A 111407-nucleotide genomic window follows, 5' to 3' on the forward strand; every position below is an offset into this window, starting at 1 on the left:
TCCCCGACCAGAGATCGAGCACGCGCCCCCTGCAGTGGAGGCGTTGGAATCCTAACCACTGGACCGCCAGGGAAGCCCCTGGGGTATACTTTTATTTTTTTGAAACTGTAGTTCTTACTTGGGGAGGGAAGTCCCTGAAATGAAATTTCCTGTTAAGATGAACTTGGACAGCCTTTCCTGATTGATGCTGACCTACTCTGTAAAACGCGGTTTGGCCTTTGAGAAGCGGGAGCGAGCGGCTTTAGGCAGCCCCCTCCCAGTCTGTGGCCCTCGTTTCTGGTGGGGGCTCTGCGTGCGGGGAGGATGGGCTGCGCTTCTGCGTCAAGGTCACGGCCAAGTCCGCCAGCGTTGGCAGGGAGCAGAACGCGTCCGGGTGGCATCCCGCCTGGCCGTCTCTTGCAGGGGTTGGGGGCGCCTTGCCGCGGTCTGGAGCCTTCTCCGGGCTGTCCCTGACTGCATCTCCATGCGAAGACCCGAGCTGTGGGGACCGTTCGAGATCTCGGGGGCAGAACTTGCCCTGGGAAGAAGCGGGGCCCCTCTGTCTCCCTACCCTTCCCTGTGCTCATCTAGGAGGGGGTGATCTCCACTCCTTGCGTTGTTCTCTGTTCTTTAGAAAGAGCGAGTTACCGTATCCACGTGATTTCCTAAATAGCAAGGAAAAGCCACTTACAGTGGGAATTAATAATTGAACAAAGAGTAGTAAAAATTATAGCCTGAGCTCCACGTCGTCAAGCCCGGATGTAATCTGTGAAGGATTTGTTTCACGGGAACCCTTTCTTGGCAATGAGAATTTGGGGTCGCCGCCGGTGCAAAGAAATAGCAACAGCATAAAAACCGACTTTCCCATAAAAGTGAAGTCTAGGCTGGTGCTATTACGAAGGTCAGAAGCTAGCAATCGTGGCCTTGGAGTCACGTCTCTGGGCCTGTGTTTCCACTGGGTGACTGACTGTCTGGAACTCCTGAGGTACCATTACTCTGGGCCTCGGCTGCGCACACGCCCCCCGTTTACAGTTTGAGGTGCTGTAATGATGGGATGGGTTAAATTGACAAGCCTGCAGCTCCAAGGACCAGGCATTGAGGCGGGGGCTCGGATGGCCTTGGACCATGCGTGCTCTTTGCTCATCCAGGTCCGGATCCTGTGATGGGAGTTTCTGAGCATACAGAAGGCGTCAGCAGCACCGCCAGGCAGAGGCTGAAGCCTCAGGACTTGAATTTAAAGTGTGTGTTTGGTTTTTTTTTTAAAGCAGTTATTTTCAGTTGAACTGATAAACCTCTCTAGTCTCCATTTGTGCAAGAAACAATTTGGTTTTTTGCCCTTTTAATTCTAGGTGGTGAGTTGTTTTCATCACAATACAACCCTTGTTCTTTTTTTTCAATTGAAGTAGAACGTACCTACAGAAAAGCAAACGGATCCCAAGTACAGAGCTTGATAAAATTTGGCAAAGTGTTTATTCTCATTTTTTAAATGAGTGGTTCTCAGTATTTGTCACCAAAGTTCTCCCTAGAGTTTTTTGCTTCTAAAGTATATTTATTAATGGTTACTTTGTGCGGTTTTCGTAGTAGGCACGGAACTGCCAGTAGGAGTCGATCAGCTGCAGAAGCATCGTTGCAAAAGCCACTGTGTGCGGGGCGGAAAACGCGCTGTTATCTTTGTGTGTGTTTCTTCACGTCAGCCTCCTGTTCAGCTCGCGAGCGCCCTGTGTCCTGTGGGTGCGAAGATTCCTCACCCAAGGACTGCTTGCTGCGCCAGAGGGGCAGCCCTCCCGGGCGGGATCCACGGGGCTCAGGCATCAGGTGTCACCTGCTTAGGACGACGTGGCTGCTTTGGGAGGGTCAGGGGGGAGATGACCGGCCAGGTGAGGGCACGTGGGGCGGGCACGGGGCTTCTTGGGGGCAGCGGGGGCGTCTCCCTTTATTTGTTCTCGGCCCTCGGGCCATGTTGCCAGCACCAGCTGGACATTTGGTGAAAGTTGGTTAAACTTGCTGCCGGGTTGGGGCTGCGGGAAGCCAAGCCCTTGCTCTTGCACCTGGATGTGGAATGATCTCGCGGGACGTTTGCGTCACAAATCGCGGGGACCCATGGGGTGTAGGGTGGGGCCAAGAGCCCAGTGACGCGGGGATGTGGAGGCCACTGCCCGGTCACAGGTGGACTGGGGAACGGGGCGGGGCCCATCTCACCTGGAGCCCTGCTCACCGTCCGGTGCCAGGTGTGGTCCTATGGGAAGGGCAGGAGTGGGCGGCCACCCTGAAGTCGGGCAGGACCATGTTAGAGACAGACCTACGGGTGATCTGGGTGCCGGGACCGGGGCGTCTGGTCTGGCTTTCTGAGCGCCCAGGCCCTCACGTAAACACTGGTGCTGCAGACCTCGTTCTAGAAGCCCCGGGGAGGTGGTACCTCAGCTGCGTAGAACTAGGTACAAGGGGAAGGCCTCGCCCTGGAACTTGGGGCGGGGCAAGGGGGGTTTCACGCAGGGCGGGCAGCCCCCCCCCCCCGCCCCTGCCAGGCCTCCCGCTGCCCGGAACCCACTCTGCCCAAAGGCGCCGCCCTTGAGGAAACACCGGGTAGTGCTCCTTACTTGGAGAGCTTTCCTTGGACTAGAAATGGATCAAATGAACAAAAAAGCCCTGCTTTCCGGACAATTCTGTTTCATGTTACTTTTGTTTATTTATAAAATAACGTACTCCTTGAAAGCATCAAATGCGGTAAACAGTTGAGAATCACACCAGGGGAAGCTGCAGGCTGCCCACCCCCGGTGCCAGTGCCCAGGGGGTCGCCGCTGTCCACGCTTCCAGACCCTCCCGGGCATCCGCAGACTCGGACGTCACACACACGCGGGGCGGGTGGCGTCAGCAAGCGGCCCCTGGGTGCCCTGTCCTCGTGGAGCCTCTGAGACGGGCGACTGGAAGGACCCGTGTTTGCTGGTCTAAGACGTCCTTACTTTTAAGATGTACCACTATTTTGTACCACCAAGGAGGGGAAGTGCTGCCACGCAGACTGTGCCGCGTCCTTGACCAGGAGACGCCCTCAGAGATGCTCAGGTGTGTCTGGGGGCGGGGCAGAGGGCACGTCTCAGGCGCGAGGAGGCTCAGGTAGGGGTGCTGTGCGCGGACACACAGTAGAGTGACACATAGGTTTCTCTGCATCAAAGCCTGGCCAGAGACACAGGGACCGGAAATCATGGCCCAGTTCCTGCTGGTGAATATAAAATACTAAGATGAACCCAGACGCAGACATTATGCTCAGCAGTGTTTAAATGGGAATAAAGGTTCCACGTGAGAAAGTGTAATTTACGTTGGGTGTAACAGGGAAACCACACGTAAAAAAAAGTTGATGACGTTCAACATGTATCATTCACGATGAGAAACGTTGCCGTTAGAAGTCTCGTAATTTGATGATACCCGCCAGAGACCTCCAGCGAGCCCCACACTTAACTGGGGACACTTTCAGTGTCTCACTGTTAAGTCAGGGTGGAGGCCAGTTTGCCTGTGGTCACAGTGAGTAGCCAGGGCTTTCCTGGACGTCTGAGCCGTTGTAATAAGACAGGGAAACAGGAGGTTTAAAGGTAGGAAAAGAAAAGCCCAAACCATCTTTATTGGCAGAGAGATGAAAGTCCTCCTAGAAAAGCACAGGAACAGGTGGTGAGTGTTAGAAGTGCAGCGACCAGCATGCGAACTGAAGCGTTTCCAGACCCGCTCGTGACCAGCACGTGCATCGAGCAGGGCGGTCACGGGAAGTGAAGCCCACTGCTGACCCCCCGAACAGCCGGTTACGGTCACTTAGGGCGTCCCGGAGGTGCGACTAAGCCCGAGGTTCAAAGTCACCAGGTGCCGACCCCTCGCACCGGGTCTGCAGGTGGGCCGCCACCCCCCACAAAATCCCCAGAGGACTCCATGGGGTGCCGTCAGCTGATTCAGGGTTTGGCTCTGGGGACCCAGGACAAGGAGCCCTGACTCGGGTGCCTGCCGTCTCCCTGTTGTCTGGGCTTGGGAGGGGCTGGGCCCCAGCAGATGAGCAGGGCCTCGTGCCTCCACGTGGACTGCACCTCCCTCCTCCCACACGGGGTGCAGTCCCACTGGGGGTGGCGTGGCGGGGAGTCCGTCCTGCGGGACTGAGCCCACAAGCCCTGGGATCTCAGAGCAGGTCTGGGGGTGCGGGGGCTCTGCTCGGGCCGGCACGGCGGGTGCACGGAGGGCTCACATGGAATCCCACGGCTGTCCTGCTGGTGTCACTGGGCGCCCCCTGGCGTGAGGGTGAGGCATTTTTTCAGTGTCTACGGAGCAAATTCACGCTTCCCTTTCTGGGAGATTCCTGGTCATTTGCCCACTTTCAATTGGGCCTCTCTAACTGGGTGGTTCTTTTTCTTACGGATTCATAGAAGATTTTTAAATAATCTAGACAGGATTCTTTCATTATGGGAGCAGCATATATGCCAAAGCGTGGCCTTTTTTTTTTTTTTTTACTGTTGGTGTTTGGAATATAACCCCTTCTCTTAGTGTTATTTATTTATCTATTTATTTTTGGCTGTGTTGTGTCTTCGTTGCTGCACACGGGCTTTCTCTAGTTGCGGCGAGCGGGGGCTACTCTTCGTTGCAGTGCGCGGGGTTCTCGTTGCGGAGCGCCGGCTGTAGGTGCGCGGGCTTCAGTAGTAGCAGTGCGTGGGCTCAGTAGTTGTGGCTCGCGTGTTCCCTGCATTGGCAGGCGGACTCTCAACCACCACGCCACCAGGGAAGCCCCCCTTTTAGTGTTTTTAATTGGCGTTTCCCTGGTTACAGATGAGTAGAGCATATTTCCATCTCTTTGTTGGTCTTTTTGATTTTCTTCGTTTGTGAAATGTCTCTTCAAGTTGTTTGCCTACCTTCCTGCTGGGTCATCTGTCTTTTTCTAAATAATACACAGAAGGTAAGTTTTTAAAACATATTTATGTTCTCTTCTGTATATTATCTTACCCGTCAGCACTTCTTCACTTTGTTTTCGGTGTGATAAGCGGTATTTCTAAAGGCTTATTTGGTGCCCCGTCCAGCCTCAGTGAGGACCCAGCCTCAGCGCCAGCTCTTGGGGGAGGCCCTGGGGGAGGAGTTCCCCTGGGAAGACCCCCAAACCCCCCTGTGCAGCAGGGCAGCCGGGAACCAGCCACAGGGATTGCCTCAGAGCCAAGGTGGGCACTGAGCTCCCCATGGGCCCCCTCCGTCCGGACTCTTGGAGCTGCTGGCCTGAAGGGCCGGCCCCGAGATGGGCAGGACGACGGGCTGTGGCAGACGCCCAGTGAGTGTGGAGCCCCTGCCGTCCTGGGGGCTGTGGCCCGGGTCCCTGGGACGGTGCAGGGCAGCAGGAAGGCAGCCTGGGTGAGCCGTCCTCCCCAGCATGACCCAGAGGGACCCTGGAGTGTGGTGCTTGGTTTCGAGGACCCCACCTCGGGGCCAGGTTCCCTGAACACCTTCCAGGACCATCCCCCTGACCAGGAGCCGCTCTGAGGTGACAGGGGTCCCCGCCAGAGAAGGGATCTGCAGGGGCCGGGTGGCCTCCCTGCAGGTGACCAGGGCCAGAATGGGGGTCCACCGTGAACCCACGTTGTTAACTTGGGCCTCAGTCACTCGGAACTTGGGGGAGGCTGGTGTGGAATAGTCCTGGGTAGAGGTGCTTTTTCGATCCAAGACTCATCTTGCACCCCTCGCTCCCCCCCACAGTCTCCTAAAGTATGAGACTCAAGCCTGAGGGTCCCCTCCCTGGTGGGAGAGCAGGGCCCACAGCGGGACCGGGTACAGCCTGCAGCCTCAGAGCCCCAGGCCTGCCTGGGGATGGCGGGAAGGCAGGTCTCAGCCCACGGCGTGATGCTGCACCTTCTGCCCAAGTCCTCGTGAGAGGGGACAGGCCCTGGGGTGACAGGGACCCCACAGCCAGACCAGGCAGGGGTCTTAGAGTGCCATGACGAGACCGTCAGGGGTGGACACGGGCTCTGCCCCCCCATTCCGCACGCTCACACCGCTTCCCCGGTGCAAACCTCGTGCCCCTGAACCACCTCCTCCTGGCTGCCCGGCCCCCGAGGCTGCCCAGGCGCCCAAGAGGAGGGCGAGGCAGAGTCCTGACCAAGGCCCCTCCCTGAAGGACGGATGGTCTGCTGCTTCTCCATCTCGCAGGCAGCGGCCTGAGTTCGGGACCTGGGAGGGAAGCCGTCTGCCCCTGACAGGCAAGGCCTCGGGCCTGCTGGGAGCTCAGCCACAGTCAGGTCCCTGATGGAGGCCGGGCTGCCAGGAGGGGTGTCTTCCTGGAGAGAGGAAGGTGCAGCCACCCTGGACCACACTTCCAGGTCCAGCGGGCCTCGTGGAGCCAGCAGTGACGTGCCAGGCTGGGGGCTGCAGGGGGTGTGGGTCAGTGCTACGTGGCCCCCCCGGCCCCCCAGGCAGGCCCTTGAGGGTACCTGGAGGGGCCCATGCAGGGTGCCCGGGGCATGGAGGACCTGATGGTCATTCCCAGCCCTGCGCTCTGTGACCGGGGCCATGGAACAGACTGTCTCTGACAGTCCCGCCTGGAGGGCCTGCTCTAGGCATCCGTGAGTTCCCTGAGACCACCGTGCTAGGCCCCCAAGCTCCTGCGGATGTCACTGAGGACAAGGTGGCTCTGGCCATCTGGCCGCCCCTGGGGGCCTGGAATGCCGGGGGTGCTCCCCCAGCCCCTGCCCCTGGAGGCCCCAGCCGAGCCCCCCAAGCCCCAGGTGGGCGGGGCTGCCTTCAGGGCGGCCGGACTAAGGTCCTGGACGGCAGACCCCAGCCTGCACGCCTGTCGGGGGACCCTGGGACGCAGGAAGCCATAGCTCGCCAATCTCACAGGAAAATGCTGCGACTCTTCTGAGAGACCCACTCATCAGGGCGCACAGCTGCCCCCAAAAGAAAGAGGCACCTCTGAGACCACTGGCTGGACCGGGGTCGAGACGAGGGCCAAGAGCGTCGTGGGGTGCCCGCCTTGTGGTCCTGCGGAGGCCGAACATGCATCCGTGTTCGGCCCCCGGGGCGCGGGGCGGGCCGGCGCCGTCTCGAGGAGGGGCCTCCTTCCTCTCTTGGCAGGTGGACTTGGGGTGAAGGGCTGTGCTGTGCACGCCGTCCTTCGTTTCTCCCTTTTCCTGCCTTCTCTGGCTTTAGTAAGCATTTGCTATGGTTCCGTATCTTTTCGTCCCCCAGCTGCCAGTTGCACTTCTTTGTGAGATTCTGGGCGGCCGCCCCGAGTCTGGGCGCCCACTTGCACCTGCCGCACGTCTGCCTGTGAACGCTCGGCTCCGGGGTGGGGCGAGCGGGCACCGTAAGCCGGTGTTCCCAGGCCCTGCGCCCTTGACAAGCCGGAATGGCCAGCACGTTGCTGGTGTTATTGTTCTGACCAGCTTTCTATAGGAATAAATAAAACAGAGGTTTTCCTCTAATTTTGTTACGTTTGAAAAACTCAGCAAAACATTGAGAAATGTTCTCTCCTCGCTCGGTCAGGGCGCCTGGGTGCAGGTCTCCAGCCTCCGCTGGGCCCTCTGTCTGCACTGAGCCGTGGGTATGAGTGTGCAGCCCAGTCTGGAGATGAACCCCACTTCTCACCGCCTGTCCTGTGCACCCCAGACTCAAGTCAGCCAACTCCTGAGGAGCCCTGTCGGATGCCATCTTCCCCGTGTGGGATTCCAGGGGCTGCAGCCCCACCTGGTTGGAGCCCCTGGTCCAGCGGCCAAGCAGGGTCCCCTCCCCTCAGGGAGTTGGAGCGTGGGTGCCAGGAGAGGTGGCAGGTGCAGGAGAGGACGCTCGCTGGCAGGACCCCAGGAGCCACTGACCCTGCTGGGATGGGCCCTGGGGTCTCCCAAGCCCGGTCAGCCCCCTTCCTGACTGCCCACAGCCTGCACCATCCCCTGGGCATGCAGACGCTCTCTGGGCGGGAGGGAGTGTCCCCAGGCGGCCAGCGTGGGGGGAGAGGAGCTGCACGTGTGCCCCTCGCTCAGGGCAGGCCCCCTCAGCAGCCGTGTGCCCCCCCCCGGGTGGGGGGCTGCGCTGGCTCCTCTGCCAGCCTCTGGGAATACTCTCTGTAGGAGCAGGAGCCCCACCCCAAGACAAACACGGCTGCCTTGTGCTGGCGAGGGGCACACATCCCTCCTGGGCACGGCCGGGCTCCAGGGCCAGGCAACTCGCCAGGGAGCCCTCCTGGACCCCGTCCCCGCCACCACCTGAGTTGCTTCCTGCTTTTCGGGAAGGTTCAGGCCAGCAGCATCTCCCTGGGGTAGGGGCTTCCCTGTGGGGACCAGTGGGTTGGGGAGCAGAGCAAGTGTCTCTAACCCTTGACACTGGGCGGCTGGGGCAGACCCAGGCCCCGAGCTTGACGCCGTGGAGGGGAGGCCTTACAAGCAATCCTCTCGTCTGTAGGATGCATCCGTTTAATAGAAGTTTCCAGCACTGAGTGTGCAAAACCTGTCAGAGGGAGTCACACGGGAGCCGCGGCGGCGCCCTGAGTCCCTCCCTCAGGAGGAGGAATGTCCCGCGCGGAGGCTGGGCCTGCTAGCAGCCCAGCGGCTGAATTGTGCTTCAGGTCTGGTGGTAAAAGGAGGTCAGATGGCGCGGCTGCGAAAGTTCAGCGTGAAACCAGAGGAAAAGGCCGTCATCTGATTCTCTTCCCCAAAGTCCAGGGCCGCTGTGGGGTCTCACGGCAGCCCCGCCTCCCTCCTAGCGAGCCCAGGCTGCTGGCAACTCTCCGGAGCCCCCCTGCCCCGCCCCTGCCAGGGGCTCGGCCGCGCTGCGGACCCTCCTGCTTTCCATTTCCTTCTGGAAAAGGCTCCCTTCGCGTGCCTGCCTCACCGTTCCGGAGACCCTTGCGGCCCGACTCTGGGCCAGACCCTCACAAGTGAGACCACAGGGGACCCACAGGGCAGACAGGGGTGGCCCACCGCCCCGTGGCTTTGCTGAGAGCTGTGGGCAAGGCCCAGGAATCAATACCAGCCGTGGCCGTGGAAACGGGCAAGTTCAGGGGCTGCAGTGTGCTCTCCTCCGGTGCGAGCCCCCGGCCCGGTCCTCTGCGGTCCAGCCTGGCTCCTGTCCCTGCACTGCGGCCAGACCCGGTCACGAGTTGCGGTGCGTTTGTGCAAAGGGCCAGGGATTGTATAGATTTGTAAAAACAGGTTAAAAAGGCTTCCCACCAGCGTCTGGTAGTGCCCGGGGCAGCCTCGGCCCTCACCGGGTCCAGTCCCGGGAGCAGCTCTGGGCTGGGCGGCAGGCGGGGGTTGGGGCCCTGCACTCATGCATCACGTGGCCCACGGACCCTGGCAGGACGAGGTCAGCCCGGAGGGCTCCACACGGCACTCAGAACTGCGTCTCGTCCCGCGTCTCGGGGTTGCAGGAAGCCAGCTTGTTGCTGCAGCTGCTCTTCCGGCTCCGGGAGCTGCTGGCCACGTGGGCCAGGGGGTCGGAGCGGATGAGATACCTGCGGGGAGGGCGGGAGGTCCCTGATGTCGCCCTGCGCCTGGGAGGCTGGGCTGGACGCCCACATGTCAGATGGGCAGGTGTCTACACTTGTCCGGGGACCCGGTACTTACACAATGTCGTTGGGCTCCAGCCGCGTGTCCGGTGGAGGGTTGATGAGCACATAGGAGAGGGTGTTCTGTTGGTCGTTCATCTCGTCTGCGGAGACAGGGCCCAGCGCGCAGTCACCACTCAGCGCCCCCCCTCCACCTCTGCTCTGGGGGGCCCCGAGGAGCTGGCAGCTCTGGTCCAGCTGCAGAATCCTCCCGGCCTTTCAGCCGTTCTGCCTGAGCCCTCGTCCCGGCGAACCCAGCAGGGCCGGTCCTCCCTGACCGACACTGGCCTCGGCACCCGCGCTGCACGGGCATGGGGGCGGCCACGAGGGCAGCAGGCACTGGCCCCCACGGTCTCCCGATGGCTCGCTCAGCTGGGTCATCAACATCTTAGGGTGTCCTGACCCTGAACATGGAGCACACCTGTGCACACCGACACGTGTGCACACACCTACACACCCGCACTCACACCTAGTGCAGCCCTCAGACTCACTCCCTCCCCCGCCCCCCAGTGCCCTGCATCCCCACCCCATACAGGCCACTCCTGACCCCTCCTCAGCCCTCCGCTTCAGACTCGTCCTTTCCTTCCCAAGACCTGCTCCCGTGGCACCAGCCCAGAGTCCGCCCGGCTCAGTCTCCCAGAGGGGCCCTTGGGCACACACGGGGTCCGAGCTGCCCGTCACAGAGACAGCCTGGGGTCCAGCCCACGGGGTGGCTGTGGATTCTGGAGAAACCCTGGTCACCTCACAGGTGCCTCTCCGGCCAGATACAGGGACAGGGCTGGCCGCTGTCTGGCAGTGACCCCAAGCTCACGAACGGCTGGCGGCCTCAGTTTCTCCATTTGGTGATGCCTAAAGGCACCCCCTGACCCAGGAACGGGCATCAAGGGAACGGCCCTCCAGGGGGATCAGGCCCTGGGTGGCCTCTGCCCCCAGCCCCTCCCGTTCCCTTCTCTCGGCACCGTCCCTCCCGTTGGGAGGGCGCCAGCCGGTCCACTGAGGGGCGGGATTCTCTGCGAAGCTGGGGCAGTTGCCCGCTGACTAGCCGGGGGCGGGGGGGGGGCTGCAGCTCGCTCCTCTGAACTGATGAGTTCAGGGCCGCATCTGGCGGTGCATTCGGGACCTGCACGGCGGCAGGCGGAGCGCGGCGTGCTTCCTGGGGACAGGTCGGGGCACAGGCTGGGACCCGGGAGCTGACGGACATGTGCAGACCCTGACGGCATCAGCTGGTGCCAACCTCGCGTCCACGCCCGGGAAGGGGACGGCCTGACCCCCACGCAGGGTCACGAGCCAGGTTGGCTCACGCTGGAGGCTGCGTACCTCCAGGGTGGGCAGCACGGAGCCGGGCAGTGGGGGTAGCGGGTGGCGCGGGTGGGGGCGGGGAGGCTCCCGAAAGCTCTCGGGGATCCCGCACCCCTGACCACAGCCAGGGCGGCTCCACGGGGACAGGCGCACGGTTAGAACAAGGAAGCGGAGAGGCCGGGGCTGGGCCGGGCCCCTCTGTGTGGCCAGGGAGAGGGGGAGCGGCGCCTGCCTCGCTGGGCCTCCCCTCCGGCCTGGACCCTGCTTCTCCCCCGGGGGCACGGATCACGGGCACTCCCGGCCCGAAGCAGGCCCAGCTCCGTGCTTACGGGGGCCCGGCTGTGGCGCCCAGGGCTGGGTGTGCTCTGCTGCGAGGCCCAGACCCCGACTTCCCTGGGACGGGGCGGCTGCGCCGTGCCTGCTGTGCTCTGGTGAGGGCCCGGGGTGCGGCCGCGGGCTGGTGATGGCACTCCTGGCCAGCGACCAAGGGCTGTGCTGCTGCGCTCCCCCTCGCACCCGCTACCGGGCACCACAAGCCTCTGTGCGGGCCCTCCTCCTTCAGCCCGCAGACCAGACGCCCGGCCCGGCCCGGCCCTGGGCGTCCACGCTGACCACAGCCCCACTCTCCTCCGTGCGCTGGGGGCAACTGCAGCACCTTCCCCCGAGATGCATGCCGCTGCGGGGTCCTCATGGCGGTGCCCTCCCCGGGGGACTGACTGCCCTGCAGCCCCCCAGGATCAGCCTCTCCTCTGGTTCTACATCCTGGCTTAGGCACCTCTCGGTGTCCACACGTCGGTGGGGGGCTCAGGACACACCACCCGGGGAGCCTGTGGGTGCGGCCACCCCTGCCCGGGAGCCTTGGCAGGGAGCAGGGGTGCAGCTGGGCGCAGGGAGGGGGCGAGGCAGCCACCCCGTTCACGGCAGCCCCAGGCTTGGACTTGGGCTGGCCTGGGGGCTCTGCCGTGAATGTGGTCGTGGGGTGCGGGGTGAGGAAAAGCACAGGGACCCCGGAGATGCCAGGGCTTCGCCTGCTCAGGCCCAGCTGGGCCGACCCCCAGCAGCTCCCCCGCCGTGAACCCCGGAGCTTCTCGCTCCTGGACCTGGCTCTGCCCCTGGCCGTCCAGTCCCACCTGAGCTAACACCTACCTGGGCTCAGGGGGCCTGTCAGCGCTGGGGTCACCCCTAACCCCAGGGGGCCGGGGCGTGTGGGCTCTGAGCCTCCCCGGGTCGTGAGGGGCCCCCAGGGAGCGAAGGGGTCCCGGCAGTGAGGCCTGGACTCTGCTCTGACCTCTGTTGGGGTCTGGGGGCACATCTGGGGGCTGTGGGGTGTCTTCTTGGAAGACACAGGGGGCCCACGCAGCACCTGAGCCTCCGGATGAGAATGGGGCACAAACAGGTTTTGCCTCAACTAGACAGAGAACCCCCTCCTGAAGCCCCAGCGGGGGCGCGGTGGTCAGCCGTCCCCCGGGCTTGGGTGGCCCTCCGAAGGCTCAGGGCGCAGCAGACCCCAAGGCCCCAGGCACCAGCCCACAGGGCCACGGGCACCCTGGCCTGGGGCCCTCCATCTGGATGCTTCCCGAGAGCTGGGTGGGCTCCCAGGGGCTGGCTGCAGGCCGATGGCCACCTGCGTGCTCAGAGCAGGGCTTATCTCAGACAACAGTCGGGGCAGAAGGGCTGAGGTACTAGGGTCAGTACCGAAGTCAGCAAATGAAGGAGGAAAGTTAAGGTCCCCGCGGTGGGGCGGCCTGGGAGCTCGTGGGCCCCTGACTGCAGGGACCCTCCCTCGTGTCTCGTTCTGTCTGCCTGCCTGGCCAGGGCGGGCGGCCACCAGGTGGACCGTCGGCGAAGGGTTGGCCTGCCCCTCTGCCAGGCTCCAGCCACCGGAGCAGAATTACCTTGCAAATATCCCAGGTTTACCCGATTCATGACATCACTGGCTGTTAAATTTGCTACATCCTCTACGGAACACACAGGAAGAGGGACAGACAGAAACAGAGAGAGAGACAGGTGAGCAAATAGCGCAGAGGCGGCCGCAGCGCAGCGGGGAGGGGGGCAGGGGGCGGCTGCAAGGCGGGAGGCCCGTCTGTCCCTGAACAGAAGTCGGCCCCTCATCTGCCAGGCTCTGGTGGGGGGGGGTGCGAGGAGGCCCAGGGGAGCACCGAGTGCCCACCCAGGGGCGCCCGCCCTGGGGCTCAGCGGAGCTGGAGTCTCTGCCAGTGCGCGACGCGAGCCCGTGAGCCAGTGCGCGACGCGAGCCCGTGGACACGGGACACCCCACTCGGAGCCTCGGCAGTCAGTGCGCCACCCGGAAGGGGGGTGACAGCACCCTCCCGGGGAAGGGACACTGAGAGGGGACAGAGGCACATCGTGAGGCCGGGGTGTGGCCGGGAGGGGCTGGGCAGCTCTCACGGGCGGCCGTCCACCTCGGGCCCCGCAGACGGCCAGACCCTTGGGCAGCTCCTGGGTGAAACCCGAGCTGCCTCATCCCACTTGGAGGGGACTTAGGGGCCCCTGAGCCAGGAGGTGGGCGCCTGGGGACAGAGCCAGGCCTGGGAAGTGGGCAGAGTCCCCGAGACGGCACCCAGCGGAGTCCAGAGCCTTCACCAGGCCGGGCGGCGGTGAGGGGCTTGGGCCCCTTTCGGCCCCATCAACGGAGGCAGCAACTCTGGAGTGGGGAGGGGACGGGCTTCTCTCCTCTGGCCCAGCCAGGGCACCCCAGGCCTGTTCATGGTCACGTCACAAACTTCTCCCCAAAACAAGCTATGGAGAAAATCTGCCGATGACAACCGCCCTGGTGGTGTCGCCCTGAAGTCGCAGGGAGGGGGTGGCCGTGCGCTAGGAGCAACGGTGGGGCCCCCGTGGCCCGGGAAGAGTGTTTTGGTGCTCGGCCGTTCGACCGGCGGCCCCCAGATCTGCCCCCGTAACCCCGAGCTCCAGCTGCTGGGAGGGCAAAGGGAGGAGTGGCCGGGGGCTCCGGGGTTTCCCTGCCACACCCTGTTCTTGTTCTCACAGTACGCAGCGGGCCCCTGTGTTTCTGACCCCAGCAGGACCAGCTGCAGGTGACTGGTCTGTCCCCGACCGAGGCCTGTGCCCTTGGCTTTCGGGACCCCGACCCAGCCCTCCCCACCCACAGCTGCCTCCTGCAGGAGAGCTGCCTGCTGGGCTCCGCCGGCCTGGGCCTTTATTTTACAGATGGGGAAACTGAGGCCCCAGAGTGGAGGGGTGAGCCCTTCCTTACGCGGAAGCTCCACGCGGGGAGCTCTGACGGGCCGCGGGGCCGGTGCCCCGGCGGGCAGAGCGCGGGCCGCGAGGGCAGACGGGAGATGGCCCTGCGGCCTTACCGTAGCCAGTGGTGGGCAGCCCCAGATGCTTCATGCGGTTCTTGACCAGCTCGGAGAGCTCCTGCCGCTCGGACCGCTGGTGCAGGCGGAGCCGCTGCTGGCTGATCTCCTCGGCCGCCGCCTTCCCCGTGTGCCGGGTGCCCTTGCGGCTCAGCCTCCGTGCCCACGGCAGGCTCTTGCGCCGCAGGAGAGGGCGCTCCGCCGAGCCGCCGCCCACCGTGTGCCCGCCGCCACCCGTGCCTGCCCGTGAGCCCCAGGGCCCCTGCGCCTCCCGGGTTTCCTCGTGGTGCTCCACGCTCACCGAGACCTGGGACTGGCCGGGGAGGAGGGGTGAGGGCCCAGGAGAGGAGGGGGATCCGGGCACGGGGAGGGAGATAGGGGACGGGGGAGGGGCTGGGACAGGTTGGGAGGGGTGCCGGGCAGAGGATGGGGTGACCCACGGAGCAGCTGGGGTGACAGGGAGGAGGACAGTCACAGTCCCTGGGGGCAGCTCAGCCCAGGGACGCCAGTGCCTTCCTCTGCAGCTGGGCAGAGGGTGCCGGGCCACAGCCCCAAACCACTCAGCCGTCCCAGCTGCTGGCTCTAGGTCTGTCTCTGATTTGCTGGTGAGAGGGGCACCTCCCTCAACCTGTCTGGGCCCTGCGTGTCCCGGCTTTGCCATGGGGCTGGGGGGGGGCACCTCCTCTGTGCGACTCAGTTTCCTCATCTTGGGGGGCAGGAGAGAGCGGGGGTGGGGCACGTGGTAGGCTGGGAAGTTCCAGGGCCTTGCGTGGCTCAGTCGGGGTGTGGGGCTCTGGGGTGTGGAGATCGGGATGGACAGCGGGGAGGAGGGGGTACCTGCCAGGATGGGAGCCGTGGCACGAAAGGCAGATGTCATGGGGGCTGGGGGACCCTGGGCTTCCCGTCCTGGGCCTCAGTTTGCCCATCTGTATGGGGGCTGGGGTGATGCCAGGAGCCCTCTCTGAGCTGCACCTTGGCTGGCGCATCCTGGGGCCTCGCTCCTTGACCCGTCACCCAGAGCCCAGGGCCCTGCGCCCCTGCCAGGCGGGACTCGTGCATGTTAAGTGAACCCCTGTGGGCCTGAAGGGACCACTCACCTGGGCCCTGAGGTTGTGAGGCTGCAAAGGAAACCAGGGCAGCCTGGGTACCTGTGGGGCTCCTGCCCTGACCCCCAAGGCTGCCTGAGCCCTCGTGGACTCAGGACCCGTGGGCAGGCCACCCTCTGCAGTTCCAGCGGGCGGCACAGGGGCCCCACAGTGCTCTCGAGCCGCCCCTCCCCCATGGGGGTGGTCACACCCACCCAGGGGATGTCCACGTATGGAGGTATGTGGGCCTGACCCAAAAAGGGCCTGACAGCAAAGGCCCAGATCCCCAACCTGGAAAAGGGGCGGTCCGAGTCACAGAGCAACGGGGCCGCCTTGGGGAGCCCTTCTCCTCCCCGTCCCCGCACCTCCGAGGAGGAGAAGACATGGCTCTCGGTCCTGTAGATGCCGATGGGGATCTCGGCGCTGGACGAGCACAGCTTCTGGAAGAGGCGGCCGTAGGTGCGGATCCACAGGTCGTCCTCTGTGACCTTCATCTGGAACGCAGGAGCCTGGGCTGGGCCGGCCTCGGGCAGGAGGACCCTCCCCAGCAGGGCCCGCCTGCCCTGCCCGCCTGGCCCAGGCACTTACGGCACAGAGGTAGCCGGAGCCCGGCGTGGTGTCCAGCCCCAGGAGCAGCCTGGTGATGGGGATCATGTAGTCCTTCACGAAGGACTGGAGAGGAGAGACCGCAGTGAGGCCGGGCAGTGCGGGCAGATCTGCCTCCACATCCCCTGGACACGCGCGCCGGGCGCCCACAGCCTCCCGTGCGGTGCGCCCAGCAGACAGAGCTGGGCGGCCTTTCCTGGCCGTGGTCGCTCACTAGGCCGAGTGCACTAGGGCAAAAGGGATCAGAAACCCAGAGGCTGCCGGGAGCCAACCCCAGGGTAGCGCTCTCCTGGGAGGAAAGGACGGGGGACACTCGGGTGAACCCCTGCTGCTCCCCGGCGGGGATGGGGCCCCGAGCCTCCCAGTCCTGGCCGGCCTCCTGGGGACCCAGGGGTGGGTGCTCAGCGAGGGGCACGTGGCTCAGGACTGGAACCGGATGCCGGGCGCCGGCCCCCCGCCCCTGCTGACCTGATACAGCAGCGTGTCCAACATGCTGATGCTGAAGACGCGGCCGGCGGCGAAGGGCAGGCGGAACATGAAGGCCAGGTTGGAGCCGTTCTCCCGCTCCCTCTGCAGGACGAGGGGCTCAGGCTGGCTGGTGCCCGTGGCCACGGCCGCGGCCGCGCAGGGCAGGCAGCCCAGGGACCTCCGCGTGCACGGGGTGTGTGCGCGTGTGCAGGGCGAGCGTGTGAACACACACAGCAGACGGCTGACCACAGGCCGAGCACCCAGCTACGCGTCCCCCCAGACACACGGGGGGCCAGAGGCGGGGGTAAGGGTTCGGGGCTCTGCTGGGAAGAAACGGGAGCCTGGACTTGGTTTAACGCCCTGCCGTTGCCATCGCGGAACCCTAACCCTTACGGTAATTTCACCCCGGAGCACGAGTCCATGAGCGAAACTGACAGGACGGCAGGGCACGCGCGTGAGCAGAGACGTGTCTGCCTGTGCTGCGTGCATGGCGTCGCGAGGCTCCACGCGGGTCCCTTAGACCCACTGTGCGCGGCTCCCGTGGCCGCGGAACGGACGACCACAAACCCCAAAGCTCAAAACCACACGCGTTTACTCTGTCGGTTTTGGACGTTCCAAGTCCGAACAGACTTCAGGGGCTGGAATCAGGTGTCACGGTGCCGTGCTCCAGCCGGCGGCCCCAGAGGACCACCCTTTCCTCTCCCTCTCGTCGTTTCCAGAGGCTGACCACGTCCCTGACCTCTGGCCCTTCCTCCACCTCCATGGGCCTCCCTCTTGCAAGACCCCTGGTGATGGCGTGTGGGCCCTGGGTGAACCAGGGCCCCCTCCATCTCAGGATTCTTCATGGAATCGTCTTCTCCACCCCGTGCTGGTTCCGGGGCTAGGGCAGGGGCTTTTGGGGGCGTTGTCCCCGCCGCACCAGGTCGGCCTATGGCTGAGAGGTGGCTCTGAGCCCGGGAGACTGTCCTTCCTGCTGGACCAGAACACGCTTCAGACAGACAGAAGGTGGGCCGCGTAGCCCACCAAGAGCCCTCTCGTGGCCCCTCTCGCTGAGGCTGCACTTGGCCTCGGCAGCCTCCTTGCTGTAAGGTTGGACGGCGGGGCAGACAGACGCCCGGGGAAGGAGGCCTCGCCTCTGTCCCTCCCCACCAGCAGGGAGCCCAAGGGCGTGCTGGACGGCACGCGGGCATCCAGGAGGGAAACAGTGTGCTATCACATGAGAGCCGCAGATCCAGAGCCGCGTGGCGTGGTGACTCCAGGCTGCGTCCCACGGTGTCATTCAGAGCCCAGGTCACACGTTATGAGGACAAACGGAGAGATTCCCGAAATAGTTAAAATTGTCAGTTTCCCTTCACTCAGAAAAATGAATGGTTTGAGAAGAAGAGAACCAGGACGGGTCGGGAGACCGAGGAGGAAGGAAGAGGCCTGACGTTTCAGTGGCTTCACAGGACTTTCCTGCGTTCTGAACGAGGGCCCTGGTTTCACGCTGTCCACTCTGTAGCGGCCGCGGAGGGTCCAGAGGCTTTAGCCCCAGCTCCGAGGTCGCACGCGACAGCGAAACGTGGGAACACACGGGGACGAGCCCTCCTGAGAACCACGCGGCCAGAGGGAAGCAGGAGCAGGACTGGACGGGCATCCGGGGCCCTGCCGAAGAGGGGCCAGTCTGAACGGGCTCCTGGCCGAGGTCGCTGTCACAGGCGCTGAGACTGTTAGAACGATGACGCCACTGGGAGCCTGCGTCCTGGGATGCGGTGGGGAGCCCCGACTCTGGGAGATCTTCCTGAGAACAACCTCCAGGGAGACACGGACGCCACCCTCTACGCCTGAATCACCCCCCAGTGCCAGCGCGACCTCTTGGAAGCACGTTGATCTGAACGCCGGAAGTATTTCCAGTGTCCCTTCAGTTTCTACTCATTAAACAGGACTTGTCTCATGCAGTTGTATGTACAGCGCGATCCCATCTTCCCTCCCCATCCTCCACGGAATCCTCTCTGCGCGGGGTGGGCGCGCCAGCTCCGTCTCCAGAGACTGGGTGGCATCACGTGGCTCTGCCCGCCCGCCCGCCCCATCCTCGGCCCCGCCCCACGTGGACCTCAGCCGGCAAGCGCCCAAGGCTGCAGCCGCCCACGGTCACACGTGCTCACTTCCTGACTTTTCTCCAGATCACAAACGACAGGACTGGGCTCCCCAGCGTGCACCCACGGGGTGGGGAGTGGGCCGCCCGCCCCTGCCCCTGGAGACAATGCTGCAGAGGAAGGTGCTATCAAGTGGTGATGCCTGCCACAGAGAGAGGGGGTGGGAGGTGGATTTGAGATGTCTGCCGTGCAAGGAAAGGGGAGTGGGAGGACGTTTGCCGCGTGTTTGCTGACGGACCTACTTCACGCCCACCTCCGGAACAGGTCCGGGTGCAAGGCCTGTGGGGAACTGGGTTTGCTCGAGGGAAGGCGGCAAGTGAGGGCCAGCACCAGGGTATCAGCCTTGACCCCAGTTCTGTGCTGGTCACCCCTGCCTGTGCTTGGATCAGACTGGCCCGAGCGCCTGGATACAGTCTAGCTGGGGCTGCTGAGGCCGACTTCCAAAGCCCACGGCTCAGCCTTGAGTGGAGGCAGGCTTAGCTCACGGGGCACTGCAAGGGGGCCTTTAGGGGCGTCCACTGGGCCATCGTGTGGGGTGCAGGCCAAGCCTCCTCCAAGAGCAGGATGGCCTGAGCTCCCGGGCCGCTGACTGAGGCCCCCAGGTGCCATCCAAGGAGCTCCAGGGCCACCACGGAAACTCACTTCTGTTGTCTGTCCGGGTTCAGAGCTCCCATGCTGTCCCTCTGTCTGCTGTCGGTGGCCAGGCCTGGCCTGGGGGAGCGGCCATTCGGGGGTCCTCCCCGGTGTGGCACAGGGTCAGCCACGCAAGTGCAAGCCGTCCCCTGACGAGGACCTCAGCCCAGGCTCCCAGGGAATGGTCACTGCTCCCAACCGCAGCGGCCAGGGTCTCCTCCGTGGCAGCCCACCTGCTTCCTGGTTTCACCCAAGGCAGCCTGAGCACGGCCCTGCCCCTTGGTGGAAGGTAGTGCTGCACTGACCCGGGCAGCGGCCTGGGGCCCACAAACGTGCCAGGGCAGCACCACCAGGCCCGCGCCACCCGTGTCCCTGGGCTCCACACCTGGGCCCAGCTGATGCCCTTCCTGGAGCTGACTTCAGCTGTCCCACCGCACTGCTGTGTGACCTGAGGCAAGTTGTGCCCCCTTATCCCCCACCCTGACTATACCGGGACGAGCACGTCCCTGCTGGGCAGTTGACAGAATGGACACGATTCAGGTTTGGGCATGGTGTCGGGGCCGGTATCACCTGGGCTAGTAATTCCTGGCGTGACGGGCAACCTCTGCCTCACACGAGGCCGGGCCAGGCCCGACGTTAGGGGGACAATGTCCGCTCCTGGCCGATGACCCTGAGGTCTCCGGGCTGCACACTCGAGAGCCTCGCGCTGGGGCTGAGCCCAGGTCTCTGAGCCCCCTGGCCGGAGGAGGGCAGGCACCCAGGCCTCCCATGGCCCCAGTCGCCCCCCCACTCCAGGTTGTGGCGCAGGGCCTGAAGCCCTCAGCTCGGCAGGTCGGGCGGGGCTGCTTACCTTCTCCAGCCTGGAAAGAGCCAGAGAGTAGCTGTCCTTGGCGCGGAACTGCATGAACCGCATGTTGGACGGGTGGGTGAGCTCCGTGGTGATGCTGAGGCTGGGAAAGAGCCTGGGCGGGGGGCGGGTCCCGGTCACGGACGTGGGCGGGGGCTCAGGGCGGGGCTGGTCGCGGACGTGGGCGGGGGCTCAGGGCGGGTCCCGGTGCGGACGTGGGCGGGGCTCAGGGCGGGGCTGGTCGCAGACGTGGGCGGGGCTCAGGGCGGGCCGCGCGCCGCACCGGAACATGGTCTGCACGTTGACGATGGTCTTTGCGTCGGCCATGTAGTCCTCCTTGGCGCTCATGGTGCTCTCCTTGTCCACCACCACCAGGTTGTCGGCGTAGATGATGCCGCACTGCAGCAGGCTGTCCAGGCTGCGGGGAGACGGGCTGGGGTGTGTCCTGCTCCCTCCCACTCCGCCCTGGCCGCGCGGGGAGGAGGGGAGAGGGCGGGGCCCTCCTGCGGAGCGGCTCTTACTTGTCCACGGAGCCCTCCATGTAGTAGACCATGGGGAAGCAGCAGATGGCCTCCAGGAAGTGGTGGTCAGGCCTGTGGACACAGCAGGTCCTGGAGGCGCCCACCCTGCCCTGCCGCCAGCCCCCACGGCCAGCCCAGCCCTGACCTGGGCGAGCAGGGGCCCTGGGACCGCAGCGTGTGGGACCAGGGGGGCCTTTAGCGGCCAATGGGGCTGCTCTTTATCGTACCCGCGGGGAAACCGAGGCCCCAGGGTCCAGGACAGCCGAGGCTGGACCCCGGCCTCTGGGGGTAGCAGTGCTGGAGGTTGGCCCCTGGGGGCTCATGGTCGTGGGGACCCAGTAGGGCCGGGAGAAGCCCTGCGGGAGGACGACGGAGCAGTGCCGAGGGCCGGGGCTGCCCCCCCTGCCTCCCGAAGGTCTGGGGCGCCTGTGCCCCTCACCTGTTGTCCAGCAGCAGCACGATGGGGTTGAGCTCTCTGCGGGGCCGGTAGTAGGCGCGGAGCGGCACGATGAAGTTGTACAGCCCGTTGCCCGCCGTCTCCGCCGACACGATGATCAGCCTGTTCTTGAAGCCGTAGGCCTTGGCATCCTCGTAGCTGTTGTGCTTGCAGCCCTGCGGGGGAGACGCCGCGATCAACCGCCGGGGAGGGAGCCAGGGTGCCGTGCTGGGGTCCTCGGCCAAATGGCACCCGGTCGCCAGCCACCTGGCCTCACGGGGCTGCAGGCCACCAGCCCGCCACACAGAGCAGAGTGTGCGCTGGGGCCACCGTGGGAGAGGTCACGTCCGGGAGGGAAGGGAGGTATCTGCGAGCACATGGTCTTAGCAGGTGCAGGTACGGACAGATGAGCTGTGTGTGCACAAATTTGGTCGTGTGTGAACACGTTCTGTCGTGTGTGCATGCGTGTACACATTTGGTCATGCGTGCACGTGTGTACACGTTTGGTCGTGTGTGCTCGTGTGTACACACACTTTCTAGCTCTCTGCGTGGAGAGACTCAGATACGAAGCAGCAGTGAGCACACCAAGTGCCCAGACCTTACTTCTAAACGTGGTTTCCACTAAAAGGAATCAGGTTTCTTGGAGGAGCAGTTGGTTCCAGGACTGGAGCGAGGCAAAAACAAGCTGCGGGGGGTGGGGGTGGGGGCACCGTGGGTTCAAAGGCATGGACGTGTTCAAAGATGAGGGGACATGTTGGGAGGACCGGGAGGCCAGCCTGACCAGCAGAAGTCCACGTGTCAAAACCAGCGTGATCCATATGGAATGCCGATGTAGCAGTAATGACCAACTGTTTACCCTCTGAGTGAAAAAGTGAGGCCACACTGATGTACACAAATGGCTAAGAAAGGGGAAACACTTTCTCCCAGTGAAAAGCTGACATAAACACAGAAGGAAGTGGAATCAGCGAACCATCGGCTGTGGCGGAAGTGCGTCGGGGGAGCTCAGTCAAGGCCGGCTTACGTACCTGGTCCCCACGTGTCTCCCCACAAATGACGTCCTAACTGCAAAGGCAGAACAGTAGCTCCTCCAGCAGAGACTGGGCGCGCGAGGCACCCGCACCCCGTGCTCTAAGGCAGCATCACGGGGAGGCCTCCAGGAGGACGCGGCACCTCTGGGGGGTCCAGCCCCCACCCCGCCCTGCCCCGCCCCCCGCCAGGGATGCGCCACCAAACCCAAAACACGGAGGCCCAGAGACCCTGGGGAGGGGAAGGGGCAGGGAGCGTCCAGATGGAGGGGGACAAGCTGTGGCTCTGGCCGGGAAGGGCAGCGAGGGCTCCCGGGACAACCAGGGCCAGTGGGGTGTGGGCTGCAGGCCAGGCTGGTTGTGGTGAGTTACGAGAGGGGCACCCTCGCTTCAGCAAGCGCACGTGGATACAGGAGGGAGAGAACACGCCTCTACAACAGACACAGACGTCGGGGAGGGCAGACAGGGTCCAGGACGACCTCGGCGCGTCCTTGCCACTTCCCCGACTTTGCCGTGACCTACCTTGTCCAGCCGCAGGCAGCAGAAGGGGGCTTTCACGGGCAGGAGGTGGCACAGGGTAGGGGAGCTGCCAATGTAGGGCGAGTTGGGGGGGTAGCCCTTCACGTACCTGGGGGGAGAGAGAGGAGCCTCAGCCTGGCCTCGGGCCCTAGGCTGCCACATGGGGGTGGGGTGCCAGACCCCTGCAGACCTGACTGGGCCAGGTAAGACTGCATGCAACGCGCGCACGTACACGCGCACACACGCGAGCTTACACAGGCCACGAAAGAACCTTAAGGGGCTCTGACGGCCCATCACCCCCTGGTGCCCCCAGCACCCCAACGCCGGGGCAGACGCTGGCCCGTGGTCCCCGCTCCACGGGCTCCCCTGGGCCAGGCTGGTCGCCCCACAGGCTGTACTCCCCCCGCCGTCCCCACGGCGCCCCGCGCACACACACGCGGTGGTTACCCTGCCGTGGTTGTCCCCCCAGGCCGCCTGAAGAGGGGCTGGCCTCCCGCTCCACCTCCGGTTGGCTTAAGGGACGTGGCGTCCGAGGCCAGCCCGCCACCTGCCCCAGGTGTGCAGGGGCCCTGCCAGGCCCCCCAATCTCAGAGCCGGTCCCCGGCAGCCTGTGTTTAAAGCCCGTTTACTCCACCACGGGGCAAAGGCCGGAGCAGAGAGTGGCTGCGGTGACAGCCCGGCTGGGAAGCATTGGCCGTGCAGGCCGGCAGCTGGCCGTGGCCCTGGGGTCAGGCGCCGCCTGTCTGTCCCGGACGAGGCCAAGTGGCCAAGACCTGGGGACACAATGGGGTCTCTTCTGTCTCATAATCTCGGAGGAAGACCTGGGCCCAAACCCAGGGCAGCATGACGGCTCAGGATGGGCCAGTGGCTTCCACGCCCGGACGGCATCTCACCCTGGGCTCCCCTGTCTGTGACCTCTGCAGACCACGCTCAGAGGGCAGCCACCCTGCCAAGCGGGCCGTGGCACTGAGGCCTGGCCGCCCAGGTTGTGATAGGGGAGGACGAGGGGTGAGGGCGGGCACTGCCTGGCCTTCCTGTCCACGAGCTGGGTCCCCAGAAGATTCCACTTGCCAAACAAGGTCTCCGGGGAAGCTGTTTGGAAGCCTTGTTCAGAGCGTGGGGCAGACCCAGAACCGGCACCGCTGGCCCACCTCTTCCTGGGCGCCGGGTACTCACACGCTGCCCCTCCCCTCTCCCGTGGAAGCCTTCTGTTCCCCCTCCAGCCCCGGCGGCACTCACTCCACCACAGACAGCCCCTCCTCGTCCGACGGCGTCATCTCGTCCTCCGACTGGTCACTCAGCAGGTCACAGGGCAGCAGGGTCGAGCTGTCGGCCACCTCCAGCACGGGCGCGATGCTGGGCCGCCGGCTGCCCGAGCCGTTCTCCGTGGGGAGTGCCAGCTTGCTGCCCCCACTGCCTCCGCCGCTCTGTGCTGGCTGGCACTCCGTGTTCTGGAGGTCCATGGCCACTGTCCCTGGAACAGAGCGGCTGAACTTGGCTGGAAGTCCCTCCCCTGTCTGTCCCGGGGACAGGGGTTCCCGGAGTGGAGGTGGACAGAGGCTCCCAGTGACCCTTGACGCAGGGCGGTCTCACCCGGGCGGGCACTTGGACATCGATGCCCACACAGGTCCCCACAGGAAGGCAGGATGCCCCCACGGGACAGATGTGCAAACTGAGGCCAGAGAGGCGGGACTTGCCCAGGGTTACGCTGCGGGCCTGAGCACCTGGGTCTCCTGGGTGGGTCCCCTGCCCGCCCCTCCCGCCCCGCCAGGAGCTGGACTCGGCCTCACCCATGGAGGCGATGATGCTGTGCACGGGCAGGCGGGACGACCCCTCGTACAGCCCCTGCCCCGCGAAGCCCTTCTTCTTCTGCTTTTCCTCCTGCTTGAAGATGAAGGCCGAGTTCTCCTCCTTGGTGATGTTGATGTAGAAGCAGGTGTCGGAGGCGGCCAGGATGTGCCGGGGCCCTGGGTTCAGCAGGATACTCTTACTCTCCTCCCGCTTCAGGCCGATGAGACACACGCCGTACCTGAGCGGACAGGGCGGGGGCTCGATGGGGCCCAAAGCTGCCCCTCCTGGGCTCCTTGGGGGCTGACGGTGCAGCCCTGCGCTCACGGGTGTCGGGATGCCTTCCCACTCGACGCAAAGACCCACCGAGGGCAGCCTCGGGGTGGGGGGGAGAGAGAGAGAGACCCCATGCGGGTCTCCGGCTGAATGGGCGTGACTCTGACCCTGAGGCCCCGCTGGTCCACCCTGCAGCGGGCACGGGCCACGCCCATTTCAGCCTCCGGACCCCGCCCCGCACTCCTCCCCCCCTGGCCTGGACCGGGTTGGGGGACGTACTTCTTGTGCACATGGAAGGCAGCGTAGGTGAAGCTCTTGCCCTCGTACTCGCGGAAGAACTTGCTGTCCCCCATGCGGATGTGGTAGACCTCGTTGCCCGAGCAGCGTCCGTACATGCGCTGCCACTGCTCCGGTGAGTCCTGGCCTTCCCTGGGGCGTGGGGAGGGTGTCACCCCCACGGCCGCCCCCGCCCAGCTGGGCTATGGTGCCCCCCAGATGTGGCTTCTGCCGGTGTGGGTGGAAGCCAGCGTGACCCCTGACCCCAGCCCCTCCCCGTCTGGCTGAGACTAGACCTGGGTGGCCTGATGGGTCCTTGGCCAGTTTTAAAAAGCTGTAAACACAATGGTCTGATTTTTAGGAGTGTCAAAATGTTTCAGAGTCAAGACTGGCCTCTGCGGCCTGTGGGTCCTCCCAGGAACCCCGGGCCACGTCCTCTTCCCCTGCTTGGTCCCTCCCCCAGGGCCGCCCAGGCCCCACAGGGAGCCGAGGCCACCCGTCGGGGCCCCCCACACCCCAGCCTGTTTTTCCCAGAGAGAAGATGGTGCCCCTCCTCTGTCCCAGGGCAGCCCCTCGCCTCAGGCTCTGCCTGGGACCCCAGCCCAGGTGCCAAACACCAAACGCGTCTTCTCTTACAAACCAAGCCCCGCCGGACCCCGTCACTGTGCCTAGATCCCAGGGCTCTCCTGCTGCCCCCGCTACGGCCCTCTGCTCCACGGCGGGCCCCGCCTGCAATTCCCAGCAGCCCCCAGGCCGCCCCCCAGCTGCAGCCCCTCGCTCAGCGACTGCTTCCTCAGCTGGGTCCACGGTGGTCGTTTCCCCGGGCCCCCGGGCCTCGGCCCCTCCCATCACAGGTCTCCTCAACGCCTCCCGCTCCCCCAGCAGCCGGCCCCCCCCCCCCCCCCCCCCCCGTCTCGCTGGCTGCGCGGCCCTGGGGGCAGCACTCACTGGCCTCGGGACGTGTGCACCAGCAGCGTGATGAGCGTGGGCGTGGCCGGGCAGATGCAGCTCAGGGCCAGCATGGCGTACTTGCATTCCTCCTCACACACCACGTGCTCTGCGGGCAGGAGCGCCAGGGCCACCACAGGCTCTTGCTGCCCCACGGCACACGCCCCCTTGCCCAGCACCCCCCAGAACCCCTCCCCGCCCTGCTCAGCGCCATCCAGTGCCCTGCCCCTGGGAGCCGGTTCATCGTCTCGGTTCTCCTGTGCTTGTCTCCGGGCTTGACCGAGAGCTCCAGGGCTGGGGGCGGGGGGGCCTGTTCATTGGTCCCCCAGGTGTCCAGCACAGGCCTTCGGCACAGGCGCCCAGCTCGGGCACGCCCACAGAGGTGCTCGTCAGACACTGCTTCTGCCCGCCCTGGCCCCCAGGCCCAGGTGCAGAACCTGCATGGGCTCTGCCTCTATCCCGCACCCCACACGCTCGCCCGTGAGCACACAGGCGCCCCCCTCCGGGCCAAACATACCTGCAAACTTGACGTGAAACTTGTTCTCAGGCTTGAGGATCTGGACGTAGAGAGGGCAGTTGGGGGCAAAGTCCTTCACGGCCCAGGCGCGCAGAATGGTCTGGTGGTCCTGAGACAGGGAGGCCACGTCGGTGCTGACGGGCAGCAGCAGCCTGGGGGAGGGGCTCTGCCCCCAGGCGCCCCCCGCCCCCGGGCCTGCGGGCAGGTGGTGGGTGGCCGTGGGGGGCACTCACCGCTGCGGTGCGGTCCACCTCGTTCCGGCTGCTGAGGATAAAGCAGGCCTCTCCGTTGTCCATCCTGCAAAGCACCGGGTCTGAGCACCACCAGGGCCATCCGTGGTGCTCCCGTCTCGGCCGTCAGGGGAAGAGCTGGGCCTTGTTGAGACCCCAGCTCGCTCTGAGAAGCCCTGGATGGGCTGAGGATGGGCCCCCGCTAACCCGGGGTGGGGCTGGGGCACGGAATGAAGGGCCCACTTGGTGGCAGAGAGGCTGGACCCTGCCCGCTGGCCTGTCCTCTCCCGGGACAGGCTGCCCGAGGCCTGCGGATGACCCGTTCTGCTCCCCTCATGCCCCCAGAGCCCCTGGCTGCACAAAGGGTGGCTGAGAAACTGTCCACGCCCCAGGGCTGGGGGGCCTGGCGGCTCCCACCCCGTCACCTGGCACCCCAACTTGTCCCTGTCTGGGGCCTTGATTCCTGGGCGAGCCTGTGGGGCCCGAGGCTCAGAAGGTGGGCGTGGGGGGGGCCCCGGCTGCCGGGCCTCCTGCTTCCTTGGCCTCCACACAACCCACATTTCACCTCGAAGGTTACGTCAGGCTCTGGAATAAAATCCTGACGGGTGATGGGGGAGCCTCCGGGGTGTCTGTGTGCTGCAGCAGATTCTGGAAAGTTCCATTCACAACTCAGCCTCCTTACCTCAAGTCACCCTGTCACCTCGTCTTCAGGAGAAAACCTGCCCACAGCCTCGGCTTCCCACCTGACTCAGAGCGGCAGCTGCCCCCAGGCCCCCAGATGAACAGCCGGGCAGGTGGGAGGAGGCTGGTGGGCTCGCCCAGGCGGCTCTGCCGGGGTCAGCGGGGGGCCTGGCCCGCCCGGGTGGGTGACAGGCACAGAGAGGGAGCTGCTGCCCGCCTGAGGGCCCCTCCCTGGCCTGCCCGTGCGGCCGCCGCGGTACCGCACCCTCACCCCCGCCGGCGCTCACTTGGCCCGCATGAGGTCCTGGTCCTTGAGCGCGGAGCCCTGGAGGTAGATGACCCGCTGGGACCACAGGGGGATCTGCAGGACCCTGCGGACCTGGATGTCCATCTCGGTGGGGCACAGGATGACAACGTAGTAGTCCTGCAGGTGGGAGGGGTCAGCCCTGCTGGCAGGCTCGCTCGGCTCCGGCCCACCCTCCTTCCTAGTGTTTCCACACCAGTCGCCTCTCAGGAGCCCCAGCCTTCTCTGTGATGGTGTATCTGGCAGGAGGGAAAGGCAGGACCCCACAGACCCACCCCCACAGTGTGGAAGACCACCGGGGCCCCACTGCACAGGCAGGGAAACCCAGGCCCAGCGAGCTCAGGGGGCACTGGGGTGGGGCGGGGCCGTGGGCGGGGCCTCACCTGCAGCCGGGGGTGGGGCCGTGGGCGGGGCCTCATCTGCAGCCGGGGGTGGGGCCAGGGGCGGGGCCTCACCTGCAGCCGGGGGTGGGCGTAGAACTCATTCAGAAAGTCCATGAGCAGGTCGATCTTGAGGGAACTGACACACAGGATCACGTGCTTCTCCGTCTGGGCCCGGTGGCGGCTGTAGTTGCCCCCCGACTTCTGCCGCTCCATCCACAGGTAGACGAGCTCCTCAAACTGCAGGTAAGAGCGTGTGAACTCCAGGAGGCCTGGGGCTCCGGGAGCTGCGACAGCAGCGTCCCGACCACGTCTCGGAAGACCACGGGCAAAGTCTGCGGCACAGGTCGCTCAAGGGGCCAGGTGGGGGCAGAGTGGACGGTCCCGCCAGTGTGTGGGGTAGCGAGAGACGTGGCAGGTCCAGCTCCCAGCCCCAGGAGGCCAAGCGACCGTTAGTGGGTGCCGAAGTATACGCTCTGAGCATCCAGGTAACTGAGCCCCTTGGGTCTCCGTCAGCACCTGAGACACGTTTTGGAGAAACCTGGAAACGTGTCTTAGAAAAGCCTCAGGCCTAGAATGGGGGACCCAGGTGCCCGGCATGGAAGGAGCACTTTGAGTACCACGGTTCTGAGCCCAGGTCAGGGGTGTGGCTGATTGGAGGCTGCCGTCTGGGGGTGCCGTCCACCCTGGCCCACACTTCCTGGCTGTGAGATCCGGGTGTTGAGGGCCCTTTGTAAGTAGGACAGTGACACATCTATAAAGGTGGGCTGGCGGTGAGGGGACTCCAGGCTCCACGGAGCTGACCGGGGTGCTGACCTGCCCAGGGCCTGCCGCTACTGTCTGACTTCCCGTCTGTGGGTGACAGCCAGACCCCGTGAAAGCACTGAGGTCGTTCATTGTTTTCCCACACAATTCTAAATGAATGGCAGCAGCCACACCCTCCGGTTGTCACCTGCTCCGGGTGACGCGCTGTATCTCGCTAAGGGGAGATCAGCTCATTGAATTTACTGAGCACCTACTAGGTTCCAGTGACAAGGCCCTGTGGCCTTGAAGCACAGGACTGGGCCCTAGTGGGAGGGGCCGGAGACCCCAGGGTGATCCCTGAGGCCTGTGCAGGACTGGGGCTCTGACGGCAGACACCTGGATTCAAGCCTCCCATGTCACAGGTGTGGCCCTCCGAACATGACCTTATTTGGAAATAGGGTCTTTGAGGATGTAATGAGTTAAGATGAGCTCAGACTGGATTAAGGTGGGCCCTACCTCCAGTGGCCGGTGTCCCGTAACGAGAGGACACAGAGGTGCAGGAATAAGCCACGTGGAGACGGAGGCAGAGCTGAGAGGGAGGCGGCCACAAGCCCCAGGGCGCCAAGGACCATGGCGCCACCAGAAGCTGGAGACACGGAAGCAGAGCCTCCCCTCAAGCCTCCAGGACCAGCCCTGCTGACACCTCGGTCTCAGACTCTGGCTCTGGCCTGTGAGAGAGTAAATTTCTGTTGTGTAAGCCCCCACCCCCCCATTTGTGGGGTGCTCTGTTCCGGCAGCTACAGGAAGCACCGCGCTGATGTGTGACACTCAGCCCTGAGCGGGGAGGATGCTGTCAGCTGTCGTCACTGTTACTCTGCAAGGAACATCTACAGGTGGGCATTCCGTTGTCACCGTCTCTAAGGGCGCTAACTTTCTTTAACGTGGTTAAAGAAAGAACGAAGGACGATAACCGAGACCGTCCCTTTCCATCACTGACAACAGATTAGTCAGTCTCGCGGGTCCTGACCATCCACTAGCCCTGGAGGACGGTGTGTGCCTCCGATGCCGGGCCCTGCGGCCTCCCACTCCTTGGGGCTTGGGCACCAGCCTGGCCTGGGTGGTGGGATGTAAACACCAGCTCTGAGCGGCCCCTGCACCCGCCAGGAGCGTGGGGGCCAGAGCACCGCAGGAACAGAAGCTCCGCAGCCGTGGGACAAGGGCACAGCCTTGCGGAGGTGTCCAGGATGCCAGGGGGCGGGAGCCAGCTTACCTGGCACCGTTTACTTGAAACCACACACGACCCCTCTGTGCACTCACAGGGGGCACACACACGGGGGACAGCCCCCAGCCCCACAACCTGCCCCGGGGAGGGGAGATCGTCCCCTCTCTCTCCTGATGTAGCGCCCGAGTGGGACAGACTTGCCAAGGCTTGAAAAGGTTCCGGGTAGTAATGTAAAAATATAATATTAAACTTAAAGAAATATGATTAATTAGAATTAAAAACATAAAACAAATAATGATGTTCATAACTATATAACTAAAAATGCAACTTAACTTATAACAAAAACTAATTAACATATAAATTTAGATATCTAAAATATTAAAAATATGATTTAGAAAAACATGATTGTATAAAAATATAATAAGATGTGAACATGGATTCTACAAGCAGCCAGGGCCCCGGGAAAGTGGACGGCCCACCTTGAGGTGCTCTGTGGCCTGCGGGGGCCCTGCCGGGGGCGGGGGGAATGGGGGGAGGACGGGGCTTCAGGTGGAGGCCAGGGAGGAGGCCACTGCTGAACCAGGTCCAGGAAGGCAAGTTCCGGCGAGCGCGGGGATGGGGGTGAGACCTCTGTTTAGGGCTCTCGGCCCACGGGTGTCCCTCGCATGCAGCTGGCCTTCCTGGAGGGGGTGGGCTGTGCTCCGGACCAGGGGGAAAGCAGGGAAGGGGGGGTGTCAGCTGGGGCTGGGGGCTCCGAGCCGCAGGGCGGGGGTGGGGAATTGAGCTCAGGGTCAGCAGAGGACCCCGGGGGTGGACTGGCCCCCGTTGCAGCCACAGTTAGGCACCTCCCCTGCCCCGTCCCTCCAAATCCTGAGTGTCCCCCGTGGGGTCTGGCTTCCCCCAGTCCATCCTGCTCCCTCCCCTGGGCCTTCTCCTGCCCTCTGGAGGGCTGGGGGCGCCTGCAGCCACCGGCCCCCTCTCCAGGCCTCTACCCGTCGTATCTAAACACGGGTGGCTCAGCCGGCAGATTGGCCTTGCTGACGGGCGACAGGGAAGCAGCTGTGCCCCACGGGGTCCCGACAGCTGCTGCCGCTGCACCGGCTAAGGACTCCTGTCCCAGCCCGCGGGACACCCTGGCAGCCCCCCGCGCTCCACACTCCGCACGGGACCCGGGGGAGCCGTCTGAGCACGCCCCCCCCACTGTCCTGACGGCTGCGGGCCTCGCTAGCCACAGGCCCCCAGGAGGCCCTGGCAGGCCCCACGTGTCCCCGTCGGGGTCTTGGCCTTGCGGCCCCTCCCAGGACTGGCGCCCCTCCTCGCCCCTCTCGGCCCCGCCGGGCAGGGCTCACACCTGCAGCGGGAGCACCACGAGGGCCACGCAGATCATGATGGCCACCAGCAGCTGGGACGGCCAGATCTTGGGCGTCACGTCTCCGTAGCCCACGGTGGAGAAGGTGACGATGCAGAAGTAGAAGGACGTCAGCAGGGACAGGTTGCCGCCCGCACGCTCCAGGTGCTGGATGCCGCAGGTCCTGGAACCGGGGATGGGGGTGGCGGCAGGGCCTTGGCCGGCCTGGCGCCTGGGGCAAGGCTGGGCCTGCCCGCGACAGCACGTCAGCTGTCGCCGACACGGCGCCCCAGCCTGGGCCCGGGTCCAGCTCTGCGCTTCCCGACCCTGGCCTGTGGGGCTGGCACACCCAACGCATCCCCCCGGGCCTTCCTTTCCTGCCCCGAGGTGCCTTTGAGGCCCCTGGAAAATTGGACGGGAGCGCAGACACAGCGCTGCGTGGGTTCAGCGTGGGCCTGGGGTCAGAGGAGGCGGATGGGGCCGCCCAGGCTGCGAGCCCCTACCTGCCACCCACCTCGGAGTTCGTCCTCCCCCAGGAGGTCAGACGGCGCGGGGCACGCCCAGCCCCCCGCCCAGCTAGAGCTGGACAGTCCTTCCCCCGCCGTGGCCCCGTGGCCCGTCCCCACATACACCGTGGCGCGGCACACAGCGGTGCTGGGGCCCTCCCCAGGGTGGACGCGCTGGCTGCGGGGAGGGGGCAGGCTGGACCACCCCGGCGCTTCCTGCCCCGCGGACACCCCGCCCCGCTCCGCTGGAGTGTGCGTCTGCGTGTGTCGGGGGGCATGGGGGGGGGAGGCACACGGCCTTGGGACCTGCCCGCGTCCTCGCCCAGGGCACAGGCACGTGCCGGGGGGGCGTGCTCTCTGCTCCAGCCCCCAGGCTGCTCCCAGACCTTATTCTCGGCTGGACCTCGAGCCGAGGGTCCCCCCCGTCCCCCCAGCCAGTGCCCTCCTCCACCACGTCTCTCCGGGCCCCAGAGGAGCCGGACTCGGCAGCTCTGGCCTAGGAACCGGAGCTCCGAGCTGCCTCTGGTCCTTCACCCCGGCTTCTCGGATGCGAGGGCTGGGCGACGCGGCCGCCTGGCAGGGACTCACCCCGTGAAGACCAGGCACAGCAGGGTGCAGAAGAGGATGAGGACCTGGTTGAACATGGCCGACTGGGTGCGCAGGATGGCTCGGTGGAAGTCGTTCTGCGGGAAGTGGCGCTATCAGGGGCAGAGCAGGGACTGGTCGGAGCCCAGGGCCCACCCCCACCCCCACCCCCACCCCCACCCCCACCCCCCACCCCACCCCCTACGTCCCAGATGCACGAGAATGAATGAACGGTGGCGGGAGGGGGGCGGCTCCACCTGACCTCAGCGCTCGGCCTCCCCGTCCAGCCTCTGCCATGCCAGGGGAGGACCTGGGGCGCAGGCCAGAGGTCGTGACCTCAGCGCCGTCACCTCACTTTGCAGTGGGGATGGAGGTGAGCCGAGGGAGCCTGGGCTGGGGAGGGGCACCCTGGGAGAAAACAGTCGTCGCGCCGCCTGCCGACAGGGGCCTCGCTCAGACCTCAGCGCAGGGCCTGCCGTGGCCCCATGTCGGGGCCCCGCCTGCGCTCACTTGCACTTTCACCCTCTCCCTCCTCCAGCCACGATTCCAGGGGCAGGGACAGGCCTGGGTGACTCTCCCGGGGCATCAGGGCTGGGGCTCCGGCTGGTCAGGAAGGAGGTGTGAGGGCATCTCGTGGTGACAGAGACACATCTGTCCACCGGTCAGCCCGGCCTCCTGGGCACCAAAGGAAGCTGGCCAGCTCCCCACAGGGCCAGGGCATGGCGAGCTGTGCCCTGGGGTCCTGGGGGCCTTGCAGAGGTGAAGCGGGAGGGGAGGGGCGGGGCAGGGGGGAGCCCACCCTGCCCAGAGCTGCCCGGCCCGCGGCTCACAATCATGTTCTCCAGGGCGTGCTTGGCCAGCCAGCAGTTCAGAAACACCGGGATGAACAGGTTCCGCAGCGGCGGCCAGAATATCTGCGGAGGAGACGGGTCAGGGGGCGCGGGCTCGGCGGCCCCTTCCCCAGCTGGCGGCTCACCCACCGTGATGATGAAGGGCAGCGTGTTGATCATCTCCAGGATGAAGGCCACGCGGAAGATCTGCTCCCAGATGTTGCCCTGGGGAGCCAGGGGGGTGGGCTTCAGAGCAGGTGGGCGGGGAGGGGGCCAGGGAGGGGTGTGTGGGGAGGGGCGTGGGGGGGAGGGGTGCGGGGGGAGGGGTGGGGGAGGGGTGCGGGGGGAGGGGTGGGGGAGGGGTGCGGGGGGAGGGCAGGGCCAGGCCTGGGGGCACTTACTTTGTAGCTGAGGTAAGTGAGGAGCGTGGTCTCCAGGAAGCTGACGGCGGCCACGGTGACCTGGGGCGGGGAGGGGCCGGAGCCTCTGAGCGGGGCCGGGGCAGGCAGGGCCCCCCAGAGCCGTGCTGCCTCCACTCACCTGAGTGGCCCACAGAGCCGTCTTCCTCTCCACCCACAGGATGGGGGCCCTGGGGAGAGAGGGAGGTGAGCCCTGGGCCTCTACTGACCGCAGGCTGCTGCTTGAGCTGGACGGAGGGCAGCAGCCTTGCCCTCGGAGGGGCCGAGGGCAGGAGGGAAGGGGAGGTGCCCGGGGAAAGGGGGCCCCAGGGCGGGGCCTGTGAGGCCAGGGCCTAAGCGGGCTGCCCTGGGGACGGGCCGTGGGCTCAGAGTCCGCAGCTGGCCCAGGTGGCCTCCCCTTCTCGTCTGGGCTCCCGGGGACAGGCTCCTACGCCCGTCCCCGCAGGGGCAGGGGTGCTGGCCATCACGCTCCCCGGTTTCCGACCTCAGGTCCTCGTCCATAACCCAGCAGGGGAGGGGAGTGACTTGGGTGGGGGTGTCCCTGCCCAGACGCAGCCCCAGGACAAAGGCTGCGGCGAGACCAGCAGGAGGGGTCGGGTGGCCGTGCTCAGTGCAGAGCCAGACCCCAGACGGCCAAGGCCCTGACCCCCGTGGGCCCCTGTGGGGTGGGAGGGCCCCCGCCGCAGTGGAGGCATTGGGCTGTTGTTTCCTCGGCCGAGGGACACAGACTCTGAAATCCCCGGGCCTTCAGGGCTGCTTGGACGAGAGCTGGGCCCGGGCTCAGGAGCTGCCCTGGCCGCCACTCCGAGGCACAGGCCCAGAAAGGAGAGGCTTCCAGGGCCGAGTGTGAAGGGAGGGGCTGGCGTGTCCCTTCCACCCCAGCTGTGCGTGCCTTCCAGGGACAGGGCGACCGGGCCAGCGCGGGAGAAGCTGCGGAGCTGGGGACACAGTGCTCAGGGTCTGGTACGTTGGGTCCTGCTGCCGCCAAGTACCAGGACTGCTCTGCGAGGCTGGGCCGGGGGTGCCAGGGGAGGGGCGTAGGTGCAGGCTAAGGCCAAAGGGGGGCTCTGGGTTTGGGGAGGCTGGGAGGGAGAAGCTTCCATCAAGAAGGCGGCCAAGGCCCTGGGACACATCCTGGCCTGTGGACCGGGCGCCCCGCCGCTCTGGCGTCACTTCCCCCTGCCCGACTGGGCGCCTGCTCTCTTTGGCTAAAGGGCCGTGAGTTGCAGAGGCAGTGATCGACCCCCCGGCAGGCCCTCGCTGCATCTCTCCTCCCACCCACGGTCCGTGAGGGCTGGGCCAGGCCGGCTGCTGCTGACCCTGCTGTCACTCTTAGATTGCTCCCGGGCCTCAGGGGCTGTACGCTGAGGGGCCATCCCGCCACTGCCCGCTGCTTGGCCAGGGCCCGGGGGTCCCAGGAGGGTCACGGGCTGCGGCTGGGCATCTATCCTGGGGGGCTGGGCAGTGTCACCCTCTGTCCACCCGACCCGGCCCTGGGCCTCTGAGTGGGAGCTGGGTGGCAAACTCACCAATTGATCTCGGAGGACGACTCGTTGAAGGTGTAATTCTGCTTCGGGCAGCCCCAGCTGTGGAGAGACGGAGCTGGCCGGCCACGGCCCCTCCCAGCACCGCCCCCGAAGGGACCAGACCCTTCCCAGGGTTGCCACGGGCCTAGGGCGTATGGGGGGCACACTCTCCCCAACCAGGGCCCCCACAACTCAGACAGGCGTCTGTATTCTAACACCTGGGGGACAGGCAGCTGCTCGCACCCTGCAGACGCTCTCGGAGGCTGTCTAACGGATGAGGGGCAGGCCGGGTGAGGAGAACACAAGAGGTGAGCCCAGGAGGGAGTGGGGATTCCACCCGGGCTGCCAGCAGAGAAAGGGCTGCGCGTGGCCAGCGACGGACCCTGCAGCACTCAGGGCCTCCCGGAGGCCAGAGCTGCCGAAACAAGGCCGGGCGATGTGCGCGAGACACGCAGAAGAGCCGAGCTCCTGCCCCGTGGTGCCGGCTCCGAGACGCAGGTCCCTGAGTCACTCCCGAGGACAAGCCTCCCCACGCCACCTGGATGCCCACTGGGAGGGTGGCGGGGCCTGGCAGACGTGCTAGTTCTGCCCCAGATTACAAGCAAAGCCAGGGTCACTGGCCAACAGGACCTCGCTCTCACAGAGCCCCATGGTGACGGGCAGCTCCCTCCTCCTTTTTTCTCAACTGACTGCACTTCCTCCTAAGCCTGAGCCTGTGGTTGCAAACTCAATGCCCACAGAGGCCGCCAGCCCCCCTCCATCCCGCCGCCCTCCATCCAGCCATCCATCCATCCATCCATCCATCCATCTATCCACCCATCCAGCCACCCTCCATCCAGCCACCCTCCATCCGTCCACCCTCCATCCAGCCACCCATACATCCAGCCACCCTCCCATCCAGCCACCCTCCATCCGTCCACCCTCCCATCCGTCCACCCACACATCCATCAATCCAGCCAGCCAGCCGCCCTCCATCCAGCCACCCTCCATCCATCCAGCCAGCCAGCCAGCCACACATCCATCCAGCCAGCCTCCATCCAGCCAGCCTCCATCCAGCCACCCTCCATCCAGCCACACATCCATCCAGCCACCCACATATCCAGCCAGCCAGCCAGCCAGCCACCCTCCATCCAGCCACCCTCCATCCAGCCACCCTCCCATCCGTCCACCCTCCATCCAGCCACCCTCCCATCCGTCCACCCACACATCCATCCACCCACACATCCATCCAGCCACCCTCCCATCCATCCACCCACACATCCATCCATCCATCCATCCATCCACCCTCCCATCCAGCCACCCACACATCCATCCAGCCAGCCAGCCAGCCACCCTCCCATCCAGCCACCCTCCATCCAGCCACCCTCCCATCCATCCACCCTCCCATCCAGCCACCCTCCATCCAGCCACCCTCCCATCCGTCCACCCTCCATCCAGCCACCCTCCCATCCGTCCACCCACACATCCATCCACCCACACATCCATCCAGCCACCCTCCCATCCATCCACCCACACATCCATCCATCCATCCATCCATCCACCCTCCCATCCAGCCACCCACACATCCATCCATCCAGCCAGCCAGCCACCCTCCCATCCAGCCACCCTCCATCCAGCCACCCTCCCATCCATCCACCCTCCCATCCAGCCACCCTCCATCCAGCCACCCTCCCATCCATCCACCCTCCCATCCAGCCACCCACACATCCATCCATCCATCCATCCACCCTCCCATCCAGCCACCCTCCCATCCGTCCACCCACACATCTGTCCATCCAGCCAGCCAGCCACCCTCCCATCCGTCCACCCACACATCCATCCATCCAGCCAGCCAGCCACCCTCCCATCCAGCCACCCGCCATCCAGCCACCCTCCATCCAGCCACCCTCCCATCCATCCACCCTCCCATCCAGCCACCCACACATCCATCCATCCATCCATCCACCCTCCCATCCAGCCACCCTCCCATCCGTCCACCCACACATCTGTCCATCCAGCCAGCCAGCCACCCTCCCATCCGTCCACCCACACATCCATCCATCCAGCCAGCCAGCCACCCTCCCATCCAGCCACCCGCCATCCAGCCACCCTCCATCCAGCCACCCTCCCATCCAGCCACCCTCCCATCCAGCCACCCACACATCTGTCCATCCAGCCAGCCAGCCACCCTCCCATCCGTCCACCCACACATCCATCCATCCAGCCAGCCAGCCACCCTCCCATCCAGCCACCCGCCATCCAGCCACCCTCCCATCCAGCCACCCTCCCAGCCACCCTCCCATCCAGCCACCCTCCCAGCCACCCTCCCATCCAGCCACCCACACATCCATCCACCATCCTTACATCACCCACTCATACACCCACCTCTCATCCACCATCCACCTTCTATCCACTCATTTATCCACCCACCCATCCACCCGCCATCTATCCACCCATCCATCCAGCGTCCTTACATCATCCACACATACACCCTCTCATCCGCCATCCACCTTTCTATCCACCCACCCACCCATCCATCCTCCTTCTATCCACTCATCCGTCCACCCAGTCATCCATTATCCATCCATCTCTTCATCCCTCCATCCATCCACCCACCTGTCCATCCATCCCACGCATACATCTACCAGCCCCCCCCTCACCCATCCATTCGCTCTCCCACCCACCCGTCATGTGCCAGGTGCTGTGCAATGAATACTACAGAGCCGGTCCCTGTGGGAATGTAAAGCCACATGTCCCAGACGCCTCTGGGAGTGGGAGAAGGTGGGATGAACCCAGGAAAGTGCTTGGAGAGTCAGAACCCCGGTTTCCTTCTCAAACCACCACGGTGGGATCTGTCCTCCTGCACTCCTGATGAAGACAGGAGGTCCGTTCTCAGGAGTGGGTGAGGGTCTGGCCTGGGGAACCCACCCCGCTGCACGTGGCGGGGAGGTAACTACAAGCTTGCACTGTGAACTTTGACCCTGGCCTCCTTCCCAGCTCAGCGGGCAGGAGCCCAGGGGCCAGGCCTTACCCTGCAGGGAAGAGGGGAAGGATCTGCCCTGAGGAGCCAGGCAGACCCAGGGGACGGTGGTGACCAACTGGCCACACACCCTGACCACAGGGCCCTCGGCCTCCGAGAGCCCAACCTTAGTGTGAGTGGCCAGACGCTTGAGGAAGTCCCTTCAGCGTGAGCTCGGGGGAGCAGAGACTGAGCAGAAGGGGGGACTGTAAGAAAGGAAAGCGGTTCAGACAAACCCGAGTGCTGGTGGCAGGGCGCCTGCAGGGGGAGCGGCGCTTGGAGATGACGCGTTCTCAGAAATCAGAAAACACAAGAGCAGAGGTGAAACTCTCAACCAGAGGCGGGAGAGAAAGCTGGGGAGACCCCCAGACAGAGCAAAAGAGGGAAGCAGTACCGTTCCAGAACCTTCCAGAACCCCACATCTGGGTATGAGGGAGTCCAGAGAGGCTCCCGGAGCAGATGGGGAGGTGGGCCGGGAGGGGCAAGGGGAACCGGGTGGAGCCCCAAGAAAGAGGCACACCTCTGCCCTGCACCGCGAGACTCACGACCTCCCCCCACCGAGGCCTGGCACCCCTGCCTGCCCAGCAGGAGCTGCTGAGCGACCCAGAGCCCCTCGCTGAGACACCCCCGTGCACCCCTGGGCGAGCAGGGAGGGGGCATCCCAGACCCCCAAGGAGAGCTCTGTCCAGGTCCGGGTGTGGCTGCAAACGCAGCCGTCGTCCACGACTAGGACACCCTTCTGCCCGTGCTGAGCCGGCTGGTCAGCTGGAGCCTGAGGGTGGCATCCTGGCCACGGCTCTGTTGGGGAGGGGTACTGGGTGGGGGCCCATGGGGGAAGGAAGGACTCCCCAAGGCCCTGGGCACAGGGCGCCGGGCACGGACCCCTGTGCGGACCCCATCGGCCTCTGTAACGGCAGAGGGCCCACAGGAAGGCCCAGCCCCGGGCCCGCAGGTCACCCACCATCCGATCCCCAGGGCCGGGTCGTCCAGCAGGACGCGGACAATGTAGAGCAGGCAGGTCAGCAGCTTCAGGGAGAAGTTGAGCAGCCGGATCCTCAGGCCTGTGGGGGCGGGACGGTGGTCAGGGCTCCGGACGGGCCGGGGTCCCAGCCCGCACGCCGCCCTCTGCACCTGGGCCTCCGCACCGGCTGCCCCGCCAGCACTGACGGGGTGGCTCTGCTGCGCCGGCCTCTGAGAGGCTTCACCCTGTCCCGCCTCACGGACGTGGTACAGAGGGCTCCCGGGGCTGGTGTCACCGGTGGGGGGGGGGGGTGAGGGGAGCAATGGACAGACTGACGGACCAGGACCCACGGGCACCTCCGCACCCCATCTTGCATCCCAGGGGGCCAAGCTCCTGCTGGGATGCAGGTGGAAGGTACCCGCAGCAGGAGGGTGGGGCCACACGGAGGGGCCAGGGAGCCCCTCGGGGTGAAGGGGCTGAGACGGTGCCACCTGGCTGCCAGGGGCAGCGGGTCCCCACAGGGTGGGACGTGGTGCGGGCCGGAGGTGAGGGGCACTCCTGCCGCCCTGCCCCCCACCCCGAAGGCCCCACTCACTGGATCTTTGGTTTTTGATGAAGAACAGCTTAAGTCTCTCCTTGAAGGTGTTCTCGTTGACGTAGAACTCCACCTGGACCCTGGGGGGCGGGCAGGAAGAGTGGGCCCGGGGCCAGCGGGGGCTGCAGCCCAAAGCCCCCCACACGGCGGGCCCCTCCCCGCTGCCAGAGCAGGGTCAGTGCTGCCACCTCGGACAAAAGGCCCTGGGTGCCGCATCCCCACAGGCCCCCAGCGGACCTGCCCACCGGCTGCTGCCTTCTCAGTGCCCAGGGACCTCCAGGCCCCGCAGAGGTGTATGCTCACAGGCCCCCAGCCTGGGCTGTCACGGCGGCCACCAGGATTACATGTGGCCTGTGTGGCCCTTGGCTCAAAACATGCCGTATCATTAGTATAGAATGTTCCAGAAGCCAATGGTCAGCTGCTTTGTCTGGAGGCCCCTGGTGGTTGAGCCTGGAGACTCGCTGCAGCCCGCGGGATGGTCGAGGCAAACAGGCCGGCAGTGGGCCCCCTCCCTGGATGACCCCCAGATGCCCTGAGCCCCTGCCCGGGCTCCCAGCATCCTGGGAACAGACCACACGGACTGGCAGGATTTTGCTGTCGAACGAGGAGGCAGGGGGTAGGGATGGCTCGTCTGGTCACTAGGGACCCGGAGGCCACGGGCCGCTGCCCCCGCCTCGGCCGCGAGCCCGCTGTGGCCGGCATGCTGGCTAGGCGAGAGCTTAACGTTCCACCATAACGGAAACTCCAGTGTTGACAGCACGACGACGACCCTGTAGCCAGGTTCCCGCGGTGGGAATGGTCCAGCCCCGCTTCTCCCTTGCCGGGTGGGGGCCCTGGGACGGGGCTGCCTTGCTCTGGGTTAGCACCTGGCATCTGCCACACGGCCTCCGTTCCAAGCTGCATCTGCCCCACTGGCAGGTCAGGACCCCACAAGCAGCCCATGGGCATCACTGTGGCCAGTCCTCACCCCCTGACCAGACAGAGGCACCAAGAGCCCGGGATTTGGGGCAGGGCTTTTGACCGGAAACGCCTGGTCCAGATGCCAGGCCCTGTGCCTCACCTCACCCAGATGTCAGGTAGAGGCGGCCCCGCCACCCTCAGGGATGTTGCGTGGGTGCGATAAGACTGTCCAGGTGAGGCAGCTGCTCAGGCACACTCTGTGTGAAGACCGTGACACAGGAGGCAGAGAAGCCGAGTGCCCTGAAGGCAGAGTAGTGCTACCCAGAGGCACCCTGGAGGGCTGCATGTAGGAGGTGGCGGTTGAGCAGATGGGATGCAGGACAGTGGTCCACAGGCAGAGGTGAGGCGCACGCTGGCCCAGGTCCCTGCTCCCCACCCCTACCTCCCTGTCGTCGTCCACCAGGGTGGAGGGCTGTGAACGTTCTCCCCCTCTGACCAGGCTCCAGCTCCTATCGATGCAGAAATTCATGCCGCTGTCACCTTGAAAGTTCAATGGCGCTGCTCTGCCTGCGGCTGGCTGCCCCAGCATCTCCACGAAGCGTTTAAGCCTGTTCTAGGCAGAGTGTGTGATACAGACTCGATGTGTTGGCAGCAGCCGTCTGGACCTTCCCTGGTGATGGGCCCACGGGAGGGGGCTTGGGCAGAGCCCCAGCACCTCCCTGACCTTTGCCGGCTCGGGGGCCCTGGCCTGACCACAGTGGCCCCCACTGCTCACAGGGCTCAAGAAGGGCCCAGGGGGAGGAGCTGGTGGCGTGGGCCCTTCCCCACTCTCAGGTCCCGGTGCAGGGCGGTCAGCCGGGGTGGCAGGACAGGCCTCCTGCAGACTGGCGGGGTCCAAGCCCAGAGCCAGTGGTCAGTGCACCCCACTGCACCCCAGGACACCCCACTGCACACTGTACCCAACGCACCGCACTGCACACAACATCCCAATATACCCACTGCACTCCAGCACATCTCTGCGTACCCCACTGCACCCTAGTGCACCCACTGTACCCCAGCACATCTCTGCGTACCCCACTGCACCCTAGCGCACCCACTGTACACAGCAGCTCAGCACGCTCCTCATGTCCCAGTATAGCCCTGTGCCCACCACTGTACCCCAGTGCACCCGGCGTACACTGCACCCCAGCACATCTCAGCGTACGCTGTACCTTGGTACACCCACTGTACTCCAGTATATCTGTGTACCCCACTGCACACTACACCCCAGGATACCCTACTGTACCCCAACGCATCCACTGTACACTGCACCCCAGCACACCCCACTGGACCTGAACCCCAACCTCCTCTGCAGGTGCTACCCGGAGCCGGGTCACGGGAATCCGAGGGTCCCTCTGGGGAGTTGGTCAAATGCCTTCTCTCTGAAGGAGCAGCTCAGACAAGCCAGGCTGGGCCTGGGCCAGGTCAGGGGGCAGACGCCCCTCGGCGGTGCCCACGTGTCCCGAGGGACCACTCCCCCACCGTCCTGCCCTGCACAGAGAAGCCTCAAGGAGGGGTCCCCAGCCCTTGTGCCCCTCCACTCGGGCACCCCCTTCCTGGTCCTCACCTGGCCAGCAAGGCCCAGCTCGGCCCACGTGGCGGGTGCGCGTGGCTGGTGGCCGAGTCTCCCTCCTTCCTCCTCAGCCTCCCGGGGACCTGCCCCCCCGTGCACCACGCCCCCAGCCCGCATGCCTCTCACGGCGGCTGCCGCTGCTGCCCCCGCAAGTCCCCGCACAGGCCCAGGGGTCAGGACTGCCAACCGGGACTGGTCACGCCTCAGACATGGAACCCGTCAGCCCCCTGCCCGGGCGGCTGTGGACACCCATCTGGACAGGCCCCCCCGGACCCGGGCGCTCTCCACGCGGGAGGAGAGAAAGGGGTGGGGGGCGGCGGAGCCCGGTGGAGACTCGGCCCCAGGAGGTCGAGCCTGGGTGCCCGGGGAAATCCACGGAGCCGCGTCCGCTTTTAATTTTTCACGAGCTGTGGCTGCCCGCTTCTCCCACCACAGAAAGTAAGTTACAAGCTTTCCATTTACTCTGAAGTGCGGGTGCAACGGGTGTGATTCAGCTGCAGGATGTGCTCTTGGCTCCGCAAGTTGCTGGGGGATGCGGCCACGCCGGGGTCACGGACCGTCTGGCCTGGCAGAGCCCCGCCCCTCCCACTCAGACAGGTGGCCCCACCTGTCTGAGCCTCGGCCGCCTCACCTGGGGCTCGGGCGGCTGCCACGGGCATCCGGAGGGAGCCTGGCAGGGCTGCCGCGACCGTGGAGAAGTTAACACGGTCCTCTCTGTGCCTCAGGTCCTCCCTCGTAAAGTCCAGGTAGGTGTTGGTTTTCAGAGAGAGGATGAAGTGAGAGACGGCCACGCCCGTGGCCGGGGCCCGGCGCTCACCAGCTCGGTGCGAGCGATCGGGGCTGGACCTGCTCTGAGCCTGACTTTGGTCCACACCCACCACTCACATCACCCAGGAGAGACGGCCCGTGCCATAGACCCACGTGTATGGCTGCCGGCCACCAGCTGTGGCTTGAGGCCCTGTGGCGGCCCCGCGGTGGAGCCGGTGCCCAGGCCCACAGGAAGCTGCTCTGGGGAGCGGGGGAGGGCTCCGTGGGGGTCCAGAGCCAGGAGCCGGCTACGAGCTCACAGGGCGACGGCCCGGCAAACAGCTCGAGAGCCGGGCGAGGGCAGACAAGGGGTCCACTCCGTCTGCACCCGCTCGCATGCATTCACCCGCTCCTTCGGCAGGACGCCCGGCGGGGAGGCCTGGGCACACCGCGGGGCCCCTGCTGCCCGCTGCCCGGGGTGCAGGAAGGTCTGCGGCACTGGGCAGGCCTGGTCACGGGGCCCCGAGGCTTCTGAGAGCCCCAGCCCCAGACGGTCCCTGGGGTACCCCCTGCGGTTCGGCCATAAGCCCCGAGGACTGGAGAGGCCAAACCCACTCCCTGTCCCGGGACAGTCCCGAGCCCTGCTCCCTTCCATCCGCCATGGAGCGAGCAGCTCTCAGGCTGGCGAGGACGGCGGTCCAGGCCGGGCAGCTGGAGGGCCATGTCCCCAAGCCCGGCCACAGGGCTTCGCGGAGGGGTCCCGCCAGCCCCGTCCCTACACACATGGAAACTGAGGCCCACCCAGGCTGGACGCTGCCTCAGGTCACCCAGTGGTCAGAGGAGACAGGGCTCTGGACTCCCTGGGTCTCCCGAGTTTCAGGGGCATAGGAGTCAGGTCCCCGCAGGCGGCCTGGCCCATCCCCACTCGGCTTGCGTTCACTGCCGGTGTGCAGGGTCTTGCCCACGCTGGGGTGGCCCAGAGGAGGCCCCCTCGTGCCGGCAGAGCAGCTTGAACTCCACCCACCCCACCCCCAACCAGGACCGGACCTGCCAGGCGAGGGCAGGTGGAAGAAGGGGCTGCAGCTCTCCCTGCTGACCGGCAGCTGACCGGCAGGCTGCGGGCGTGGCCTTCCAGGGATTCCCGGCAGGGAGCTCTGGCACAGATGGCCTGTGCCGGGAAGCGGCAAACGCAGGGCCGGGCGGCCGGTCCCGGTGGGACACCAGGCACACGGCTGTGGGGAGGCCCACCCGCCCGGCCGTGCCAGCCTTGAACTCACAAGGGGCCGACGTCTGGCGGCCTTCTTCCCGGTCTACTGCTGTGTGCCGGTGGCTCTCCAGCAGGTGCCCGGGAGCTCCACGCAGGAGGCCACGGAGCCCCGGGCGAGATGCAAGAGCAGGGCCGGGGCCCAACTGCCAAGGCCGAGGCCGCGGCTACTCTGCGAACGGGCAGAGCCCCTGACCCGCCCTGCTCCCGGGCAGTGGCAGGTCCCAGGGTGGGCGGGCAAGGAGCCGGGCTGGGTTGGGTTTGGAGGTGGGGCCCTCAGGCGGACGGGCTGCTCTGCCCCAGCTGCAGCCTCGCCTGTGGGGGCATCGGGGGCACAGGCTCTCCTGCAGCTCCTCCCACGGAACAGGCTGGGGCACAGGCCGCCCGCCGTCCCACGTCAGCCCACGGCCATGCGCCTCCCCTCTGCCACTCGGCCCTCCCGGTGCCTGGCACACCGAGGAGAGCAAAGGCTCCGGGTGACCTCTCAAACCAACAGACGGCGCCGTCCTGGGCCTCCCCAGTCCAAGAGAGCGTCCTTGTACTGGCGCCTTGGCTCGGTCAGGGGCCCTGGTGAGCCTCCTTGGGCCTCCGAGGGCCCAGGGACGTTTGCTTTGCCCGTGACAATGCAATTCTGGGGCAGCAGGACCCCAGCCTCGGCCCCCCAGGTGGCCGCAATCGTCCACATCCTCCCACGGTCTCAGACCCGCTCCTGGTGGGGCTGGGAGAGCCCTGCGGTGGAGGAGGTACCTTCCCCCTCCTGTTACCCACCGCACCACCGCTGGGGGGCTGAGGCCCAGGGCAGCTCCCAGGCTCCTGCCGGCGGCGTAACAGCGCAAAGCCTCGGGCTGCAGGGGGCGGCGCGGGGAAGCCCTGCGCGCGCGGTGGTGGCCAATGTCGACGGTGTTAATTAACGAGACTAAAAACCAGGCCCCAGTCGGTGGCCACACTGGACGCCGTGGGTGTGAGCAGGTGGGGGGCTCTTTCCCAGGAACGCCCCCAATGGGGCTGCTGAGGGCGCTTGGGTACCCCGACCTCAAAGCACCCTCTGCTTGACCTAAATCCTGGCTGAAGCCAGGAAAAGCCTGGCCGGGCTCACGGTGGGGCAGCCGAGCCAGGTGCCTGTGGGTCCGGACGGTCACCAGCGGTCACCTGTACGCCTGTCCCCACGTAGGCACCACGGCAGGGGTCCCTGCTCCCTCCCGAGGGCTGTGGTCACAACCTGTGGGGTGTTCGCCTCCGGATGCCCCCGTCTCCTACCCCCAGGCTCCGCCCCAGGAAGCGCCACCCGAGGCCCAGCAGCAGCGGCCGTGTCCCCGCTCCCACCCGGCTGCAGGGCAGATGCTGTGGCCGGAGCGGGCCCTCCCCCTGGGCTGGCACGGCTCGAGCTGCCCTCCCTCCCCGGGCCTGCCAGGGGCTGGGAGGCCACCTGTGAGCCAAGCACTTCCTGAGACGGAGAGGAGTCCAGGCTGAAATCTTCCAGGTGAAGCCTGGGGACGGAATGGAGTGGACACATCAACGCGGACGGATGGACAGACAGAGGGCCTGGGCTCCTGGACCAGGTGTGGGCAGGGACACATAGGGAGGACGCGGGCAGGGTCCGAGGGAAGCAGGGGTGCGCCCGTGCGCACACTCCCGACTGGGCCTGGCGCCCTCGGCACCCGCACAGCGGCACAGTGCGCGCGGCAGTGCGGCATACGTGCCCCGTCCCGGCCGGGGCGGGACGGGGTGACCGCTAGACCTGGGAGACCGCACGCGGGATGGGCACCCGCCTGTGGCCAGGCGAGCGCGAGGGCTTACCGCACTGTTCGGCACTAAGCCCGCCCCAGGCCCTGCGTGACCCCGGTGTCCAGGAAGCAGCACCGTCAGCCACCCTCTGACACCCAGGAAGCTGATGGCCGCAAGAGGCGGGCCCCACACAGGGCCACTGGCTGGACGACCTCTGCTGGGCTCCCCCGCCCTCTACAGGCCACTGCACCCCCTGCCCTGCCCCTCGGCTTCCTGGGTGACAAGGCAGGCCAGTGCTTTTAGGGACCCCCAGGGGCAACCCCTCTACTGGGCCAGCAACACACACCTGCTGCCCTTTGGGCGGCCTGGCCTAGGGCTCTACCAGACTGACCACAGCCAGATGACACCAAGGTGGGCGTGGCCTGTGCCGACCTGGGAGGGAGGCTGGGAGGAAGAGGCTGGTGGGAGCTGCCAGACTGCCCGTGTTGGGGCGGAGTAGGGAGGGGGGCACAGAGGGTCTGCTCTTTGCTGGTGACGCACCCACCTGGGGCCTGCTTCTCCGCAGAGGGCTTCACGGGGCCTCTCTTTCAATTCTTAAAGCAAACATCTTCCAGAAGGGGAAACCAAGGTTCAGAGAGGACCACTGCCTCCCTAAGACCACAGGTGGGGAGGGGGGAGCGGCCTGCCTGCCTGCCTGTGCAGGGCCCTCTGGGTGGGACCCCCGGCCTACAACTCCTGGTGCCCCGGCGGGTGAGGTCTTGGGCGGGTGTGGTGTGGGGCTGGGCGCTGCAGAGAGCAGGGGAAACCTGGGCTTAACTGGGCCCAGATTCTGCGTGTTTATCCAGCTCAGGTTCCCTCTGGCCTGGGCGCTGCCCCCAGTGCTGAGTCGGGCGACAGCTGCACCCAGGGTGGCAGGAACCTGGCAGGACCAGAGCCGGTCACAGCGGACCAGGAACTTGCTGAGAGCGGGTGAGGGGCGCCGGCAGGAGAAGACAGGTCGGGAGAGGGAGACTCGCCCTGTTTCTGGAGGGGGCGGGCACATGAAAGTGCAGATCTGCAGGGGAGGAGGGGCGGGGGAGGCCCGAGGGTCCTGGGGAGAACAGCACGAGGGCAGGGCCGCGCTGGAGCCGCCCGAGGGGGAGCCGGAGCTGGAGGAGGCGGCCACGCGTTGGGCTCAGAGCACGCGGGGAGGGCGGGCTCGGGCCCCCAGAGCAAAGTGCACAGCTGGTCCTGGGCTGGCCAAGCCGGTGTTCCCTGCAGCCCTTGCTTCCTGCCCTCCCCGGCCCCCCGCAGTCCACAGACGGCCCCAGGGCTCTGCAAAGGCGGGGCCTGACCGCCGCCGCCCCCGCGCGTCCTTGGTGGGCAGCCAGGTTCAGAGGGGCCGCCCTGAGTCAGGGCCCTGGGTGTACGGGCGCCCCCCAGCGGCCACTCTCTGAAGCTGCCGCCCGGGTCTCCGGGCGATTTCAACCCCCGCCCAGGCCCTGCAGCAGCCGCACTGGCCCCGCCCAGGCCCCACCCCTGACTGCACCCCGCCCCCAAGGCCCCACCCCACCTGTGGGCCTTTGCACGAAGACCCCGCGGCTGGAGCTCCCCCTCTCTCCCCACAAACCTTCTCGTCAACCCAGCTCTGAGCGAGCCCCTCCTTGGATGTCCCCTCCGGGTGAGGGTCCCGGGTTGGTGAGCTCCGCCCCTGAAACTACCCCTGGGGAGGGCGAAGACAGCCTCCTGGCCCAGCTTCTAGGCCTGGCCTCCTGGCGGCCTCCCACTCCCCCGTCCAGGTCCTCCTGCCTCCCCTCCCCGGGGACCCTCTTCCTGCCCTGGAGTTCCCTTGACCTCTGCGCGCGGTCTCCGGCGGGTCCTCAGAGCTCATCCTGGCCTCTGGCCTCCACTCCTCCCCTTGCCCGTGTGGCCCCATCCAAAGCCACACCCACACAAGGGTCCCCACTCCCCGGCCTGGGCTCTGCCTCCCGGACTTCTCCCCGTGGCCGTGCCTCTAGGTACCCCAAACTCAGCCGTCCACAGAGCGCTCCCCATTCCCTGCCATGACTCCCCACAACTCTCAGACCCCAGAATTCTGCCTCCTAGATCCTTCTGCAGCCCGTTCCTTCTCACCAGGGCCCCTGCCATGCCTTCCCGGCTACCCCCACGTCCCCTCCAGCAAGCCACCAGTGAGCCCCTCACTTGGGACACAACCCAAACCCAGGGGGCGGGGCCTGCTAAGTAAGCAGGCCCTTCCTCTCCAGCCTCACCTGCCCCAGCTGTCCCACCCCTCTGCATCCCTCTTCCTTCCAGGTCAGCACACCTGGCACCGGCTAGGACCTGAGCTGTGCCTGGAAACCTCCTGCCTACACCTTCCAGTGGTTCTGTCCCCACCAGCCTGGGGCTCTGCAGGGGTGTCCCCAAAAGCCAGCACACTGCCCTGCTCTCCTGCTGGCCCCTGGCGACAGCTCCAGGCCTTGGCACCCTCACCCCATTCTGGCTCCTGGGGCCCCTCCTCCCACACACAGCTGTTGGGGCCCAAGGACTCGTCTCTCAAAGGCCAGGGGGCAGCCCACGTCCAGGGCCGAAAGCACCCCCCCTGCCACCAGTGGGGCCCCCGAACTCGGGCCCCAGTCCATGCAGGCCAGCTTTGCCGTCCCTGGCCCCGACCTGAGGCTGGACTCCTGAAGACTCGGTAGGAGGTGGGGGACTGCGCTGGGGCCCCCCAGCAGATGTGAGGCTACACGGCAGCACCCCTGGGGGCAAGGCCGCTCAGCCCCAGGGTCACTGGGGGCATGAAGGGGCCCTAGCCCAGCCGTGACCCTCCGGGAGAGTTCACTACATGGCCAGCCTCTCCCTCACTGGCTCTTCAGCTCCAAAGCTCTCAAGCGATGGTCCTTATCACCCCCCCACACCCCGGTCACGTTTCTAACGATCCCCCCACAGCGTCCAGGAGATGGGGGTGCAGTGCTTCAGGGGCAGGTGTGGAGGGCGCCCTGGGCAGGGACGAGGCCTCGTGGCCCAGCGAGCCCTGCCCCCAGCTGGCTCCAGAAGGCGCGTGCAGGATGCGGGCAGCCGCAGGAGCTGCGGCCACAGGCTCCCTCCGGCAGAGGGCAACCACCTGCCGGCTCTGGTCTTACTGGAATCTCTATCAGACTCGTGTTCCTAAGGAACAAAGCCTGCAAGTCCTCCCCTGCTCTGAAACCTGCCATGGCTCCCTACTCCCGTCCAGAGCAAACTCCACAGTGTGCATCTAACGCTTGGGGAGAGGAAGCTACAGGCGCCAGCCCTTGGTGCTGCTGGGCCAGTGATGCAGCTGCAGACACTCCCTCTACTCTGCAGAAGGAGGCTGATGAGGACCCTGAACCTCAGGGGCTGCAGGGGGACTGAGTGAGGCTGCTCACATGAAGGGTCATCAGCACAGGACTGGGGGTGGCAGGGGTGGGTATGGGAGGAGGGCTCCCTGGAGGAGGTGTTCCTGCCACCACAGCTCCCATGCTGCACTGCGGGTTCAGATGCAGCCTGGACAAGACCTGCCATGCCTCTGTCCCTGCACTGCCTGCAGGAAGAGGATGGAGCAGAGAGGAACCTGGTCTCCAGGGCCTTGGCCGGCCCTTGCCTCCCTCCTGCCCAGGGGCTGCCCATCAGCTGCGTGAGGCCACCAGGCGTGCCCGTTAGAGGCACTCTATCTCCAGCCTTAGCAGTCTCCTCCGGCAAATGGGAATGACCGCTGGGCAGTGGCCCCCAGGGGCGGCCAAGGAGCAGGAAATGGGGTTTGAGGGTGGGGAGGGGCCCAGAGGGCATGTGGCCAGCAGGAGGGGCGGGGGGAGGCTCCCCAGGCACTCTTGGTCTGCCATCTGCCAGGCTGAGTCTCTGCCAACCCCTCGCCCCAACCCTGACACGGCACAGCGCCTCCCCCAACCGCCCCAGGCTTTGGCCCTGGCTGTTTCCTCTGCCTGGAAGCCCCTGCCCATCTCCCTGTGCTCCCCCGCGAAGGGCGAGCGCCCCAGGAAGCCCCGGTCTCCCTGTCCCGGCCCAGCCTGCACCTCCCTCTACCAGGCACAGGTTTCCGCGCCCACGACATGTGCCCACACCACTGGGTCTGATTCATCTCGGTTTCCCCCGCAGCATCTAGAAGGGCTCCTGGCACAGGGCAGGGGTGGCCCTGCATTAGCCCTGCAGACTGAGCCTCAGCGCCCGCATCTGTGAAATAGGCTGTCGTCCTGCACCGGGCCTCAAGGAGGGGCCGGACAGGGGTTGGCACTGCCCCCGCCTGGCTGGGGAACCAGCCTGCTGCACCTCAGCTGCCACTGGCTCCAGGCACCAGCCCCAGGGAGCCTGAGCCCTGATACACCCCAGCTCCCATCTGCTATGCAGCTGCTCACCTCTGAAGCAGGACACAGATGCTGGCCCTGCTTCCCCCCAAGTGGCTGCTGGAACCAACAAGAGTGTGGCCTCCAGTGGGGCAGGGCTCGGGCAGTGGTCACCAAGCCACCTGGCACAGCGCCCAGGTCCCCACTGCCTTTCTTCCCTCCGGTCTTATGTGCAGGCCCTCTGTGCTCAGCCTCTCAGAGCAGAAGGGAGCAGGGGTCCCACAGGCTCCCCGAGGCGGGCTGGAGACACACAGAGCGGTTGGGGCGCTTGGCTGGGGGTCCCGAGGGAGACCTCGGCCGTCCCTCCCTTCCCGGGGCTGCAGGCAGCGCGGCAGGTGCAGCCGAGCGGAGCCCGTGCGGGATGCGAGCGCAGAGATGCAAAGCCCCTCCCGCGGCGCCCCGCGCCCCCGCCCCTACCTCTGGCCCACGTCGCTGCCTACTGAGCCCCCGCCGCGGGCCGGCAGCAGCGGGCTGAGCCCGTGCGGCTCCTCGGGGGCCGAGGCGCCGGCCGGGGCGCCCCCCGGGCCCGCCTTGCCCTCGGACGGCGAGCGCGGCAGCTTGGCCCGCGCCATCCTGTCGGAGCGCACGGCGGCGTTGGGCGGCGGGCGGCAGGCGGCGGGTGGCGGCAGGGGAGCGGGCGCTACCATCTCCGCGCGCCGCCCCGCCTTCCCCGCGCCTCCGCCGCAGTGGAACGGCCGAGGGGGGCTGGGAAACTGGGGGCGGCCGGGCTCCCTCCCGCCGCGGCCCGGGGGCGCCCAGGCTCGGCCGCCTCCCCACCCCGGAGGCTGGGTGCCCAGAGGACGCGCCACGTGGGAGAGGGTCTTGGCGTCCCAGGCTTCGAGGGGCTGCCTTACAACGGAAGTAGTAGTAATAGTCATGCTGACGGTCACGGCGCTGGGAGGAGGGGAGGGATAGTAGCACGGTGACAGCCGGTGGCTCTCGGCCGGTCACCTCCGCAGGCGGAGGCCGCTGGAGAGGGGAGCCTCAGCCGGCCTGTGGGTTCTGGGGACTCGGGTGGGGCTCTAGTTGGCCAGCCCAGAGCCACGCGCACCTGCCAGCCCTTACCCCTGCTGCCCAGGTTGGGTGGGTCCAGCCCCTGGGTCAGGTGGGACATCGCTGTCTGTCCTCCCAACCGCAGGCACTCAGGGGTCGCCCTTTCCCCCACCTCCTTCCCCCCAGAGCTTTCTGGGAGTCCACGGGGGTACTCGTTTACCGGTGCCCGCATACCAGGCTCAGCTCCGTGCCAGGCGTGAGACCCCAGCCGCGGATGAGCCAGCTACTTCCTGGAGCCCAGTCTGCGCCCGATGCCCTGCTGGGCGAGCTCGGAGCCTCTCACTGAATACAGACAGCTTGAGGAAGTGTGCAGATTTCTGTCCGTTTGCAAAGTGGGGAAACCAAGGCACTGAGGGAGGGAGAAGTACCTTCCCCAGGAGACCAGACAAGAAGCAGTGGAGCGAGGTCTGCCACGCGGGGCCAGCCGACCGAGCCTCTGCTCCCTGTTGCCGCACTGTGTGGCCTTTCTGCCCAATTCCTTCCATTTTCACAGAGAGGGAGGCCTGAGGTGACTCGCCTAGGTAACGGCCGTCAGGTGTTGGCGCTGCGAGAACCAAGGCTGTGGGTTGGCTGCCCTGCAGCCCAGCTGGGCGCAGGGGGGTCAGACGACAACCGTCCAGGCTGCCGGGGGGCTCCAGGCCCTGCCAACGTGTCCAAACCCTGACGCCAGACCGGAGCCTGCAGCTTGGCCAGCCTGCCTACCTCTATGTCTTCACCCCACTTGTGACCCAGCCAACCACCAGGGCCCGGTGCTTGCAGAGGTCTGCAGAAGGAAGGTGGGCCTCAGTACACCCAGCCCCTGGCCTGGCCCCTCCCCAGACATTGCCTTGTCGGGATAAAGCCATTCGGTGGCGTCAGCAAACACTCATAGTGCATTTCCCCCGACCGCCTTCTACGTCCCATCCTGTCCCATACCTGCCGAGGTGTTCGTACTGGCCAAGCACTGGGAGGCCCCTGCCCGCCCTGGGCAGAGGGGGGCAAGCCTCTGTCAGCCATTCCCTTCCCTTCCCATGGAGAGAGAGGCATAGAGCGCCTGCAAAAGAGGGAGGGCTGGAAGTGCCTCGGGCCTGCTGGTGAGCGAGACGCATGCAGCACCGCGGGCACGGGCAGCGCCATCTGCGGGGCCACGCTGAGGCCCCTCTGTATGTGTGTCCACGCGAGACAGGCTGAGACCTGGGACCCTTTGCTGCAGTGCTTGCACCGAAACAAACATCTCTTCCAGCAACGAAATACAAAGAATCGATAAGGGACTAAAAATAACTGCGTACATGCGCAGGTGGGGCAAATTCTGGACAACAAGATACAAAGAGACAGAAACCCCAACTGCCACTTCTGAAGAGCTGGGAGCAAAAGCAGGGTACTGCGCGAGACCCCTGCACACACCACCAAGGGGTGGGCAGACCTCCTAAGCCACCCCTCCGGCCCGACCCCTGGACACATCCCTACCCTCACCCCATATAAGGAACCAGACGCCCCCACCACTCAGCGAGTGAGCAAGGGAAACTATTACTTGTTCACGCTCCCCACTACAGCAGCAGGGCCCCCAATAAAGTCTTGCCTGAATTTCTGATGTGGCCTCTGATCAATTTCTATTGATTAAGGGGGCCAAGAGCCCTGGTCGGTAACACACACACAATAGACCATCAGGGACGTTCACCTGTGCACCCCAGGAAGCTGTGAGAGGGGCTCCTTGAGACTCTAGGGTCCACGAAGAGACCAGGACTTGATTTCCTTGAGCAATGGCAGCGAATGGCAGCCCATCTCAGAATGCTCGTGGGAGCGCCATCTGTAAGGGCACAGGATGGCAAACGCCTCATGTCCACCCACGGGGAAGGCTCAGCGTGTCTAGCGCATCCCACCCTGAGTGCTGTGTCTTTCCCGTTCTGGGTTTTGAGAATGCAGTGGGTTGGCAGGTCCCGATGGTGTCTGAGGTCCAGGGTCAGATCAGGTGACAGGGGCAGGATGTCCAACATTTTGTGTGGCGGGATCTAATGACAAATACAGGCTGATGTGTGGTGGTTACGTCTGGGAGTGGGCTGGGGGAGGTCTTTCAACTGGCTGCTGCATCATTTAGGTGAGGTTTGATTTATTTTGAAAACAATGGTCCACTTCTATGATCCCGAGTCTACTGGTATCTTCCTGTGTGGGGAGGACAGACAGCCCTCCTGGGGGGACCAGTGGCCCACGGCTCTGCATCCCCAGGGCACTGTGAGGAGTGTCCAGTGGGCAGGCTGGACGCTCCCACGTGAGGCGAGGCAGGGAGAGCAGACCCAGGCCCTGAGGAGTCCCAGCACTGCTTGCTCCCACGGGGCTCAGGCAGACTCAGACCCCATGGCTGTGTGTGGTGGGGTAGGGGACAGGCAGGAAGGTCGACTGCTCCTTTTGCTCAAGTACTTGCACCTTCTTCCAAAGGGCTTCATTCCTGCCACACAGCAGCCCTGTGTCATTCTGTGTGTGGGGACTGCTGGCTGGGTGGGGGCGGGGCAGGCTGGCTGCAACTAAGGAGCCCATGTGCCGCAACCAAGAAGCCTGTGAGCCACAACTAAGGAGCCCACCTACCGCAACTAAGACCTGGTGCAACCAAATAAATAAATTAAAACATAAAATTAAATTTGAAAAAAAAGAAATAAGCCCGTCGCAAAAGGACAAATCCTGTAGGATCCACTTATCTGAGGGACCTCGAAGAGTCAAACCCATAGAGACAGAAAGGAGATGGTGGGGGCCAGGAGCTGGGAGACGGAGTTAGTGCTTAATGGGGACAGAGCTTCAGTTTGGGAAGATGGGAGAGATCTGGAGACGGATGTGGTGATGGTTACACAACGTGAATGTGCTGAAAGCCACTGGGCTGTGCGCTTCAAGTGGTTAAGACGGGACGTTTTTGGTATATTTTACCACAATTCAAATAAACAATATTTTTAAAAGGAAGGAAGGAAGGGAGAGAGAGAAGAGAAAAAGGGGGATAAAGAGAGGATGGACTTCATAAGACAAAGAACCCGGCCGACAATAAAACATGACTAGGAGCAGAAGGAATTCCCTAAACAGGCTTCAAGCACTAAACCCACTGGACAAGGACAAGCTCAAAAATGAGATATGTCGGTATCTCAACAGAGTGAGGGAAACAGGGAGATGACAGAAGTTTGGAGACAAACCGAGAGCCCCAAACACTGAACCACGTGGGATCACTAATGCACCCAATCCAGAAAAGATGTGACTGAAAATGGAGTTACTGACAGAGGCATGGCCCCGCTGGCACAGCAGCAGATGCGGAGCAGACAGGAGCTGAGAGCAGTGGGAACACTCACGCGAAGAACTGCTTGTGCCCTGGATAGAGGCCCCAACCTGTTTTAAGTACTTAAAACATATTCAGAAAGTACTGAGCAATATAATGATGAAAGAGTTCCAGGAAAATAAGGTGCAGGATGTGCCACACCCAGATATTGATTCCATTAATCTACTGGGCTTAAAGGATAAAGAAAGAATTCTTCAGGCAATAAGACAGACAGTGCAAACCAAGTGAAGGGTAGAGCAAGCTGGCTTCAGGGGTGGGGGAGGGGACGGGGAGTGAATGTTTAATGGGGACAGAGCTTTGGTTTGGGAAGATGAAAGAGATGGACGGTGGTGATGGTTGCACATTAAGAATATGCTTGAGGGCTTCCCTGGTGGTGCAGTGGTTGGGAGTCCGCCTGCCGATGCAGGGGACACGGGTTCGTGCCCCGGTCCGGGAGGATCCCACATGCCGCGGAGCGGCTGGGCTCGTGAGCCATGGCCACTGAGGCTGCGCGTCCGGAGCCTGTGCTCCGCAACGGGAGAGGCCACAACAGTGAGAGGCCCGCGTACAGCAACAAAAAAACAAAAACAAAACAAACAAACAAACAAAAAAAAGAATATGCTTGGGCTTCCCTGGTGGCGCAGTGGTTGAGAGTCCACCTGCCGATGCAGGGGATGCGGGTTCGTGCCCCGGTCCGGGAAGATCCCACATGCCGCGGAGCAGCTGGGCCCATGAGCCATGGCCACTGAGCCTGCGCGTCCGGAGCCTGTGCTCCGCAACGGGAGAGGCCACAACAGTGAGAGGTCTGCGTACCGGAAAAAAAAAAAAAAAAAGAATATGCTTGCTGTACTTAAAGACAAAGACTGTAACAAGAAGCAAAGAAGGGCATTACATAATGATCAAGGGATCAATACAAGAAGAATATATAACAATTATAAATATATATGCACTCAACAAAGGAGCACCTAAACACATAAAACAAACATTAATAGACACAACGGGAGAAATTGACAGTAACACAATAATAATAGGGGACTTTAACACCCCACTTAAATCAATGGATCAGACAATCCAGACAGAAAATCAATAAGGAAACACCACTGGTCTTAAATGACACATTAGACCAGGTGGACTTTATATATATATATATATATATATATATATATATATATATATAGAGAGAGAGAGAGAGAGAGAGAGAGAGAGAGAGAGAGAGAGAGAGAGGGGGGGGGGGGGGAGAGAGAGAATGACTCATCCCAAAGCAGCAGAATACACATTCTTTTCAAGTGCATATGGAATATTCTCCAGGATAGATCACATGCTAGGCCACAAAACAAGTCTCAGTGAATTTAAGAAAACTGAAATCATATCGAACATCTTTTCCAACCACAACACTATGAAACTAGGAAAAAAACTGCAAAAACCACAAACACGTGGAGGCTAAACAATATGCTACTGAACAACGAATGGATCACTGAAGAAATTAAAGAAGAAAATAAAAACATACCTGGGGACAAATGAAAATGGAAACACAATGATCCAAAATCTGTGGGATGCAACAAAAGCAGTTCTAAGAGGGACGTTTATAGTGATAGTGATACAAGCCTATGTCAGGAAATAAGAAAAATCGCAAATAAACAACCAAACTTTACACCTAAAGGAACCAGAAAAAGAAGAACAAACAAAACCCAGAGCTAACAGAAGGAAAGAAATCATAAAAATCAAAGCAGAAATAAATGAAGTAGAGAGTTAAAAAAGCAATAGAAAAGATCACTGAAACTGAGAGCTGGTTCTTTGCAAAGGTAAAGAAGATAGATAACCTTCAGCCAGGTTCACCAAGAAAAGAAGAGGGAGGGTCCAAATCAATAAAATTCTAAATGAAAAAGAAGTTACAGCTGATACCACAGAAACACAAAAGGTCATAAGAGATTACTACAAACAACTGTATGCCAATAAAATGGACAACCTAGAAGAAATGGACAAATTCCTAGAAATGCACAATCTCCCAAGACTGAACCAGGAAGAAATAGAAAATAGGAACAGACCAATTACCAGTAATGAAATTGAATCAGTAGTAAAAATCTCCCACAAACAAAAGTCCAGGACCAGAGAGCTTCACGGGTGACTTCTACCAAACCACTAGAGAAGAGTTAACACCTACCCTTCTCAAACTATTCTAGAAAATTGCAGAGGAAGGAATGCTTCCAAACTCATTCTATGAGGCCAGCATCACCCTGAAAGCAAAACAAGACAAAGATATCAAAAAAACGAAAATTACAAAAAAAAGAAAATTACAGGTTAATATCACTGATGAATAAAGATGCAAATATACTCAACAAAATATTACCAAACTCAATTTAATAATACATTAAAAAGATCATACACCATGATCAAGTGGGATTCATCCCAGGGATGCAAGGATGGTCCAATAGCCACAAATCAATCAATGTGATACACCACATTAACCAATTGAAGAATACTAACCATACGATCATCTCAACAGATGCAAAAAAACCTTTTGACAAAATTCAACATATTTTTATGTTAAAAACTCTCAACAAAGTGGGTATACAGGAAACAAACCTCAACATAATAAAGGCCACATATGACAAGTCCACAATTAACAACACAGTCAATGGTGAAAAGCTGAAAGCATTTCCTCTAAGATCAGGAACAAGACAAGGATGTCCATTCTTGCCGCTGCTATTAAACACAATATTGGGAGTTCTAGCCACAGCACTCAGACAAGAAAAAGAAATCCAAATTGGAAAGGAAGAAGTAAAACTGTCACTGTTTGCAGATGACATGATACTATACATAGAAAATCCTAAAGATGCCACCAGAAAACTGCTAGAGCTAATCAATGAATTTGGTAACATTGCAGGACACAAAATTAATATACAGAAATGTGTTGTACTTCTATACACTAAAAACAAACTATCAGAAAGAGAAGTTAAAAAAAATCCTGTTTACCATCACATCAAAAAAAAAATACCTAGGAATAAATCTAACTAAGGAAGTAAAAGATCTGTAAGAAAACTGTAAGACACTGATGAAAGGAACTGAAAATGACACAGAGGTCAAGATATATCATGCTCATGGATTGGAAAAATTAATATTGTTTAAATGACCATACTACTCAAAGCAATCTACAGATTCAATGCAATCCCTGTCAAAATACCAATGGCATTTTTCACAGAACTAGGACAAATAATTCTAAAACTTGTATGGAAACACAAAAGCTCCTGACTGGCCAAAGCAATCTTGAGAAAGAAGAACAAAGCTGGAGGTATCATGCTTCCTGACTTCAGACTATACTACAAAGCTATTGTAATCACAACAGTATGGTACTGGCACAAAAACAGAAATATAGATCAACAGAACAGAATAGAGAGCCCAGAAATAAACCCACACACTTATGGTCGGTCAATCTGTGACAGAGGAGGCAAGAATATACAATGCAGAAAAGACAGTCTCTTTCCCAGTGGTGCTGGGAAAACTGGACAGCTACATGTAAAAGAATGAAATTAGAATGCTCTCTAACACCGTATTAAAAAAAAACTCAAAATGGATTAAAGACCTAAATGTAAGCCCTGAAAACATAAAACCTAGAAGAAAACAAAGGCAGAACACTCTCTGACCTAAGTCGCAGCAATATATTTTTGGATTTGTCTCCCAAGGCAAAGTAAACAAAAACAAAAGTAAACAAATGAGACCAAATTAAACTAAAAGCTTTTGCACAGCAAAGGAAACCACCAACAAAACGAAAAGACAACCTACCAAATGGGAGAAAATATTTGCAAATGATATGACCAATAAGGAGTTAATACTCAAAGTACATAAAGAGCTCATACAACTCAATAACAAAAAAACAAACAACTGGATTAAAAAATGGGCAGAAGACCTGAACAGACATTTTTCCAAAGAAGGCATACAGATGGCCAACAGGTACATGAAAAGCTCAACATCACCAATCGTCAGAGAAATGCAAATCAAAACCACAATGAGATATCAAGTCACACCTATCAGAATGGCTAACATCAAAAAGACCACAATTAACAAATGTGGGCGAGGATGTGGATAAAAGGGAGCCCTAGAATACTGTTGTTGGGAATGTAAATTGGTGCAGCCACTGTGGAAAACAGTATGGAGCTTCCTCAAGAAGGTGAAAATAGAACTACCATAGGATCCAACAATCCCACTCTCCTGGGTATATATCCCCCAAATCCTTGAAAACACTAATTCAAAAAGATACACGCAACCCAATGTTCATAGCAGCATTATTTACAATTGCCACAATATGGAAGCAACCTAAGTGTCCATCAACAAATGAAAAGATAAGAAGACGTATGTATAAATACAATGGAATACTAATCAGCCCTAAAAAAAAAAAAGAAATTTTGCCATTTGCAGCAACGTGGATGGACCTGGAGGGTATTATGTTTAGTGAAATAATTCAGAAAGAAAAAGGCAAATACTGTGTTATCACTTATATGTAGAATCTAAAAATAAAACAAAGGAATGAACATAACAAAACAGAAACAGACTCAGAAACAGAAACTGACTCTGGCCCTCCCACCTCCCTCTTCAAAAAGACCTGTGATCCCATGGGGTCCACCCAGATGATCCGGGACTGTCTCCCCATCTCAAGATCCTTAACTTCAACACATCTGCAAAGCCCCTCTCGTCACCTAAGACACTTGCAGGTCCCAGGCATTAGGACATGTACATCTTTGGGAGGGGGGCATTGCTCAGCCCATCACACATGGTGAACCTATGTAACGCCATTAGCCAATACATGAAACCCAGAAAGAGTAGTCCAGAAAACACACCTTCAGCTGTCATCCTTTGAGGCTGCTATAATACACTTTGAAAACCGGTAATTAAATGGAAAGGATTGAGCGTGTTTTCCTGCTTTCTCAGCAGGAATTACGTTTCGGGGTGTACAACCAGCTCCATTGATATAGGAAAACCACCAGTTAAAGAAGAATGTGGCTTATACTCAAGGAGGGTGGGGCAGAGCCGGAAAGGAGCTTGTCCAAGCCGCCGCAGAACGTGGGGTCAGGGAGGACGTCCGGTGGGGTTGCCACCCTTAGCTGCACCAAGGAGGGGGAACGCATGGCCGTATGACGACGGATCACCTCGCACAACTGCCCCGTGCAAGGGCTGGGCTGTCATCGTTAAGCCATCGTGTCCCTCTGGCCATCTCTAACGGAGGGACAACCAGGACCTGGGGCAACATGGGGACCGTGGTGGCACTTAAAACCTTCTCTTGCCTGAAACATTTGAGTTCCGTCCACGAGCCCTTCAGATCCAACATCCAGTTTACAGGAATACTGGAGGCGGAGCAACAAGCTGAGCCACCCACCAAGAGGCAACCAGACACACAGACGGCAGGACATTCTGTAGGACCAGAGGCCTGGCGTGTCAGCTGCCTATGCTGTGTGACAAATTGCCAACTTCACAGCTTAAAGCAACATATACTCGCAGTGCCGAGGTTAGAAGACCAGGTGTAGCTTAGCTTGGTGTCTCGCTTAGGGTCCCACGCATCTGAAATCAGCATCAGCAGGGCTGAGTTTCCACCTGGACCCCTGGGGAAAATCCGCCTCCAGGCTCATCCAGTTGGCTGGATTCAGCTCCTGGCGGCTGTAGGACTGAGGTTCCCCTTTCCTGCTGGCTGTTGGCTGCTCAGCCCCTAAAGGCTGCCCTCCATCCCTGGGCCCCTCCACCTTTAAGGTGGCAATCGTGGGTCAGATTCCCCTGTGCCCCAAATCTTTTCTTCCACTTCCAGCCAGGGAAAACACTCTTGCTTTCAAAGGGCCCCTGTGACCAGAAAGGGCCCAACCTCCTGGTGACTAACTCAGCCAACTGGTTAGTAACCTTACTTATAATGCAGAATTGCCATGGGTATGAGCTTCCTATGGCTGACGTAACAAAGTACCCCAGTCTGGAGGGCTTGAACAACAGAAATTCGTCCTCTCCCAGTTCTGGAGGTCAGAAGTCCAAGATCAAGGTGTCAGCAAGGCCGGCTCCTTGTGAGGCCGTGAGGGAGGATCATTCCAGGTCTGTCTCCAGATTTCTCTTTTTTAAAAGGTCACCAGTAGGGACTTCCCTGGTGGTCCAGTGGCTAAGACTCCGCATTCCCAATGCAGGGGATCCAGGCTTGATCCCTGGTCAGGGAACTAGATCCCACATGCTGCAACTACAAGACCCTGCACATAGCAACGAAGATCCCACGTGCCGCAACTAAGAGACGGTGCAGCCAAAAATAATAATAATAATAAAAAATAAACGTTAAAAAAAAAAGGTCACTAGTCATGTTGGATTAGGGCCCACCCTAATGACCTCATGCTCATGTAATGACCTCTGAAGACCCTACTTCCAAATAAGGAGATCCTGGGGGTGACATTTCACCATCTTTACCGGCTTGGAGATTAGGGTGGGGGACCTGGGGAGGCCACACTTGGTAGGAGCCACTCTGGATTAAAAGGAGTCAGTGAACCGTAATAACCAGATGCAACACAATACTCCTGGACCAAACAAACCAGCCGAGAAGGACAGGTTGGGGCCACCAGGGAAATGTCTCCCCCAAGGCAGGTATGTGCTGCCCCCTCCCTGGACTCCACCCTGGCTGCAGACCCAGAGCCAGGAGCCCTCACCCACTCCCCCCAGGCTCTCTGATCACCTCGTGGGCACCACCCGGGGCTCCCCGACTTCTCAGGGGAGACACCTGCTCTCCTCCTGCCTCCCCAGTGCAGACACGAGTCTCAGGAGATGCCCCATAGATGCCACACAAAATCTGTGCTCCCCCAGAGGCTCCAGGGGAGGGTCCTTCCTGCTTCTTCCAGCTCCGGGCGGCCCCAGGTGGCCCTGGCTTGTGGCCACGTCACCCCAGTCTCTGCTCCGTCTCCCCAAGGCTTCTCCTGTGTGTGTTTCTCTTCTTACAAGGATACCAGTCAGCGGATGTAGGGCCCACCCTAAATCCAAGATCATCCCATCTCAAGATCTTTACCTTAATTACACCTGCAAAGACCCTATTGCCAAAAAGGTCACGTTCCCAGGTGCCAGTGGACATGAATTTGGGGGACACCATTTCAAAGCACTGCAGTAGGTCCGCGGTTCTTTCCTGCAGACCCCCCTCCTAAAGTTCCCCCGATCAGCTGTGCGACCTTGAACAGGTCTTTTCCTGCACATCTGCCTCTACTCCCCAGGTGCCTGCACCCCGTGGCTGAGGGGAGAGGGGAAGGCTCTCCCTCTGGGGACCCTGGGATGTTCTCGGGGTGTAAGGAATCTGAAAGCAAGGCAGAGCTTAACCCCATGAAAGGTTACCAGCCATCTCTTTTTTAAAAATTTTTTTAATTAATTAACTTATTTTAGTTTTGGCTGCGTTAGGTCTTTGCTGCGTACAGGCTTTCTTTAATTGCGGCGAGCGGGGTCTACTCTTCCTTGCAGTGTGTGGGCTTCTAGTTGCGGTGGCTTCTCTTGTTGCAGAGCACCGGCTCTGGGCGCAAGGGCTTCAGTAGTTATGGCACGCAGGCTCAGTAGCTATGGCTCATGGGCTCTAGGGCGCAGGCTCAGTAGCTGTGGTGCACGGGCTTAGTTGCTCCACGGCACGTGGGATCTTCCCGGACCAGGGCTCAAACCCGTGTCCTCTGCCTCGGCAGGTGGATTCTCAACCACTGCGCCACCAGGGAAGCCCCGGCCATCTCTTTTGTAGCGTCCACCTTGTTTCCCCAAGCCTGCTGTGGATGGAATGTGTGTGTCTCCCCAAACTCACATTGAAGCCCCAACCCCCAGTGTGATGGTGTTTGAAGGTGGGGCCTTAGGAGGTGATTAAAGTTAGATGAGATCCCGAGAGTGGGGCCCTAAGATGGGATTAGTGCCCTTATGAGAGCACGTGCTCTCTGTGTCTCTGCCTGTGTCTCCCGTGAGGACACGGTGAGAAGGAGTCTGTACACCAGGAAGAGGTCCCACCAGCCCCCCCGCCCACCCCTGGCTGGTATCTGATCTCAGACTTCCAGCCTCAGAACTGTGAGAATTAAGTGTCTGCTGGTGAAGCCCCTAGGCTGGGGTGTTTGTCACAGAGCTCGAGCTGCCTGAGACCCAGCCTGGACACTCTCACCTCCCATTTTCACTCCAAGTGGATGAAGCCGAATGACACGTGCACAGAATTTTCAACGGCAAATGGCACATCGTGGGAAGCATATCAGGAGTGAAGGGAACCGCAATGTGAAACAGAAACCGAGCGTGCTTTCCGTGACACTGGAGGATGCTGGCCACCCTCTCGCTGGATGTCTGTGTTCTGCTTTGCACTAATCGGGAGAGATTTAATTTTGATTCGTGCGCACAAGTCCCCGGGATGCAGGCTTAGAGGCAAAGAGGTGCACTGAGATGTCCAACACCAGGGGCCGGGATGGGGACCCGGCTCCCAGGGACGCCCAATTCGCCATCTCAGGGTCTCCCGCAGTATCCTCGGGATGTGGGCAAGGGGAGCCAGGGCCCCTTCTCATCACAGAACTGCTAACACCTTGACTGGTCTACCCCTAATCCTGGGTCACTGAGAGTGTGGCTGTCTTCCAGGTGCAGACTCAGGTCCAGGAGCCCCGCCGACCTGCCTTGGTGTCCACGGGCTGGTGTGGAGGCGACCACACCGCTGCTCACACGTGTGTGCGCCCCTCCATCACCCACACCCTCCCCGTCCTGTTTGTTCTCATTCCTTCATCCTCCATCTTCTCGCTGTCTATCCTGCCTGCTCCTGGCCTCCCAGGACCGGGGGTGACCCAAGCCCCCACACGCCCACCCAGAGGGAAGGACACAGAATGGAGGAAGGCGCGGCCTGCCCCTGGGAGCACCGGCCACTCTCTGCGGGGGGGCCCCAGGTGACCATGGGGAGAACTAGACCTGGCCCAGTCCTACAGTGGTGTGGCAGAGATGCAGGCAAATGAGCCCCAGGCCCGGAAAGTGCTAGAAAGATCGATATAAATCTTACCCCCTTGGGACACAGCACACAGAATCGGCCAGGACCTGAGCCTTTCCTTGGTCTAATCATGCAGACAGAGGAGAATGCGTCCCCAAGAGACACAGGGACACTGAGAGAGCCGCCTGGCGGCGTCCGGGTCAGCTCCCAGTGTCCATGCACCCAGCGCGCTCGCCACTGTTCTGTCTATGGTTTAAAGTCAGAAACTGCAGAGACGGAGGCAGACGGGAGAAGGCAGAAGGCACGCAGCTGCGGAGGACGTGGGCAGATCCCAGGAGGAGGTGAAGGACCCTGGGCTCAGGTGGGAGGGAGCTGAGGTGAGCACAAGCGTTTCAGGCCTGGGCTACGGAGGAAGCTGGGAGTGTTGGGGGCCCACTGGAGAGGCTGGTGTGAGGGCAGGCAGCCGTCCAGGGCGCAGAAGCAGCCGCCCCAGGGGTGACCAACTTACGCAGGGAGGGGGTCCGGGAGGACCCCCGGGCCTTGGGCCTGAACACCCAGGTGGCTGCTCTGGGTGGGGAGGGGCTGTGGGGGGAGGTGTGGCATCTGGCTTTAGACCCACACTCCGGGGTGCTGGACAACATGTCCCCCGCACCCCAGCACCATCCAGTCCTAGTCTGCATGGAGCTGAAGGTGGCAGGGGACCCCCAACCTGCCTGGGCCCCACCAGCCTGCGCCACCACCATTTCCCAGGTGGGCCATGTCCTCCAAGGCCTTCAGGTCTGTGACGGACAAAGGCCCCTGGCCAGGATGGGGCCGGCATCCCACCTTTGCCCCATCCTGACTGCGGCTAAGCGGAAGCCAGGCCCTGGGAATTTAAAGGTAAAACCAGGGGCTTGAACTCAGCCCCCGCGCAGGGAGAACCCAGGGGACCCCGGGGGGCTGGGCCTGCTCCAAAGGCACCTCTCTGAGCCCTGCCTGCCCCTCCCAGAGCCCAGCCCAGGGGTCAGAGGGTCCAGCCCTGGGGGCCATGGCTGCCAACAGTGGCTCCTGCAGGGCGGGGCAGGGGTCTGTCCTCAGGGCGCTGCCCGCAGCGCAGGCCTGCCTCCCCACTTCTCGGCTTGCTGGGTGAAACAACACGGGGTGCCGCTCACTCCCACAGCAGCAGCCAGGCTCCATCCTCTGCTGCTGGGAGCTCAGGGAAACACAGAACAGGGCCCTTCTGGGCAGCGCTCTAACCCTGGAGGCCTGGCCTCCTCACCTCCCTGCAGCCGCGCTGCCCCGGAGCCCCCAGAGGGGCGCACACACCTCCCCACCCCCCCACCCCGTCCCCCACTAGATGCCTGGGGGCGGGGGGGCACGGACCCTGACGTCACCTCCTGCTGTGGGCTGGGGTCCTGGACAGACAGGCAGCTGGGGAAAGCAGCTGGTCCCAGCACGCGGGCCAGGAGAACACCTGGCCGGGCCTTCTCACCTGTGGCTCTGCCCACCCCAGCCTTTGGCTGGTTCTAACCCTCGTGGGAGACGAGCCTGTGGTGGGACAGCCCGTGTCCCCCGCACCGCAGTGCAGAGAGGGTGTGAGGTGTGGCGGCTGGCTGGAGCCTCGTGTCCATGTTACAGACCAGGAAAGGAAGCAACACTTACAACGACCAAAGCCCCGTCTGCAAAGCCCTTTCCCGCTCCCCTCACAGCCGCCTCTTCCAGGCCAGGCCACCAGCAGCCCTCTGCAGGAGGCGGAGCGGGCGTGGGGGCTCACCGCCCAGCCAGGCCTGCAGCCCCTGAGCCCCACAGGGGGCCCTCAGAGCCCCAGGTCCATCCCCCAGGACCAGGTACACCAGGCGCACTGGAGGGTCCGCTGCGGATGGGGAGGGGCCTCCTGGAGCTGCCCCTTGGCTCCTGGGGCGAAGGGGCAGTGAGCTGACCCGGGACAGGGTAGGGAGCCCCGAGCCCCAGGCCTTGGAGGGTCCAGGTCTAGGGCTTCTGCCTAGAGCCCTGCTCCCCAGGAGCCCTGAGACCCGGCCACAGGCAGTGATGAGGGTCCCCTAGGACCCTGGCTTCCCCCTGAAGGTGGGCCAGTCCTGGCTCTGCCTGCCTCCTCGCTAGCCCCCTGCAAAAGGCTGGCCAGCAGTCTCCTTCGCTCACGCGGGCTGAGCCCCCCTCCCCCCAAGGCCACGGTGTGTGAGGCTGTGGTGACTCATGGCTGTGGCTTTATTCCCCTGGAGAACAGGAAGCCCACAGCCCTGGCCGCCTACCCACAGCCTGCCAGGAGTCGGGCAGCAGCGCCCCCGCTCACCCCACAGAGGCTGCCCTGGGGCGCGTGAGCGGGGCTGGAAAGGAGCCCAGGCAGCAGGGACCCGGGAGCGCGCGCGGGAGGGCAAGCACAGCTCTTCTCCCCGAACCCACGACGCCCCCCGTCTGCAGTGCCGATTCGCCCAGGCCACCGGCCCTTCCCCCTGCAGCCCCAGGACCCCGGCCCCGGCCCAGCCCCGGGTTCTGCGGGACTGTCCCTGGGGCACACGGAAGCACGGGGTGAGTGCACACGGCCCTGCTGGGGGGGCAGCCTGGCCTCCTTGGCCTCCAGCCTCTCGGGCCCTCCGGCTGCCCCACAGCCTCTCAGCCCCAGTGCCTGCTCCCTTCCCTCACCCGATGTACAGACACATCCTTACCACCTCTCCATGGTGCAGCGCAGGGTCTCCACGCCTGCCCGGGGGCCACAGGGGCCTGTCCTCTGGAGGACTCCCCCTACCCCCCCCCCACACATACACACACACAGCCCGTCTCTGAACACCATGGGCACACAGCACAAAGTCCCTGGGCCCAGCACACAGGAGACTTTCCCCCTGAAAACAAGGCCGAGGAGAACAGAGACTGGGGGGTTGCCAGGAGCTGCAGGGCAGTGACTGCTCACGGGTACGAGGTTTCCGTCTGGGGTGACGGAATGCTCTGGAACTACATAGTGGTGATGATGTATATGTGCCAAATGTCACTTCATACTTTAGGTTTTTTTACCTATATTTTTACCTAAATTACCTATATTTTACCACAATAACCCCCCCCCCCCCCCGCCAAGCCACAGGGTCCAGAGCACGGTGGAGGATTCAGTGCCAGCTTCCCACTTCCCAGGGGACAGGGACAGTTCCCTCCAGGCAGACACACGCCACCCTTGGCTGACGGCAAGGACCTGCCATCCACTCCTAAAATCTAAGGGATGCGTCACTGCAGTTACATCAGCTGCAGTCACTGGCGTTTCTGGAGCATCTGGAGGCCCCGGGCCCACTCGGGGAGGTGGATGCTGTTTCCTGCCCGCCTATGAAAGAACCTCTGGGGCTGCTGTTATCGAGAATTAATCAAGTCCCAGCGGAGCAGGCTGGTGCTTCCTGGTGCTGACTCAGGAAGGTGCTGAGCTCACGTCTGGCTTAGAGAAGTGCTCAGCCTTGCCCTCCTCTGCCGCTGCCCACCCAGATAGCTAAGCGAACTCTTCACCTGGGCGTGTGTTTTCGGGTGGGTTTACCTATTACCACAGTACTCAGTCCAACAAAATAAAACTACACGGCCTTCATGTGCCCCTCTGCTGGGTTTGGTTCTATGTGGGTGAAGCCCTTGGCTTCCATCTCTCCTCCTGATTCCACCTGGAGAATGCAACTGAATGCTATGGGAGGTCTGGAAGGATATTCTGCTTCCGGCAGGCAGAATGGATTTTAAACTCACTTTCCACAAGTCTCGCACACAGTCCTCACATACTGGCCTCCTCCACAAGCACGATTTCTTTCCCAGCTGCAGCCGCAGCAGCGGATTATTCTGAGAGCCTGATCTGTGCCCTGACGGATTTCAACCTCATGGACTTCATGTGTTAACTTGAATAATTGCATTGTTGGGACAACTGCAGATTCACGAGCCCAGTTCAGGGCTTGGTGGGGAAGGAGACCCGCAGATACCGGGGCCCCTCCCCCAACACACTGCAAGGGAAGTGGTTCTGGTCCGAAGTCCCACAGGCTCCAGCGTGAGGCCCTGCACGCATAAAGAACTTCCCCCGAGGCTGACGGAGCTATGGTGCTGGGTGTTTACTGAGACAGCTATTTGGGGAAAGGGCAGAGAAAAGCAACATTCCTCCCAGCTTCCTGCCAGCCTCCTCAGCACATGAATTATTTCCAAGGGCTCATTTTGCGGGTCCTTTGCCGAAAGACTCAAGTTCATTTTGCTTTGTGCCCCCCAGGAGAATCCGAGGTGAGGGCACGTTGTCATCCCTGGTAAGTGACCACAACATGAGCTCCCTTAATTAATAATAAATGACCACAGCCAGCGTCTGGAGGACGCCAGCCCTCAGCCAGCCTGCGGGGCTTCGCCACGTGGCGCTTCCGGCCCTGGCTCGTGCCCAAAATCAGCAGAGCTGCCAGCGGGACTGGGGGCCTGTGGGCAGAGCCGGCGAGGCTGGCCCGGGGATTGGTCTCTGGGACTCCCCAGCACAGAGTCTCCCGTCCCATCGTCCAGGCTCCTCCCGGGAAAATGCTTCCCACCCTCCCCACCCCCCAACTTCTCCGGCTCCCGGAAACCCGGGAAAGTTGAAGGGCGCGGGCCCCAGGCAGCGCGGGCGCAGCGGCGGCCTTCAGCACCACGGACAACTCCGCGCGCCGACCCCCGCCCTACCTGTCGTCGTTCTGGAAGAACTGGTCGCCCAGCAGCAGGTCCCGGAAGCGGTACCGCGGTGGCAAGGGCACGAGCTCCGAGTCCAGGTCGCTCATCTTGAGGCTGGCGGTGTCCAGGAGCGCGCCGTCCCCGCGGCCGCCGTCCCCGGCGCCGGGCTGCCTGCGGGCACACGCCAGCGCCCCCTCAGCCTGCGCCCGCGCTCGCCGCGCAGGGCGGCCCCCGGCCAGCACAGCCCCCACCGGCCCCGCCGCCCCCGGGCCCCCCACCCCCGGCCCGCGCGCCCCGCCCCCCCACGCGCCTGGCCGCGCAGCACAGCCCCGCCGCTGCGCCCACAGCTGCTGCCGGGCTGCGCGGCCCACTCGGAACAAAGCACCTCCAGGGCGTTGGGGAGGTCCACCACTGCCGATGGCAGGGGCAGGCGCTCACACCACCCCCGATGCCGCGGGGGCCGTGGAAGCCCTCCCGGCTCCCCCCACGCAGACTTTGCCAAAGCCGGCTGCTCAGCCTTCCTCAGGGCCCAGGACACCTAGCTCCCCCTCAAAGACCCCCTTCCAGACCCTCAGGCTGCTGGGCTCGGGGGAAGTGACCAGGAAGCTTAAGAAGAGGCCCTCACCTGTGGCCTCCCTGGGGCCGAGCAGCTCAGCTCGGATCAGAGCCTGCGAGGGGGTGTCAGCAGGGGAGGGCGGGATCCCTCTGAGCCCCTAGCTGTCCCTTTGCCCAGTGTCACCAGGATTCTGAGGCCACAGAGACCCCTGTCCCAATCACCTGGCAGTGGTAGAGCAGGGGTCACACCCGGTAACCGGGAGGGTCCCTGGCGGTCTGCAGCCTCCTGGGGCACCGACACTCGTCTTCCGGGGCTCCTTCCCCTTTCCTGCCCCCATCCCCACACCCAGGTGAGCTCTGGCTGCAGTTACCCTCACACAGCGAGGCTCCCAGTTTCCAGCGTCCAGGGCAGCAGCCCCTAGGGCCCTCTGGACATCACAACAGGCCCCCTCTGCCCTCCAAGTCAGAGGCTCACTAGCTACCCCCGGAGCCCCGCCACAACACAGTGGTGCCGGATGCAGCAGGGCAGCTGCACGTCGTAACTAGTTAACTAGCAGGGATTCTCAGAGGCCCCGGCCACCAGCGCAAGTGGGAGTCAGGTCAGACCCCGGGGACCCCCGGCCCTCTGGCAACCACCTGACCTTCCAGGTTGAGTCCAGCCCAAGGCCACACCTAGGTGCTGCCCCTCAGCGCCCAGTGGGACACTGGTGGGGAGGCAGGAGTTATAATATCTCCCCGCAGCCTCTGCCCGCTGGGCTGAGCCCTCACTCTTCTAAGAGCCAAGACCCCGGGGTCGGGGGAGCAGCACATCAGCTGTGACCCTTTAGTGGTGGACCTGGGAATGGCCTCCTGGGCCCCTTCTCAGTCACCACAGGAGGCAGGGCAGATGAGTTGGGGCGGGGGGGAGGTGGGTTCTCCCCACTGTCAAGCCCGTCCCCCCAAGGGACAGGAGGAGGACGGAGGAGCCCAGCTCAGCCTCTGGGCAGGTGCAGGGGTCTGCTGACCACACTCACTCCCACGCTGAAAAACCACGGGCAGGCTGTACGAGAGGCTGGGAGGCCAGGGCCACTCACCTGGAGCACGAGGTCCACGCGGCCGGGTGGGCACTATGGACCCCTCCTCGCCCTCCCCAACCTGGGAAGGGCAGGCACATTCCCTGGGCCCCCACCGAGGGCCTGGCCCATGCCTCCCGACCCCCTGGATGAGCAGCAGGCATCAGCCCCCCATCCCACGGCCAGCGGGAGCTGCTCAACGACCGTCCCAGGCCAAGGCTGCGAGAGACCACGTGGGCCCAACACGCCTGCGTGCCGTCCTCCCGGGTCCCGGGGTCAACCCCGAGGATCTGGCAGCATTCGAGAAATAACATTTCCTTAATTGCATCAGCGTGGCTGCATGTTTTTCCTTAGTCACAAGCTGGTGGGGCCGTGGGTAGGGGCACGCAGGCGGGGGAACCACACGGGCCGAGGTTGGGGGCTGCGTCTTCTTGCTTTTGCCCCTTTCTTGCCAAAAGCCCCTTTCAATGGCAGAACCCCAAGAGGCTGCAGCTCCCCGGGCGTGGCTGCCTCTGACCCCCTCCCCACTCGGACCTGCTTTGGGTTTTCTCTCCTGGCCTCAAGGCCCGGACACGGCAGGGCCCGTGGAAGCGCTCGGAACCCAGGGCCGCTGTTTGCTGCAGGGGGACACAGCGGGGGTAGGAAGTGCACGAGGAGTCAGAAGGCCAGGCCCCTGCCCCCACGCTGTGGCCTGGGGAGGATGAGGGGGGACGCTGCCCTTCTTCCCTGACGGTGCTGCTGGGACACCGGACACTGGAGTGAGCACAGGGTGCAGAGCAGATGCCCCACAGGCCTCCTGGCATCCTGCCTCGTTGCACCAGCGGAGCCGAAAGCCCACATGAACCTGAGTGTTTGTTGTGCTGGCCGAGAACCAGGGCCCCAGGTCTCCTGGAACGGTGCCGCTTGCAGGAGGGAGGGGGCGGGCTGAGGCCTCTCTCCAGGCCCAAAGGCTTGTGTCGCTGAGAGCTCTCGGGCATGCGGGAGTGTGGGGGGTCCCATCCGCCTCGGAGCTGAGATGGTCCAGGTGGGGCGAAAGCAAGGCCCCACCTCGACCTCCTCGTCTCTCCTTCCCACTCCCTCTTCCCTGCGGGCCCAGAGGGGCCGGGAGGAAGTCTGGGACCCCCAAACCACGCCCATTATCCTTTCTGTTCTGTGTGCTGGCCACGTGGAAGAACGGCCGATTTCTATGAGAACTCAGTGCTTCGGTGGCATAAAGAAGGCGTCCGTCTCCCCGGCCCTAGCTTGCCCTCAGGACAAGCACGGAACTTCATCTGTGCGACCCACCAACCCCCTGCCGAGCCAGGGCAGAGCAGTCCCCTCCAAGGCGAGGCCTTGGGGACTCAGGGCCCGTCGGCGTAAACCCGCAGGCCCGGGGAGCCACCAAGGGTCCCGATGGCTGAGCGGGCTCGGTCCTGCCCCATGAGTCCATGCTGGCTGGCCCCATGAGAGTCACTTCACTCCCTGAGCCTCAGTTCCCTCATCTGTACATGAACGTCCTGACGCCGTCTGCCTTTAGCGGGTGACTGTGAAGATGTAAGGAGACAGCAAGGTTGAGGTGTGCAGCGTGGTATCCAGCACACGGGTGCGTACTCCACGTCAGCTTTTAATCTGGGGCTGGTGAGCTAGCAGTTTGGCCAAATTCCAGTGGACGAAGGGTCTGGCCCCAGGCGTCAGGTTCCTGGGATGGCCAGCTCCCCATCACGGTCTCCCCAGTTTGGCCGGAGGCCCCTCTGGGGGGCTTAGACTCGGGATGCCCACCTACGGGATCCAACAAGGGAGGCTAAGGAGGAGAAAGGAAACCAACACCTGGCACACATGGCGGGAAGTCATCTCCCAGTTTGGTGCACCTGTGCTCGCACGCCCTGACCCTCCGGGCTCAGGGGAGGGAGAGCCAGGGCCCCAGCACCCAGCGCCAGCCGTGTGCCAGGCACTGTGAATGCAGCATGTGGCACAGAATCCTCAGAACCCCGCGTGCAGCCGGGACTCCCCGTCCCTCTGACGGGAGGTGAGGACCTCTGGGCTCACACAGCCCAGGAAGAGGCCCACAAAGTGGGGCGTGGGGAAGCCAGGTACACCTGATATGGGGCCGTCCTGTTTACCAGCAGCTGCACTGCCTACAGGCGGCCAAGGGGAACCCCTCTGAGGGCCAGGACTCCTGCTTCCCTTCCCTCCCAAATCCGCCCCCTTGGTGGTCAAGGAGTCAAGCACAGCTGAGGAGGGTAAAGTGGTCAAAAACCTGCTTCTCCGGCCAAAGGCCCCAGGCCCCAGTAGTCGCACAAGTTCCGCCACCTCAGTCCATCCATTCCAAAGCTCAGAAACAGAAGCGACTTTGCTCATTCTCCTAATCCCATCACCCAAGTCAGGTGCAGACAACGCCAATGTATACGTGAGACAATCTCCCTTAATACTCTAGGTGCAAAAATCCTAAGGAAACTGTTACTAAATGGAATGCAGTGCATAACGACACTGCGCCGGCGATACCAGAGAGGATTTATCTGAAAAAGCGCAGTATACTTCACCATGCAAAGAAGCTAAAGGAGGGCTTCCCTGGTGGCGCAGTGGATAAGGATCCGCCTGCCAATGCAGGGCACACGGGTTCGATCCCTGGTCCGGGAAGATCCCACGTGCCGTGGAGCAACTAAGCCCATGAGCCTCAGCTACTGAGACTGTGCTCTAGAGCTCGCGAGCCACAACTACTGAAGCCCGTGTGCCTAAAGCCCATGTTCCGCAACAAGAGAAGCCACCGCAATGAGAAGCCCGCGCACCGCAATGAAGAGTAGCCCCCGCTCGCCGCAACTAGAGAAAGCCCGCACACAGCAACGAAGACTCAATGCAGCCAAAACTAAATAAATAAAGTTATTTAAAAAAAAGAAATTAAAGGAGAAAATCCATATGATCTTGTGAGTAGATGCAGAAAAAAGATTTGTTAAGACCCCCAAACCCATTAATACATTAGATATAGGAGGAGATGTTCCTAATTTGATTAACAACAACCAAAAAAAATCCAGGCAATGGTGGAATCCTGGAGGCATTCCCGCTCCAGTTGGGAACACAAGAGTCTGCCCACCACGATGGGCGTCCTCGGCTCCCACTGAGACGAAGCAAAGAGTAAGAGAAGGAAGAGATGGGGCTCTCACTGTCTGCAGCAGGCATCACCGTTTGCCAGGAAAACCCAAGAAAATCAGTTGAAACCTATTAGAACAAATGAGAGCATCTAACGGGGTCACACAAACCCAAGGCAGGAGCGACAAGGCAGCATCACGGGAGGGAGGGCCTGCTCACGGCAGCCGTGCGAACTCAGGAACCGGGGCCCCACTTGCCACCGGCCTCCAGGACCACTCAGAGCAACGGCCCACCGCTCTCCGGCGCTCTCACCGACAGCAGGAGGGGGTCGTGCTCCCAGAGCTCAGCAACCCTCCTCCAGGGGAAGAGGCAAAGCGGATGAGCTCCCGCCAATGCACACACGCATCTTCTCAGAACCTGTTTCCGAGATTCACACTGAAGGATAAATATGCGAGACCTGCCAGGACAGGTGTAAGAGGAAACAGAGAAGGGACGGGCCTTGCCAGCTGTCAGGGCTAATTTACACCTCCAGCAACGGGATCTCTAGGGCTTGGTACGAGAGAGAACACAGAGCAAGGGAATTCAGGAGAGAAAGGAGGCCTCGGGAGGGACATCAGTAAGTCAGTGCTGCTGTTGGAATGAGAGCAGCCCAACCCATCCTCAGGGCCTCTCACGGGATGCTCACAACATCCTGTGTGGTGGGAATGGCGTCCCCCCAGTTTGCTGACGGGGAAACAGATGCCACAGAACTGAAGTAACTCAGCTACCTGGGCAGGGCCAGTGCCGGAGCTCAGGTACTCTCAGTGACTACGCCATCCGGCCGCGGGCCTTCCGTCAGCTAAAGAAAGACCCCAGCTCACAGCCCCCAAACGAGGAGGAGCCTGGAAGAGAATGCAGGGCAAAGATGCGTGGGGTCCAGAAGCTTCTTGTTCAGCAGGACAGACGTATCAATGCTTCCACGTGGGAACAAGACGCTTTTATTTAAAGACACGCTGATGAAAGGGAAGAACAGTGAGAGAAATCAGGTCGGTGCAAGGATGCCTGCAAGTCATGCAGGAAAGACAGACAGGCAGGAGGAGGCAAAGGACGAACGAACAGCAGCTCAAAGAAGAGAAAACAAAACAAAAAAGTCAACTGACACACACGTGAAGGACCTGCTGCCTCCCCGGCCACTAGAGAGACAGCCCAGCAAGTACCATGATGGCGGGGGGGGGGGGACTCTCTGACCCCGAGACTCCAGCTGGAACACCCTCCTCTGTGCCTAGGACGCTGGGCACAGACCCTAGCTTCACGATGACCCTGCAAAAGGCCCGGACGTGTGCTACGCAGGACATGCTGTGCTGTGAACACGCAGGTCCCAGTGACCCGAGTGGACACGTCTCTACAAAAGAGCAGCCCTCTCAAAGGATCCCGTTTAGGTTAAAAACGAAACAATCTGCTCGGAGAGGAGCCCAGTGAGACGGGGCTTTCTCTAGCTGCCTGGCTCATACCAGCTGTGCAGGATGTCCCCACCGCACAGTGACAGCTCGGCGGGTGTGGGGGTGGCGAACGGTGAGCTAAGGGCTGTGCCTCAACCTTGCTGCTACACCAGGAGACGTACCGAGCAAGGCTTGAGTTACTGGACGTGAGAAGCGCCAGGACGACCTTCCTCTCCCCACGCATCACCAGGCTGCAGCCACAGCCCCAGCCCTTGTCCTGGGCCCAGCCACGGGCCGGTCTCTGGGGAGGAAGGGCATATGACATCCTGGCGAAATGTCCCTTCTCCCCCCAAGGCTCCTTTATAAAGGAGTCCGGATTGCTTGCAATGCTCAAGCCAACCCGGAGTAGGACTGAGGGACACCCCCTCAGGCTCAACGACGCGCTCTCTCTCCTCAGATGCATCCTTCAGTAGCTCACACTCGGTTCAAAATTTCCAAGGAAACTGGAGACCTATGACTGACAGAGGGATGGGGGATGTGTGCACGTGTGTGCACATGCGTGGGTACGCATGGACCTATGTGTGTGCCTGCGTGCACACAGGCGTGTATGTGTGTATGCACAGTGCACACGCATGCGCACACATCCCTGCCCAGTGCCCCGCAGGGGAGTCCTGCAGACGTCACAGCACCACCAGGGTCGGGGAGCCGTCAGTCGAGCGCTGGGCTGGGTGCCCGCGGAAGCAGAAAACCTCCGAATCCCTCTGCTGACCGCGACACCCACCATAATAAAAAGGCCAAGCTGCTCAAGCTGCCTAGAGCTGGCGGGGGTGCACGTCTGGGGAAGGACCACCCTCTCCCTCGGGGAGGAGCCTTTGAGTCAACGCCGTGGACGGCTGCTCACCGCCGTCTCCGAGCTGCATCAGATCCCAGAGGGGAAGCTCAGAACACGTCGTCGTTGTGCCAAATTCAAGCTGGAGAGCTATCGAAACAGACACTTCATAGCAGCTACCCCCGGCACAAAGCCAGCCCAGAGGACAGCGAGGAGGGGCCTGGTGGCCGTGTGGCCACGGGGGCGCCATCCCCACCCCGGGCCTTCCCCAAGCCGTGGGCCCGCCCCCAGACACAGGGGAGGCAGAAGCCACGGGGATCGCAGTTCCCACCCTCCCGGCCGCCCACCTGGGCTTGGATATACCTCTGGGGAGAGCCCATGCTGCACGCCCCTGTGGGGGACGCGGTGTGCCCGGGGCCCTCAGTGCCGGGCAGCGAGCCCACGTTCAGATGGCAGACCCAGCACTCACCCCCTGGGTGCACGCCCCCTGGCTGGGTGCGTGGTGGCCACTGGGAGGTGCCGGGGGAGGCCTGGGCCGAGCTGCGGGGGGCTGAGGCGGAAGGCTGCCCTGTGTGCCCCACCCCCACAGCCGTGGGACTGGGCACCACCGTGTCCCTGCTCAGCCACCAGGCTCCAAGGGCTGGCACAGCCTGCAGGGGCGCTCTGGGCCCTGCCTGGAAGCTGAGGCCCAGGTGGGGACACCCTGCCCACACCGCACACCCGGCAGGTCCCTCTCCTTAGAGCCTCACGTCCCAGAGAATCCAGCTCCCCGGCTGGTCTCCCTGTCCTTTGTCCTGTGACATCTGCCAGTACCTCCAGGGTCACCTCTCCCAACACCCTGGGGGCCCCCATGTCTGCCAGATGGGGTGAAATTCCGCACTCGCCTGGCACCTGGGGCCTCCGTCCCTGATTTAAGACTCGGAGCTCTTCCCAAGATCAGACACCTGCCGAGAGGTGTCCAGCAGCAACCTCTGGCCCAGCAGCCAGGGTCTCTGTGAAGACGGCTGAAGGCTCACGTGGGGCCTCCCCCGGGGCGGGAGGCTGTCCTATGGGCAGGAGGGGGGTTTCTGGTCACGTCATCGTCAACGTGCAGGGCAGCATCCCAGGCCCGCAAGGCTGGCACTGCAGGGAGGCCTCCAGGGCTCACTGCCCCATGCAGGACAAGCTGGCCACAGCCAGAGAGACTGCACAAGGGACCCCTGAACACACCCCCTGTGGGAAGTCTAAATCGCAGAGCAGACCTCTTGGGAAAGGCCTTTCCAGGAACCCCAGCCCGGAGCTGGCCTACTGACCCTGCTTCGTCCTCTGCAAATGGTTTAAACTTGCCAGCGTCTAGTACGGGCCTCGGCTACGGGCCAGGCCTCCCCATCCCCGAGCACGGTAGGAGGAAGAGGTTTTGGTGAACATGGGTGGCCCATCCGCACACACAGCCCACAGAGTTCCCACGACTCCTTTAAAACCTCCCGTGTCATCAGGCGCTGCCCCTGGGCCAGCACCCATCTCGGGGCTCCACCCAGGGGCTCCACACACCCGGGCACAGCCTGCAAATCCCCACATCCTCGGGGACGGAAGGAGAAGCCTCAGGGCAGAGTTCATGATTCAGTCACGAAACCCTCTAACAGAGCACGACCCCTGCCGAAGCAGGGTCGTGCCAGGTAACCCGGGGTTAGTCAGACACACGGACAGGCTGGGACACCCGTGGGAACGGTGGACGGAGCCCGCACGAGCGCACAGATGACACCCATGGACCCGCGCTGGACACAAGCCGAGCTCCGAGCGGGTGCCCCACCCCACCCCTGCTCACTCACCTCCGTCCTCCCGAGCTGTGGCCGTAGCCACCCCGGGCCGAAGGCGACCCCCAAGTTCCCTCTGGCCCCCAGACCAGGAAGCTGTCCCTCCTGCCGCACAAGACTGGCCTGCACCTCGGGCCTTGGGAACCTTTTCCCACGGACCCTGGGCCACTTCCTGCTGCCCCGCAGGCACCGCTCCCTAATATGGGCCGGGAGGGCTGGCCGTGACCTCCAGCCAGACATGCACCCTGGCGGGATGCCAGCCCTAGATCTGCGCCTTCCACCCTTGGGGCCCAGAGGGTCCCATGCTGGCCCTGGGTAGGCAGGGCTGTTGGGGGACCAGGAGGTTCCAGTGGGAAGGCGCAAAGCTAGGACTCTGGTTTCCAGGGCTGACCCTGCTGTGAAGCCTGGTGCGGGAATCCACCCCTCGAGCTCCACCAACCTGGATCCTCACACACCTACACGGGGTCTTCCCTCTCCAAGCTAAAGCCCAGCCCCCTGAGCTGCCAGCCTTGGCCTCCGCTGCCCCACCCCACCCCAGCCAGGCTCCCCTCTCAGCCAGTCTCCCCTGCTCTGGGCAGGCGGTGGGGTCCCTACCCAGCCTGCCTGACATACCCTTGGCCCTGGCAGCCACTCCACACGTGTCTGAAGCATGACGGCAAATCACTGCAGGGTCAGAGGTCAGCTCCGACCAGGGGAGAGGAGCGCTGTCCCTGCGGACGCGGAGCCGTCTGGGGGACCGAGCCCCTACCTCGCCTGCAGCAGGCAGTCAAGTAGGGCAGGGGAACTGGACACGGGTCGTCAGAAAGATGGGTGACACCTGTCCAAGCAGGGACATGGGCAGAGGGGCATCCGGACCACGTCACAAGACCCCTCTCTGGTCACTTATTCTGTGCCTGACAGACACCACCTGGTTGATCCCTCAGGGCAGCCCGAGGGAGGTCCAGGCTGTGCCCACCTCACGGGGTGAACTCCACTTCCCAAGGATGCCACCTGCACAGCCTGCTCTCAGGGCCCCTGCCTCTCACCCAAAGCTGTGCCCCTAGGACCCCACGGGTGCCAGGCCTGCGCTGTCCCTGCAAAGGGACCGCCCTGACCCTTGACGTGTGGCTGGAAGCTTCCCCTTCCGGTCCTGGTCCCTCACCAGGAACGGCCCTTAAAGACCATTCGCTCCACCACTCACTTGGCAAGCTGGGAAGCCAAGTCCCACAGGGAAACAGCCGGAGCACCTGGCCTTGAACCCCAGCATCCACCCCTTCTCCGGCCTTAGAACAGCTGACCGAGAGGGACCCAGAGTCCAAGGTTCTGCCCAGCCAGGGAGGGTCACACACAGGGCAGCGGCTGTGGGTGACCTGGAGTCTGGCTCCTGGTGCAGGGTGAGGGGCAGACGTGTGTGCCTGTCCTCTGGGGCTGGTGGGGTGGGGAGGGCGCCCCTAGGACAGGGCCCTGGGGCAAACCCCCGTCGGGATTGTCACCGCTCTGCCCTTCCTGGGACGCCCACTGGCACGGTGCCCTCTGTGCCAGTCACCTGGACAGGCAGGAGCTTCGTGGCATCGTGGGACACTGCACAGGGAAGGTCGGCTCCCAGGCCACCTGGAAGCCCCTGTTAGTTAATTCTCTCCTCACACAGATGAATAAGCAGGGACCCTGAAAGACAAGTGACCAGCCGAAAATCACCAAGCGACTAGAACCCAGGACTCCTGCCCTTCATCTGACAGCCCACCTGCACCCCACACCCCAAACAAGGCTCTTAGGAGGAGCTGCCCTTGAAAACCCACTTCTACCTGGGGAAACCTGGCCCCTGTGCCTCGCTGGGTACAGCGCTGCCACCCCCACTGGCTCCTCCCCCAGGCTTGACCAGAGAGGGGGCTGGGAGGCCAGCACAGCACCTGGCCCCTCTGGCATGCCAGGCACTCCAGCTTCCTGCCCGCAGGGTCTGCGCCTCGTGGTGCCTGGGAGATGCTCACAGCCCCGCAGGTAAGAATGGCCACACTCTGGCCACCTGCTGGTCATCTGAGTAAGGGCTCGCCTCACTGCGACCGGGTCCTGAAGGGCACCCCTGTTCCCCACGCTCCCCACGCTCCAGGGTCCTGGGGAGCAGGTAGTCCTGGGAAGTGAGGATTTGAGGATGAGGGGCCCTGGGGTGGCACGAGCCCCGTCCGGGGTCCCTCCACGTGGGGGAGGGCACTGCAGACCGTACCTGGCGGCGCATCGGCCGTCGTCGAACACGAAGGTCCGGTTGGTGTGGCCCCCGCCGCGCGCCCCCCTGTAAACACCCCCCGGGCTGTGCGCCCCGTCCGAGAGCGGCATTGGGCTGGCGGCGGCTGCGACTCGGAGCCGAGGAGCAAACGAGTCGGGAGCGATTGGCGACTTCTTCCCCCGCTTTGCCCTGAAACACTTTTCTCTGGTTACGGTGGGGGTGGGAAAAAAGAGCCTGTTCCAGGGTCGGTTCCGGCGCCTGTGCTGGAGCGCCCCCTGCCGGCCGCGTCGGGAACCAGGCTGGGGACGGTGTGGCGGACCGCCCGCATCCCACCCCGGGGACCCGTCTCCATCGCGACGCTCGGCGCCCCCGTAATCCCGGGAAACCGGACAGAGGCTCTTCGAAGGCTAGAAAACCCTAAGAGCGCCCCCAGGGGCAGGGGTGCATGGTGGGAGGGGCTCCGAGAGGGCTGGGGGCCTCTGGGCGCTTCCTGTTTAAAGCGCGAGCATCGGCGATGGCGCCTGCGCTGCTCGATCCTGCCCTCACTCTGAGCCGCTGGGAGGGGCGGCCGATCAGCACCTGCCCCACCCCCATCCCCCCACGGCACCTGTCACTCCTGCAGAGGCCTGCACCCAGACCCCGTCTGTCTGTCCTCGCGGCACACCCGGGAGGCCGCTGGGCCCGGAGAAGGAAGGGAGGTCGGACCCCTGGAGGCAGGAGTGATTGCACGCTGCCACCTGCCGCCGCCGGCGCCTCTGCGGCGCGCGGCCGCCCTGCTCTGCTCTCGCCGCAGCCCCACACGGAGCACCTGGCAAACAGGCAGAGGAGGGCCCGCAGCCTGCTGCAACCCCACGACCCAAAGGAAGGCATCCAGGAAGCGGGGGGATCCGCTGGAGGGCCCCACACGCTCACACTGCCACTCTGGCTCAGCTGCTCCCCACCCCCGCAGGTAGAACCCTCTATTCTGTCCCCAGTGCTGGCCTGACCCTCACTGAACCATAAGCGTGGCGGAAACACAGAGGAATAGACAGGGAAGGGAGGCGTCTCCCAAAGAACGGCGAGGGACTGCGGCGTCAGGCGGGGGTGGGGGAGCTGAGCCAGCATCACCCGCACAGCTCATCTCACCTCACGGCCTGGGGCACCAACCCAGCCACCCACAGCGGGGTGGTCAGTGCAGGGGCTGTCAGGGCGGAGCTGGGCCAGCTGATTTGGAGGGTGCATGGCATGTACTTCGTGATCCTGACATCTGCAGGAGTCTCAAGTCCCATCCCTGTTTACTTCCAGAAAACAGCAAGCTGAACAGACACTGTGTGTGCGCGCGCGTGTGTGTGAACTTGGCAAAGGCATGGCTTGCCCCCAAGTCCCCAGAAGGAGTGCAGCCTGTCCCCAGGCTCATCCTCAGTCTTACCTCTTGGGCACTTTCCCTACTTCCTCCTGAGAGGAGGATGCTGCTGCAAGAGTGCCACCCACCCCTGGCCCCCAGCAGGTCTCTGCCCTCCCCCAGGACTCCTGCCAGGGTGTGTCCATCTTGCGGGCCCCTTGGAGGTGCCCTCTGGCTGGCTGGTCCACGAGATGACTGGCATGCTGTCAGTGACGGGAAACTCTGGCAAGCCCGGTAACATTCCTGAGAGCTTCAGAGAAACCAAAACTTGGCCCCTCTCTACCAAGTAGGAGCCAAGCCCCTAGAACAATGGCGTGTCCATCCCTCCCCAGCCAGGAGCAGGAAGGGGAGAGAGCCCCAGGCCCTGGCTTCCAGCCCACCTGCTCCAGCAAGGCAGCCCAGCAGATGGGATCTCTCCGCCAAAGCCCCCACTGTGCCCCTGGACACCCGGGCCAACATGCTCTGCGGGGTCTGCCCTGGCACTGCCCTCTCTTGGGCACGGGGGACCCTCCCAGGGCAAGGAGCCGGGCTTCTCGCACCTCCCGTAAATGCCGGGCCGTACGTGCTGGCAGAACCGGCCATCCCCAGCCTTCCCTGGACTCAACACAGAAGCCAGGCTGTGGGCTGCGCAGGACTGGACAGCAGAGGCCCTGGAGCGCCCCCTTCTGTCGGGAGTTCGGGCCTAGCACATGGGCCCTGGCCTCCTGGCTCCCCAACCTGATCTCCGGCCCACCCATCCTCACAGCATCACCCTCGATCGCGAGGCGACTTCTGTCCCCTGCCCAGCCCTCCCTTTATCCCAGGCCCGGCCTCCTGGGGTTCTGCCGCCTCTCCTGCATGGCCTGACTCCACGTGCAACATGTTACCGCCCCCGCCAGTCCCCCAGCATCTGACCTGCGGCCCCAGCCTGGGCTGGCCGGCCCCTCCCCCATGCCACCTTCAGGACTCAGCTGAGCAGAGTGGAGACGTGGGCCCAGGCCCTCAAGTGGCAGGACCTCCCACGGCTGCACTTCGCCCATCTCTGGGTGCTCCCGCCGCCCAAAGCCCCACCCCAGGACGCCCACCTGCAGGCCTGAGCCCCTCCTCGGTTGGAGACAGGTTTCCTGCTTCCCGGGGGGCAGGGGCTCTGCTCTGTCACCTGGTTCCGTCCCAGGCCCAGCACCTGGGGCGCACTTTGACCACCGCAGTGACACCTGCCCCAGCTCCCTCTTGCCTCGCTTCCCTGTGAACTCGCCCAGCAACTGCCCCCCACGCCCACAACAGCCCACAGCACTGCTCTGAAGTCCTCCTGACTGAAATAGAGCTTTAGTACCCTCCCCTCCCCTTAAAGGTCCACCTCTCTGAAAAAGGACCAGTCTCCACTTTCCCCTTCCTCCCTCCCTTCCTTCCATCACTCCTCCAACAAAGCCCCGGTGGGCTTCATGTCCAGCACTGGGACGGCCCCTGGAGACCCGGCGAGGTGCGCACAGACCTGGAACCACTCACACTGTGCACTAAAAGCGGGCAGAGTGAGGTGTTTGGGGAGCTCCCCGCCCAGAAGCTGCTGGAGACGGGGGCTTCGTGGAGTGAGTCTGCATCTGGAGGTGGGGGGCGGGGAGGGAGAGCAGGAGCGAAGGCCTGTGTGAGGGCAGAGCCAGGGCTCAGCCCCGAAAATGAAGGTCCGGGCCTGGGGCAGGCAGGCGGCAGGGGTGGGAGAGGCAGGAAGGCCAGCCAGCCTTCAGGCAAGCCCGGGTGCTAGGGAAGGCACAGAGAGGGTGCGTGGGATCGGAGACAAGGCTGGGAGGCGCCTGCATGCCTCCTGGCTCCTGAGTGGGCGGTGGCACTGGCTTAGGCAGAGCTTCCCCTGCAAGAGATGCCATCTGGGGGACGGGCACAAGTGAACCTTGGACCTGCAGGCCCTCAGAGGCAGGTGGGGCCCTCTGCCCATCCTTAACCGGCCGGAGTCCCATAGATCTTAGCTGACCAGCCTCCCCGCTCCCATCTTAGCTCCCCTACCTGGGCCTCAACGTCCCCCACGGGCCACACTGATCCTGAAACCTTCTCCTCCCACACCTGTAGCTCCCCGGCCCCTCTGCGCTCAGGTAAGTCCAACTCCTCCTGCCACACAGGGGATCCTACCTGCCCACCTCACCCACGTGCCAGCCCAGGGAACCGCCTGGGCTCGCGTTCTTTCCTGCTTGGGACGCTGCCCAGCTCGCTCCTGAAAACCACCTCGCCCTGAGGACACCCTCCTGCCCCTCCCTCCACAGATTCGTAGTCTACTTGGCCCCCCCAGTCGTGAGACCCTTGAGGGTAGCGCCCAGCTCGGGGCTGGCACCCGGGGGCGCCCGCGCTGGGTAGGTGAGGGGAGACCCCACTGAGCGGGAGCTGCGCCGACCACCCGGAAGGGGTGGAAGAAGCCCACCTACTCTGACCACCTACCCCAGCCGCCGCTTCTTTCTGGCAACTTCTCGGCGAGCGGAGCTTCACTGCACGCGGGCGTGCGGCGGGGCAGAGCGCATGTGAGGGAGGCGGGGCGCGTGGGGGCAGGGCGTGCGTGGGGGCGGGCCAGGTGCTGCCTGGGCGGGAAGCACGTGGGGGTGGGCCGAGTGCACGTGAGGGGGAGGGGCTGCAGGACGGCCTGCGCGGGGCGGGGCGCACGTGGGGGCCCGGGCGCGTTGCTGGCCTCTCCACTAGCTCCAGCTGCGTGCCTATGGCGTTCAGGGCTCTTGCGTCAGACGCTGGGCTTCCCGGAGCCCCCGGCTCCGAGGGGTGCAGGTGAGAATTGGGGGGGGTTTGCCGGAGGGGGTCAGCTGGAACGCCCCTGCTTGGGGGTGCTCGGGGTGTCCAGACCTGGCGCTTCTATCCAATTCAAATGCACCGAATCCCCGTCCCCACCCAGCTTGGCCCGCCTGGGGCAGAACCCCGACCCCCGGCCCTTTGGGGGAAAGAGGGAGGGGTGCCAAGAGGTAGGGCCCAGGGCCGTGTTCCTGGGCGACCCAGGCCTTGTCCTGCGCCCGCCTCCCAAGATGTCCATCACCGCCTCGGGGCTCCGGGGGCGTTTTCTGGGATCACAGAGCCTGGCGCTTTTGGGTTTTTTCAGCAGCGGCCCTTTCCTGTTTGGGACCCAGTTACGCTGCGAGGATCTCTGCCACGGCTCAGGCCAGGCCAAGGCCCCTGCGGTGGCCAAGGGTCCAGTCTCCTACCTCCCACGGAACGTGCTCAGCGAGAGGCAGCGCAGGTGGGGGCCGCGCAGTGGGGTTGGGGGTCAGAGGAGGTCAGGTTTGTGCCCGCGAGGTGGTTTCAGGTGGCTGGGACAGGCTCGTGCCGTCTGTCGGGTAAGGGAATGCTTAGTACATCCCCGAGGTGAATATAACACACGTTTTTGGGGGTGGGGGTCCCAAGGGCCACCGTTGCAGCCCTTTCTTTGACCTGAAGTCCTGGGCACCTCGAGGTTGTGCATGTGCCACCGACACCCTCAGGCAGTGACGGTGCAGGCTTGGGTCGCCCGCGGCAAATATCTGGATAGCCTGCAGTTTGGGGTCCAGGGCCCTGGGCCAGTGTGTGTGCTGACACGATCCCTAAAGGGCTCAGGGGGCTCTGGTGGCTGCGGTGCTTTTTCCGGGTCAAGGCCAGACTGCCCCATGGTCGGTGGTCACTTCCCTGGAGGCAGGAAGCGGATCTCCTTGAGCTGTGAGCGCCTGCGGGCCCTGCTGCCCCAGTTCGACGGCCGGCGGGAGGACATGGCTTCAGTCCTGGAGATGTCGGTGCAGTTCCTCCGGCTCGCCAGCGCCCTGGTGCCCGGCTGGGAGAAGCACGCTGTGAGTTCTCCTGCGGCAGCCCTGTCAGCCCTCTGGGAAGGAGCCGTGGGCATCCCCCCATGCCCCGGGCAGCTCTGACCACCCGGCTGCCTGGCTTCTCTCTGCCCTCCGCCTCGCACTGCCGGGGCTGCTGCATTTCTGCAGACACGCCTCCGTTTGTGCACAGCACCTCCTGCGGGAGCCCCGGGGACAAGCCGTGTTCTCCATTTATGTTCCTTGTACTTTTGCCCACGGTGCTAAGGCTGGTATGGGTAAAAGGCCCATTGCTGTGAGGTCCCCGGGCGGGCATGGCCTTCAGCCTCCCTCCCGCCCCCACCCCCCAGTCTTGAGGACACGGTCTGTACTCAGGGAGGACCTCTGGGACCCTAGGCAGGGTGGCCAGTGATGGACCACAGCCTGCTTTTTTTGTGGGTTTTCTGGTTGATGGTCTCTGTTGCGTTTTTTGTGTCTGTTTCCGTTTTTGGTTCTTGCTTCTTCGAAGGAGACATGGCACACGTGGCAGAAGGATGTTTTGCAGGTGGCCCTGGCGAGTCAGACCCCAGCAGGTGCCCCGGACCCCGGCGTGGGAACGTCCAGCGTGACCATGTTAGTGTCCCAGTGGGGCTAGGGGACTCCCGGGCATGGTGTGTGCGGACTGTTCAGAGGTTTCTCCTTCTGTCTTTGCGTGCTTCAGGCAGCAGGCTTCCCCGAGCCGTGCAGCTGCGGATGTGGACGACGGTAAGGCCCCGGTGGGGGCGGCCGCAGTGCTGGGTGGGCCGCCGGCCCTGCCTGGTGAGTGTGAGCGGGCCCTTGTCCTCCCGTCGTGCCGCCTCCGACGAGGCCCCCAGGGCAGTGTGATGACTGCACTTCCCTCATGCTGGATGCCTGCCATGGCGGTTGGTCACTGCTTGGACCACGGCTGCCAGTCTGCGAGTGCCACGGGAGGCGAGACTGTGCCTTCCCCCTCCCCTGGTGTGTTCCTCAAGGCGGGGAGGGGGTCTTGCTGTCGCCAGGGCCAGCAGCAGAGCTGGGCCCCCCAAAGAAGGTCGGGACTCAAGCTCAGGGTGTGAGGGTGCAGGGATTGCACAGCACGGTGGTCTGAGGGTGGAGTCCTTGGTCAGGAATCACGGAGATGGAGGAAGAGGTGGAAGCGTGAGGGTCCCCAGGTCCGAGTCCCCCATGGTTGACCTGAGGCCGAGTCGGCATCTCCACCAGGAAGCCTCCTTGGCCCCAGGTGTCAGGTGCCTCATCTCTGGCTATCTGTCTGTTCCTGGTTACTTGTTGGTTTTTTGTTCTTGAAATCCACGGGTTCTTTATGCAGGACACAGTGGGCAGGGACTCAGGTCTTCAAGGGAGGGCTGCTCTCCAGGTGGGGAAGGCTGACCCACGCCTCACTTCCCCCACAGAGCCGCCCAGCCTGGTCCTCCGGTCTCCAGGCCTGAGTCCCTCCAGGGCCCTGAGGCCGCCCATGCTGTGGTCGCGGCAGCCACCCTCCCCGCTGGTGAGCGAAGAGTCTCAGAGCTGCTTGGGCCGGGCTGGGTCCCCAGGTCAAGGGACTGACAAGGCCATAACGCTGGATGCCAGGTGGGTGTCCCAGTGGTGTGTGCGTGACCCGCTACATGCCTCCTCCCAGCCCTGCCCGAGCTCTGCCTGGACCCCCTGCCCGGGAAGTTTCCGCCCCTCACATCCTCAGTGTCTGCCTGGACGGCCCAGGCCGCTGGCCTGGTCCCGGAGCAGCTAGACCCTGCCACGTATGTGGCTTTCTAACGTGTTTCTGGAAACGCTGTTGTCTCCTTAATGGTCATCCGTTCTGGTTGACAGTAAGTGAGTTTGTGTTTTGCGAGCTCTACCAGCTGGGGCGTGGGCTGGGAGCTGCTGGGGCTGGAGAGGAAGCAGCAGCGGGCTGGGCTGGCTCGGGGCAGGCAGGAGGGTGGGCTCAGGGTCCGGCTGGGAGGGCGCACCCCGTTGTCTCTGAACCCACAGCTGCCTTTCAGGGCCCACACTCTTCTCTCGAGGTGCAAGGCCTGGGGTCCAGCTGGGGTGACTCAGGGCGAGGGTGTCCTTGTTGCGTCCAGGTCTGTGTCGGGGTATGACGTCGAAGACGGGTCGTCCTTTCTGCTGACGGCCAGTCCTGACTGGTGGCTGGGTGAGTGGGGGGTGCTCGGCCCGGGCCACCTCCTCCCCTAACCTGGGACAGGCTTTGGGGTCTGGGTTGGTCCTGTTGCGGGCTGGGCAGGCAGCTGGGGCTGTTGGGGAGATGGGATGGGGTCCAGCTTGCTGTGTGACACTAAGGTCTCAGCGTCTGTCTCTGAGCTCCCGTTTTCTTCTCTGCTGGTGGTTTTGGGGACCACCGGTGGGAACGACAAGTGGTGTGTGGGGAGTTATCTGTGCGCTCGAGTGCACGGCAACACGGGGTTGCGTGTGTGTGGCTGCGAGTCAGTTTCAGAGCCTTCTCCCGAGACCTCGTCCCCACAGAGGCGTCTGGACGTGCGATGAGTCCCGTGTCTGCAGGATTTGGCTTCATGGGGTGGGGGAGCCCCTTCCTGGTTCTGCATCTCAAGCAGGGCCGGCAGGAGTGGGCCCACCCACCTGGTCAGGGGTCCTCTGTTCCCACCTCAAGGATGAGCAGAGGGCTTCCTGGTTGGGTGGGACAGATGGGCAGAGGGGGGCCCCCTTCTGCACACTGAGTCCACTCTGCGTGCCCTGGGGTACCTGCCTGTTCTGCTGACACGTCCCGTCTGCTTCCAGGGTCCCTGGAGGGCAGAGGCAGCAGTGCCCCTTTTCGGGTCCCCGCCAGGAGCAGCGTGCTGGACAGGGCAGAGCCCAGCTTCCTGGGCGACCATGAGCCCGGCTCCCAGGACCCCCCTGACGGGCCCCTGGAGCCATGGAGCTCAGACGTGAGCTGCCCCAGCTCGGCCCTGCGGGAGGAGGTAGACACCATCTTCCCCGACTTCTTTGCTTACTGAGGGCCGGGTCGCGCCAGGCCGCGGGGCACGGGGCCTTTGCAGCAGCTCGTGCCGCACGCTTGGGCATTGCTTTTGGGGTTTGGGCTGCAGCTGTGCTCTAATTCCAGCGAGGCTGTGGGGCGGGGGGCTGGGGAAGCGGAGGCTGGATATTAAAAGAGGAAAAGCAGTGTTTCTGGGAAGCAAAACTTGTGTGGATTTCGTGTAATTAACGCGATTCACTGGGCAGATGGTGCCGCTTCTGTTCAAAGTGCAGCCACCCCTGCCTGGGGATTTGTGCCTATGATGTTCCTGGCCTGCGGGATCCCTAAATAACCCGGCCCTGGGGCTAGGGAGGGGAGGGGTCCACAGATGAGGAATTGTGTCCTTGGTCTGCTCCCCAAGAGGCAGGCGTGGGACCCAACTCCCTGCGCCCGTGAGGCTGGTCAGAGGGGCCCCACAGAGGTCCATTGGGGAGGCCTCTTTCCGGACCAGCGGGGGCGCCTGGGAAAGGAACCACCTCTGCCTTCGAGGTGCTGGCCTTGGTGCTCCCCGTGCAGGGCCGTTGGGGGGCGTGGGACGGAGGCCGCTTGGCTTTCGCGTCTGGACCCTCAGCTGCTCCCGTCCCCAAGGATCGGGGAGGCACTGGCTTCCTGTGAGGAGTGACCCTGCCTGAATCCCATCACCTTTCAGTCACAGCGAAGGCGGTGCCAGTCTCTGACCCAAGCTGGTCAGGGGCTCAGCCCACCCTGATCCCTGTTTGTCCCTTTCTGGAGCTCTGGGCATCTTCACCCCAGCACCCTGGGAGGGAGGCCCGGGAGCTGGGACTCAACTTGTTCAAAAGCCTGACTGAGACCCCCAGCGGGTGGGTGGACTCACCCTGACCCTTAAACTCCCCACTTAGACCTTTAGAAGGCGAGGGGCAGGACCCCACCTCGGGTGGCAGGAGGGCTCACTTGCGCTGCCTCCAGCTGGTGAAGGAGGGGGGGGTGCTCGGAGCTGGTGTTGAGAAGGGTCCAGGGGCCCAGGCAGGCTGGCGGGGCCAGAGCAGGGGTGGGTGAGTGGCGCCTGCCCCATCGTGGGAGGAGAGCAGCCGTCAACCCTGCACCTGGGCCAGGGTCCTGGGTCGGGTCCCGCAGGCCCTGGGACCACGAGCACAAAGCTGCTGCGTCAGACAGGGCGCCGCTGCAGATGCCCAGACGGGACGGGCGTCGCTGCAGACGCCCCGACGGGACGGGCAGCGCTGCAGACGCCCCGACGGGACGGGCAGCGCTGCAGACGCCCCGACGGGACGGGCAGCGCTGCAGACGCCCAGACGGGACGGGCAGCGCTGCAGACGCCCCGACGGGACGGGCAGCGCTGCAGACGCCCCGACGGGACGGGCAGCGCTGCAGACGCCCAGACGGGACGGGCGCCGCTGCAGACGCCCACACGGGACGGGCGCTGCTGCAGACGCCCACATGGGACGGGCACCGCTCCAGATGCCCACACGGGACGGACGGCCGTCTGGGGCCAGACCTCCCTCGCTGCCTGGGGGAGTGCTGGGAAAGCTGATCCCCCTCCAAGGTGGGGAGAAGAAAGGGCTGCCGCCCGGGCCTGGTGGGGGCTGGGCTGTCACGGCTGCTGGAGAGGAAAGGAGCTGGGGGTCCCGGAAACAGCTTGCTTTCCACCCCTCCCCTGCTCTGGCCCTTTTCTAAGCAAATTACCCTGTTGGCTGCAGTTGGGTGTTCGGGGTGGATTTAGAAAGCACGGTGGTGACTACAGGCTTGTTTTGGGGAGTGAGGGAGTTTCAGCATAACACCCCCAGCTCTCTAGGTGACCTGCTCTCCTCCCCCCACCCCCAGGGGCTCCCGGAAGTAGGACAGTGGCTGCTGCTTGCACGGAGGGGGACGTGGGGCTCGGCAGGACCCCAGACACCCTCAGGCTGCACCCTCTCCCAGGTCCACCGACCTCTCAGCCCCGGGCATTGTTGCTGGGCAGTGTCTGTGGCTGCGCCTTGGGGTCTGTCAGCCGGCTGAGCTGGGAGGTGGCCAGCTGCTCTGCCAGCACCGCCGTCCACCCTCCCCGAGCCCTGCCTCCCCTTCCTCTGCCGCCTCCCGCCCTCCCTGCTGCCCATCTTCCTCCTTGAACTTCAAGGCCACCTTGGGTCACTCCCCATTGGTGTCGTGGTCAGGGTGCTCAGGGCTGCCCAGGAGCCTCACACGGCGTCTGGTCACGGGTCCTGACCTGGAGCCTGGCACAGCCAAGGGCCTCCCTGCCCACCTGGGAGGGGCCGGCCACTGCTCATCCTCAGGGGTCTGGAGAGCACGGTGCCAGGGCCTTGCCTACCACCAACGTGACCTTCTCTTGGTAAGGCCAGGCCCATCCTGTCCATCTCCTACCCAGGTGCCCAATGAGTGAGAGAAATGGTTCCCTCGCTTCAGGCCTCAGCCCTCCCGAGACCCTCGCCCAACCAGCCTGGCCTCAGTGTGCCCGCCCCCCACCCCCCGTGGGGGGACACCTGGGCAAAGGACAGGCCCCACCTGCCCTGGAAGCTGGACTCTACAGGCCTGAAGGAGCCAGAAACAGGCTCAGTCTTCTTCCAGCCCCGCCTTTGGTCTCTCGAAACCCAGGACACCTCGTCACCCCACAGCGGGCACTACAGCCTGCCCCTGGGCACAGCAGGGTGCCCATGGCATGACAGGGTCCCCAGGGCAGCCATGCCCAGGCCCACCTGGCTTCAATGTTTTCTTCAGGGTCGTACCTGACGCTGGGGAGGGTGGGGGCCTTGGTCTGGCCCTCCTGTGCAGGGGTCAGAGCTGCAGCTCACGCCGTGGCCGGGAGCCAGTGTCCCCTGTGGTGCTGGACCTGGTCACCTTCCAGGGCCCATCATGAGTCCCTCCCTCTCCTCCTTTTTCCAGAACCTTCTGGAATCTTTTTGACTCTTCCAGAGGAGAAGAGGACACTTGTGGCCACGTGCTGGTGGACAGGGCGGGGGCAGCTAAGCCGTATGATGGAGGCGTGGGGTCTAGGGAGGTCCCAGGGATGTGGGTCCTGATTCTTCTCTCAAGGGGTCTCAGCAGAAATGGGCTTCGGGGCTGGTGGTCGGAAGGGGTACAAACGGAGGTGGTCCCCTTCCCTCGCGGGCCCTGTCTGGCCGTCTCTAACCCGTCTGGGACCTGCGGGTGGCCCCAAGCTCCTCGACACAGGCAGCTGGTGCCCTCGGAGCTGCGGACCCTGCAGAGGCAGCAGCCCAGGGAGGCCCTGGCGCCCACAGTGTCCACTCGTGGACCAGCGGGTCAGCGCCCCACCTGCTGCTTATGGGGCTGGAGGAGGTGGCATGTGCAGAGCCATGGCAAGGGGGGCCTGGGCTCCCGTGCATTCCAAAGCCGCTGCCATTGGATGGGGCCTGGGTGCCAGGGCAGGGAGCACCCAGCGAGGCCAGAGTTGGTGTCTGGTTTGTCCGGGGCCTGGCCAGCCCTTCCTGCAGGGGGTGCCCTTGGTGGTGCCGGTTCTAAGGAACCTCCTCGAGCCCCAGGGACATGGCTGTCTCTGCTTCTGAGGGCGGTGGGAGAGAAGCTTCCGGATCATGTGAATTTCCCCCGTCTCTGCTGATGGGGTCGAGCTGACGTGCCCAGTTCCTGCATTTGCCTTCGGGAGAGTCAGGCCAGGAGCTTTCGCTGAACGGATGGATGCCCTGTGCTGCCTTCTCGGCGCAGAAAACAATCACATTACGCCTCTTAGAAATCGCATTTTATCATTGTAAGCGTGGAGGTTGGTTGCACTCGATTCATTTGAAACGCTGGGGATCCTAACCCGAAAAGGAAAGCTGTTGGTGAAGTGAGGGTTGGCAGGTGGAGGGGACGCCTCGCCCAGAAGCTTCAGGGCCTGTCCCCAGGCTGACCTCCGTGGCCGCGCAGCTGCCTGGGGCAGCCGGGGGTGGGTTTGTTTCCCGGTGTTGGGGTTTCTCTGGGTGGGCCCTCCCAGGGCATCGTTCCTCAGTGAGTCCTTGCCCCCCAGCCTGCTCTGGGCCTGCTCAGGGACTGTCCCGAAAGCGCCCTGTTCCTGGGTTTGGGATGGACGTTGGAGGCCAGGTGATGGCACAGTGGCCACCAGGACGCAGACCCTTCAGCAAGGAAGAGGAGCGTGGGACCCTGGAGAACGCCCTTGGCCTCTTTGCGGGGCCGAGCTGGGCCGCTGTCCTGTCCCGGTGCTTCCTGCGGTCGCGTGTAGCCAAGCCGGCCAAGTGCGTGCGCGCAGCCCAGATCCCAGGCGGCTGGGAAGTCCCTGTCCAGGCTGCCCCCCCGGTAGCCCCAGGGGTGCAGCGCCTGTGCTTCACGGGGGCTTGTGAATTGGGGCGGGGGGCAGCTTATTCAGAATGCAGCTCCTCAATCAGTGAGGGGCCAGGGGGCAGGATACCTACCGGGCACACAGCCTCTGCTGGGGCAGGTGGCTCCTGAACCCGGTGCCCTGGGTGGGGTGGTGGAAAGGGTTCTAAGCACAGAAGGACACTTGGGAGGAGTGTCGGGGCCTGCAGCGTCTCCACCCCTCATGGAGGGCAGCTCCGGGGGACGAGTCCAGCAGCATCACAGCCACAGCCTGACTCCCCGGGGTCCTCTGGAGGACACGGCTTCCCATTCCCCGGTCTTCTCTCTTAACGGCTTTTGCTTTACAAATGGGGGAGGGATTCCAGGGCTAACAGTGCCCCCAGGCACGTCTCTGGTACGTTTCAGGGTCTGAGCAGGAGGGTGTGGGAGTTCTGTCCTTGGAGGTGGTGCTGGAGGGCGGCTTCTTCCTCCGTGGTGTCAGGGCCCAGCACTCACCCCACCGTCCCCATCAGAGCATCACGGAGCCTCAAAGGACAAAGACCAGGCTTAGAAGGCTGTCCCCCACCCCTGCCACCAGCACGTCCTTTTATATCCATTTGGGGTGCCCAAAGCAGGGCTGTGACCTCTGCCCCAGATGCCTTTGCCTGGCCCGTCTGAGCGCGCGTGCGCACGCATGTGCGTGGTTTGTACGCGCCCGTCTGAGTCTCTGTGTGTGTGTGTGTGTGTGTGTGTGTGTGTGTGTGTGTGTGACGTGTTTTGTGCGCTGCGGGAGCCCCTTGGGATCCCGGCAGGCCTGGCTTCGCACAAATGGCCCCTTGGGCTCTTTCCGAATGCACTTGACTTTCCCACGCCTGGTGGGCGGGCTCAGCTGTGCCAGGGGCTGGGTGTTGGCTGGCTGATACCCCTGCCTGTGACATGTGCCCCGGGGTGCTGGGAGCCTGGCCCAAGACACGGCCTCGGGGGACTCTTGGCCACCGGAGAGAGCCCCCTGGCCTGGGGCGACAGTGGCCCGAGGTACAGCCCTTGGGGGAGCAAAGGGGCTCACCAGCTGTGGGGCAGGGAGCTTCCCTGAGGCTGGGGTCCAGTGGAGGGGGCCTGGCTGATGGGGGACTCAAGTGGGCCGCCCGGGCCCTGGCCCCGGCCCCAGGTGGGAGCCCTGGCTGGGCACTGTGTGCGTCGGAGGGGGGCTTAGGGGGTACCCACCAGGCTCTGGCAGCTCGAGGAGGGTAAGACACGTCCTCTGCTGCCTGCCCAGCCACCGTGTCCGCCCCTAGGGCCTCAGCCACTGTCATTTAGAGGAGACCAGGGTGTGGTCTGAAGGGGCCCCTAACCTGCAGGCGCTCTGCTGGCCGACCCACCGGAGCTGTGCTCTCTGCCCGGAGACCCCACTGCCGGGGTCTCACCCCACAGCACCACCACGGGGTGAGCCCTGGGGCTGCCACTGCCCGCAGCCCCGAGCCTGAGGGGACCAGGGTGGCCGTGGGGCCTGGCCTCGCCCCCTCCCTGCACCATCTCCCAGCTTTGCGCTCTGAACGGTGTCCTGGTGAACCTGTAGCAGCTTCTCCAAACCCCGTGGACGTGAGTCCAAGGCCAGCTTGGTGTCGCCAGGAGGGTCCCCATCCCCTGTCCCCAGCAGCCTTGGCCTGGGATGGGGTGTCAGTGGGCAGCTCCCGGTCACCATGCTGGCACTGGCCACGCTTGTGTTCGGGCTGAGGCCCCCCAGAGCACACCGGGTCCGGGTCAATCATTTATTGGACACAGCAGGACAGGCCTCCAGGAGGGCGGAGGCTGCTGCTAGGGGGTGGGGCAGCTGAAGGGCTCCTTGGGTTAACCGAGATCTTCTGGTCCTTCGGTGCCTGGGAGACACCCCTGTGAACAAGCGGGGGTGCGGCAGGCTCAGTGGTGGGGGACGGCGGGGGCAGACCTGCGGGAGGGGCGGGGCACCGTCTTGAGAGCCAGGGCAGCTGGCTCCCCACCGCCCCGGGCCCTCCCGCGGGTCACGGCCTGGGGGCGTCTGTTGAGGGACAGAGGAGGCGATGGGGAGGGGCCTTTGTCACAGGCAGCCGCGTGCCAGGCTCTGGACCCCCAAGGTCTGCCCTCTATAGTCCTCCACCTGCAGGCCCACCCCGAGTGTGTCCACAGGCCCCTCTGCCCCCCCGCTGGCCCTGCCCGTGTCAGCCTGGGTCAGCCTGATGGGCGTCCCCACCTTGGGTCCCTCCCACGCCCCCCGGCACTGCATCCTGAGTCTCCGAGACGGCAAGGCCCCGCGTGGAGCAGCTGGTAACGCATGTGCTGAGCGGCACCTGCCGCCGACCCCCACCCCCAGGGGATCCCCTGCTGCCGTCCCCACAGGGTCAGAGGTCACCCACCTGGGCCCGGCAGCCTCCCCGTTGTCAGGCGCGGGGGCAGTGATCTGTGGCGAGCTGAGCGGAGGTCCGAGGCTGGGGCAGGCGTGGGCACGCATCAGTTGCGGTCACTTTGATGATGTTGGTGGGGTGAATCCCATGGTTTCTACAGTAGTTGGTAAACAGCAGCAGGGCGTCCGGGCTGGCCTCGGGTGTCCGGCCTGGGGGCACAGTGCCAGGGGCCGTCTGTCTTGCTGGTCATTTGGGACCGCGGGCGGTGGGGTTCTGGGGGCTGGGAGGCTGCCCTCTCGGGGTGTGGGCGTGGCTATGGGGACAGGCCCAGCGTTGGGGTGGGGGCAGGCTTCTTCTCTGGGTCCTGGTCGTTGCTGTCTCCTGTCCTTTGTTTACTCCACATTGGGATAAAGGGCTGGGGCCCCAGGACAGTCTGAGGGTGTCTGGGTCCAGACGGCCTCGAGGTGGCCGGGGTCCATCCTGTGTCTTGCTGCCTGTGGCCCGGTGTCCTCCCTGGGGACTGGGTGTCCCTGGAGGGGGTGGGGGGAGGGGCTCGCCCTGCCCTTGCGGGGTGGCGGGTGGTCCACGTGTGGGCACAGGCAGGCAGGGGTCTCTGGGCACTTACTCAGCAGGTTCACCACCACCACCTCCTTCTCACGTTTCTCGCGGTGGTTGCAGAGGATGACGTAGCTCTTGGGGTCCACTTTTTCCAGGAAAAGCCTGTTCTGGTCGGCATCTGTGACCCCGGGGGTCAGGGTGGGAGGGGGGACAAGAACCAGACCCTGGGACCCCTCTGGTCCCTTCACAGGGCTGGACGACTTGCTCTTAAGGGCCAGCCGAGCCCTGGGCTGGGCAGGACCGGGTGTGGCCCTCGGGCCCTTCCCGGACGCCTCCGCCCACACGTGCCCGCCACTGCTGCCGGTGCCACGGGGGTGCCGCGCCCAGCCCGGGGACGCCGTCTCGAGGTGGGCGTCCCGGCAGCGGGGCTCCTGGCCACACTCAGCCCCGAACTGGGGGTGGCGTGGGGCCGGGCGGACGGGGCCACACTCCACCTCCAGCGGTGGGGCTGGAGGATGGCGAGTCTATACTTACCCTCCAGCCGGTACTGAAATTTCCTTTTCGTTTTATTTGCCATCATCGTAATTGGGACGCATGCACCATTTACCCTGGGAGGGGGTGACAGGTCGCCTTGGAACCCGCGTCTGGAAGGCAGGGCTCGGCCTTCTCCGTGCAGCCCCTCGGTGGGACTGGGGGAGCTCGGCCACCCTGGACCTTGGACTCTCGTGTCCGTCTCCAGGCAGCGAGCCCCTCGCCCCACCCCACATCACCTCTGAGCCCGGAAAGCAGGCTGTGAGGGGGGCGGGGGACAGGGTCGTGCGACTCACCTGGGCTCCACCCTGCCCGCACCTGCCCCTGACTTACTTCTTGTGCAGGTGGAGCTGCAGGGCCCTGGGGGTGACCTGGATACGGTGGACGAGCAGCCCCGCGTCCTTGTCCTCCTTCAGGAGTTTGGGTTGGTTGGAGGCCATCCCTGCCAAGAACCATTCGCCGCTGACCTGGGGAGCAGAGGGGGGGATGCTGGTGCCGGCCGGCCCTGTCCCTGTGGCTGCTGCCCCCAGCCGCCTCTCCATCCCACGCCCGACGCCCGCGGCTGACTACCAGAGTCTCGTTGAAGTTGGGGTCCTGGGGCCCCCAGTGCAGGGCCTGGGGGCAGCCGAGCAGGGTCAGCCCCACAGCCAGCAGCAGGAGGCTCATGGCGAGTCAGGGGGGCTGAGGGATGGCCGGCGGCACCTCGGACAGGTGTCCAGAGCCCGTGGTGGTGGCCCTTTTGTCCCCTGCCGGGAGAGGTTCCTGGCCACGTGGCAGGCTGTCACCAGCCCCCTCCCATTGACCACAATTACCTTCTATTTGTTGAGCCTGCGGCCAACAATGGCCACTTTGCCCTTGTCCACAGCCCCCCTGCCCGTGCGTGGTGCAGTCATGCTGTTTCCAGGAACAGCGTGTGTGTCCGCCTGGGCAGGCTTCCAGGGTCCTTGTGTTCCCATCGATGATCAAGTCACAGAGCCGCTTGCTGACCTGGGCAGCCCTGAGGTCTCCCTTCTGACGGCCACCCAGACGTTTGTGTGGCTTGGTCATGGGGCCCTGGGACTCGGGGGCGGCCCCGGGGGAGCGGCCGCCCTGGATGCCCTTCCCCACCGGGGGTTGACCGACGACCCTGGCTTGGGGGACAGGGGTGGCTCCGTGACACGGCCTGGGCCATGCTGCCGGGCGCTTCCCCTGGAGTGGACCATCTGGGCAGAGCCAGGCACAGCGGGAGTGAGGGGGCTGCAAGCGGGAGCCGGGATGTGCCCCATCTCGACTGCCCTGCTGGAGCCTGACTGAGTTTGACTCCCTCGTGCTGCACGGGGACCCCCGGGGCCGTGGGGCACAGGGCAGAGCAGCGGGAGTGCAGACACTTCCGGCCCCCCCCAACCAGGGCTGTGTCCTTAGCTCTCTGAGCCTCAGTTCCTCCCCTTTGAAGGGGCAATGACGATGCTCCCTGGCTGCTGACTGCCGGCCCGTTTCTTGGCTGCAAGACCCTTTGAAGATGCTCGTGTGGGGTCTCCCATCCCCCTCCCTCATCCCCCACTGAAGCGGTGGCCTTGTGCAGCCGACCGTGCCCCAGGTAGAGCCCCTCCTTTGATACCGCAGTGCCACACCTTGGTGTCAACACCGGGCAAGGACATTACGAGAAAGGAAAAATTGAACGTCACACCCACCCATGAACGTAGGTTCAGGAGCTCAGGTAAACACCCTACAGTGAATCCAGCCACATCTGTGGAAAGGAAGGTACTTTACAACCTGTAGGATTCCATCCAGAACTGCTAGGTTGGTTTAGGGATCGTGAATCAGTCCATGATTCCATCACTTAATAGAGCAGAGGGAAAATCCTCTGATCGTGCTATTAGCTGCAGGAAAGGCACTGGATGGAAGTCAGCAACTATTCATGGCAAAAACTCATACCGCTCTAGAAATTAACGGGAGCGTCCTCATCTGATTAAGGGGTTTACAAAATACTAGGGCAACTGACCTCTGTCTTGGTGAAGCATCAGAAGCTTCTAGGAAGGGAAAGGCAGAAGGATTTGCAAGGAAGTGGCGAACCTGAGATGGTCCTAGGTGACGTGACCCCGAGTGGAGGATGTCCAGGTCACCTGCAGGTGACTTGTTCAGATTCATTAGTGAGTTTAGAAAGGCGACTGGCCACAGGCTCTGTACACAAGAATGAACTGTTTCTATACACGAGCACTGCATGCTTAGAAAATGAAATTTAGAGAGACTTCGTTTACAACTCAGTGAAAAAAGTCAATTAGCTGGGAACAAATCCAAGGCAACAATGGTGCCAGGCTTCTGCACAGTAAACCATAAGCTGGTGTTGAGAAATTAAGATAAACTAGATACGTTCATACACCGTGTACGTGGGTTAGAAGCCTCAATACTATAAAACGTCAGTTCTTTTCCTAAGAACAATAGGGTCCCAGTCGAAATTCCAGCAGCGTATATGTCTTATGGGACTTCGCCACTGATTCCAAGATGTCTGAAAATGCCGCGAGTTAAAAATAGCCGGGACTCTCCTGAAGGTCACCTTGGTAGAATTGGCTCTCCCAGACTCCTGTTCTCATCGTGAGCTTTTGTGCTGAAGCCAGCGTGTAATCTGTGTGAAGCTGAAAGAGAAATGAACCCAAAGAGCAAGAAACAGACCCTCGAGTCCGCGTACGGGCGCTTCTGAGGGTGAAGATGGTTCTGCAGAGAAATGGGGCGAGAGGCAGCCTTTTTCATACATGGTGCTGGGTCATCTGCTTGCTCATAAGGACAAGAATGAACCTTGACCTTGACCTTACGTCAAATACAAAGATAAATTCCAACAGTGTTAAGAGTTGGATGTGCCCCACCCCGGGGACAGGTTGAAGTTCTAACCCAGGACCTCAGAATGGGACCCTGCTTAGAGGTAGAGTCTTTGCAGAGTTAGTCGGTTAACATGAGGTCACAGGGTTGGCCCGACCCAATGTGACTTGTGTCCTTGTAAAGATGACAAGTGTGGGGGCTTCCCTGGCGGCGCAGTGGTTGAGAGTCCGCCTGCCGATGCAGGGGACACGGGTTCGTGCCCCGGTCCGGGAAGATCCCACATGCCGTGGAGCGGCTGGGCCCGTGAGCCATGGCCGCTGAGCCTGCGCGTCCGGAGCCTGTGCTCCGCAACGGGAGAGGCCACAGCAGTGAGAGGCCTGCGTACTGCAAAAAAAAAAAAAGATGACAAGTGTGAACACAGTCATGCAGAGGGAGGGTGACTGGAAGATGACCACGTGCTGACAGAGGTGGAGGTTGGATGGATGTAGCCACAGCCCGTCCTCCCCTCGAGCCTTTGGAAGGAGCCCGGCCCCATGGACACCTTGACTCGGGATTCTGGTACCGGGAGGATAACGCTGCTGTCTCAGCCCCGTCTGTGGTCCTTTGGTGCAGCAGCCGCGGGACACACACAGCGGGATAGTGGTCAAGGTCCCGGCAGGAACAGTGAGCACATCCAGAGGGGTAATGAAAGAGCGTTTGGGGAAAGGGCTCCCGAGGAAGTGGTGGGAAGGGTTAGGAGAAGCCCACAAGGGAGGTGTTACCGCCCTGGGCTCCGGGGCCTCGGGGGGCGGGTGGTGGACTCTGGGCTGCAGGTGTAGGCAGGGCCCCCAAGAAGGACACAACATGGCTGAGGTGCAGCTTAAGGGAGGGGCAGTGGGGGGGGTGAGTACCCCAGACTCTCGATCCTGCTCCCTGGGGGGCCTCCCTTTGGCCGAGTCCAGCTGGAAGCCACCAGTTGCTGCACTGTCAGAGGCTAGAGCCCCATTCCCTGCAAGACACAATGAAGTGGGTGAAAAATTCAGCCCCAGGGTGGCAGAGGTAAGCTACTCACGTAGCCAAGGGCTCCTATCCACGATATATAAAGAGCAGCTGCTAATCAACAAGAAAAAGACACAACTGTAGAAAATGGGCAACAGACCTCAATTATCATTTGACAAAGACACCAAAACCATGAGAGAGTGTTTTAGCCCCGTTAGTGGTCCAAGAAATGAAAGTTATAATGAGATTTCAGCCCCACCCCACCCCCAATGCCCTAAATGACTAAAACTAAAATGCCTGATTGAAACGGAGCAGGACCCCTTGGTCCTTCCCCACCATGTCCTCCGCCAGCCTTTTGTCTGTGGAAAAATTTTAGCCAAAGGATAACTTTAATCAGAGAAGTGAGAAAATGCAGAAGCAAAGGAAAACAGTCAAAGGAGACCAAATAATCATAGTTTAGTCATTAAGCGAAGTCAAGGACCTTTAGTTCCTCCTCAGGGGCTATGGATAATATTCTGAGCTGTATCCTGTGAGCTGTCTTATAGATACTGAAACCCCACCAGGTGGAAGAAGTTACCTACATGATGACCAGGCTGTAGCCATGACACAAGCTGCCGCAATTCTGAGAACTGGCCTCAAGGAAATGGGAACAAACCGACCCTGGAACTGAAGACTAACTGTACCTAAAACAGTGCAGATGACGCTGGTCGGAGCACCGCAGGACCAGCTTCAAGGTGAGTGTCAGAGCTGGCTGTGCTGTCGCTACATGTAGCGCCCTCCCTCTGTCTGTAAAAGCTCTTGGCCCCTGTCAGCGGGGGGCCAGTCGGCCTTTGGACACGAGTCTGCCCTCCCCCCTCCCTGATCCCCGCCCCCCACCCGGTTGCTGGCCTTGGAAATAAAGCAAACTTTCCTGTCCACCAAGCTTGTCTCTTTAACGGCTTTAGAGCGGCGAGCAGCCCGACCCCACTTGCAGTTACATGATCACACCAGTGATGACAAGGACGTGGGCCAGCGTGAGGTGATGCTCTGGGGAGGGGATGCTGGTCAGTTCACAGACACGGGAGAGCCACGGCGCGGGCCGCCGAGGCCCCTGGATACGCCCGCCGCTCTCCTGGGTGCCTCCCCACCCAGGTCTGTGCACAGAGCCCGGCCTGGAGGCCGCCCCAGGGTCACCGACAGAAGACCAGGCGACAGAGCTGTGGGCTCTTCACACGGCGGCTCTAGAGCCGTGGGAATGGGGACTCGCAGCTGTGCCTGTGGGGCCTCCTGGGCGGTGGATGCACGGGTTTGCCGTGCGATGATTCTCGGAGCTGCACGTGGCTGTTCTGCACTTTTTTGTGCGTTGTACCAAAATAAGTAGAATTCTTTCTACTTGTAGCAGTGGAGCTATTCATGTGTTGATTTGATGCCTATTTCCCCAGAGGTTTTCTCCAAGTCTCCACCCGCCCCAGGATGAGGGTGACCTGAGGGTCTGGCAGCGTGGGCGGCTGGACAGTCGGGGACACCCTCCACCAGCCCAAATGGGAGGGGCTTTGTTGAGCTGGGAGCCCCCGGCCAGTGGAAGCGCTTTGGGAACAGAGTAGTAACAGTGGGTGTCCGGAGACTTTGGTATTTTGTCCGTGCACCATGGTTCCGCGACTGCAGAGGGTTTCAGGGGTGTCCACGTCGGTGCGCCGTCCGCTGGAGTTGGTGAGCGCCCTCTGCCAGGCCCCTCTACTCCAGCTTGACAGGACTCTTGTCCCCGGGGCTGCTGGATTTTGTCATTTGTCTTCCTGCAGCGCCTGGTTGGGGGCCTCCCGAAGGGGCTGGTCTCACGGCGCCTGGGAAGCGACTGCTGAGGTGGGCTGTGTGCAGGGAGAGGGTTGGCCTGGCCTGGCCCAGCTCAGGAGACCTCGGTCTTGGAGGGAGCAGCCAGGGTTGTGGGCAGAGGCCTTGGGGTGGGGTGGCGGGAGGGTCGGGTGGCCCAGGTAAGCCACCTGGACCAGCACAGGTGCTGGGCAGGGGGAGAGGGCGTGACAGCGAGCCTGCACGGCGGCTTCAGGACGGGGCCGTAGGGGTGCCCCTGCTGGTTGGCACAGACACTTGTGGAATTGAGTCGAATGCACTGTGCACCCTGAAACTGGGGTTGAGGTGGTGGCTGTCCTTCCCAGAGAGGGGGTGTGTGGCCCTCGTGCTCGTGGCCACAGTCCAGCCTGCAAAGCACAGCGCGGCCACCGCTCGCCAAAGGCCTGGAGCCCTGGGAGTGCCAGGCCGCTCACTAGCCGTCTGGCGTGAGGAGGGGACCCCCAAACCTATGCCCCAGAGAACACGGGGTGCCCAGCATGCCTCCTGTCGTGGGGTGCTCTCTTACCTTTGGGTTGAATTGCAAAGTCCCCGTGGGGACCAGCGTGAGTGAGGGATGCTTAAGGAGGTCACCTGATGGAGGTAGCTGGAAAAGTTTGACGACTTTCCCGGGACCTGGGTCAACGTCCGCATGTGGGGTGTCGGGAATGAGCCCATTCAGGTCTCCTCAGGGAGCAGCTCTGGACTGTGGCGCAGTGTGAGGGGCCCAGGAGCCAACAGGCTGGCAGTGGAGGGACCACGGGGGGTGGGGCTGGGCTGTGCTGGGCTCACTGAATCCCTTCCTGTTTTCACAGACGTCGGGTGAGGCTTGGCGGGTCACTGAAGGTCACGCCTGGAGTGAGGGTGGCCGGTCAGGTCCCGGCCATGGTCCCTACCTGCGGCACTGGCCTAACTCCTCTCCACCCCCCAGGGGTCCCCATCTTCACTCTAGGCAGGTCTCCTGACAAGGCCAACATGCTTCCACAACGTCAGTTCCTAATGGCTCTGCGTCACGGCATCTCCCTTCTCAGAGGAAGGCATGGCCGACTTCCTGACCCGGGGTCTTACACCCGATTGCCCGAGTCTGTCCTGGGTGTCCTCCTCGACAGGGGCCCCATGGTGAGAGCCCTCCACCCAGAAGGGGTCCCTCCTTAGCCAGGAGCTTCGCAGCAACCACATCACCCAGGGCCCAGGGCGCCAGGCACCCTGGCACTTCCGCAAAAGTTTCCTGAGATGCTAATTTTCAGGAACAAAAGCTGTTGTCGTGGAGGCCGCTTCCTGGAACAGACCTGTCTGAGGCCTCTGGCCTGGGACCAGCGGCTGCACACCTGTGTTCCAGCCCGTGCGGCAGGTGTGGAGACCAAAGTCTTCATCCTTGTCCTGGGGCCCAGGTGACCTCAGCCACCCGCAGGCACTCATGTCAGTGTGACCAGCTTGCCTCATCCACCTTCCAGCCTCCACGGAGACCAGATGCCAGGGTGGCACTGAGAATAACGAGCTGGTAGCTGGTAGCTGTTTAATACCACAGCCAGCTCCGCAGCAGCAAGGGAGCCGCACCTGGGCAGGTGGTCAGAAGGAGGCGGTCCTATCTTGGGGCTGGCTGTGGGCCTTCCGCAGGTGGTTGTTCAAGTGACCCTGAAGCCTCTCGCCTTCCGAGACGGTTTCCATTCTGTCTATGGAGCGTGTAGCTCTCTAAATAAACCTGCCTCGACTTAAAAAAAAAAGTGACCCTGCAGACCCCACAGCCCAGTGGCCTGAGATCTGTCCCTGGGGCTCCCCCAACCCTCCACCTTCCAGGTTGGCAGGATGCAGAGATTCAGTTATCCTGCACCGTGTCCCACGCCGCACCCTGCCCCGCATGCCAACCCCAGGCTGCCCGGTGTCACCCCCGCCCGTCTGGGAGGCTGGTCTTGTGTGTGCAGGTAGTTCTCCCCACTAGTGAGTCGTTTCAGGGGGGCTGGTCTACCCTGCGTTTGCTGCTGTCCTCCCAGAAGCCTTTGACTGACCCCTGCTGTCGCTCTGTTCTCTGATGGTGTGCGTGTGTGTGCCAGCCCGCAGGCGGCCAAGTCACTGACGCGGTGAACGTTAGACCAGGAAATGAAGACCTGGCTTTTCCGTAGGGACGCCTGCCACCAAGATGCAGACGGCTCCTGGGGTTCCTCCGGAGCAGCCGTAGAAACGGCTCCCGTATGTGATGGGGTCTCGTACTTGCATTTCAGCTGTATTTGAAATTCACAAAAACAGTATCACAGGGCATATTCTTTTGTGTCTAGCTTATTATGCAGGAAATATTGTGTTTGTGGGATTCATCCATATTATTTTTTAATTAATTTTTTTTTATTGTACTACAACATACCTAACATAACATTCACCATCTTAACCACTTTTAGGTGCACAGCTCAGGGGCATCGAGCACATTCACGTTGCTGTGCAGCCGTCAGCACCTCCGTCTCCAGAACTTTCTCATCTTCCCAAACTCTGTCCCCACTAGACACTCACTCCCCTTCCCCTCCCCCAGCCCCTGAACCCCACCTTCTACTTCTGTCTCTATGGCTGTGACTCCTCTAGGGACCTCATATACGTGGATCCTACAGGATTTGTCTTTTTGTAAAAAATAAGTTTATTTATTTACTTATTTATTTTTGGCTGCTTTGGGTCTCTGTTGCTGTGCGCAGGCTTTCTCTAGTTGCGGCCAGCTGGGGCTACTGTTCGTTGCAGTGCGTGGGCTTCTCGTTGCAGTGGCTTCTCTTGCCGCGGAGCGCGGGCTCTAGGTGCACGGGCTTCAGTAGTTGTGGCGCCAGGCCTGAGTAGTTGTGGCACACGGGCTTAGTTGCTCCGTGGTATGTGGGATCTTCCCGGACCAGGGCTCGAACCCATGTCCCCTGCGTTGGCAGGTGGATTCTTTTTTTTGGTACGCGGGTGTCTCACTGTTGCGGCCCCTCCCGTCGTGGAGCACAGTCTCCGGACGCGCAGGTTCAGCGGCCATGGCTCACGGGCCCAGCAGCTCCGCGGCATGTGGGATCCTCCCGGACCGGGGCACGAACCCGTGTCCCCTGCATCGGCAGGCGGACTCTCAACCACTGCGCCCCCAGGGAAGCCCTGCCGCCCATTTTTAACTGCATTGATTTGGCAGCAAGGTCTTCAGAGAGGCGTCTGGAAGACCCCTCCAGGACTCTGGCTTCAGGCCCTGGTGGGAGGGGGCAGGGAGCTGACTCCCTCCAAAGAGGGGTCTGCTTTCTTGGAGGACACTTCCTAGATGAGAATCCTGGCTCGAGGTCTATTTTTCCTTTCAGCACTTCGCAGGGGCTGTTTCTTGTCCTCTGTCCTCCGTTGTTTCCGAGGAAACGCAATGCCAGGTGTCTCCTGTGTGCGACGTTACCTTTGAGTTGCAGCTGTTTTCCTGTGGGCCTGGAGCGGTTTGCTTTGTACTCATTCTGCTTTGGGGTTTGTCCAATTTCTAGAATCCGAAACTGTCTTTCATCAAGTTTGGGATTATTTTTTGTTGTTGTCCATTGTTTCTGTAAATTTTCTGGTTCTTTGTTTGGGGTGTGTGTGTGTGTGTGTGTGTGTGTGTGTGTGTGTGTGTGTGTGTGTGTTTGCTTGTGTCACTCCCTTTCCCGCCTTGAAACTCCAATTCAATGTCTATCAGGCCTTTGGATCCTGTCCCGCAGATTGCTGACGTGCCACTCATTTTTTTAAAACAGTCTTTTTCTCTTTGTTTTTTTAAATAGGATAACTTCTATAGATCTGTCTTCAAGTTTGCTGACTTTTCTGTCATCTCCACTCTGCTGTGAAGCCATCCAGTGAGGTTTTAATTTTAGATATTATATAAATTTTACATTATCATATATTTTATATATAATATTTTATATTAGAAATGTATACATGTATATTTGAGGTCCGGGATTTCTCTTTATTTCTTTTTAGAGTTTTATATCTCGGAGGTGTCCCATGGTTCTGTTCTCTTTGAGCGTATTTCTCCATCCTATTCCTGAACATACACACTCAGGAGGCTGTCTGATGTCTCCAGCTCTGGCTCACCAGGGCAGTAGCCTGCGTCTGAGTTGTGTTTCCTTTCGTTATGTGTTTGCTGGTTTGGTGTTGTATCCGGATGCCGTGAAGGGTGCGGTTTAGATCCTCAGTTCTGTTTTGCTGCTCCCAAGAATCGTTGGCAGTCGGTTTCTTGGCTGGCTCTGTTCCCTCCGTGTGGTGGGTCAGAAGTGTCTGTCCATCCTTTCGGGCCTGGCCGGACTTCAGGTCTATCCTCCCACGGGGAACCAGGAGCTGCGGGGACTCAGGGCCTGCCTTCCGCGGCACTCTCCCCCCTGGGGTCCCCTTTCCTCCCCAGCTGCTTCTTTAGGCCAGGAAGACCCAGAGTTCCTGTCGAGTGTAGCCATCCAGCCTGAGCAGAGCAGGGCCCGTGCTCAGACACAAAAGCTGCTTAACAGAAAGGGAAAGTCAGCCGGCGCTCTTTTCTTCCCCCAAGGCCAGCTTCTCTCCAGTTTCTGCTGTCTGTTGGTCACTCTCCAGTACCTTGGAGAGTTGTTTTTTATGTTTTCTGCAGACTTGTCAGTTGCTCTGTGTGAGTGGGGGTTGGTCTGATGACAGCTACTGTGTTCCTGGCAGCAGGGCCTGGACTTGTGTGTCCGCTGGGGCAGGATGACACAGGTGGTCATCGGGCAGGGCAGGAGCAGGGTGACCGGTACGAGGCTGCTGCAATGATCCAGGTGGGAGGAGGTCGCGGCTCGCACCAGGGGGCAGCAGTGGGGCGGGTGAAGGGGGTCGGATTCTGTTTTGAAAAGAGAGTCAAGGATGTGCTGAGGGGTCGGATGAGGATACGGGAGAGAGAGACCTGAGGACTTGAAGCGTGTGCGTGGCACCGGCCTCCACCCTCTTTTCCTCCCTCATTTGGAAGCTAGGAAATGTCTCTGGGGGCTTCCCTGGTGGCGCAGTGGTTAAGAATCCACCTGCCAATGCAGGGGACACGGGTTCGAGCCCTGGTCCAGGAAGGCCCCACGTGCCGCGGAGCAACTAAGCCCGCACGCCACAACTGTTGAGCCTGCGCTCTAGAGCCCGCAAGCCACAGCTGCTGAGCCCGCATGCCACAACTACTGAAGCCCACGTGCCACAACTACTGAAGCCTGTGTGCCTAGAGCCCGTGCTCTGCAACAAGAGAAGCCACCGCAATGAGAAGCCCGTGCACCGCAATGAAGAGTAGCCCCAGCTTGACCCAACTAGAGAAAGCCCACGTGAAGCAACGAAGACCCAACGCAGCCAATAATTAAAAAAAAAAAAAAAAAAAGTCTGACCGAGTGACTGGGAAGACGCTGGAGGGCTGGTGAAGCCAGGTCCGCTCTAGATGCAGGAGTGGACGTCAGTGGACGTGCAGAGCTGGCGGCGCTGGGCGCTCTGGGATGGCGGGGAGGCTGCACCACAGAGTAGGTTCCAGAGCCACTGCCTGGCCCTGTGCTTGAAGCCATGAGATGTTCAGGGTCCCTGTGGGGCTGAGTGTGGAGAGGAGGTGATGACATGGTGACTCCTGGGCTTTTGACACGAAAACACCTGAGACTCGGGGGGAGTGAGGGGTCCAGGACTGCCACTTCCTGGCGGGGAGGCCCCGGGCAAGCCGTGCAGAGTGTCAGGGCACTCTGGAAAGGACCTGGAGTAAAACATCGTCTCACAAGGCCTTTGAGAGGAAGAACAGGATGGGGCAGCGTACACGTGAGAGTGATCTGGGCACAGCCGAGCACCGTGTAAGTGGACAAGTCACTTCCAGGTGGCTTGAGTCAGTCTGTTTGGGGATAACCATGGGAGTGGGGGAACACCTGGTATGGCCCATCTCACAGAGGGGTGTTTGTGCCACTTAGAAGCGGCCAGGGGTCCCTGGACCATCCAGGCACACTCGGGGGACCCCCCAGCCTCATTTCAGGCCAAGGGGGTCCGAGCAGTGTGGCCGGGGACCAGTCCTCTGAGGCCCCTCTCCCAAGTGTTTTTCTGACATTATCCCAGCAAGGCCAGGTGGCGTCCGTCCAACGCAGCCTTGGTGACGTGGGCAGAAGGAGGCTGCAAAAACACTGACTTTGGAAAATGCCGGCACCTCAGGGAGCCTGGCTGCCTGGGGCAGAAAGTGGCGAAGTGCTTCCGAGAGCAGAGGGCATGGGTGGGGTCGCGCTTGGCCTGAGTCCCCCACCTGCAGAGCATCCGGTTTGCAGAGGCCGCTCACAGGAGCCGAGCTGTTTTCTCCAGCGCAGTTGGAATTAAAGGCTCCGAGTGAGGGGTCCCTGGCCGGTCCCCCCAGGGCAGCTCCTGGGTCACATGTGCGTCCTTGGCCGGAGCCTGCAGCCGGACAGGCAGACAGTAGGGTGGGGATGGGAAGGTGGGCACACGGAGCAGCCTGGCCGCCCCGCTCCCTCCCCAGTGCCCTCACCCTGGTCTCCGCAGGGTGGGCTGCCAGAGGGCATCCACTGACAGCGAGGGAGGAAAGGCCACCGCCCTGGCTCCTGGCTCAGAGCACAGACACCGAGATCGATTATTTAATTGGGGCATTTGTGTGCCAGACTCTTTTTTGGGTGCTGAGAATATGGTCATGGCCAAGCAGACCCAGACCCACCCGTGTAACTCACAGCTCCCGCTCAACTGTCACAGCAGCAGGAATCATGCCAAGGCCATGCTGGTGTCACGTGGTCTGTCGGTGGTGTTCGGGCGCTCCACACGTGTCCACTGACTTAATCCCTGCCGTGACAACCTTATCTGCAATTGCGGGTGTGGAAACTGAGGCACAGAGAGGTCCAGAGCCGTGGCCAAGGTCAAAAAGCTGGTAGGCGGCAGACTGCTCCAGCATCCTGCAGGTGCCGGAGCGGGGGAGGGTGCAGGCAGCCCCCGCGCACAAACACCCCTGGTGAGGGCACGTGAGGGGGTTGGAGTTTCCGTGCTTCCACCTGCTGGGAGTCAGGGCCAACGAAACATGGGCTACTGTCTCGCCCAGGAGATCGGGTCCGAGACGCGCCTGGTTGTGGGGAGGTGGCACCTGGGGCGTGGAGGGCAGAGCCACTTGAGGTGAGATGCACACACCCAGCCTCTGGGCCAGTGGAAAAGTAGGCCAAAGGCGCCAGTGCTCGGGGCTGGACACATACAGAAGTACAGACGCCCCCTCTAAGAACTGCGAGAGGAGGGGACGAGGGGCGATCTAGTTACACTGTAGCTACAATCAAGTTGGGCCCTCCTTTTTTTAAAGAACAACAACAGCAACTATTTGTTTATCTATTTGGCTGTGCAGAGTCTTGGTTGTGGCATGCGGGATCTTTTCAGTAGCGGCACGTGGGCTGCTTAGTTGCGGCATGCGTGCAGGGTCTAGTTCCCCGACCGGGGATCGAACCCGGGCCCCCTGCATTGGGAGCACGGAGTCTCACCCACTGAACCACCAGGGAAGTCCCCTGGGTCCTCCTTACAGCTCTAACTGGTGTCCGGCCACCTGGTCTTCTATGTCCTCCCGGTGAGGGGCAGAGCTGGGAGGTGGCAGAGATTCGAGCTCCTGGGCCTGGGAACAGCTCCTGGGGTTGGGGAGCTGGGCAGGCGGCCACCCCAGAGCCCCTCTGTGGACAGTTTCAGGTCAGACGTGCAGGACCTGCTGTCCTCTATGGTCTCTGGCTGCAGCCATGTCGGTGGGTTTCCTCTGACCTCCAGGGATGACCCGGCCATGAGTTTAGCAGGTCTGCTGTGCCCTTCGGCCCATCCTCTGCAGGCACCACGTCACGTCCACGCTGCCCTGGTCCCGCGGCCGCACCAAGTCTGGTGGCTGCAGGAGCCCCAAATGCCCTGAAACGATTCCAGGCACGTTCCTTGGGACTGATTGAAAAATCTCAGCTTCAGGAGGGCTTTGCAAGCGGACACCAGGTGGGCACACAGTGCCAACGTACCCGGGTGGAGGTGCAGCTGGCCTTCTCCAGCGGAGGGTCTGCCAGTTTCATGCAGAGACGGTGCCAGGCCTGGGGGTGACACTGGCTGATGCAGGATGGGGACCTTTGGGTGAGCTGACCTTGCCCAGTCCCTTTCCATGCCCCACACGAGCTCCCCACGCCGCCCACCTGATTTGCTCGACAGAGCGTGGCTGCTGCTTTGCCGAGGTCTGCGGGGTTGGGGTCTTGTCCCCCTCCCCTGGTGCCCCTTGTTCCTGAACCTGCTTCTCCAGGCTGCGTGCGTGTTTGCCTGTGGGGTTGGCGGCCAGGCCCTTCTCCTCAGCCTTCTTTCTAGCAGCCGGCGCTGCTGGGAGGCGTCCCAAGCTCGGACGTGGCAGCAGGAGGTCAGCCCGCACGCACTGGGACCACTGGCCTCTATTTTCTGGTCTCTGTACCTCCACACCCAGGGCTTTGTGCCTGGAGGGGAAGGGCACACGGGTACCTCCTCTCCCCTCAGTCCCACCCAAGTGGGGCCTGACCCTGTGTGTCCTGCTGCCGCTCTGCCCGGAGACTCCGCCGGGCCCAGGTCGTGTCTGGACAAAACCCACAGGGGGAGCCCTCCTCCTGCCCTCTGCCAGCAGAGGCCAAGAAAGAAGGACGCTACCTTCCGGAGAGGAAATCTTTGGGGGATCCGGGGTGAAAGAGGACGGCCGCGTGCATAGACGCCCCTGCCGCTGCTGGACCCAGCCTGCAAAACTGCCTCTGGGGTCCCCACCGATGACCCTGGGTGCTTGGCTCGGGCCCCCACTGCCTTGGCCATAGGCACCTTCGGGTGGGCGTCTGGGTGTCGAGAGCACTGATGTGACGGGGGCCGTGTGGGGCGGGGTGTGCAGTTATTGGGGTCACCGATGTTCTTTTCTCCTGAAAACAAAATCTTTTTTAATCATAGCAAGTAGAATGAATATAGACGCTGAGAATGTTCCTGTTTAAGAGCCCACTGGCATTCCGGGGCGACTGGATGTCTTTTCTACCCTACTGTCCTCGAGCCAGCTCACTTAGTTTTTGTAAATTGAAGTATAGTTGATTTACAATGTTTCAGGTGAACAGCAACGTGATTCAGTTTATATATATATATATTCTTCTTCAGATTATTTTTCCATTATAGGTTAGTACAAGGTATTGAGTATAGTTCTCTGTGTTACACAGTAGGTCCTTGTTGTTTATCTATTTTATATATAGTAGCGTGTATCTGTTAATCCCATATTCCCGATTTATCCCCCCCACTTTCCCCTTTGGTAACCATAAGTTTGTTTTCTATGTCTGTGAGTCTATTTCTATTTTATAAATAAATTCATTTGTTTTATTTTTTTAGATTCCATATATAAGTGATGTCATTTATAATATTTGTCTTTCTCTGTCTGACTTACTTCACTTAGTATGATAATTTCCAGGTCCATCCATGTTGCGGCAAATGGCGCTATTTCATTCTTTTATGGCTGGGTAGTTTTCCATTGTAGATATGTACCACATCTTCTTTACCCACTCATCTGTCGGTGGACACTTAGGTCGCTTCCATGTCTTGGCTATTGTAGATACTGCTGCAATGAGCATTGGGGTGCATGTATCTTTTCGAGTTAGAATTTTCTCTGGATAGATGCCCAGGGGCTCTGACCCCTGGACGGTGGGGCCCAGCTTCCCTGCCCGCTGCACCTCTTCCCTTGTCCATCTGGAGGTCTCTGGGTTTGGGTCGGGCAGTAGCCCGCCGGCCAGCCCCAGCCCCGCGCTGAGCTCCAGAGCCTGGCTCAGACGGCCAGGGCCCTGGAGCCTCTCTGCTCTGGGCTCAGCTCGCCTCTGAGGCTCCCCCTGGGGTGGGTGGTGCTTCCCTGTGGCCCAGGGTCCTCAGCCACCTCCCAAGCATCAATCTGGGCGGCCCCTGTGCTCCCCAGATGCCAGCCTTCCGCACCAGCAGGCCCAGGCCAAGCGGGCAGCTTCCTACCTGTCCCCAGCCCAGCAGGCTGGACTCTCATGGCCCAGCAGGCTGGACCGAGTTTCCGGACAGGGAGCTGGAGGCCGGCCTGGCCATGAGAGTGCGGGGTGCCCCTGCCCCCTGCCCATCAGGATAGAGCCTCTTTGTCCCAGCATCTGGCTCCTTTGGAAGGGACACAAAACTCTCCCTCCCCACAGCCTGGAGCCCTGGTCCTTGTGCAGCCCGACTCAGCGATTATGAACAGACACTGGTGCTGGGCGGGGTTGGTCCCCGAGGGAAACGCCCTTGGGGTTTGGGGCCGGCCCTCGGTCCTCTCCTGCTGCTGACCCCGGCCGTGGCCATCCAGCCTTTGCCCCCAACCTGGGGGTTTCTGGAGCAGCCGGCCATGGGGAGGGTCTCCAGTGGGTGGTCACCCGCGGAGGGAGGGGTGGCGCCAGCGCCCTCACCCTGCCCGGGGGCTGCCCACTCGAGCTGCACTGCAGGCGGGTAGGTGTTTACCCGCATGTGTGGGTAGTTTGGTTCCTGTTCAGACGGGAGGGGGGAGGCGGGGCAACCCTGGGAGGGGAGCAGAGGGTCTGCGGGGCAGGGGCACTGGGGTGGTGGAGCTGCCCCGTCTGATGGGTCAGGGGAGGAGCCTGTTAACATGTTCCCGGTTGACTCGGAAGGAAGGACAAACTCTCTCTTTTTAACCTTTTATTTTGAGAGAACTGAGGATTCACATGCAGGTGTGAGAACGGATACAGACAGCTCCCGGGTCCCTTTGTCCACTCTGCCCCCTGCTGACCTCTTGCACGGCTGTGGGGCAGCACCCCACCTGGACGCTGGTGTTGGTACCACCCACGCTTGTGCAGATCCCTCAACACGGGCGCTGAGGGTGTGAATGTGTATTTCGTGTCAGGCTCCCATGTCCTCCACAGCCCAGGTACAGAACCTTCCATCCCCACGAGAACACCCTCCTCCTCTGGCCCCTCCCGCCCCTTAAGCCCTGAAATCACTGCAGTTTTGCCACCTGGAGATTGTTGTGTGAACGGAATCCCACAGGGCAGCCTTGAGACCCATCGTCTTGCCCCTTTCCCGTGGAGCACTGTATCCGGTGCGTGGCTGGACCACACTTCGTTCAGCTGCTCAC

General features: G+C 62.5%; 2 protein-coding genes across 6 annotated transcripts; one reads left to right on the forward strand and one right to left on the reverse strand.

The window, feature by feature from the left end:
* Positions 1-8482: 8482 nt before the first annotated feature.
* On the reverse strand, positions 8483-79059 carry KCNT1 (potassium sodium-activated channel subfamily T member 1; the record flags this gene model as incomplete). Of its 5 annotated transcripts, XM_082657387.1 has the most annotated exons (33): positions 8483-9433; positions 9546-9630; positions 12721-12783; positions 14167-14479; positions 15264-15284; positions 15617-15745; positions 15840-15923; positions 16326-16427; positions 19944-20055; positions 20224-20358; positions 20462-20533; positions 20901-21073; positions 22445-22550; positions 23681-23915; positions 24232-24470; positions 24785-24934; positions 25730-25838; positions 26247-26355; positions 26480-26543; positions 27445-27581; positions 27917-28081; positions 31159-31339; positions 32250-32344; positions 33077-33160; positions 33227-33301; positions 33478-33537; positions 33617-33665; positions 35025-35081; positions 38981-39080; positions 39576-39648; positions 45540-45585; positions 68055-68213; positions 78950-78987. In XM_082657387.1, the coding sequence occupies 32 exons, from the start codon at positions 68147-68149 to the stop codon at positions 9313-9315; spliced, it is 3639 nt and encodes a 1212-aa protein (XP_082513513.1). In that variant the 3' UTR covers positions 8483-9312. The 5 variants fall into 5 exon arrangements, with proteins under 5 accessions (XP_082513513.1, XP_082513509.1, XP_082513511.1 ...); XM_082657383.1 differs by lacking the exon at positions 45540-45585 and having other exon boundaries at positions 35025-35114; positions 39576-39655; positions 78950-79059; XM_082657385.1 differs by lacking the exons at positions 68055-68213; positions 78950-78987 and adding an exon at positions 50593-50747.
* Positions 79060-83022: 3963 nt separating this feature from the next.
* SOHLH1 (spermatogenesis and oogenesis specific basic helix-loop-helix 1) lies at positions 83023-87075 on the forward strand (the record flags this gene model as incomplete). The annotated part of the gene is made up of 8 exons (XM_082657215.1): positions 83023-83087; positions 83413-83550; positions 83983-84130; positions 84612-84719; positions 84808-84847; positions 85516-85693; positions 86185-86255; positions 86858-87075. 8 exons carry the CDS (start codon positions 83023-83025, stop codon positions 87073-87075), a joined length of 966 nt encoding a protein of 321 aa, XP_082513341.1.
* Between the last annotated feature and the right edge of the window lie 24332 nt (positions 87076-111407).

The sequence above is a fragment of the Grampus griseus genome (genome assembly GCF_964374135.1).
Source record: "Grampus griseus genome assembly, chromosome: 6".
In the NCBI taxonomy this organism is placed as follows: domain Eukaryota; kingdom Metazoa; phylum Chordata; class Mammalia; order Artiodactyla; family Delphinidae; genus Grampus; species Grampus griseus.